This window comes from Echiichthys vipera (assembly GCF_963691815.1).
Source record: "Echiichthys vipera genome assembly, chromosome: 15".
NCBI lineage: Eukaryota > Metazoa > Chordata > Actinopteri > Perciformes > Trachinidae > Echiichthys > Echiichthys vipera.
In genome coordinates, this window is record NC_139840.1 from 29,469,667 (window position 1) to 29,613,845 (window position 144,179).

General features: G+C 42.7%; 2 protein-coding genes across 2 annotated transcripts; one reads left to right on the forward strand and one right to left on the reverse strand.

Moving 5' to 3' along the window:
• The first annotated feature begins 11,318 nt into the window (after positions 1–11,318).
• cnpy1 (canopy FGF signaling regulator 1) lies at positions 11,319–78,822 on the forward strand. Its single transcript, XM_083929196.1, has 6 exons — positions 11,319–11,413; positions 25,825–25,927; positions 65,038–65,153; positions 75,894–76,106; positions 77,980–78,076; positions 78,698–78,822. Exons 2-6 carry the CDS (start codon positions 25,834–25,836, stop codon positions 78,733–78,735), a joined length of 558 nt encoding a protein of 185 aa, XP_083785322.1. The 5' UTR covers positions 11,319–11,413; positions 25,825–25,833; the 3' UTR covers positions 78,736–78,822.
• A 13,794-nt stretch (positions 78,823–92,616) lies between these two features.
• Positions 92,617–95,909, reverse strand: LOC310958101 (homeobox protein engrailed-2b-like; the record flags this gene model as incomplete). The annotated part of the gene is made up of 2 exons (XM_083928914.1): positions 92,617–92,933; positions 95,414–95,909. The coding sequence occupies 2 exons, from the start codon at positions 95,907–95,909 to the stop codon at positions 92,617–92,619; spliced, it is 813 nt and encodes a 270-aa protein (XP_083785040.1).
• Positions 95,910–144,179: the final 48,270 nt, after the last annotated feature.

The following is a 144,179-nucleotide window of genomic DNA, read 5'->3' on the forward strand; positions in this document are numbered from 1 at the left end:
CTTTTGGAACAAGTGAAAAAGCAGAACTTCATACATCTCCCTGCTACCCAAAAATTCTGTGCAGAGAACCCAGAGTTCCCAGCTGAAAAGTGTGTGGAAGCACTGAAAATGCTTAAGGCGGTGTTTGGTGTGCGATTCCGGCAACTACATGTTAATGCAAAAGAAATCCGTCTTTTCCAGAACCCCTTTGCTGCCGACATCGATGAAGCCCAGCCTTCTTATCAGTTTGAGTTGGCCGAGTTACAGAACTGTGATGTTCTGAAAGACGCATTCAAGCCCAACAGTCTCGTTGACTTCTATGCCGCCCTCCTAAACGACACGTACCCTAACATAAAAAAACACGCAATGAAGATGTCTACATTTTTTGGCAGCACATATATCTGCGAGCAAACCTTTTCACATATGAAACTCCTGAAAACTCAGATGAGATCAAGTTTGACAGATGAAAATCTGCATCAGTGTTTGAGACTGGCTGTGACTAGAATCGAACCTGACATTCAACTTCTCACCAGCCAGATGCAGGCCCACAGTACACACTGATGAACATACATAGGTAAGCTCACTTTTGTGACTTGAATGAGTCATTCTGAGTATAATCAAATTTAATCATAATAAAATCTACTTGGATAAAATCCATCTCAACAGCCATACTGGTAGTAAAATGTATTGTGCTGTGTAGGTGCTGTATCACTTAGTTCGGTTTCTCAGCCTGCTTGCTTTGTGGTTTTTACAGGGAAGTTGATGAGAGAGCTGCAAACAGCGGTGTCTACAAGCCTACTGGAACCTAAAAAAGGATTATAAGGAAGGAAAACAAGAAATTTGAGAGACTGCTCATATGAGTAATTTAATTAAGAGATTCTGCTCTGACAAATAAGCTGAACTTTTACCTGTTAAGATTGTGCATGGCACAACAAAAAGTTGATGTTCAATGGACCTTTTTTTCTATGAAGAACCCAGAGAGGGTTTTTTGGTTATTATTTATTTCATAAATAGTGTTATGATATATCTCCTGAGTTTATTTTTTCTGTGAAGAACCCAGAAAGGGTTATTAATATTTGGTAATGTGTGGCTTTTGGAAAACAATAAATGTTTACGTGTAGGCACCCCTGTGATCGTCACACTTTTTATGTTACAAACTGACTTTGGCCCCCATCAGAGAATGGAAAAGTTATGTGGCCCTCACAGGAAAAGGTTTGGGGACCCCTGATTTAACCTAACACGTGCATGTCTTTGGATTGTGGGAGGAAACCGGAGTACCCGGAGAAAACCCACGCAGACACGGGGAGAACATGCAAACTCCACACAGAAAGGTCGGGATGCGAACCTGGCGCCTTCTCGCTGTGAGGCGACAGTGCTAACTACTACACCACCGTGTAGCTTACAAATAAATAAAATCAAAATAGAAACAGAAACACAAAGACAAAGTCAAATGAACCATTTACAGGATGGAAGTGGCTCTGATTCCAGGGTGTGTGTGATCCTTGAATATGTTGCTGGCTTTCTTACTCAATCTTCTGGCATAAATGGTGTCAAGTTTAGGGAGCTCTAGCCTAATGATACACTGGGCTGCCTTCACCACCCTGAGCAGGTCTTTGCGCTCAGCAGCTGTGCAGCTGGCATAGCAAAACAGTTATGCAGTTGGTTACGATGCTCTCAATGACAAACCTGGAAAAGTTGAGCATCATTGTTTGTTGGGGCCTTTTTCAGCTTCCTGAAGGAATATAGTCTCTATTGAGCCCTTTTGACCAACCATGAGGTGTTGGAGGTCCAGACCAGCTTGTCTGATATGTTGATTCCGAGGAACTTGTTTCACCTCATGCCTGTACGCTGTTTCCTCATGGTCTGATATCAGTCCGACCACCATGGTGTCATCTGCAAATTTTTCTATGAAGTTTGAATTGTGGATGGGGGTGCAGTCAACAGTGAATAGTGTAAAAAGAACTGGGCTCAGCACACAACCCTGCAGGGTTCCTGTGTTCAGGATGAGTGTGGAGGAGGTGCGGTTGCCTGTTTTCACCTGTTGTGGTCTATCTGTGAGAAAGCTCATGATCGATGAGCACAGTGCAGAACCCAGGCCCAGAGTGTGAAGGTTAAATACTGACATATATTGTTAAATATCACTGTATAAAACCCTTATATAAAGGTAACTGTTGATATTTGTAACAGATTGTTGCATTTATCTTTGATATCTGCAGATTTTGGGGGCGAGTCACACTAGTCAATGTACTAGTGTTAAACTTAATAAACATGCGAGCAAGTGTAACGCCATGCAATGTGATCGTGAAGGTGAGAAATGCGGTTTTAACAACATATATTCTGTTTAGAGATAAAGACTAATAAAGGTTGTCTTCATCTCCAACCTTCAGAATCAGAAATACTTTAATAATAATACCTGAGGGAAATTGTTTTCGTTGCAAACTCCAGCTATACAAACAACATATTTAACAACAACAATATTATACAGATAACATATTTGTAAAAACAGAAATATAATACAGTATTATATATATATAATTTACAATAGTAATATATACAGATCAAAAGTACTTGTAACGGGTGATGTATGAACAAATGGAGATAGTTCAACAGTTTACTGAAGCTCAGGCAGACAGGCAAACAATACAACAACGCAGTGGCAGGAGGCTTGGTCAAGGCAGGCAGAAGTTCGGTACCAGGAAGCCGACAGCACAGGCAGAAAACCTGATGAGAAGGCAGCAGGCATCCGTGGCAGGCATGTACCGGGAAGTCAGGCAGGGTAACGCTAGAGAGTCTTGCATGGCAAAGAACAATCAGCCAGAGAACTGTGGGAAGTGGTCCAGTATATATACTCTGAAGGGGTTGATTAGCTGATGAGGAGCAGGTGAGTGTGGGGGATGGGACAAACCAGGTGAATGCAATCAGCAGGTAGTGCAGAGCAGAGGGGAGTGGCAGAGTCTGAAATGACATGAAAGTTAGTTTGGCAAAACAGGAAACAGACAGATAAAAAACTAAGGCCTGGCTGAAGTTGTGACAGTAATGTAATAATGTGCAAAGTACAGTAAATTCAAGAACAAGAACAGGTTGTTTATGAGTAAGTCTATATTACAGAGAGGGGGTGACCACTCCTAGGGATGCATCGTATAGTTTAATGACCACAGGCAGGTAAGATTTCCTGTGGTCCCCTCTGTGGTGTATCTGGTGTATATGTGAGGATTCTTTTGCTGAAGGTGCTCCTCTGCTGGGCCAGTGTGTTGTAGAGAGGGTGTGAGACATTGTCCAAGATAGACTGGAGCCTGGACAGCATCCTCCTCTCTGCCACAGTCGTCGGGGTGTCCAGCTCCTCCCCCACGACAACATCGACCCTCCTGATCAGTTTGTTCAGTCTGTTGGTTTCTGCAACCTTCAGTCCACTGCCCCAGCATGTGACTTGCTACAACAGTCATAAAACTTCCTCAGCATCGTCCGGCAGATGTTAAAGGCACTCAGCCTGTCAGGAAAAAGAGTTGACTTTGGCCCTTTTTTTGTGTGGCTTACCTGCACACACAGTCTCGGTTCTGGAACCGTACTCCTGGATAGGGATTGGACCCTATTCTTCTCTGGAGTTGCCCAAGGTGTGAGGCGCTGGGCGGGTGTGGGGATACTCACAAACCCCCGGCTGAGCACCGCGTTGTTGGAGTTCACCCCGGCGGACGAGAGGGTTGCCTTCTTACGCCTGCAGGTGGTAGGGGGGAAAACTCTGACTGTTGTTTGTGCATATGCACCGAACAGCAGTTAAGAGTATTCAGCCTTTCGAGGAGACCCTGAATGGAGTCCTGCATGGGGCTCCGGTAGTGGACTCCATAGTTCTACTGGGAGACTTCACCGCCCACGTGGGTAATGATGGAGACACCTGGAGAGGCCTGATTGAGAGGAATGGCCTCCCTGATCTAAATCCGAGTGGTCGTCAGTTATTAGACTTCTGTGCTAGTCACGGAATGTCTATAACTAACGCCATGTTTGAACATAAGGATGCACATAAGTGTACGTGGTACCAGAGCACCCTAGGCCAAAGGTCGATGATCGATTTTGTGATCGTATCATCTGATCTGAGGCCGTATGTTTTGGACACTCAGGTGAAGAGAGGGGCAGAGCTGTCAACTGATCACCATCTGGTTATGAGTTGGGTCAGAGGATGGGGGAAGATTCTAGACGGACCAGCTAAGCCCAAACAAGTAGTGCGGGTGAACTGGGAACATCTGGAGGAGGCCCCTGTCCGAGAGATCTTCAACTCACATCTCCGGCGGAGCTTTACTGGCATCCCTCTGCAGTATGGGGGCATTGAACCAGAGTGGGCAATGTTCAAAGCTTCCATCGCTGAAGTTGCAGCGGTGAGCTGTGGCCTCAAGGTCTTAGGTGCCTCAAGGGGCGGTAACCCTCGAACAACGTGGACATTCGGGCGGCACCAAGGTGCTTCTGGAAAACCATTCGACATCTCAGGAGGGGGAAACGGGGAACCGTCCAAGCTGTTTACAGTAAGGACGGGAAGCTGGTGACCTCAGCTGATGAGGTAATCGGGCGGTGGAAGGAGCACTTTGAGGAACTCCTTAATCCGACTAACACGCCCTCTTTTGTAGAGGCAGAGCTGGAGGCTGATGGGGAATCATTGTCAATATCTCTGGCGGAAGTCACTGAGGTAGTCAAACAACTCCACAGTGGCAAAGCCCCAGGGGTTGATGAGATTCGTCCAGAAATGCTGAAAGCTTTAGGTTTGGAGGGGCTGTCTTGGTTGACACGTCTCTTCAACATTGCGTGGAAGTCTGGGACAGTGCCAAGGGAGTGGCAGACTGGGGTGGTGGTTCCTCTGTTAAAAAAGGGGGACCAGAGGGTGTGTGCCAATTACAGGGGTATCACACTACTCAGCCTCCCTGGTGAAGTCTACTCCAAGGTGCTGGAAAGGAGGATCAGCACCCCTAAATCTGAGGCCATGGCTCTCAGCAGGAAACAGGTGGATTGCTTACTCCAGGTAGGGAATGAGTCCTTACCTCAAGTGAAGGAGTTCAAGTACCTCTGGATCATGTTCACGAATGAGGGGACAATGGAGCGTGAGTTTTGCCGGAGAATCGGAGCAGCGGGGGGTTGCAGTCGCTCTACCGCACAATTGTGACGAAAAGAGATGTGAGCCAGAAGGCAAAGCTCTCGAACTACCTGTCAATCTTTGTTCCTACCCTGGCCTATGGCCATGAAAGCAGGGTCATGACCTAAAGAATGAGGGTACAAGCGGCCGAAATGGGTTTTCTCAGGAGGGTGGCTGGATTCTCCCTTAGAGATAGGGTGAGAAGTTCAGCCATCCATGAGGAACTCGGAGTAGAGCCGCTGCTCCTTTGCGTTGAAAGGAGCCAGTTGAGGTGGTTCGGGCATCTAGCAAGGATGCTCTCATACAGAATTAATAATGAGGTATCATTAATAATATGAGTTCTTAATCGAATGTTTATCTCCCATTTATTACATATAGTTTGTTATCTTGTCAAATGCAGACAGGGTAAGGCATAATATATAAAAAGATATTATGTTTAAGAGACCTCATCTGGACGTTGAATAGATGTCCAGAATTGGTCATGGACCGACAAACCCAATATAGACATGATCACCATGTCTATCTGACATCCAATGTTTAGTGGGTAGTAATATCCATTATATTATATCCACAGGAACAGTCTGGATTCCCCTAAAGACTGCAACAATGGCGATCCCCTGGATGTTTCACAGAGAACTTAGATGGCGCTTACCGCAATCTCAACACTGATTGGCTGCCACAGTGTCACGTGATGCCGCTTAAATAGTTCAAATTTTTCAACTTCAAGCGGACAATCTTGTTGAGGCGATGGACGAAATGAACGCTTCATTGCGTCGCTCAAATCGCCCAAATCGCGTCCCTGGAAGTGACATCACTTGTCATTGCGTCATTTAGATTGATTTTGAATGACATCTTGTCGCCTTCATCGCCTCCATCGCTTTTGGTGTAAATGCCAGGTTATATTTCTTGCTGAGATGAACCAGGTCAGATCCCCCTGTGAAGACACCACCTGGCTCCCTGTCACTCTCTCTCTCTCTCTCTCTCTCTCTCTCTCTCTCTCTCTCTCTCTCTCTCTCTCAATTCAATTGAATTGGGCTTTATTAGCATGAACATATTGCAACAGTGTTGCCAAAGCATTCAGTACAATAATAATCAGATTGAACAATTAAAATAATTTTATTGTATGAGTAAGAAATATGAGTATGAACAACGTCCAAGAATACAAATACATACATTACAAATTATACAAACGTTGATACAATAAACTATAAATATGTAATGGAAAATGGATGAATGAATAAATAAAATAAAAAAAATAAAGTGATGGGTTGAGGCCTGGTGTAGATAGGTGACCACTCTCTCACGTTGTGGCTGGTGAAGACAAACTGTCCTGCCATGATGCAGCTCTGAGTGAGGCGACTCTGCTCCCTGCTCATCTCTTGGCTTTGCAGGGCTTTGTGGTGGAAAGAGTGGCGGTTTGTTTTAGATGAAGCCAATATTTAATTGATCATTTTTGGAGTTTTATAAGTAGTGGATATTGGCCTAATTCAGCTCTGCTGGCGTTGTTGGTCGTTGTCCTGTGCAGGATGCTTTTACAAAATTCAGTGTATGTCATTTGGATTGGGTGTTTGGTATTTATTTGTGGGCCCCACACTTTGCTTCCATAAAAATAGGTAAAATAGGTTCAATAATTGCTTGAAGTAGTTTAAGAATTGGGATCTGGATGCAAATATGCCTTTTTATTGCATAGAGAGCCCTGCATGCGTTCTCTCTCAGTTCATTGACTGGTGGATTAAAACTTCCAGTGGAACTTTTTTTCAGGCCTAAATAATTGTATTCTGAACAATTTTCTATTTTATGAGTCCCTATTTTGAAGTGGTATTTGTTTCGCAGACATCTGGATCTTTTTTTAAATAACATAGTTGTAGTTTTTTTTATATTTACAGCCAGGGCCCAGGTCTGACAGTAATGTTCCACTAAATTTAGGCTCTGTTGAAGTCATTCTTTTGTGGGACTTAACCGGATTAAATCATCCAAAACTAAATGCTAAATCCAAACTAAATGCTAAATCACCTGTGGAACAGCCGGCTGGAGGGCCTCTGTTGATGCTTTTAAACGCAGGCTCAAGACTCACCTTTTAATTTAGCTTTTAACTGAGTCCTCTTTGACTCTTTTAGTATTACTCAATTATCCTGTACTGTCATTTTTCCTTGTCTTCTTTATTTCCTTTATAGGTTAATTTAGTGATTTATTCTTGTTTTGCTCTGAGTTATTCATATTCACATTCATTGATCTGGTTTCAGGAGGTTTTTCAATTTCTTTTAGTACCTATTTTTTTATTGTCTCTTTGTTTGCTGCTCCATTGTTCTCCTCATGGGGGCCTTCCACTCCGCGAGCTCTGTCTGCCCTCCTGGGGGTTGTCTTGGCCTGGATAGTTGGGTAGGTATAAGTATTTGTGTTTATCTCATTTTAAAAAGTACGTGCAAGTTCTTCTCCTCTCTCAGCCTGTGAATGTTCTCATTCGTCCAGGTCATCGTTATCCTCAAAGCAATTTCAGTCAAAAACAACTGGACTGGTTGTTTGTCTAGGAAGACGTTTCACCTCTCATCCAAGAGGCTTCATCAGTTCATGTACGCATCTGACCAGGCTGGGACTGGTCCAACTAACTGGTGTGGAGATCCAGGTATTTAACCTCTCACAAGGCCGATGATGTCACTGACACCCTTTGTGCTCCAAGTGCCCACGCCCGTCGTTGGAGTGACAGTCGTTGGTGGACAGTTGGTTTCGACTTCGTTAGTGCTCTATTGAGTCTGAACAACAGTCGTTGGGGTCACCCGGGCCATGTGTGAACAGTTGTCCTTTGAGGTTAGATTGTTGAATCTCCTGGGAAGGGATGAAAGGGCGGCATTGTAAATTGGAGATAAGTGGTGTCTCAGGGTCTGCTCACACTGTCCTCCCGGACCACGACCCGGACTTTAGGGTACTTGTCCCCCCTCCCTCTCCCCCCCCGCGCCCCAGCCCCGTTTGTACTCACACTACCTGGGCCGGCCAATGCTTCTTGCTGTCCATACGGCATCACGCCGTAACACGTCACACGCATTGATCGCTTGTGTGTGGCTTTGTTTACAAATCTTTCCACAGACCTCGGAGTTTTTGTGCGTCTTGTCGACTGTTTTTGAATATTTTCATCCGACCAAATCTGCAGTAAACACTCCACCTCCGCACCACACCAACATGAACCTTTCACCGCCATTGTTGTTGTTGTTAAATGTCCGCGCATGGTCCGTCCTTCTATTTACATGTCCGAACAGGCGGACATAACGCTACTGCCGTAGGGCTCGTGCTCGTGCTCGTACACGTGCGCACGCTCGTGCTCGTACATGTGCAAACGGCTCCGCCAAAGCCCACCTCTTTCAAGCGGGCCGTGGACGGTCCGCTGGCCGCAGTTGAGCGCGGAGCGGGTGCACTCACATGGCTTAAAGGTACTAGGCTTTAGCTGAAAAACCGGTTTTGGCCGCGGCCAAAAGGACAGTGTGATCACGCCCTCAGACCCCCTCCTCTGTTTAGCGATGGTTTCTCCACTTTTACATAAATGGCTTCTTTTACTCCTCTTTCAAACCGTCTGTCCTCTCTGTCCAAGATTTGGACATTGCTGTCATCAAAGGAGTGGGCTTTCTCCTTGAGGTGTAAGTGGACAGCCGAGTCCAGGCCTGAGGAGTTAGCTCTCCTGTGTTGGGCCATGCATTTATGCAGTGGTTGTTTTGTTTCTCCAATGTAAAGATCTTTGCATTCCTCGTTGCATTGGACAGCATAAACCAGGTTACTTTTGTGGTGGTGTGGTGTTCTGTCCTTCGGATGTACTAGTCTCTGTCTGAGTGTGTTACCGGGTTTGAAATACACAGGGATGCAGTGTTTGTTGAAAATCCTCCTGAGTTTCTCCGATACCCCAGCCACATATGGGATGACTATGTTGTTTCTCCTGTTATCTTTTTCTTTCTCAACCACTTTGGTTTTCTTTCTGGAGGCAGCTGCCGTTTTAACAAAGGTCCAGCTGGGGTAGCCACAAGTTGTGAGGGCGCCTCTCAGGTGCTTGCGTTCTTCCCCTTGAGCTTGTGAGCTAGTGGGCACGTTATCAGCTCTATGCAGTGTTCTGATAATGCCAAGCTTGTGTTCCAAAGGGTGGTGAGAGTCAAAAAGTAGATATTGATCCGTGTGAGTGGGTTTTCTGTATACCCCTATGTGGAGGCTCCTGTCATTCTCCATATGGACGTCACAGTCCAAGAAGGGCAAGCTGTTGTCCTTAACTTCCTCTCTGGTGAACTTGATGTTTCTGTCCACTGAGTTGATGTGTTCAGTAAAAGTTTGCACCTCTTTGGATTTGATCTTAACCCATGTGTCGTCCACATATCTGAACCAATGGCTTGGGGTTACTCCTTTAAAGGAGTTCAAAGCCTTGCCCTCTACCTCCTCCATGTACAGATTTGCCACAATAGGGGATACTGGTGAACCCATGGCACAGCCGTGTTTCTGTCTGTAAAAAATGCCATTAAACTGGAAATATGTGGTATTCAGGCACAAATCCAGAAATTGGCAAATGTGGTCTGGTTTGAGATTTGTTCGGTTTTGTAAGGAATTGTCCTGTGTGAGCCGCTCTCTTACCGTGGCCAAGGCCTCCATGGTTGGAATACAGGTGAACAAGGAAGTCACATCGCAGGACACCATGGTTTCATCTGGATCCATTTTTAGGTCTCGGACTTTGTTCACAAAGTCCATGGAGTTTTGGATGTGGCGTGGGGTGTTTCCCACCAGTGGTGCCAGAATATTGGCAACATGCTTGGCAATGTTATAAGTGACCGAGTTTATGCTGCTGACAATGGGCCTGAGCGGGGCCCCTTCTTTATGGATTTTTGGGAGTCCATATAAGCAGGGGGTTGAGTCCTGGGGGTAAAGCCTGTAATACTGTGGTTTGCTAATGACTCCTTTTTTTTGCAGTTGCTGAAGACATTCTATCACCTTCTTTTTGTAACCGCTGGTAGGGTCTCGTTTCAGAGTTTCATAAGTGTTAGAGTCACTGAGTAATGCAGAGATCTTTGCCTGATAATCAGTTGTATTGAGAACCACTGTGCATCTACCCTTGTCTGCTGGAAGGATAGTGATGCTGTGGTCTTTGCTCAGTGCCGTTACTGCTTTTCTCTCCTCAATGGTGAGGTTGGATGGGGGGACCTTAGCCTGGGACAACGCTGCTGACACTTTCAACCTTAGCTGTTCAGCCTCAGTTCCATTAAGGTTGTTTTTCTTCATAGCTGATTCCGTAGCCGTAATCAACTCCACAACGGGTACCTCTTTTGGTGTCATGGCAAAGTTCAAGCCCTTGGCTAAGACCTCCTTCTCTGGGTGGGAAAGATCTCTGTCCGACAAATTATTAACCCATCTGTTTTGTGTTTCTTCCTTTGCTGGAAAGTCAGTTTTCTCCCCTCTCTCTCTCTCTCTCTCTCTCTCTCTCTCTCTCTCTCTCTCTCTCTCTCTCTCTCTCTCTCTCTCTCTCTCTCTCTCTCTCTCTCTCACACACACACACACACGCATGCACGCACGCATGCACGAACACACACACAGGAGGTGAGAAAGGGTTACAATGTGTGGTTTGATTCACCTCCTGTTGGAAGTTCTTCAATATGTTGGGCATAAAGTGAATTCACATATATTATAACCATACAGATATATGACACAGTTAAAGTCTTGTTTTATAAAAACCTACATCTGCATATTGGATCTACCTGCCCATATCAGTGAGACAGTTAATGTGTTGGGGATGGTAAATACAATTATTGAACTATTTTCTTGTATTTATGAGCATTCGTGTGATTTCTGTATTGAAAAGTCAGTCCTTGAACACACCGCCTGGAAAACTGTTTGATTGGTCGGTCCTCTTTGAGGTTGGAACATGATTTGTTGAGCAGGCGGAAGCGTGACTGGACGTGGCTCCACAACAGCCGGGCACGTCATGATTATGACCTCTTCAGTGTCACTGCAAGTTAGAGGAAGTTGAGTGAGAGGAGAGGCCGGGGCCTTCAATCTTAAAGCACATCTGATCTTTTATGGAGTATTAAGATAAAGTAGCGGAGGATGCACATTTTGGTAAAACATGATTAATTGACTGTGACCTGCCTCCCCGGGCTTACATGGATGCGGCATCTCAAGCCCTGTGTATTACTCACATGTTGCAAATGATTAAATACAGACTTTACTTTGAAAGGTACAACCGGAAAATTGAAACTTGTAGTTGTGTAAGTATGAGAGGTGGTAATGTTGATGATCGGTAAGCATGTACACTAACAGATGACAGAAGAGTGAACACCGCTGAATGCTGCCCCCCTCTCTCAGGTAAGACCAGCTGCCTGTTAGCTATCAGCTATGTGTAGCCCGACACAGAACCCCGCTGACAAATATACCGATATAATTTGTTCTTGCAAACTGGCCAACAATGGTCGCGTCACGAACCTATTGAAATACGGCATTATTTGACTTGAGTGAACCTACAATTCGGCTTACTCCGAGAACCACGGGGTGTATTTGAATCTACGTTAATTCTGCTCCACCTGTCATTTTCTCACATCAGAGCAGCCTACACAACAGCACTAAACACCACAATATCACACTTTAAAGTTATTTAACATGGCATGCAAGTTATTAATAATGATACTTTATATGTAACAATCGCAGGAAATCATGTCTATGTCTCTTATTTTCCACGTGTCCTAAGTGAGTCCTCAAACCAGGGTTGCAGATCACGGGGGTCTGCACCCATGATTTCAAAATTGAACACATGTATTTTCAGACTTCACATTTAAGATTCACATCTAAACGGAAATGATTGAAATGGTGGAAAAAAATATATTTCTGACTCCACGTTCATCTCTGCTCTCCTCCACTACAACACCAATGAACTGGGAGTTTCTTACACAGAGCTAATGATCAGCAGGCTTTAAAAATAGGCTTCATATTTTCATATTCATCCATATAAATTAATCATGCATAAAGTAGTCCCATACACTGGGAGGAAGATGGTGAGAAGAACTGGCAGTGAGTAGACATCACATGACCAAGACCCTTTAAATGACGATCTACTAATATAACAGTTCAGTAAGCAGTGATATGCTGTTGGCTGTTTAGGACAAATACACAAGAAAGATAAGAACAGGAAATTATTCCATGTTCAGTACTTTTTGAATGATATGGCGAGCCTCTACGAAGTTGTGATTTTGTGATTCATGGTGGTATGGTATGAGTTGCATACCGGCAAAAAAAACCCAACTCTCTTGTGTCCCCCAAATCCTGACATCGGACCTGCACCCCTGCCTTTAATAGAAAACAGGGCCGCTGTTTCGGTTTAACAAGTGACCCTGTTAACTGGCAAGTGTTTCTGCAGTTGCTATAGTGACTGCAGATGTTAATAACAAGAAGAGAATGCGTAGCTGTCTTTGTGAATGCCTCTATGTTTAGTTTTTCTTTACAATGTTAAATATAACGTTGCCTACCTGATCAGTCTTTATAGTTTTGTTTGAGTGAATGTGTCAGTGGCATTTTGTTTGTTTCTTATTGTATGGGTAAACAGGAAGAGAGCAAGGTCTTCCTGATAATATCGATCTCTAATTCATTTTCTAAATAAATCTATTTGTCTTTGAAACCTGCTTGAGTAAACACGTTTGCCATATAGAATTTCATGCACCACTTTAAAAACGAAAAACTATTATTGCTACTACTACTACTACTATTACTACTACACCATCATCCATGTACCTAATACCCTGGTATAGTAAAACATATCTCATAGAGCAGGGATGTCAAAGTCAAATACATCAGAGGGCCAAAAAAACAAATTTTCTACAAGCCGAGGGCCGGACTGGTTCAATGTTAATTAAAACATATTAAAATGATTGCATATAACCTATTGAACCAAGACCTAACACAGTGTACCGTATTTTATTACATAATTAAATGAATAATCCAATATTTTCTTATGGCTCTGTCTGTAATTTCAAGTGAAAACATTTCAACAGGCAAACAGCAAAAAAGAAAATGTCCTTCAAAAAAAAAATGTGTTCCTTAATATCAAGATAAAGACGCACAGCTTTGTGAACATGTGCTCTGCCTCCCACCGAGCTTCAAACACCCTGTTCTCATCGTCCACCTTCAGTTAAGCCATTATTGGGGGCGAGCAGGCGGCTGTGGCGTGCGGGCCGGTTTCTAATACTAATCAAATATCATCCCGGGGGCCGAGATAATTCATTCGAGGGCCAGATCCGGCCCCCGGGCCTTGACTTTGACACCCATGTCATAGAGCATCTCTGTTAAAAACACAAGGTCGCCAGATCATCTTGTGACCACACTGACTGTTAATGCACCAGACTTAGGTCTATTGGTTTCTAACACAAAGCGGCCATTAACCAGTTGATTCAAAACCTAATTGCAGAGCTACAAATCAATGAAGCAAATATTAGTTTCTGTGGTAATAGTAGTCTAATGTTTGTTGATTCCATTAGCTGTGCTTTAATAAACACGTTTTTCAGACTAGAAATTCATAGAATTAAGGTCCCTTTAAATGTTTATAATCCAGCCAAGAGCACAGAGACGTCACACAGTCCATTTCATATTATTCAGGACAGGCCAAATATTGACATTTTTCCCAGATATCATCACAATCTGTGAATGACAACCTCGAGAAAAAAAACACACAAATAGAAAGCAGTCTTTCTGATAGTGTATGTTTTCTATGAATGAGTATATGTTGTGTTACAAATAAAGATTTGAATATATCTTATATACTATGGATTTCTCATTATTTCACCTTTTAATAGGCTATAGCCTTAAAGTAGTACTCCGTAAGATTTCGATCTATTTAATAGACTTAGACTTCTCTTTATTGATCCCTTTGGGATGACTCCCGCAAAGAAATTGAGTTTCCAGCAGCTTACAAAAACACAAGGGAGGTATAAAAAATACAGTATAAGATAACCAATAAACTCTTAGCTAAATAAATACAGAAAGTATAAAAAATGATAAACAGTAAGCAATAAACTCATAGTCAAATATATATGAGGTAGATGTAAGAATACAGGTCAAATAAAATTCACGGAAAATTAAATCATAAGTTATATGTGGAGGAGATGTATAAGATAAAATATGTATGACTGTATATGACAGAAATGAGCAGCTACATTACATTATTGATAAAGTCATTGCACAATAAAAAGAAGATAAGTGTCCAGGTATGTAAGAGTAGATTATTAATTGAACAGTGAGTGACTCCCACTCCTTCCCTTCCATCCACTTTATTTCCTCCTCCCCCTGAGTGAAGAGTTTTAGAGGATGATGGCCTGAGGGACAAAGGAGTTCTTGAGCCTGTCGGTCCTACACTTGGGCAGAAGCAGCCTTCCACTGAACAGGCTCCTCTGGTTGCTGATGGCGGTGTGCAGGGGGGGGCTGGCATTGTCCATAATGTCCAGCAGTTTGTCCAGTGTCCTCTTCTCTGCCACCGTCGTCACCAGTGAGTCCAATTTCATGCCGGCCCGCCTAATCAGTTTATCCAGTCTGGAGGTGCCCCCCCCCCCCCCCCCCCCCAAGCACACCACGGTGTGTGGAGGACACTGGTTTTTAAAGTGGTGAATAAAATTTTATGTGACACACCTGTTACATAGCAGCATTCACAATAGGCCGGGAGCCAAGTCCACCCCTCAGGATGTTTTTTGCTACCTTTTTTTCACTATTATTTCCTATTATCTGGATGGAATACATTGAGTGCTTCTGGCTCGTCCTGTCAATGAATTAAGCAATCTAAATGAATGACTATGAAGGATGCAAAGCCACTCTTAACAACATCCCAAACCTCTTCTTCTGCTCAGACCAGCAGAACTATGCAAGATAATTTCTTGAACATATTGAAGAAACTTTTGAGCAATCACTGTTTCCAGATCACATGTCCCAGGCAACTGCTGCCACACAGACAAAACCATAGAGGAGACAGCTATGAAATGGCTAAGTCAAACTCAGGGTCTGGGACATTCTGCTGGGATCTGTGGAATAACCAGTAATGATGAAGCGAGCCAACGTTATATCCTGACTTCCCATGCCAAAGTAGAGTTTGTGAAAGCCATGTGAGAAAAGGCAACTGGCCGAGGCAAACATGCAGAGAGGCAACAAAGGGATTTCAGACCATGTGAAATCACTTGGTCTAAAGAGCAAGAGCAGCGAACAGTACAAGCTTTTCAGAGTTTTATCAACCCATTTCAGCTTGTTTTGAGTTCAGGGGCAGCTATGCCAGAAGAGATGCGCTATGATGTGCTGATTGCCCTGAAAAATAACAAAACTCAAAAAGAGAAGTTCATCTATGATAGCCTTCAAACAAAAAAGGACCTTATCTTTGAACCCATTAAGAGAAACACATTCAAAACAATGTCATCTACCACACCTAAACGGAAGCTTGTGGCATCGAACCAGAAAATGATCTATTATAAGGCCACAAGTGGGTTTATCTTTCAGATCTTCATCAAATCACAAGAACGTAAAGGCTCAGTAGGCAGGAAACCTAGAAAAAAGTAATGGTTGAGTCTACACAGGTCTCATCTCCTCAGCTCTGACCCGAGATCCTCCCAAAAGACAAGCACGGGCATCTGATGCACATGCTCCATTCACTTACCCGACAGTCCCTGCCCGAGGCAATCACCAGCTTGCCAAAGCTTCTTTTTTTAAGAGTTATTCTGCATAATTTCAGTCATAGGTAAGAAAATATTTTTTTAACACATTAGCGCTGGTAAAAAGTATTTATATTAGGCAAACCTTAACAGTGCTGAATGAGTTCATTAGACGGCATGGGTGACTGAAAAGGATAATTAACTTTACTCATATGTTCACCTGTGTCAGTATGCTTACGTGTCACTCATTTCAATCGTCCCGATCGTGATTGTCTCATCTCATCTTCAACTGCATATCCTCACTAGATACCCGAAACCACCTCAACTAACTCCTTACAATGCAAAGGAACAGCCGCTCTACTCAGAGTTCCTCACGGATGGCTGAACTTCTCACCCTATCTCTAAGGGAGACTCCAGCCACCCTCCTGAGAAAACTCATTTCGGCCGCTTGTACCCTCATTCTTTCGGTCATGACCCAGCTTTCATGACCATAGGTGAGGAAGGAACGAAGGTTGACCAGAAAAGCTTCGCCGGAGGTGTGAGTTGAAAATCTCTCGGACAGGGGCCTCCTCCAGACGTTCCCAGTTCACCAGCACTACTCTGACCCAACTCATCACCAGATGGTGATCAGTTGACAGCTCTGCCCCTCTCTTCACTCGAATGTTCAAAACATACAGCCTCAGATCAGATGATACGATCACAAAATCGATCATCAACCTTTGGCCTAGGGTGCTCTGGTACCACGTACACTTATGAGCATACTTATGTTCGAACATGGTGTTAGTTATAGATCTAATAACAGACGGCCGTCGGATTTAGATCGGGTAGGCCGTTCCTCCCAATCACGCCTCTCCAGATGTCTCCATCATTGCCCACGTGGGCGTTGAAGTCTCCCAGCAGAACTATGGAGTCCCCTACTGGAGCCCCATGCAAGACTCCATTCAGGGTCCCCATGAAGGCTGAATACTCTGAACTGTTGTGATTGTTAAAATTATAGAAGGGAATTTACTATCACTCTTGTAGGTATTTGAAGACGTTTGTGGTGGAATAGTATGATTCAGGACTCTAACGTAGCAACATAAACCTAAACTTGAATTAGCAGCAGCCTTATACCTTTGGCTACGGTTAGCAGGAGGCTAACGTATTAGCAAACTCTCACGCGTTATGGGTAGCCACTGTAACCAGGCTGTTTCCATGGTAAATCAGCCCACACAACCTAACCCCCATCACAGCAACTGGAGTTGCAATCTTTCCTGTCCCGTCATCCGCCACTGCTGCAGACTGGGTTACGAATTCCACTGAAGAGACGTGAAAATGCATCTGCTTTAATAGAACACTCACTCACAGGGCTTGCTCTCTCAGCTGCTCTGTGATTGGCCAAAGTCTTTCGCCATGGGGTAGATTCTTTTCAGGCTGAAAACAGAGCCTAGGAGAGACACAGAGGTCTGATCTTCTCTCATCACTTCATTTACATTATCCCCAAGGTTATTACGTAAGTTTTGGCCTAATATTGCCAAAAATAAGCGGCCTATTGAGCCTTTAAGTCACAAATAAGCATTTCTGACATAATGTTCTATCCCATGACTCTGATGCCAAACTCCATCTCAACAATCAATGGGTATTTCGCAAAAAAAAGAAAAAGAATGAATTAATTGATTGATGCTGAGAATGCACAACTTTCTTCTCCAAGCCAATGTGCTCTCATTCAAGATGGAAACTTCTCATTCTACATGCAATATGTACCAAAAACAATGAAGACTATATCAGAGTGAACCTTCAAAAGTCAACATGCTGCAGCTGAAACATTATTTAGCACAGACACTTACCTTGATCGTCTTTATTCACCAAAATCAGCTGAGAGAGATTGCAGAGGTTGTGGTTAACGCTTTATAATTAATGGGCTCAATGTTCATCGACCCGCTGATCGGAATCTTACAAATAATGTAAAGAAGGCACTCATTCATTTATTTGTGGATCACTGGATCATCCGAAGGCCTGTCATTTTCATAGAGGCTAGTCAAGATTTCAAGATAGAATGCAATGCTGGAGTTATGTCAAAATAACTTCTACCAGAGATCTGTTCAAAACATGAAGAAACAGACGTAAGGGTGATCATTTACATGCAGTATATCCAATCCAAAATGCCTCACATCAGAACAGTGAGTGTCAGAGCAAAAGACTGACATTCACTGGTGCTGACTGCACTTTTAGCATTCAGACACAGTCATCACACCGTCATCAGCAACCAGAGGAGACTGTTCAGTGGAAGACTGCTCCTTCCCAAGTGTAGGACCAACAGGCTCAAGAACTCCTTGGTCCCTCAGGCCATCATTCTATACAACTACTCACTCTTCCTTTGTCTAGGAAGACCTTTCACCTCTCATCCAAGAGGCTTCATCTGTGCAAGTACGCAACTGACCAGGCTGGGACTGGTCCAACTATCTTGTGTGGATATCCAGGTATTTAACCTTTCACAAGGCCGATGATGTCACTGGAACCCTTTGTGCTCCAAGTGCCAACGACCGCCATTAGAGTGACAGTCGCTGGTGGCAAGTTGGTTTCGACTTTGTTAGTTCTCTATTGAGTCTTAACAACAGTCGTTGGAGTCAAAGAAGGCCATTTGTGAACAGTTTTTCTTTGAGGTTAGATTGTTGAATATCCTGGGAAGGGATGAAAGGGCAGCATTGTAAATTGGAGATAAGTGGTGTCTCAGACCTCCTCCTCTGTTTAGCAATGGTTTCTCTACTTTTGCATAGATGGCTTGTTTTACTCCTCATTCAAACCATCTGTCCTCTCTGTCAAGGGTATGGATATTGTTGTCCTCAAAGGAGTGGGCTTTCTCCTTGAGATGTAAGTTGACAGCAGAGTCCAGGCCTGAGGAGTTAGCTCTCCTGGTTATATGACCATTTATGCAGTTGCAGGGCCTAAATATTTACCATCAATTAATTCCGCCAGACGCTTTTCCCAAAAATTGTGCTTTCTGGCCCCTGAGCCCAAACAGGGCCGAGTTTGGGGTGGTCATACAAGGACAGCTACGCATTCTCTTCCTGTTTTTAACTTCTGCAGTCTCTATTGCAACGGCAGACACACTCAGCTGAAAGTGGCCAGTTAACAGCGTCATTCGTTAAACCCAAACACTGGGTCTCGACTGTCTCCTATTGATCACCCCAGGAGGCAGCGTAGGGGACGGATTCTGGAGGGACACCTGGAGATCAACTTTTACCTCTGAGACATGATTTAGTCGTCTGTCCTCTTTTGCTTGGGCAAGTAACCTCTTTAAGTGTGCACGTGGCAACTTTTTATGTCAATGATCAATGGATACATTTTCATTTGTTTATAATCCCCTGGACTGCTCATGTTGTAAACTTTCTGCACATTTGTTATGCACATGTCTAGGGGAATTTTAAGGACATAACATAAGTAGGATTAAGACACTGTCCGACTCCCAAAAAGGTTTAAAGTATAAATAAAAGATAAATGGACTGTCATCTCACTACTCAAGGTGCTTTCACACTACTTGTCACATTCACACATTCACACCACACAGACATTCACACTGAGGGCAATGGATCTACATTCAATCTAATCTAAACATTCACACCACATTCACACATTTGGGGTTCAGTATCTTGCCCAAGGACACTTCAACATGCAGACCGGAGGAGCTGGGGATAGAACCGCCGATCTCTCGAATGGAAGAGTCCCACTCTAAATAAATACAAATGTATTTATACCAAAAACAACAAGAGAAACTTAAATACTTTAGGGTGAGATATCCAAAACATCAAACAAAGGAAAAACGATTTCCTAAACAAAAGATGCTGACTACTATATGCCAGGAACAAAAGTGGCAACTCACCCCTACTAACCACAGTTCCACATAAAATATTAATGGAAAGACACAAAACGACCACAGCTCTAAGGCTTCACACACACACTCTAATGATAGATATGGTTTTGTCAGTCAGAGGACTGTTTCTGCTAATGTCAAATCTGCTCTGCCAGCAAGGGTCTGGTGGTGGTGGATTTAAAGCGGTGGATGCTGACTGCCCAGCCAATCAGCTGCTTCCACCACAATGCAGAACTACCACAAAACAGATCCACCACAAAACCGAACACTCACTCTGAAGAAAAAAAAAACTCACACAGAAACCAAAAAGAAGAGCTGACAAAAACAACACACTAAACTAACAACCATACAGCCAGGGCCCTAACATCCTTTCACCTAAAGACAAACACATTCTCCCCAAAAATGTTTGCTCCTTAGGACCTGGATAGGGCATCTGCAATAACATTATCACTAACTTTTTTGTAACAGCTCTCCAAATGAAAGTCCTGCACTAGCAGAGACCAATAGCCTGTAATTCATCCCATCTGTGTTCTCTGAGATTTGGAGAACACAATATTGAAGTCACAATATTCTGAGTAAAAAGTAGTAATATAACAAAAATAAAGTCATAATTTAATGAGAATAAAGTCACAATATTTCAGTAAAAAATCCAGTCTGCTGTGCATTAGGTTATTGCTCTGCTGACATGTGGGTGAGAACACCCACTGATTCATAGTTTACTGTGATTGTGTTTTGTGTGTGCACAGGGACATGGTTGAATTAAGAATTATCTTCACATCTCCCCTTGAAGATGGATACAAGCCCAGCCCTGCATGGGCTGACTGATAATTCAGTTGAATGAAAGAAAGACATTTTGTCATTTAGTTTGCTCATTGAAACCCCTCAACACTTAAATACAGCTTAATTTGATGTATTAGATGAATGTGCAACATATAATCAGACTGTCAGTGCCTTTCAGTAATACTGTCCAACAGAATGGGCTGTAGTATTATGAGGTTTCCTGCCAGGAGTGGCCGCTGGTAAGTGTGTGTATCAAAGCTGCAGTGGAAACACAGGATTACTTGATCATTATCTTTTTTATTAATGTACTTTTAAATTAATTTAGTCAATGTACTAAATCTTCTTTATTTATTTATTTTTTAATTAATTTGGTCAATGCAATAAATCTTCTTTTTATTTTAAATTAATTTGGTCAATGTACTAAGTCTGCTTTTTGTTTATTTATTTTTTTAATTAATTTAGTCAATTTACTTAATCTGATTTTAATTTATTTTAAATTAATTTAATCAATGTACTAAATCTGCTTTTTGTGTGTTTATTTTTAAATTAGTTTGGTCAATGTGCTGGATCTGTTTTTGTTGGTTTTTGAATTCATTTATTCAATGTACTAGATCTGCCTTTTGTTTATTTTTAAATTAATTTAGTCAATGTACTAAATCTAATTTTTATTTATTTTCAAATTAATTTAGTCAATGTACTAAATCTACTTTTAGTACATTCATGAAACAAAATCAATGACGAGGTTGCCGTAGTGACGGAAAAACAGGAAGAGACTGGGTAATATTAGCTGTCCTCCTGGATGCCTCTATGTTTAGTTTTTCATGACGGTGTTAAACATAACGTTACCTAACTAATCAGTCTTTATAGTTTTGTTTGAGTAAATGTGTCAGTCGCATTTTGTTTGTTGCTTGTTGTTGCGGTAACAGAAAGAGAGAGAGTATCCGCTTAACATTTAAACATCCACCAGTTCTACTCAAGCACTCACAGCTCTCCTTCTTTCAGCCGCTTTCTCGCTAATTCCATAGTGTTAAACGTTACACGCTGTTAGCCACTTTAGCTTAGCAGTTAGTTTCACAGCTGGTGATGGCTTCCCCCGCTCTCTCTCCTGCTCTCTCTTGCTCGGAGTGTCTTCTGTTTAGCTACTCATCTGCCTCCTTTAGTGATAATGGTAAATGTAATAAGCGAAGTGTATTTGTAGTACTGGAGGCAAGGCTCAGTGAGTTAGAGGCACGGCTCCGCAACATGGAAGCTCAGTCTTGTGCTACGGTAGCTAGCAGGCCACTAATAACTTTAGCCGGTGCAAAGCCACATAGTGTAGCGTTAGCTTCTGCTAACCCTCCCCCGGCAATCCCTGAGCAGCCAGGGTCCTCCTGGGTGACTGTGAGAGGAAAGCATAGCTCTAAGTCGAAGCCCATGGTTAACCATCCACCCGTTCACGTTTCAAACAAGTTTTCTCCACTCAGTGACACACCTGCTGAGGGAACAACACTGGTTATTGGCAGCTCCATTCTGAGAAACGTGAACATAGCGACACCAGGGACCATAGTAAAATGCCTCCCAGGGGCCAGAGCAGGGGACATTGATTCCTATTTGAAACTGCTGGCTAAGGATAAACGTAAATATGGTAAGATTGTTATTCACGTCGGCGGTAATGACACCTGATTACGTCAATCGGAGAACACTAAAATTAATGTGGAGTCGGTGTGTGAAAATGAACAGAAGAGGCGCTATACAGAAAAACTTGATACAAATCAACACCAAATCTGCAATAAAATCAGAAAATGGAATGTGGACTTTTAAACATCAGATTTCTGTCATCTAAAGCTGTATTAGTAAACGATCTGATATCAGATAACCATATTGATTTACTCTGTCTGACTAAAACATGGCTGTGTCATGAAGAATATGTTAGCCTAAATGAATCGACTCCTCCCAGTCATATTAGTACTCATATTACTCGAGGCAGTGGTCAAGGAGGAGGCGTTGCAGCTATGTATGACTCAGGCCTATTAATCAACCGTAAACCTAAACTAAATTATAATTCATTTGAAAGTCTTATTCTTTGTCTTTCACATTCAACCTGGAAAACTGTGCAGCCAATTATACTTGTTATGGTGTACCGTGCTCCTGGTCCGTACTCTGAATTTCTATCTGAATTCAGAGAGTTTCTGTCAAATTTAGTCCTTAAATCTGATAAAGTAATCATTGTAGGAGATTTTAATATTCACGTGGACGTTGATAATAATAGCCTTAGTATTGCGTTTATCTCTCTATTTGATTCGATTGGTTTTATGAGTGTACATAAACCTACTCACTGTTTTAATCGCGCTCTCGACCTTGTTTTGGCTTATGGTGTGGAAATCAATGACTTAATAGTCTTTCCACAGAATACTATTTTATCAGAACATTATTTAATAATTTTTTAATTCGTATTACAGGACTACTCACCTCTGGGCAAAAGTTTCTATACTAGATGTTTATCTGATAGTGCTATAACTAAATTTAAGGAAGCGATTCCATCTGCATTTACTTTAATGCCTTATCCTAATATTCAAGATTCCTGCACTAACGTTAGTTTCTCTGAAATTGATCATCTTGTTGACAGTGTTGCAGGCTCACTACGAACAACCCTTGACTCTGTTGCTCCGTTAAAAAAGAAGATAATGAAACAGAGGAAGTTAGCTCCGTGGTATAACTCACAAACCCGTGAGTCATCGCAAACTGTAGTTATCAAACAAAAGATTATTCCATTCTGGCTCTGGGGGTGCTGAATGTCTGATTGAATGAAACAGAGGAAGTTAGCTCCGTGGTATAACTCACAAACCTGTGAATTAAATCAAGTATCGCGAAAAATTAGAAAGTAAATGGCGCTCTACTTAATTGGAGGAATCTCGCTTAGTTTGGCAAGAAAGTCTAAAAACATATAGGAAGGCCCTTCGTAATGCCAGAGCAGCTCATTACTTATCTTTAATAGAGAAGAATAAGAACAATCCTAGATTTCTTTTCAGCACTGTAGCCAGGCTGACAGAGAGCCTCAGCTCTATTGAGCCAAGTATTCCTATAACCCTCAGTAGTAACGACTTCATGACCCTCTTTAATGACAAAATTATAACTATTAGAGACAAAATCAACTTGCTTGGCACCAAGTTTTTCTTCAAACCCAGGAACCCAGGAACCAACTGTACGACCTGATATGTTCTTGGACTTCTTTTCTACAGTTGACCTTAACAAAATAACATCTACTATTTCAGCATCAAAGCCCTCTACTTCTCTCCTAGGCTCTATTCCAACTAGGATACTTAAAGAAGTGTTAACTTTAGTTTGCACTCCTGTATTAGATATGATTAACATGTCTTTATCAGCAGGTTATGTACCACAGTCTTTTAAAGTAGCTGTAATTAAACCTCTTCTTAAAAAGCCCAGTCTTGATCCTGTGGTACTAGCCAACTATAGACCTATATCTAACCTCCCTTTTCTCTCTAAGATCCTCGAGAAATTAGTCGCCAATCAGCTGTGTGACTTTTTACATAATAATGAGTTATTTGAGGTCTTCCAGTCAGGATTTAGAATGAATCATAGCACTGAGACAGCACTGGTAAAAATGACTCATGACCTTATAATAGCTTCAGACAAAGGACATGTCTCTGTACTTGTTTTACTAGATCTTAGTGCTTCCTTCGACACTATTGACCATTGCATTCTGCTACAGAGACTGGAGCATCTAATTGGCATTAAAGGAACCGCACTGAGCTGGTTTAAGTCATATTTATCAGATAGATCTCAGTTTGTATATGTTAATGACAAATCCTCCATGCACACTAAAGTTAGTCACAGAGTCCCCCAAGGTTCTGTCCTTGGACAGATTCTATTCACCTTATATATGCTTCCCTTAGGAAATATTATAAGGAAGCACTTTATAAACTTTCATTGTTATGCTGATGATACACAATTATATTTGTCGATCAAACCAGAAGAAACCGATCAGTTAGATAAACTTCAAATGTGCATTAAGGAAATAAAAAGCTGGATGACCTGCAATTTTCTGATGTTAAACTAATAAAACTGAAGTCATTGTACTTGGCCCTGATGGCCTCCGAAACTCAATAGCTAAAGATATAGTTACTCTGGATGATGCTGTGTTGTCCTACAGCACCACAGTAAGGAATCTGGGTGTTATTTTTGTTTAGGATATGTCCTTCCATTCTCACATAAAACTAACGACAAGGAATGCATATTTTCACCTTCATAATATTGCTAAAATTAGGAACATAGTGTCTCAAAAAGATGCAGAGAAAACTAGTCCATGCATTTGTTACTTCTAGGCTGGACTACTGCAATTCCTTATTATCAGGCTGCTCCAATAAGTCTGTTAAGAGTCTCCAGTTGGTCCAAAATGCTGCAGCTTGTGTACTAACTAAAACAAATTGAAGAGAACATATTTCCCCTGTATTAGCCTCTTTGCACTGGCTACCTGTAAAATAGAATTAAAAATCTTCTGCTTACCTACAAAGCTCTTATTGGTCAGGCTCCGTCGTATCCTAAAGAGCTCATAGTACCGTATTACCCGACTAGATCGCTGCGCTCTGAGAATGCAGGGCTACTTGTGGTTCCTAGAGTCTCCAAAAGTAGAATGGGAGGCAGAGCCTACAGCTACCAAGCTCCTCTCCTGTGGAGCCAACTCCCAAATGTTATTCGGGATACAGACACTGTCCCCATATTTAAGAGTAAACTTAAAACTTTCCTTTTTGATAAAGCTTACAGCTAGGACTTACAAGCCCTTAGCAATGTTGTTATTTGTAAGCTGATTTTGTTCTGCTTAATGATGCTGCTATAGTCCTAGTCTGCCGGGGGATAATACTTTTCCAGATACTCTGTTTTTCTCTCCTCTCTGTCTGTATCATTCATGTCTCATCAATGCATGTTACTAATTCAACTTCTTCCCCGAAGTTTTTTGTGCTTTGTCGTCTCGCAGGTCTCTGCTGATCGTGGTGGTGCCTGCTGCCGTGGTCCTGCATGATGCTTTCTGCTACTATTATAATCTATAACGTTAGCTCTGCTTGTTTCTACTATTCTGCTGTATTAACTGCCATAACATATGTCATATTCACATTACTATAGATATTATATAGTTCCTGGAAGTGTATCTGTCTCTGTCTTTGTGTCTGTCTTTGTCTCTCTCTGTCCATCTGTCCGTCTTTTCTCTCTTTCTCCCTCCTTTCTTCCTCCCCAACCGGTCAAGACAGATGTCCATCCTCCACAGAGCTGGGTCTGTCTGACGTTCCTGCCTGTAATAGGGAAGGTTTTCGTTGCCACCGTACTCTACGGGGGAATTGTTGGATCTATGTAAATCATAAATAAGTCTTAGTGTGGTCTATACCTAGTTTGTAAAGTGTCCTGAGATAACTATGATTTGGCACTATAAATAAAATTTAATTGAATTGAAATTGAATTGAACTGTATGTTTGTCCTGTTAGGTTATCAATATGGCCTCATGGATTATTCAGATGACTGTGATGGTGCTATCTGTCTTCAGCAGCAGCAGCCAGGGGAAGAGGGACAAGGTGCTCTACTGCTCTGGTGAGTCACTAGTGAGTGATGAATTGTTGCAGATGTTGCTGCTGTTCAAAGAAACATAGCCTGATACAACTACCAATCTCATAGTCGAATCATCGCAAAATGTAGTTATGAAACTAAAGATTATTCCATTCTGGCTCTGGGGGTGCTGAATGTCTGATTGAATGAAACAGAGGAAGTTAGCTCCGTGGTATAACTCACAAACTCGTGAATTAAAACAAGTATCGCGAAAATTAGAAAGTAAATGGCGCTCTACTAAATTGAGGAATCTCGCTTAGTTTGGCAAGAAAGTCTAAAAACATATAGGAAGGCCCTCCGTAATGCCAGAGTAGCCTATTACTCATCTTTAATAGAGGAGAATAAGAACAATCCTAGATTTCTTTTCAGCACTGTAGCCAGGCTGACAGAGAGCCACAGCTCCATTGAGCCATGTATTCCTATAACCCTCAGTAGTAACAACTTCATGACCCTCTTTAATGACAAAATTATAACTATTAGAGACAAAATCAACTCGCTTGGCACCAATTTTTCTTTTTTTTGTTGTTGTTTTTTTTTTGTATATATTATTATTGTTATAGTATATTTTGCATATTTTGTTGTATATATTATTATTGTTTATAGCACACTGTGCACTGTATATATACACTATGTATATATTGGATTCTATTTATGTTATGTACAAAGTTTTTATATGCTGACCCACTACTGCTGTTACAAAATAATTTCCCCGTCTGGGATCATTAAAGTCATTCTATTCTATTCTATTCTATTGTATTTTTCCTCAAACCCAGGAACCCAGGAACCAACTGTACGACCTGATTTGTTCTTGGACTGCTTTTCTACGGTCAACCTTAACAAATTAACATGTACTATTTCAGCATCAAAGCCCTCTACTTGTCTCCTAGACTCTATTCCAACTAGGTTACTTAAAGAAGTGTTACCTATAGTTAGCACTCCTGTATTAGATATGATTAACATGTCATTATCAGCAGGTTATGTACCACAGTCTTTTAAAGTAGCTGTAATTAAACCTCTTCTTAAAAAGCCCAGTCTTGATCCTGTGGTACTAGCCAACTATAGACCTATATCTAATTTTCCTTTTCTCTCTAAGATCCTCGAGAAATTAGTCGCCAATCAGCTGTGTGACTTTTTACATAATAATGAGTTATTGAGGACTTCCAGTGAGGATTTAGAATAAATCATAGGCTGTGATACCTTCTAATAGTTTCAGACAAAGGACTTGTCTCTGTACTTGTTTTACTAGATCTTAGTGCTGCCTTCGACACTATTGACCATCACATGCTGCTACAGAGACTGGAGCATCTAATTGGCATTAAAGGAACCGCACTGAGTTGGTTTAAGTCATATTTATTAGATAGATCTCTGTTTGTACATGTTAATGACAAATCCTCCATGCACACTAAAGTTAGTCACAGAGTCCCCCAAGGTTCTGTCCTTGGACAGATTCTATTCGCCTTATATATGCTTCCCTTAGGAAATATTATAAGGAAGCACTCCATAAACTTTCATTGTTATGCTGATGATACACAATTATATTTGTCGATCAAACCAGAAGAAACGGATCAGTAAGATAAACTTCAAATGTGCATTAAGGAAATAAAAAGCTGGATGACCTGCAATTTTCTGATGTTAAACTCAGATAAAACTGAAGTCATTGTACTTGGCCCTGAAGGCCTCCAAAACTCAATAGCTAAAGACATTGTTACTCTGGGTGATGTTGTGTTGTCCTTCAGCACCACAGTAAGGAATCTGGGTGTTATTTTTGATCAGGATATGTCCTTCGTTGCCACCGTATTCTACGGGGGAATTGTTGGGTCTATGTAAATCATAACTAAGTCATAGAGTGTGGTCTTTACCTAGTTTGTAAAGTGTCCTCAGATAACTTTTGTTATGATTTGGCACTATAAATAAAATTGAATTGAATTGAATTGATTTTACATATAGATGCTTGGTTTCTCCCAATAAAGCATGATAAATAGCCTATTTGGGTATAAATATAAGCCTATTAATAAATACTGTTGCTAAAAATGTGAAAATAGCTCATGCTTTTAATCTATCTCCCTAGTGTGCGGTAATATAGTGTTTACTCTACTTCCCTGTGTTGTGGCGTCTGTAGGTCTGTACTACCACCCGTCACATCCCGCTGAGAGCTACATCCAATCGGGTATATCTCAGGGGACAAAAGATTTTCCTCTCGGTCAAATGGCCTCCTGAGCAACTCACATGCAAATTAGGGGCCTTTTTGGCCAGATAGACCCGCCTCATTCAGGGTAGTCGACCATAGTGGAAACGCACCTTAAGTTGTAATATCCAGGATCTGGCATCGTCAGAGTGCATCTTGGCTGGGCTTATACAACAGTCTGCTACTGTTTAATCATCAGCATCAGAATGCCCATTTGTTTTTTTTCATTATAGGCGCTTAAATCTGACACCGCACCGTGAAAGTGAAAGTGAAAGTGAAACTACAGTTTTAAATATACCGCCAGCTGTTGTCAAAGAAAGAGACAAACAAAACACATTTATGTTATAACAACAAATACTTTAAATAAGATGCCCCTATCAGAATTCAGAAATCACATGTCTCAGTAACCCTCTGCCTGAGGGCACCCGCCGCTGTCTGCTTCATGTCCATGGCTTGCCACCCCGGATCAGAGGGTTTTTCTTAAGCAAAAAAAACAACTTATCCAACGCTTAGTCAACTATAGGCAAGACATGTTGATGCCCTTTTTTCCCCAAAAAATGTTTTAATTAAATTTCGCAGACAAGTACACAAGAAAAATCATAACAGCCGCACAAGCATGTCTGCCTTAAAGTGAAAGGGGACAACAAAACGGAACAAAAAACAACACGGACCCCGCTATCCCTCCCAACAACCCAAGTCAAACACGGCCATAACAACCAACCAAACAACTAAAGAACATATAACATAAGTAGATAGGCAGGGTAAAAAAACAAATAAATAAAAATAATAATAAATAAATAAAACTAATAGCAACAATAAATAAAATTAAAGTTGCAAGATTATTGGGCCCTCGCTCTCCCACGCAACCACAGGGCCTGAGGCATCTATGGGCTGCAGCGTGAAACAAGAAGGGAGAAAAAAACAGGAAGGAGGAAATGCAATGTTTCTTTCGTCCACATGCGGTCCCATATCACACACGCTTTGTCCGATTCACTCCAAAATAAACAACAGTTGCTCTCTCTCTTTTCCGCAAGACAATAAATAAGATAAAATAGCTATATTTTATCTTATTTACTGTCTTTTTATTAGTGCTTTTTCCTGTAAGTCGTCGTGCTAACCTTAGCCAACTATGTTTGTGAACTTTCTTACATGTTTTTTGTCCGTTTGTCTTGTTCTTGGGACTATTTTTGCCGACCGCGTCTCCGTCTGGACGCAACAATGTGGCGGGTCCATTGTTTACACCCGTGAACAGCTGTTGTCGCTAACACCATAGCCACTGATGCAGGAGAGGCCTGAAATCCCCACAGAACTGAGGAGAAAGTACAGGGGATGTAAGGCTGGACGTAAACAGCGGGAAAAGAAGAGGAGATATAAACCATCACCATGGGTAACGTAAGGTTGCTGGCTAATACGATGGACGAGCTGGCAGGCCTGGTGAGGACTCAGTGGATGTATCATGTGAGCAGTGTGCTGTGTTTGACAGAGACGTGGCTCCACGAGGACATCCCAGACTCTAACTCTCTATTCTTATTAACAACAAGTGATGTCATCCTGGTCACGTTACTGTTAAGGAGCGTGTGTGCAGCCCGGACAATGAACTGCTTGCCGTGAGTCTGCGGCCATACTATCGGCCGAGAGACTGCAAACGCAACATGCGCGAGTGACGTCATCCACACCGTCGTCGCGGGTCTTCAGACACGGCACCCAGGCGCATTTATTGCAATATCTGGGGACTTCAACCACATCACTCTTGCTGCAACACTGCCTACTTTCAAGCAGTTTGTGGACTGTCCCACCAGGGAAAACAAGACGCTGGACCTGCTGTATGCCAATGTTAAGGAGGCTTACAGCTCCACTGCCCTTCCTCCTCTTGGAAGATCGGACCACAACCTCATCCACCTGCATCCCCTGTATAAGCCCCAAGTCCAGCGGCTTCCTGTGACCACCAGGACTGTGAGGAGATGGTCACAGGAGACCGATGAAGCTTTACAGGGCTGCTTTGAACTTACAGACTGGGAATTGTTCTGTAATTCACATGGAGAGGACCTTCATCTCACCACGGTCAGGTGAGGAACAGTGGAGACACTGTGTCCTGAGAAAAATGACACTTTGTCACTTTATATCACTTTACATCACTTTATATCATCACTACATCACTTTATTTAGTTGTACTGTAACTTAGTTCAGTAAGAAATGCTCCTACACTTGAACACTGTTATCACTTATTGTTCCTTATTGTTTGAACAGGTAGTTTTCACGTGCTAGGCTCTAGGGCTGCCCCACCTCCACCGGTGCCCTTTACGCTAGCTGCGGGGTCATCAGCTGGGGAGCACCATTCACCGATGTTTCGCCCCTTAACCCAGAACATATCGTGGTGGCGGGGCAGTGAACAGGGACGTCTCCCAGTCACCCCCCGCAGCTAGCTTTCCTTAGGAGTTGCTCACTCCCCACACCTTGTCCCGCCTCCTCAGCCAAAGCAAGAAGCTTGCCTTCTCTGCCTCCTCAGCCAGCTCCTTACCCCTCAGCCCTAGATCTTTCAGTAGGCGAGTTGTTGAGTCTCTCACAAAGCCCCTGGTGCCCACCTCCACTGGGAAGAGTCGTGTCCTCCAACCGTTCTCCCTGCATTCAGCGACTAGGTCGGTGTACTTTGCTCTCTTCCTCTCGTAGGCTCCAGCCATCCCCTCCTCCCATGGCACCGTCAGCTCCACCAGCAGCACCGACCTCCCTGCCTTGGTTCACAGCACCATATCTGGCCGAAGTGTGGTGCTGCAGATCTCTCCTGGGAAATGGTGCTGCCTGCCCAAGTCCACCTCCATTCTCCACTCCACACCTGGCGACAGAAGGGTGGGTGTAGGTCTCCTAGGGACAGTTTCCCCCGCTTCACCCTCCCTCAGGAACTGGGTCCACCACTGCATGCCCTTTTGGCTTCCATTGCTCGCCTCTTGCCTTCTCTTCTCCACCACCTCCGCCAGCTTCCTCAGCACCTGATCGTGCCGCCATCTGTACCTGCCCCGAGATAGCGCTGTCTTGCATCTTGCCAGGGTGTGTTGTAAGGAAGCACTGATGGTCCCACAGAGGTCGCAGGCCTGGTCTGTGCCCAGCCACTCTTGGAGGTTTTGAGGGGAGGGCAGAGTGTCATAAGTTGCCCTGAGGATGAAGCTGAGTCGAGCCTGTGGCAGCCTCCAAATGTCCGCCCAGCTTACCACCCGACCCACAACCCCCTCCCACGTCGTCCAGCGACCTTTCTGCCCTTGTGCCACTGCCTTGACCCTGTACTCTTCCTCAGCCATCTTCGTCACTTCAGCGACCTCAAGGTCCTTCCTCTCCTTTCTGTTAGCCCTGGACCACATCTTGGGCAGGTCTCCCCACCCAAGGCCAGCACGCCCTGTCTGGACTCTGCCCACCACCTCTTGGTGCTGCAGCCTTCCATTTCCTTCCGGTCGCCACACGGGCTTCCATGTCCCACTGTCTCATCTGCAGAGTCCCCCAGCTCCATCACCAGCCTTGCCTTCTCCTGCCTGTATCCTATGGTGATCGATTTCAGGGGTGCTGGAGTGTTGTTCCCATACAGGCTGCCCGATTACTGGCACCTTGGGAGCCCTAGCCACTTGCGGACGAATGAGCTGGCTCTTGCTTCCATCTTGCTTATAGCTGACAAAGTAGCTTCACACAGCTTCAGAGGCCACATTACCCTTTGGTACAGTGTGGAGTTGAAACACCAGACCTTCTACTTTCCAGGCAACTGGCTTGAATCGATTTTAGCCAGGCCTGTGGAGAGCTGCTGCCAGTATGGTCTTTCCTATCTCCTTGTCTGAGAGGCTGGATGTGTATTGCCTCCCCAGACTCCGGATAGGCTGATCCACGATGAGTGGTATGTCTTCCACACCAGTGGTAAATGTGACCCTGACATTCCGCTTCCCTTTCCGCAGGGACAGGCTCCTTGACTTGCTAGCTTTGAACTTCATCCTGGCCCAGAGGATCAACTCGTCCAGTCTCTTCATGAGCCTGGATGTGCACGGGGCAGTTTGGAGCAAGCATGTGATGTCATCCATTTAGCTCTTTAGTGGGGGGGAGCTTCTGTCCTGTAGGTAGGCGGGCTCCTCCCACCACCTGTCTTGCTTCATGACTTCAAAGGCTGTGATGAAGAGGATGGGGGAGATGGAGCATCCCATCCCAATCCCGACTTCCAGCTGTTGCCAGACTGTGGTGGAATTTTGCAATGTGAAGCACATGTGCAGGTCCTGGAAGTAGCTCTTCACCATGGCTGATGTTCTGTTGGATGTAAAAGAAGTCGAGGGCGAATGTAATCAGGCTGTGTGGCACTGAGCCATAGGCATTTGCCAAATCCAGCCACACCACATGCAGGTCTTTCTTTTCCCTCTTGGCAGACTGAATCTGCTCCCAAATCATGGTGGCATGTTCCACACACCCAGGGAAACCTGGGATCCCGGCCTTCTGGCAGCTGGTATCAATGTAGCCATTCGCCATAAAGTAGGAAGTCATAGAGAAGAGTATCTTCCCCTCAACATTCAGCAAGGCTATACTTCTGAACTGCTCGATGATCTTGGAGTTCTGTTCTTTTGGGATGAACACTGCCACTGCCCTCTGCCACTGTGAGAGGATGGTATGCTTGGTCCAAGCTGTTTTCATCAGGGTCCACAGAAGCTGCAACAGTCTTGGGCAGTTTTTATACAACTTGTATGGTATCCCATTTGACCCTGGAGCAGATGCTGATCTTGCCCGCCGCACTACCCACTTGATCTCAGAGAGCTTGGGTGGGGACGCATCGAAGAGCACAGATGGTTCTTCTGGCTTTGGCACGTAGCTTTGTGGGCCCAGAGGCTCATTCCTTGCAGGATCGCTATATTGACCATGGATGTGGTCCTCCAGGTCTTCCTCAGAGATCTCAAGCAATCCGTTGGTCTACTCCTCAAGGAGCCCTCGTGCGAATCGGAATGGGTTCTTAAAGAAGTTTGCCCTCTCCTTTTCCAACTCTGCCTTCGCTGCCTGATGCGCTCTGCGCTCCTCAGGTTGGCAAGCCTCCTTCTTATGTCATCCCACAAGACTTTCAAGCCCTTTTCTTTCTGCTGCCTCTGCTTTCCTCCAGCGCCTACAAAGCAGCCTTCTGTCTGCTACCAGGTCTTCAATCTCCTTCTCCCTTCTTCCCTTCCTTCTTTCGCATGCTTTCCTGCTCGTCACCTCCCCATATCTGCCGCTGCACTCCTCGTAGAGAATCTCTCCAACCAGGTTAAGCTTGGCCCCCACTGTGCCATGCAACGTCTTCTACAGCAGTTTGCTGAGGGACTCGTCCAGCCTCCTCCACTCCGCTGTCTCGTTGGTCTTTGGCCACTTGATCCTCTTCTTCTGCCTTGGCTCATTCAGCCTTTTGGCCTTTTGGCTTGATTTGGTTCTTGGGTTGCTTGGGGGTGCTTCATGGGTCAACTCCCGGCCTTGGATCCCGCTTGTCTGACCTGCCTGAGCAGCGCAAGGTTGCTTTTGACTCCTGCCTCCACACTTCATCTTCCCCATGTAGATGTGCAGCCCCCTGAGTGTTGTTACCTTTTCCCATCCGCACCCGCACTTCCCGTTGTCCTTGCAGTCGTTACCGCTTTATCCGTCCTGGTGGGCCCTTCTTCCATCCCGCCTCTCGGAGGGCCCTCGGGCTGTTTTCTCTGTGAAGCCTTCGTAGTATATTTTGGGTGTTTCCACTTGGGAAACTGGTGGGTAAGGTTACTAGCCTGCCATCCCCGGTGCAGTCTATCCTGGTTGCCCTCCAGTCTTCCCTGGACTCCAACTGCTCTATTCACCGTAGCCACGGTCTCCAGAAATGCAAATTGTTTGAACAGGTAGGTGTTTTCACCTGCTAAACTCTAGGCCTGCCGCACCTCCACCGGTGCCCTTTACGCTAGCTGCGGGGTCATCACTTATTATCACTTATTTAGTTTCTACTTATTTTATTTCAATATGCTGCTAAACTGCTCGGTGCGTATTGTTGTATATTGTATATACCTACGTTTAACCACGATGTCCGTTGCACTCACATTAGTTATTGTTTGATTTATTTTATGTTGGCTTTCTTTTGATTTGATTTATGTTAGCTTATTGTTACTCTGATCGTTTCCCATCTTTGTATTGAAACTGTTGCACAATAATTTCCCTCGGGATAAATAAAGTTTCTTGAATTTTGAATCATGAATCCACCAGGGGGCAGTCACCACATGTGGTCTGGTGTGTTCAAGGTTTAACCCTGATCAAACGTGAAGTTTGGAGCGAATCAAACTATGTCAATGTAAAATATGGCACTTCCTGTTTCCACAAGGGGGCGACACTAGATCGCGTTTGACCATATGGCGGCGTAGAGGGCGGGTTCTGTTATCATGTACATACATTTTAAAGCAGTTTGGATGAAGTATGTGGGAGAGAGACTTGCTTTAATATGCATACCGATGGATCCAAAATGGCTGCGGCATAGCAGCCTGCTGTTTGACCTACAGACATGCAGAGTACAGCATCAGTTCTGTTTGGAGTAGACTATTGGTGCCAGAGACATTTTCGTTCATCTGGTAGACTCCTAGTCCAAAAAAAACCTATGGGGAGGGGTATTTAAAAAAATTAAAGGCGGCGCTATAGAGGACTTTTAACGCCCATGGGTGTCGCCCCTTTCAGATCACAGACCCTGACACTCTTGACCTGTGTATCAATTTTCATGATGACACGTTCAAGTTCATTAAAGACATCAAAAAGTCAACTTCCGGTTTGGCTGAGATGGAGTAGTTACAGGTTGAGTCTTGCTCACGCAACTTTTGATAATGTCACGTTTCAGGACCCCAAAAGTCCCTATAAATGGTAATATTCGTCTGGTTTGACTGATACATCTCCTAAATATGCCGACGCATGCAACCAGACAGATTGTAAAAGACCAGGGGGCAAGGGCTAGCCCCGCAGAGAAGGTTGGCGGTGAGATTAACATGGCGGGCATTACTAACCTTCTGGAGCAGCACCACACAGCCTTCTCTGCCGAGTTCAAAGCCTTCTCTGTCAACCTCAAAGCCTCCATTTTAATGCTGGAAGCAAAGCTGGATCACCTCCATGCCACAGTGTCCGTCCAGAGCATGGTCGGGCACGCGGTAAGGTAAATGATCTAAAAAAAATCGTCACTGCTGGCGTCTGGCTTGTTGACTGCCGCTTCTATCCCTGTTTCCGTCTAACGTTTTTCGTGTCTATCTGTCTCTTCTTTCTTTGTTTTACTTTTATCCCCTCGTCTCAGTGTCAGTTTAGCTGTCCAACCGTCCGCGTCTCTCACCTCCCCGCAGTTCTGCTTGCTTCCCCCCACTCCCGGACTACCAGCTGTGTTAGCCAGCTAGCTAACTGCCAGCCGGCTAAACGTCCTCCACCACTGGACTTATCCGCTTCTCCTCCACTGGATCTCCCCGTGTCTCCAAGTGTGCGGCTCGCTCGCTCACCCTGGACCTGGGCTCCGCTCGTTTCCTTCACCCGCTCCTACGCTCCCGGACTATCAGCTGTGTTAGCCGGCTAGCTAGCTCCGCCTCTGGATCTATCTGTGTCGCCTTCACCTCGTCTGCCTGTGTTTCTCTGTTTGTGTGGACCGCCTGCTGTGGACCCGGGTGAGTAAGTCGTGTGTTTGTGGTGGTGATTGTGGCAACCTGTGACCGTCCCGCTACGTCTGCTGCTAATAACATTAGCCACACTCCCTGCCAGTCCGTCAGACGCAGCCTAGCTGAGTGCCCCGCTAAAAACATTAGCTCAGCTGTGTAGCTATCTTGCCGGCGTTCAGGGGGGGAACCCCCACTCCCTTCCTGCTCGTCAGCGGTAGCCTAGCTGTGTGCCTAGCTAATCACCACCAAGCAGGCGTACCTGCGGGGAATCCCCATTCTCCATCAGCTCGCCTGGCTGACTGCTGACACGGCAATGTGGGCTCTGCCTACCGCCCGGGAACGGTCCGGGCCAACCAACACCACCCATTCTACCGACTTCAGCCCCTGGTTCACTGCTGCGCCCACACAACTCACTGCCTACCAGCTTCTAGCTACCCAGATGCTAGCCACTGCCAACATCCTACCTCGCCTCCTTTCACCAATACTGACCCATCTACACCCTGGATCTTCACTTCTGCTACTTCACACTCTCTCGACCCTTTCCTCCACTCCACCAACTCCTCCCCCTCTCACCTACACTGCTGCCGATCTCCACCGCCTCAACAACAACAATCGCCTTCCTGCTGCTGCTGCCACCGCAGTCAGCAAAGCTGGGATCCATCGAAATCGCCGCTTCATCCACCGAGGCCCTGGCCCCCCCCCGCAACCAGCACCTCCCCGCTGGCTCACCTATCTGGACTAACTCTCGCCCCCCCCCCCCCCCCCCCCGCTCCCACTTCCCGAACTGCCAACCTCAACAACCTCCACTCCCCCTCCCCCGCTCCTCCATCCATCTCCCTTGCACTACTGAACTGTCGTTCCCTCTCCAACAAATCACCTGTTATATCTGAACTGTTACTGGACAATAACCTCGATCTACTCCTCCTCTGTGAAACCTGGCAACAGCCGCTGGACTACTACGCTCTCAACCAAGCCACTCCTCCCAACTACAGCTACATCGCCAAACCCCGCCTTTCCGGCAGAGGGGGAGGCGTTGCCGTTCTCCATAAACAATCCCTGACCATCACTGAACTCAATCTCAACCTCCCATCTATCTCATCCTTCGAACACCTTGCCTTCTCCCTTCCCAACTCTATCACTGCTGTTCTAATCTACCGTCCCCCGAAGCCACACCCATCTTTTCTCTCTGATCTGTCCGACCTCCTCACTATTGCGTCCTCCCTCTCTCCCCGCCTCCTACTTACCGGTGACCTGAACATCCACATCGATCAGCCCAACGCCCCACTGACATCTGACTTCCTCTCTCTTCTTGACTGTTTCCACCTAACCCAACATATTGACTTCCCCACCCATACCAAAGGCCACATCCTCGACATCGTCTGCTCTGCCTCCCTCCCCGTCTCTAACCCACATCCCCTCCCCTTTCCCCTCTCTGATCACCTATGCATCATCTTCTCCGCCCCTCTACCCTCCCCCCACAATCCCAAAAAGCGTGCCATCTCCTACCGTAACATCAAATCAGTCAATCCACTCTCCCTCTCCCAGCTCATATCCTCTGCCTCCCCCCCCGACTCTGCCCCCTCTTCCCCTGATGACTACGCCACCATGCTCAACTCCATCCTTTCTGACTCACTTGACTCCCTTGCCCCCTGGAAAACGTCCTCTGTCTCATTCACCCGCTCTGCCCCCTGGTACACCCCCGAACTCCGCACCATGAAACAGACCGGCCGACAAATCGAACGACTCCTCAAACCAACCCACCTCACCGTTCACGCTGAAGCCTACAAACACCACATCTCCTCCTACTGTGATGCTCTCCAACCTGCCAAATCCGCCCACTTCTCCACCCTCATCAACAGCACCAACAGGAACCCCCGCATCCTGTTCTCCACCGTTAACAAACTGCTCCGGCCGCCAGGCCATAACCCTCCCTCGTCACCCGACATCTGCAACTCTTTCCTCCTCGCCTTTAACAATAAAATCTCCCAAATCAACAGCTCCCTGACTGCCACTGTTGGCAACTCCTCCACCAACACCATCCCAGTCCCCTCCCCCCTCCCTGACCACCCGCCCCCCCCTTCTCTCACTGCCTTCTCCCCCATCGACCCCTCCTACATCTTGGACATCATCTCTGCGTCCAAAACAACCACCTGCTCCCTCGACCCCCTACCAACAGCTCTAACCAAGGCCTGCCTCCCCGTCCTCATCCCCCACCTCACCACCCTCTTCAACCAGTCTCTGTCCCTTGGTCTCGTTCCCTCCACCTACAAACTTGCCTCCATCACCCCCATCCTTAAAAAGCCCACCCTTGATCCAGCTAACCTCTCCAACTACCATCCTATCTCCAACCTGCCGTTCCTCTCCAAAACTCTGGAACGCATTGTCGCCGCCCAACTTCACACCCACCTCCAGTCAAACAACCTCTATGAACCCCTCCAATCCGGTTTCCGCCCACTTCACAGCACCGAAACTGCCCTTGTCAAAGTTGTCAATGACCACCTCACCTCTGCAGACTCCGGTGCCCTCAACATCCTGCTACTACTCGACCTCAGCGCAGCCTTCGATACTATCAATCATTCCAACCTCCTCGAAAGGCTGCGCCAGCAGGGTGTTGAGGGCACTGCCCTCGACTGGCTCACCTCCTACCTCACCGACAGGCAACAGTTCGTCTCCCTCTCCGGCCACACATCCACCCTCTCTCCTGTTTCGCAGGGGGTCCCTCAGGGCTCAGTCCTTGGCCCCCTTCTCTTCATCTGCTACCTATTCCCCCTTGGTCACCTCATCCGCTCACTCAACCTCGAATTCCACTGCTATGCTGACGACACCCAGTCCCATCCGCACCAAACCCACCCAAAATCTTCCACTCAACCACATTGAAACCTGCATTTCTGCAATAAAAACATGGCTGTCCCAGAACTTCCTCAAACTCAACAGTGACAAAACAGAACTCCTCCTCATTGGCACAAAATCCACTTTAAACAAAACCGGACCCATCTCACTTACCATTGACAGCTCAATCATTTCTCCCTCCCCCCTTGCACGCAACCTTGGTGTTATCCTGGACCCCACGCTCTCCTTTGATCCCCACGTCCGCTCCATTGTCAAGACCTCCTACTTCCACCTCCGCCGCATCGCCAAAATCAGACACTGCCTCTCCCCCCCTGCCGCTGAATCCCTCATCCACGCCTTCATCTCCTCACGTCTTGACTACTGCAATTCCCTCCTCACTGGCATCACCTCCCATTCCCTCCATAGACTCCAAATGGTCCAGAACTCTGCTGCTCGCCTCCTCACTCACACCCGCTCCCGTGAACACATCACCCCCATTCTCTACACCCTCCACTGGCTCCCGATCAAACAACGCATCGACTTCAAAATACTCCTCCTAACCTTCAAAGCTTCTCCACCATCTGACACCACCCTACCTCTCTGACCTCCTTACCCCCCTCCTCCTCCCTTACTCTGACCATGCCACCTTCCAAACTCAAAACCTTCGGACACAGAGCCTTCTCTAGAACTGCACCCTGACTCTGGAACTCTCTCCCCCAGCCCATCCGCGACTCTCCATCACTCACAACATTTAAATCCCGTCTAAAAACCTTCCTTTTCTCACAAGCCTACAACCTCCCCTACCCATAACTACATTCACTCCTGGCCTCTCCCCCTGACCCCCCCCCCACCCTCCTTCCGCTCTCCTCACCCATTCAGCCCCCCCCCTGACCCCCCCCCCCCACTGCTCTTCAATCCATCCCCCCACCTCTATTGTTGTACCTGTTTCTGCCTGTTTGTCTGTATCACCATTACCCCTTGCCCCCCTTCACCTTGTTTCCCTGTCATCCTTGTCTTCTGTTGTTTGCCACCTGTTGCATGTGTGTCTATGTATTACCTGTCCTGCTCTGTAAGCGACTTTGGGTTTCTGAAAAGCGCTATACAAAATAAATGAATTATTATTATTATTATTATTAAATGCAAATCTACAAGATGAACGTCTGCTTACGATGGAGGCCTCCTGTGCAACGCTAACAGAAAGCAACGCTAAGCTGCTGGCTAAAGTCAGCGAACTGGAGTCCTGGAGCCGTCCCCAGAACATCAGAGTGTTTGGACTACCTGAAGCAGTGGAGGGGCCTTCTTCGCGGAGCTGCTCATGGAGGTTTTCGGCAAGGGCTTCCTGGAATCACCGCCAGAATGTGACAGGGCTTACCGCACACTAGCTGAGAAACTGAAGCCAGGCCAGAGAGCACGGGCAGTCATTATCAGGCTGCACAGATACCAAGTGAGGGAGAAAATCATACGCGAAGCCCGTGCCCGGAGAGGCAAACTGATGTACAGAGGCACCCCTATTGCCACATATGAGGACTATGCACGGGAGGTGGTGGCAGAGCGCCAGCAATACCGAGAGGTGATGTCGGAGCTTTACAACCTGGGCTTCAGACCTGTGCTGCTGTTTCTCGCCAGGCTTGTCATCACCATGAAGGACAGAGGGAGGAAAAGGCTCTCTTCGGTCACTGAGGTGAAAGCCATTAATAACATCCACCCTCATGGAGGAGACCTGATGACCGCAGAGGGTTGTTGATTTCATGGCAGACGAGCCACTGTCATGTTATCTGGATAAGTGTGAGTTTGTGTGTTGCTGACTGTGTAGCTGTGCTTTTTACATCCCCTGACTGGCCGGTGTTTACTTTTAGACCGCAGCATTAATAGTTACAATGCTGACGGGCTGCTTATATTCTGTCTGTTAAAGAGTTTTGAACAGAAATCGCAAAGTGGACATTTTAACGCACTGTGGACATGTTGACTTGAGACCCTGTGTTTTCTGATGTTTTTAGAATTCCTGTTCTTCCCGGAAGCTCGTCCACATAGGGATTTCAGTTCGTTATTGTATATTTTCTTCACAGCTTTATTTTATATTGTTTTGGATGTTTATCAACCATAGGGTTATCTGAAGTATTTTATTTTCTGTGACTTGTTCAGTCGAAGGGTTGTACTGCAGCCTGGCACAAGTCGGAGGCGACCTGCACCAGTGCAGCATATGCATTCTGGTCTATTTATCCTATTTGATGTGGAGCTATGCCCTTGTGGCCTGACCGCACTAAGGCATTTTGGCGCCCTCTACTGACTGATTTGATTTATTTTATTTGGCTGTCTGTCAGTCCAGAATCATCATTATTTGTTTATGTTATTTTTATTATTATTATTATTTCCATGTGACTTTAAGGTGTCAAATACTGTTGAGGGAGGAGACCCCAGAATCTCAGTTTAGCATCTAGTTGCGAGCTGGAGTGCTCAGATGGTGTGTTTTAGATGGGAGTAGCCCTCATATTGGTCACAATGTTATTGTTCCCTTTATGTTGTTTGACATCCTATATTTCACATATGAGAAGGGCTGAACGGGCCAGGCTAGTGGAAATTGCAGAGGAACTGTTAAAACCCGACGGAACTTAATCCACCTCTACACTACTACTGCATTCGGAACACATACTCTTAATGACACGCGTAGTGGAGCGACAGCTGCGACAATCCAAACAAAGCTTTTTTTAACAGAGAGATAATGCAGGGAGACTCCTGGCACAGCAGGCCTGCGCAGCTAGTACGTCTAGACTGCTCTCTAAAATTCAACTACCGGACGGTAGCCACACTTCTGATCCAGTGATAATCAACAAGTCTTTTGCAGATTTTTACGCTGCACTATATACTTCTGAATACAGCCCAATTACTGCAGCGACCCCTAATCCCTTAAGCTGCTTTAACGAACCCTCAGATTGATGTGAATATCACTAGGGAACTCGGTAGACCCATCCCTCTGTTGGAGGTGCATGAAGCGATCAAGTCTAAGACTGCAAATGACCTTGTATGAGGCATCTACTTCATTGCTCCTGAAGAAGGACAGGGATCCTACCTCATGTGGCAGCTACAGAGCAGACTCACCTTTAAACATAGATTGTAAGATCCTCGCTAAATTCCTCACCCTCCGCCTCCAAAGTGTGATGTTATGTTAGGGAGACCCCTTTTCCTCAACACCAGAAGGCTGCTCAAAATCATATCCTCACCTGGATGGGACACTCCTGAGGTCGTAGTGATGCTAGACTTAAAGAAAGCCTTCAACCGGGTAGAGTGGGGCTTTCTATTTTTCATTTTGGAGAAATTTGACTTTGATTCTAATTTTATTTCTTCAGTTAAGCTTCTGTATGTAACCCCCTCTGCATCTGTAAACACTAACGGTGTCCGTTCAACATATTTTTCTCTCAAACGTGGGACCCGGCAGGGTCTACTCTCACCCTTCAACATAGCCATCAAGCCATTAGCCATCTGGCTTAGAAACCAGAATGACTTGAATCACTTGTTTTGGACTAGTCCACAAACTATCTCTATATGCGGACGACCTCCTCTTATTTATCTCAAAACCCACATCCTCCCTCCCCCCAGTTTTATCAATCCCGGATCAGTTTGGGCCCCTACCGGGGTATAAATTGTATATTCAGAAAAGTGAGTTATTTGTTGTCAACAGCTTGGCAAGATCACTCCCACAATCCAAATTCCCCTTTAAAACAGCTGACAAGAGGTTCAAGTATTTGAATCAGTATCACCAGCTCCTTAAGGGACCTTTTTCGTCTATGTCGGGAAAATACAGCCTGCCTAATAGCCATTTTCGGTACCTTCAAATGAGACATTTTATCCAAAAGCAATTCTCACATTTTTCGAACCGCCCCCTTGAAGCTTAGATGGACCAATTCATGTCTCTCAACATACAACACAAACAACTGATATCTGTCATTTATAATAAGATTGCTCTTCTGAGCCCAGTCCCCACTGTATCATCTAAAAATGCATGGGAAAAGAATTTGAGGGTAGACATTACTGAGGCTCAGAGGAGGGACATTGAACTGGTCCACTCACCCTCGATTTGTGCCAGGCACGGCCTATTACAGTGGAAGGTGCTTCATAGAGCCCATTTCACCAACGCTAAATTGGCTAAGATATACCCTAGTCACAGTGATGCTTGTAACTGCTGTAAGCTGTCCCCGGCCCACCATGCACACAATTTCTGGACGTGAATGCATCTCTGCCAATCAAATTGACAGGTGTTTATTTCGCAACCAGAATTGGGATTTTAATTTCTTAGTTTTCTGTGGTTATTTTCACTGGAGCCGTCATTTGAATTAGTTCTTAGTTATTATTTATTCTTAGTTTTCTGTGGTTATTTTGACTGGAGTCGTCATTTGAATTAGCTGCTTTTGTCCCGAGAATCCTACCGTCTCAACAAATCTGTCTGACATGGGGAGGTGCGTGGCAAACTTTGGACCATTTCAGCTCGTTGAGTTATAACTGTATCAGTTTCCGCTGCAAGTTTTTGTCAGCTTCCCCTTCCCTTTTTATGTCTTTACGATGTTTTTCTATTGCGTGTACCACATTGTCCCGAAACTGTTGGTGTGACATTGTTGTTAGCCCTACCACCTCTTCCAACTTACTCTGGACTGGGGCTTGCATGGCCTCCACAATGGCGTTCCTGAACAATGTCATCAGCACTAGGCTGCTCTCAATCTCCTCCTCAGTTTCCTGCTTCCACCTTTTCATCTGCCTTGTGATGTACGTGGCAGGGTTCTCAGTCTCTGAGAGCAACTCCCCCTTAAGAGCCTTTGGATCAACTCTCGTGGGGTATTCGCCTCGCAGCTCCGTCCGGAGTGTGGTACGATATGCGTTGAACTCGGTTCCATCTGCTCTGGGTTCTAACATCCACCCATAGCGGCTGTTTGAAAAGGTTCTCCATTGCTGCCGCCCCAAAACATCTTGCCCATATCGCTTTTTTTGTCACAGAGGGCCAGCATTATTCACACAGTTTCCTCTTCAAATGCTCTCATCCATTTGCTGGCTCCTTCGTGAATGTCAGGGTCTTGAGACAAGACCTGCAAGGTCGACTGTTTGCCACGGCACATAATGCCCCCGAGTGCCCTTTATTAAAATTGGATACTGGCCTGCCTCATATCTGTCTGGTTTACGTATGTTTGCCCATTTCTTTGATAATCTTGGGATATCTGGGTATTTGGCCCCCATTATCTCAATTGGTCGTGCAGTCATTCTTGTGTTGCTGTGTTATTATGGCGAGGCTAATTTTTGATAGCACTTTTGCAGAGGTGAATACTATTTCTATGTTGTACTGGTGGTAAGTTTAGGCCTAGCTTACCTTGGTTATGTCAAGCTCGTCTTTGGTGATATTTGAAATCAATTGAACCGTTCATACTTTAATGCTAGCTAGTTCAGCCTTAGCTTTATTGGTTATGCTAAGCTAGGCTATGGCAATACCCACAGTCTAATTTCATATGCTATTTTTTTAGCTAAATGCTAATTAGCTTAGCCTTAGCTATGTTAGTTATGCTAAGCTAGTTTATGGATAAACCCAAAGTCTAATTTAATGTGCTAAATTTTAGCTCAATGCTAATTAGCTTAGCTATGCTAGTTATGCTAAGCTAGTCTATAGTTATAGCCAATGTCTAATTTTGTGCTAGTTTTTTAGCTCATTGCTAATTAGCTTAGCCTTAGCTATGCTAGTTATGCTTAGCTAGGCTATAGTAATAACCAAAGTCTAATTTAATGTGCTAGTTGTTTAGCTCAATGCTAATTAGCTTAGCCTAAGTTATGCCAGCTATGCTAAGCTAGGCTATGGTATTAGCTGTAATCAATTTTTAAATGCTAACACTTAGATTAGCCTTTCAGGTAGCTATGCTATTTGGGCCTATAGCTAACTGCCAGGTCCTCTCAGTTGGTGCAATCTGTTGCACTCTCCTCCGGTCTGGCGGTCTGCCAAACCACTCCTGGCAAAAATGACGTCTACCAAGAATTTATATTGCACAACGTTTGATTCAAAATGGCAATCAGGTTTTAAAATGGCGGCCCTCCAAGCCACACCTAACTCCTAAATTTCAAATGTGCCCCAACTTCAAAAGGGCGATTGATAGCACAACCACACCTATTTCCGATTTTCTTCTGCCCCACTGCTTCAAAATGGCGATTGGCCGTTGTATCTGAATTTCAACTGCGCCACAACCTAAATATGACAACACCAGCAAAACCCCATTTGTTTAATTCACAGTATGTACTTACACAATTATATTTTGCTGTTTTTCCTCTGATCACAGCTAAGCCATATTAACTTTTCTACTTGGAACCATGAAAGCCAGCTGCTCAACATGCAGATAGCAGTTTCTCAAAACACATATAGTATCTCAATACTCCACGCTCAGTCAAAACAGATCTCAGACAAACACGAACATCCTTGTTGAAAGAGTCAGTGATTGATTAACCCGTTCCGTCAAAGATTCTCTAGAATCCAGTTTATGGATCTACATATAGTTATAGGTTATAGATTTTTACAGATATATTAGATATTAGATTTCCAAACAATTTGGAAATATCCTCTTAAGCCAATGGCAAAAATTCAGTCTGTTTTTTTATTGAAACACTCATTTCTGGCCAGTATTCTTTTTCTTTTTTTTATCACAGCTGCTGACACAGTCCAATGTTTCAAATTCTTGTTATATCATAGCAAATTTTAAAGAATTACAGCAGCTTTCCTGCATGCAGGAACCCAAAAGAAAGCCAGAGACCTCCCAGCTGATTCAGCCTGTTCAACTTGGAATAGACCTCAAAAACGCTACCCTGAGTTGAAGCTGAGCCTCAACAAGCATACAACTGTGCGAGATAGGATAAAAGTTCCTACCTTTTTGGCGCCTTCTGCACAGCCCCTGCAATGGTGAGCTCAGCCGTCGTCCCAGCGAGCAGGTCCAAACCGTTCAAACATCCAGGGTCACCAATTTATGGTAGAACAATGTATTATAAAAATAGAAAGGTCTACAAGAAGGAGTCAGCAGAGAAGTCTCACAGCTGTCAAGGGGAATTTATTGAATCAAGGTTTGACACACTCATCACAGAGTTCCAAGATCCAAAATCCTAAGTTCCTAAATTCCAAATTCCTAAATTCCAAGTGTCTCTTAACAGAACTTCCCCTCTTATACGGAGGTTTGTGTGCTGACATCGTTTACACGCCCCATCAGGTCTTTCAATACACACCCATACATTTACAATCAGTAGCATCTACTTTGTGTCCATCATGCCCAAATACAGTTCTATTGTTTTCTAAACAGAATGTGTGCCTATCAGGCCTATGTCCCCAGTAAACGGTGACCTAGCCCTGTTATTCACTTTCTCAATCATGTTTTCTTCCACACTTCCCGTTTGGAGTAGACCATTAGTGCTAGACATTTTTGTTTGTTTTGTAGACTGACACAGGTGTACTGATTTTCATCGGGAGGGGTATTTTGCTTATTGAAGGGGGGCACTATAGAGGAACTTTGCAACGCCAATGGGTGTCGCCCGTATCAGATCAAAAACCTTGCCTTCCTTGAGAGTTCATTAAAGACATCAAAAAGTCAAACATATTTTCTTGGCAAGGAATTGTGTCGCCACACAGACGCCATTACTCATAGCTACACAGCATTCCTAACGTTGCTTTGCCAAGTTGTTCTGCATGTCTTAGGAGTGGAATGAAGTTGGTGGGGTCAAATATGTAATTTGAATACATTGTAGTTCTCTTCCTGTTACCAATGGCGGGCGCTATGGGTAAATTGGGATATTAATACATTGGGCAAATCAGGGTAGATCCATTATCATGTTCAGCAAGTTTGAAGTTGAATGGATCAAGTATGTGGAAGAGCAATAGGGGCCCTACCAATTCCTTAATTTTTAATAGGGCCTTCGCTGGCCCGACATTCGTCAGAGCTCGGGCCTGGCAAGAACAACTGGTTTGCTTTATGATATTGATCAAAGGTATTCTTTGTGGAACTGAAATACTATTGCAATTGCCATTGATGTATTATATGTTTTTCTATATGAACTAAACAATTTCAGGTAAGTTTAAGCAGTTAAAACATTTAATATTCAAATCAAATGTGTCTGGTTACTTAAAGAGATATTCTTTAAGGTACAGCTGAGAAAATAAAAGGGAAGGAAAAACTACAAATATGACAAGTCTGCATGGACAAACAGTGCTGCACTTACACCGAAAGAGTCCATCATATTTTGGCGTCATGCCACGGCCACACAGGGAAAACAAGAAAAGGTGCAGTGTATCGTTTGATCAAACATGTCTTTAGATGGTACTGCCTGTTTTTGAAGTCGATCGTGTTAAATCTCTAAGTGAAGTTTGTTAAAGTATGACACGTGCAAAAGTGGAAAAATGGCCATAAGAAAATAAATAAAGCCTGTGAATTTTCTCATTTGTCCAGGTCATCGTTATCCTCAAAGCAATTTCAGTCAAAAGCAACTGGACTTGGTTATTTGTCTAGGAAGACGTTTCACCTCTTATCCAAGAGGCTTCATCAGTTCATTTACGCACCTGACCAGGCTGGGACTGGTCCAACTAACTGGTGTGGTGATCCCGGTATTTAACCTCTCACAAGGCCAATGATGTCACTGGGGCCTTTTGTGCTCCAAGTGCCAATGACCGTCGTTGGAGTGGCAGTTGTTGGTGGGAAGTTGGTTTCGACTTTGTTAGTGCACTATTGCTCTTTAAAGTTAGATTGTTAAATCTTCTGGGAAGGGATGAGAGGGCCGTACAAACCTTCTTGATGAGGGAGCTGATGTTTGGCTCCCACCTGAGGTCCTGGGAGATGATGGTTCCCAGGAAGCGGAAGGACTCCACAGTGTCCACTGGAGAGTCACACAGGATGATGGGGGAGGGTGGGGCTGTGCTCTTCCTGAAGTCTATAGTCATCTCCACTGTTTTCGAAGCATTGAGCTCCAGGTTGTTCTCCCTGCACCGTCACCAGATGGTCGATCTCCCATCTGTAGGCAGACTCATCCCCACCAGAGATGAGTCCAATGAGGGTGGTGTCATCCGCGAACTTAAGGAGCTTGACGGACTGGTGACTGGAGGTGCAGTTGTTAGTGTACAGGGAGAAGAGCAGGGGAGAAAGAACACAGCCCTGCGGAGAGCCGGTGCTGATCGTCCTGGAGTCCGAGGTGAGGCTTCCCAGCCTCACGTGCTGCTTCCTGTCCGTCAGGAAGTCGGTGATCCACTTGCAGGTGGAGTCTGGCACGTTGAGTTTAGAAAGCTTGTCCTGCAGACGAACGGGGATGATTGTGTTGAATGCAGAGCTGAAGTCCAGAAACAGGATCCCGACGGTGGATCCTGCAGAGTCCAGATGCTGGAGGATGAAGTGTACACAGATGGCTTCTTTTACTCCTCTTTCAAACGATCTGTCCTCTCTGTCCAAGATTTGGACATTGTTGTCATCAAAGGAGTCGACTTTCCTTTGAGATGTAAGTGGACAGCAGAGTCCAGGCCTGAGGAGTTAGCTCTCCTGTGTTGGGCCATGCATTTATGCAGTGGTTGTTTTGTAGAGATCTTTGCATTCCTTGTTGCATTGGACAGCATAAACCAGATTGCTTTTGTGGCTGTGTGGCGTTCTGTCCTTGGGATGTACAAGTCTCTGTCTGAGTGTGTTACTGGGCTTGAAATACACAGGGATGCTGTGTTTGTTGAAAACCCTCCTGAGTTTCTCTGATAACCCAGCTACATACGGAATGACTATGTTGTTTCCCTTGTTTTCTTTTTCTTTCTCAACCACTTTGGTTTTCTTTCTGGAAGCAGCTGCTGTTTTCACAAAGGTCAAGCTGGGGTAGCCACAAGTTGGCGCCTCTCAGGCCCCCTCACATCCCCTATCCCCTATTGTGGAAAATCTATAAATGGAGGAGGTCGAGGACAAGGTTTTGAACTCATTCAAAGGAGTAACCCAGAGCCATTGGTTCAGATATGTGGACGACACATGGGTTAAAATCAAATCCAAAGAGGTGCAAACTTTTACTGAACATATAAACTCTGTGGATAGAAACATCAAGTTCACCAGAGAAGAAGTCAATGACAATAGTTTGCCTTTCTTAGACTGGGACGTCCATATGGAGAATGACAGGAGCCTCCACATTGGGGTATACAGAAAACCCACTTACACAGATCAATCATCTACTGTTTGACTCTCACCACCCCCTGGAGCACAAGCTTGGAGTTATCAGAACACTGCAGCATATAGAGCTGATAAAGTACCCACCAGCTCACAGGCCCAAAGGGAAGAACGCAAGCACCTGAGAGGCGCCCTCACAACTTGTGGCTACCCCAGTTGGACCTTTGTGAAAACGGCAGCTGCTTCCAGAAAGAAAACAAAGTGGTTGAGAAAGAAAAAGAAAACAAGAGAAACAACATAGTCATTCCGTATGTGGCTGGGGTATCAGAAAAACTCAGGAGGGTCTTCAACAAACACAGCATCCCTGTGTATGTCAAACCCGGTAACACACTCATACAGAGACTTGTACATCCCAAGGACAGAACACCACACAACCACAAAAGCAATCTGGTTTATGCTGTCCAATGCATAGAGGAATGCAAAGATCTCTACACTGGGGAAACAAAACAACCACTGCATAAATGCATGGCCCAACACAGGAGAGTTAACTCCTCAGGCCTGGACTCCGCTGTCCACTTACATCTCAAGGAGAAAGCCCACTTCTTTGATGACAACAATGTCCAAATCTTGGACAGAGAGGACAGATGGTTGACTGTCGTCAAGACTCAATAGAGCACTAACAAAGTCGAAACCAACTTCCCACCAACGACTGCCACTCTAACGACGGCCGTTGGCACTTGGAGTACAGAGGGTCCCAGTGAAATCATCGGCCTTGTGAGAGGTTAAATACTGGAATCTCCACACCAGTTAGTTGGACCAGTCCCAGTCTGGTCAGATGCGTACAAGAATGAGAGGTGAAACGTCTTCCTAGACAAATAACAAAAGACGAGTTGCTTTTGACTGAAATTGCTTTGAGGATAAATAAATAAACAAAACAAATTTTACTTACAACCAAAATAGCCAGAGTGCAATATTGTTTTATAACGCTAGTGTGGTGAAAATAGAGAGACCAAACAGACAATCAGTCAATCATATGAGATGGGAGATTCTCCATGTAATTGATAAAAGGTTGGCATACTTTATAGAAAAAATGTTTCTTATTCCGCAGTATGTTATCTTCTCCAGAGGAATCACAGTTCAACTGGTAGTGGAAATTCTGACTTCCATTTCATGGCAATGCACTTTTTAGCAATAGCCAGCAGGATTTCTGTAAGTTTAATGGAGTGACTATATACAAGATTCGACTTTTAAGAGGTTTCCCAAAAGGCACACCTCGGGGTCTAATGGGAAAGCGACTCCATGTATTGTGGATAGAGCATCACAGATCCCCTGCCAAAAGCTTTGCAGTTTACTGAACTGCCAGGTAGAATGAAGGAAAGTGCCCTCAGTTAGACCGCATCTAAAGTACAAGGAGGAGAGACTGGGATTGAAGCTGTGCAGCTTTGAAGGGGTGAGATAAATGTGGTTTAAGAAATTAAACTGAATTAACCTATATCTAGAGTTTAATGTACACGTAACACCGTTGCTACATAGGTCCCTCCACCGTCCTGGGTCTATCCCTGTGCCTAAATTCTAAGTCTAGATCTGTCTGGTTCAAGTTTTAATAAAAAAGGTAACAGGGCTTCATATATCTTAGAAATGGTTTAAACCATTGGTTGACTGTCGTGGATCAATACTTCAGTAGCTGACATTTTAGGTAGTACTCATCATCAATAAAGTTGGGTATTTGAAAAAATCTTTGTCTGGTTTATGATATTTCTGTTTTCATTGCTGAAAGGACATGAAAGTAACAATGCTCCAAGCTAGTGATGCCCTTCTTAGGCCAGGACTCAAAATATTTGTTCTGGTCTAAGATAGGAATACAACTATTTTCCCATTAGGGAGATTTGGGTGATAGAAACCCATCGCGCCCTTACATCTTATTTATTTTGAACCAAATTTGAAGTGAGCGGATCATAAAAGGATTAAAGGTACCTTCCATTTATACAATAACATTCTCCTTAAATTGAAACATGTTTCTCCACCGACCCATAATAGTTGAATATGTGAAATTTTACAATGTCAAAGGTTAGAGAAGTTAAGGTTTTCACAGGTTTTGTATTCCTCCTCAAATTATTTCCTCCTGGCTCTCTGCACTGTACCTGCCCTCCGTGAGGGGGGCGGGTCGTAAGGCCAGTTGCCTGAATCTGACCGGACCGTGACACCAAGACGAAGAAGAAGACTAATGACACCCTAGCGGAATTATGTCTAAAAGACTGTAATCGTCAGGCGCCCAGGGAAGGAAAAGAAGGAAAGAAGAGGAAGAAAAATGTGAAAAGGATAGAGGTACAGTAACGTCAATGTGATGAAGTAAAAGAAATAAATAGTTTAATGATTGAAGTTACCGTTGTTGGAGCAGAGCGTTAGCTTGCTAGCTTATCTAGGCCAATAGCAGCATCATTTACTAATCAATAAATAGCTGAGTCGACATGTGTTCCAGTTTCTCCACCTTAAATTCATCAGGGCCGTTTGATTTTACTGCTGGTATGTCAGTTAAAATGCTTTTAGTTTTCCACCCCCTTTGTAAATGTGTAGCTGTAAGCCTTTGTTAATTGTGCTTCAGTTTTGTTTGTTAAAGTTAACATCAGTGTTTAAGTGCATTTAAAGTGTATTACTGTTAATACTCCACACCTTAGCTTTCCCATATCGTTCATAGACGAAATATACATATTGATTCCACTGCACATTGTTGCTTTTTGCTCTCTGGTTAGACTGACTCATATTATATCACTTGTTTACATGTGCACTGTTTAGCTTAATATGTTTGCCTTATTTATTTTGTATTTTTAATTTATCACTTGTTTATTTCTTTAGTTTTTATTTGGTGTAATATTTTTTACTCAAAGAAATAAAATCTTGAATACAAACATGCAGTTTCTGTGTGAGTGTATGAACGTTGATTGTGAAATTGACTGCTGTGATACAAGGGGGCGCCGGCTAAAATCTTGCCTAGGGCACCAAATTACTCAGGGCCGGCACTGTGTGGAGCCTCCTGTCTGCCTCGGATGGGGTGGTCCCTGTGGCGGCGCCCCCTGCAGTCATGGACCATGATTCCTCTCGGTGCGCACAGCCCCCAAAGGTAGAGTCTTCCTCACCTCAGATCTTGGTGCCCAGCCATGTCTCCTCAGCAACAGTTAGTGTGTGGGTGTGTGTATGTCTTTGTGTACCTTTGTATCTAAGTATGAAAAGAGCCATATAAATAAAGATTGATTTGATTTGATATTTGCAATCTTACCAAATTGCCAGTAAAATTATAAAAAAAAAAAATTCTATCATCCATTTGTCATATCACTGTGTGGGGAAATGGCAAATTGACACCCCTGCAGCTGCAGGTGCCCCTACTTGCTGAGAAGCATAGAAAGACCAGAAGTGTACTTTAATGCAGCCGCCTTTGGGAACAAATGCGTCAACAGAGCCGCCATCTTGGTACAGGGTAGCGCTGCTTTTAAATGAACGAACACACAAACGCACCAAGAGCCGTTTTCCTTGTCCAGGTTGTGTCAGACATTTTTAAACAGTGGGTGGGTAAATAGAGAAGCGTTTTTTATTGTTGTCTTTAACGTAGCCTACGTTTATGTTCAAAACATAATGCGCCTTGACAATTTTTCACATTCACACAAACTCCTAAAATCACAGGCTAGTTTGGTCAGGCCTATGTTACTAAACAACCTTTACATACATTTTCTAGGAGTTAGATATTTGGTAAAAGAACAAGACCGGGAAGGTCTTTACACACAGGAATTGTATAAGTTTGGTAAAATAACTATAGATAATTGACTAGCTACACAATATTTACAATATATACACTTTATTGTAATATTTACAATATGTACAATTTATTGCAAATAAATTAAAATCGATTAAAATATGTGACGATTCAAATTTGTTTGTTGACGTCTCATTAGACAGCAGTGCAAAGATGGCAGCAGTCGCACCGCCCTGTTTTATCAGAGGTTCAGACTCAGTTTTGTCTTTTGAAAATGAAAGAAAGCGTGTATGTTCATCCACTGCTTTCCTTTCCTACGTGCTGTTAATGACACAGGCTGGCAGCGGTGCAGAGGAAGTTATCATATACTGGATATTCATGCGTTTGTGCGTGGTACTATACGTTTCAAAAGACGTGTGCAGCTGTCGGCTGAGCGTGTCACAAGCACGTGCTTTGACTGTGCAGCAAAACAGCGGGTGACATGTCATGTAGTTTCCCCACTGACCCCACGGTCACGTGTGTACTGCTGCACGCCGTTAATCGCAAGATGCTCACTTGTGTGGCATTCATAAAGCAGGCGGGTCTGCAAAGCTTTTCATCTCCTGCTCTGAATTAATGTAATGAGCAGTCACAGTTAGAAAACTTTCAGTGGCCCTGAAGGTCCATCCATCTTAAGTAAGAGCCACGTAAGCTGTGTCGGACAATTCTTTAACAATTCATTGTCTTGTTACTTCATAACAATTCAGGAATAACCGTGTTTCTGAAGTGACAGCGGGATGGGACGGCTCAAGTACTTTAATCATATGCTGAAATCCTGCATCCTGGCTTTTGCCCTGTCTAATTTCTCATCGAGTAGCTGTTTGAAGGAAGCGGGGAGCAGAAGTTGCTGTTGTTATTTTTTAAATAAACAGTTCCACCCCTAATAGGGTTACAAATGACTATGAACAACAGTCTATAAGTTGACACTGAGTCATGAACCTACGTAAACAGACTCAGAAAACCTCCTGAGCCCTCTGAGGAGGAACAAATACACTAGAGTAGTAGAAAGCATTGAGGATCTTCCTGTCAGAACCTCATAAAAAGTGTTAGGCGCAGAAAAGTGGGTGGTACATTCCAGTTGTCATTTTCAGTACTTCTTATATCCATATCAACATTTATTTTCCGTTTTGTCTCTGAGTAAAACACAAGTGGCATTGAGTCATAATCACAAAGTTGGATTTTCAAAAAAAAAAACAGTCGGAAAAAGACATCTTTAAAGAAGGTTCTAACCCAGATACAACCATGTGCGTTAATGTGCTCTATGCTCTATGTGATAGAGAAAAGGTGTACATTGGGGTGTTCCACAACTTTTGACCAGTAGTTTATGTAAGCAATCTTGGTTTTACCGGTTCTTCATCTGCAATATTTTACAGAGGGCTCCATCATGAACGTTTATGGACTGTGCCTTTGTGAATCCAGTAGTTTCATAGTAAATTATTGACCTAACGTCGGTCTTTAACTTGAGTAAATACTTACACCCCCAAACCCAGAATTTTAGGATTGTTTTTGCAAATTAATTACAGAGAGAAACTGGAATATTACATGAGTATAAGTATTCACACCCTGTGCTGTCACACTTATGTATGTCATTCAGGTATCGTCCATTTCTATTGTTCTATTTTTTCTATTGTTGAGATAGGTCTACAGCAGTCCAGCTATGTTGAATCAATTGGTTTGGACATGATTTTGAAGTGATTAAATGGTGATGCATTTCGAAAAGCGTGTTCAATGAAAACTGACTTGATCCAGAAGCAGAGATCACTTTAATTCTGAGTCACTTACCGGAGTAACATAGACATAACACTCCATCATTCAGCTACTACACATGGAGATCAAATTAAAATCAAGTCATTGTCTGTTGATATAACACTGGGACACTGATGTATGATTAAACGTTTAAATTCGTTTTATAACCAATTTGAATTACTTTTCCATTATTTGTCCAGAGTACACAGATGATGGTGATGGTGAAGATGAGTGAGGAGAAACAAGCCTTTGATGCCAACAAAGCAAAGGTAGATTGATAACAGTATGTAATTTGAATATGATCTAGCATGTTGGTACACATAGTACATACTACTGCCAACTAGCTCGGGACACTCTCCATTGATTATTACCCATTCTATCATTTAAATGTTTAATCCTGGGTAGATCCTGGCCACTTCACAACAATGGCCGCAACTTAAGAATGCTCTTAAGAAGGGTTCAGCGAAGAAGGAGTGCTGAGATCTGGGTGTGTCCCAGACACATTCTTAGAAGAACCTTATAAAACTGCTAAAGAAGCCCTGAGAAGCTCTTTACAGGAGCTGTCCACCACTGCGGTGCAGAAACAGAATCAATTTAGACCAGGCAAATCAATATTGTATTATCACCCACCTCTTAAAACCCCACTCCGATCAATTTTTTATTTATTTAACGCCTTCGCAGTGGTCTTTAAACTGTAGTTATGAGGTTTTTAGCCAAACTCACAGCGTGTCATAGACTGCCCTAATTAGGAAGCTCAGTCTGCTCGGTGGCATTCTACAGATGTTTGCCCAGCTGATGCGTCTCTGCACAGCAGCCTCCCATCGTGTCCAGGCTCTTTGGCTGCCCTGGGAGACCGCTCTACCCTGGTGACTACGTCCACCACCATGGTCTTCCGTTGCTTCTTGGTGGCTTTCGACCAGAACTGTTGCAGAATGCACCAGCCTAGGGCAGTGTTACCTGTCTGGATTAACTCCATCACCTCCTTGTGTTGCAGGCTAGTGATAGCATTCTACACTTGCGGGCGCTTTCCACTTGCGGCCCGGGGCAGACGGTGACTTCTGCGCTTCTTATGAGATGGTCAGAGGAGTCCTTCAGCTACAGCCCAAGACGTGCCTTCTCCTGCTATTACCCAAGTCTGATGGATTTCAATGGGAGCTCCAGTATGTTCCATCCAAAGAGGCTTATGTGTGAGAAGCAGTGGGGCAAGACTGTCCCCTTTCTAATGTAGCTGTTGGCTAGGCAGTCCATCTTTTTTTACCTCTGACATGGGGACCTCACTGACCTTTAGAGGCCACATCACACGTTGGTGGGTGTATGCTGGTAGCACCACACCTTGTGCTTCCCTGGTAGCTGGCTTCGGTTGATCTCTTATAGGCCATCTGCGACTTGCTTCTCCACCTGTCTTTCGGACAAATCTGCAGTAAAGCACGTGCAGATTGCTGAAGTATCTGGCGATGTTATTGACACACTCTGGGACATGAAAGAAGTCCAAACCGAAGTCTATCAGCTTGTGTGATACTGACCCATACGCATTGGCTAGGTCTAACCAAACCACGTGCAGGTTGCACTTCTGTCACTTTTCCTTGCTGGATTTGTTCCCAAATCATGGAGAAGTGATCGCTGCACCCAGGGAATCCCGCAACACCAGCCCTCTGGCAACTTGTATCGATGTACTCATTTGCAATGAGGAAGTTGGTCATTCTCCTGGCCAGGATGGAGAAGAATATCTTCCCCTCTACATTAAGCAGGGCAGTGTTTCTAAACTGACTGATGGAACAGAAGTCTTGCTCTTTTTGGATGAAAACACCAATCACAGTTCTCTGGCGCTTCCTCAGGCGGCAACTTGTAGCCGCAGCTCCGGTCATGTTTTTTATTTGTTTGTTTCAGTCTTTTTTGCATGTTTTGTTGAATTAATGACATTCTGTGCATAAACACTGAGTAAATGGCTGGCCTAAGTTTTGTTACTGTTCTCTGCGTTCTTCTGTTACTTTTGAACCTTGTTGGTAGCAGTGGGGGCATTGTTTACACGCGTGAACAGGTGATTGCGCTGTGTAAGCCTGTGCTGCTGCCCGGAGACAGACCTGTGGTCCTGCAGGAGTTACAGTGGACACGCCGGGGCTGCAGGGCTGGAAACAAACCCTCCTGCTCCAATGAGTCTGTATGCATCTGGATGGTGGGGGAGGCACTGTGAGGATCACTTTCTTTGATTTTTCCGGTGCTTTCAACAACATTCAGCCTCTGCTCATGGGTGAGACGCTGCGGCTGGTGGGTGTTGACGACTCAATGATCTCCTGGATTACTTACTACTTAACGGGCAGGCCACAGTTTGTCCGTCTGGGAAGTGTCCTGTCTGACGTGGTGGTCAGTGATACAGGAGCTCCACAGGGAACTGTGCTTTCTCCCTTCCTCTTCACCTTATACACCACTGACTTTCAGTACAACACTGAGTCATGTCACCTGCAGAAGTTTCCTGATGACTCGGCTTTTGTCGGGTGTGTAAGGTGGGGGGATGAGGGTGAGTACAGGACACTGGTAGACAACTTTGTAGAGTGGCCTGAACAGAATCACCTGAGACTGAACTTCAGCAAGACAAGAGAGATGGTGATCGACTCCCGCAGGAAGAAGAGGATGCCTTCACAGCGACTACGGATCAGGGGGGAGGTGGTGGAGGACTATAAATACTTGGAAATGGTGATCAACAACAGACTGGACTGGAAATCTAACACTGAGGCTGTGTACAAGAAGGGGATGAGCAGACTCTATTTCTTGAGGAAGCTGAGATCCTTCGATGTGTGCAGCAAGATGTTCAAGATCTTCTACCAGTCTGTTGTTGCCAGCACCATTTCCTTTGCTCCTCTATGTTGGGGCAGCAGCATCAGAGTCAGTGACACCAACAGACTTGATGAAATCATCAAGATGGCTGGCTCTGTACTCGGTCTCAGACTGAAGTCTTTTGAGTCCGTGGTGGAGAGGAGAACGCTGAACAATCTGTCATACATCATAGACAATGATCAGCACCCTCTCCATCACACATTGGTCAGACAGAGGTGCACCTTCTCACACAGACTGCTCCAGCTCAGCTGTCGAAGGGACAGATACAGGAAGTCTTTCCTGCCACATGCCATCGCACTGTACAATAACATTTAAACGTTTCAGAACAATACAATGAGAAGCACCTTATGTTTTTCTCATAATCTGTCCACTGCACCTTATTATTATATGTTTACATTTGCACTACAATTAGTCCGCTTATTTATACATTTTATTTTTTAGGTATCTTTTAATTGTATTTTTATATTACTGTTTTGATGTGTCTGTGAGTAATTCTGCTGTTACACTGCAATTTTCCATCTTTGGATCAGTAAAGTATTTCTATTCTATTCTATAATAGCTTGCTGGCACTCTGCTGGCACTTGCTGGTTCTTTCGAGCCGCTCTCATGAGCCTCCATAGTATCCTCACCACCTGGGTACAGCTCCTGTACAGCTTGTAGGGGAGCCCATTTGGCCCAGGGGCTGAAGCTAACCATGCCTTCTTGATGACTCGCTCCAGTTCTCGCAGTTTGGATGGGCAGGTGTCGATTGGCAAGGTTGGTGGGGCTAGGCATGGCATTAGCGGTGTAGTTTGTCTGTTGTTTCTTTACTGGCTCTTGATGTAACTCTCCGGCTCCTCCTTGGAGGTGTCAAGCTTTCCACTCCGCTTCTCGTCCAAAAACTGCCATGCATGATTGAAGGGAGCTCTAAAGAAGCTGGTTCTCTCCTTCTCTTTCTGCCACCTAGCCACTTGATATTAATACATATGCCTGGCTCCTTTGCTGCTGGCTTTGTGTGGTGTTATTCTGGAAGGGTATTGAGTGTGGGCAAGTGTCGATGCAGAATCATATACAACCAGTGTGTTAATGGTCCGATTTAAGTGTGATCTGATAAGAGAATTCGGTTGTTTAAGACAGAGGCTTATTTAGAGTCCAATTTAAAATGTATAGTATTATAAAAAAATAATGTCAGAACATTGAACCATATAAATGTATTTTAGCAGACACCAAGATTAACGACAAACAGTGGAAATAGCCATGACCCTTTAAAGGCTGCAGATAAATGTGAAAAGACATTTTTTACTGAAAATCACTTAAACCCTGAAACTTTTCTTGGGAGGTTACAATACAATTTTAACCTGATCTATTCCTGCTTTCATTTAGCTAATTGATGTTAGAAATGATTCTTTATTGAACCTGCTCTCTGGGACAGTATTCTTGTCCTCAATAATGTTGAACATATTAACAGTGAAAATAACAAACTGTAAATAATGTTTAATATATTGCATTTCAAAATTGAACAACAGATACTATTTAATAAAAGGCATCTATGCTCTCCTGTTTCACATTTTTCATATGTTAGCATGGAAACTGAAGCACTTCCTGTACAAAATGGTATGATCAAATTTTAATATGTACCATGTTTATAATATCCAGTATAACCTTCGGGAGTTTCTAGGCCTATAGAGAAGGTCATCATTAGATCAGCATTTGATGACGGCTGGTGATACAGTTAGTTAGGTTGAAAACTCAACGTATTAATAAACGAAATATGCAACCTTTTGCAGTGGAAACAGTTTTACGGAATAACAGACATAAGGTACCGGACGTACGTCATAATTTCTTGCAATTAGTAAATAGCTGTTACAACCGACTCTTACTGTAAGTGTGGACAAATGGACAAAAGCTGAAGAAAATGTTTGGCATCAAAGAGATAGTTTTTCTTTTGCATAGAATGTGAACACCCAGCATTGGAAAACAGAACATGCCAAAACATTAGAGACTTTGTCAGGAATAACGGGCTGACTTTTGAGCGCCAAACTGACCGCACGCCAATCCTCCATCAGAACCAAAGAAAAGAAGCCCATTCACATGACCACCATTATCATTTTACCATCTATATAATCCATTTTTTGGAGAGAAGTAAAACAAAATTAAAGGATTCATAGAATAGAATGAATAGGAACTGTAGAGGCCATTGCTTTGAAAGACTTCAGCACATCTGTGCCCACAGGACATCACTAGTTTCTCACACTGCTCTGGTTTGTTCTTGGTCCATTCTTCTTCAGTCTCTTCCACAGTTCAGTAACTGTAGTGTGTTTCTTAGACATTACTTTGTTGTCGAGGATTTTCCAGGGATTCTCTATGGGGTTTAGATCTGGACTCTGGGCTGGCCATTTTATTGTTTAAATATTCTCAGCTTCAAGGAACTGCTTCACCTTTTTTGCAGTGTGCCAGGGGACATTGACTTTTATGAAAATTGCAGCTGATTGGGAGACAGTTGCAGTGGAGGTATTGCATGTTGCTGAAGGAGGTTCACATAAACATTTGCATTCACCCTGTCATGTAGCTGTACAAGAGGCCCAACTCCTGCTGCAGAAAACATCCCCCTAACCATGACATTACCTTCTCCAAATTGAACTGGTTTCTTCAGACAGTTTGGATTCAGTCTCTCCCCAGTCCTACGCCCAACATAATGTTTCTCATCAGACCCAGATAAATTGAACGTCCTCTCATCCCTGAAGTGCACTCTGGACCAGTTCTTCTCTGTCCACACAACATGCTCCTCAGCAAAGGCAAATCTAGCCTTTTTAATCTTTCTGCTGATGAGAGGTTTGGTCACTGCAGAGTGGGCTTTCAGTGCAAATTTTATTGAACAGTGAATCACTGTGTGCAGAGACAAATCCTTGTCCTGTTCAGCACTGAACTGGAGACCAACTCCAGCTGCAGTATTGAACCAATTCCCCATTGAGAGTCTTCTCATAATCCCTTCCTCTCGTGCACTTGTTTTACATGGACGACTGGCCTTTTTGAGGGACTTAAATGAATCGTGTCCTTGTAAAATTTCAATATTCTTGAAATCACAGACTGAACGCCCAACCTCTCTCTCATGGCTGAGAGGGTCATCCCTTTGGCCTTCATCTGGACAACCTGCTGTCTCAGGGTTTCAGTCACCTTAGAGCAGCTTGTCATCCTTTAATGTCCCCAGGAGAGCTGCCAGATAAGCAGGGTGTGTCCAACAATGAAGTCAATCGTCACCAGGTCCCAGATTAACACCAATAACTGGGAGGAATCTGAAAGTGTTCTCTAATTTTGCTCACTTTTTTTTGACTAAATAAATGTTTTTGTTGAAGTACCTTGGCTATTTAACAATAACAAATGACAGTATTTCAGAATAAAAAGAGAATAGATTCTTATAATATTAATACTCTAGTTTTGATCTCCACTGTACACATAGACACACTCTGGTGATATGATGATGTGATATAAACCTTGATAAGATATTTGTTATCCAGTAGTTTGCTTATCTATTTATTGTGAGAAAGAAATGATTTGGTCATCTGGCTGTATTTGATCACTGGAGCCAAAACTGCAAATCAATCAGCAACATCCAAAACGTGCTGCATAAATTGAGCGCCCTAAACTTCCCATAGGTGTCAGTGTAAATGGTCGTCTTTCTGGGTTACACCTGGTGATAAGCTGGACTCCACATCTCACCAAGTGTGTACTGCGATTAGTGAGTTTTGCATCATGGGTGAATTGTGTACACCACAACATGAAATGACACAATGATAGGTTGTATCAGTGTCACCTGGACCTATGCACATAAGCGGAAGTATGACATTTTCCAGTTGTGTAGATAGTTTGTTTGTGTATTTCTTTAAAACTGATCAAATTCAAAGATTGTGTTTTGATTACGAAAAGACAGAAGTAAAGAATAGTTTGTCTTTGAGATTTCTCTTAACTGTCAGGAGTGTGTTGTTGGATGTCTTAATTCTGCCTTCAAGCAACAGCCCCTTGGTTTGTGTTAGTGTGTTATATCTAAACAGACCTTGTAATGTTTGTCAGTCCTTATATACCACTACCTGGTTTGTGTTAGTGTGTTTTATCTAAACAGGCCTCATAAACACTGTTAGTTTCATAAACCACTCTTGGGTTTGACCCTTAAGTCTCTGAAATGTCACATATTGTTCTAAAAGAGAAATTATTATTTTGAAGTCAGATTTGTGTTCTACTAATCATATTATTTTTTTTTTATATCAGCACACATGTAAAGCAGATATAAAGAGGTGAAATGCATAAAGTCAATGATGATGCAAATGTCAGTTAATTCATGTTCATCTTGAACATGCATTAATTATTGTGTGGTAATGTTAGTTATCAATAGTTGTCAGATAATTAGCTATTGGAAGAGTGGAACATTTCCCATTGTTGTTAATAATAGTTGCACCCTTGGAACAAATGAACGAAGGGTTCCAGTGACATCATCGGCCTTGTGAGAGGTTAAATACCTGGATCTCCACACCAGATAGTTGGACCAATCCCAGACTCGTCAGTTGCATACATGAACTGAGGAAGCCTCTTGGATGAGAGGTGACACGTCTTCCTAGAAAAATAACCAAGTCCAGTTGCTTTTGACTGAAATTGCTTTGGGGAGATAGATAGACAGATAGATAGATAGATACTTTATTGGTCACTGCACACAACAAGTACAATAAAACTTAGTTTGGAGAGAACCTGGGCCAACACAGACAAAATATATTCAGTTAATATAAAAATATAATAAGTAAAAAATATAAAAACTGCATAAAATAGAGCATATGTGGAATACTGCACTGAGTGATTAATTGCACCATCACTGTAGGATGTCTTTGAAAATGGGACACAAAGAGGTGTACATGTAGGCGGTCTCACAGTCACTCACAGACCTACCACACACTGTGACAGACATGGACACATTGAGACACACAAAGACACACAAACACAGTTAATCTAAGAAAAAGACAAACACACATTTACCAAACATGATCAGACATATAGACACACAGAAAAAAAAGGAATATACTAGGACTACCTACCTTACACACAGCAATAAACCAGGGAGGTACAGGTGAATGTTGGGAAACGGCAAAGGAAATTACAATCTATCTATCTATCCACCGCTGTATCGAGAGAAAACTAACATTCACAGCAGGGCAATTCAAACACAGGCATAGTGCATTCAATAGCATCAGAATGTCCATGATACGTTCAAGAACATGGGGCATATGAAAACTTACAGATAAACAAAATATTACTGAATGGAACTCAGTTCAATAAAAAAGTTAACAAAACATGAAGATTGTGGACTTGTCGACCCCCGTATCCATAGTAGAAAGGCCACTCAAGTAGGTGGATCTTTAACGGCGTCTTCCACCGCAGGAAGCTGGACCAGATGAGCTACTGGTCGAATGTACTGTATGTTTCATTCTTGAACTTGATGGCATCAGTCCGGATGTATCCATTAGCTCCAGGGTATTTAACCGTTAATTTCCCAACAGGCCATAAAGCTCGTCGGAGCTGGGGTTCCACAATGAGCCCTACCTGATTTGTTTTGAGATGTTTCCCATCTTTCTGCCACTTCTGTCTCTCCTGTAGGCTGGGCAGATAGTCACTAATGAACCTAGACCAAAAGTGATTGACGAGGACTTGGCTGTGCCACCATCGACAATTCCCAAGGGTGTTACTAGGGCCATAAACGGCCTGAGGAAGTGATGCATCATGGTGTCCCATCAGTAGAATCCTAGGCTTGATGGGATCTGGATCAGCTACTATGTCTAATGAGACATAGTCAAGGGGCTTAAGTATGACCTTGAGAGCAGTCCTCAGGGGCCTCACTTCTCTTTCCCATGCTCCACCAGAGTAGGGAGCATTAGGGGGATTGAAACAGAACTTAATCTGCTGTTCTGCCAACTGTTCCTTAGGTGAGGAACTATGGCCTCAAAGGCCATGAGCAGGTGGCAAACCCACCATTTTAGGGACAGAGGGATTAGCCTGCCATGCCTGGCATTGCATGCAGTGACTCTTATACCTGACTGCTTCCCTCCCCCGCAGGATCCAAAACCGATGACGCAATTCACCCAGCACTCTTTCAGGTCAAAATCCTGGATGATAAGGTTGGTCAGTGGATGCTTTAGGTCTAGCGAGACCAGACGGATGTTGTCTGGTTCTAGATGCTCCGCTCAGCTCAAACGCCTGGAGGTTAGTAAGGGTTGTTCTGAGATGAGAGCTTTGACTTCTTCTGAGAATGACTCCAACTGCGCTTGTTTTAGGAGGAGATTCTCTGCTTTGATGTAGTCAGCTGCTTCACTGGGCTAGTCAGAGTTTGGATCGGCCTCCCTGCGAAGGAATCATGCTGTTGTCTGCATGAGGTCCTTCCATGTGGAGAGGTCTAGAGTCACATGTCCATAGAAGGAGGATTTTGTCAGCTCACTATAATCTGTCTCTGGATAGGATATTGGGCTGTTCAACCACCGATCCTCTGTGTGACGTAGGAAATAAGGACCTCTGTGCTAATTATGTGGTCGGGATGATATGCTGCGTCATGGTCTTACCCAGCGTGATTCCATCAGCCATAGCTCACTGCTCTTGGATCTGACGTCGGATGGATGTTTAATGACATTGCTAGCCCACTGGCGTATCTTGAAGCCCCCGGTGTGGAGTAGCTGGTGCAGACTATCAATAAGATCCTTTGCTTCCTCTGGTGAATGGACAATACAGAGACAGTTATCCATGTAGAACGACTGCTTAGCACAATCAACAAGATGTTTTTTGGACTCACTTGTGTCCTAGACGTGCTACTGCAGGGCATGGATGGCACAGCAAGGACTGCACGTAGTGCCATATGGCAGGACTTGCCATTCGTAGATCTTTGGCTCTTCAGTCCTCTTCATATCCCGCCAGACGAAGCGCAAAGCTGGTTTGTCAGCTGGCAGTAGGCGTATCTGGTGAAAAATACCTTTGACCATCATCACCACTCACTGCAACTGGGTACTGCCGAAACCAAATAAGGACTCCAGGCAGCAACTGGCCTCGGGCAGGTCCAGGGAGGAGAAAATCGTTGAGAGACTTTCCTTCGTACGGAAAGGAGCAGTTAAAGATAATTCTGTCTTTGTTATTGTGCTGCCCCATATGGTGAGGTATAAACCAGGATTACGGAGTTGATGTCGCTGCCTCAGGTAGCACCACTACTTCTTATCCTATCTTCTCTAGTTTCTGGATCTCTTGACAACCTTGGTGCGCTGTGGGTCTTTGGCGAATATCCTCTCAGTGCTATGAAGTCTGGGCAACACGGCTTCCAGTGGTGCTTAAATGGTGGTTGAGTTGGCTTGGCAAAGCAGTGGTGTAGTGTATCTTTAGACCCTGTCAACATTGACCCTGACAGTGGATGTCTGGAGCAGGTTTAAGTCTTGCTAATCTTGCTTCGATCGGGTCACCTCCTTCTCCCTTGTATAAGGCAGTGTATCAATCTGCTAAAGACGTTCAACATTCTTAAATAGCTCAGTGGTAGGTGAGACTGTTGCTGTGAATATGCACTGCTGCTTGATGCAGGAATTTGGTTGGTACTGATGGGACCTTTTAGTGACCAGCCGAGTTTGGTGTAGACCGTGATGGGTATTTGGCTTTTGGCATTTAGCCTTTTGCCTGTTACTGTACACTCTGGCATACAGCCAGGGATTGGATTCTAAATAGAATGGCTATGGCTATATATTTCTTTATCTAAAACAATATTTGTAGACACAGACACCTGTTGCAGTCCATCAGACATCGGTAGTCTAAACAGCAACAAGTGATAAGCTGTATAGTTTATTAAAAGTGACATGCTCACTGCTGACCATGTAGTTACCAAGAATGACATTTTCAATAACTTTCCATTAATTGTATCTACTGATATTCATTCAATTCATGACAATGAGCTGCAGCTTGTTTTCTTGCCATCATTGAGGTTTACCTGTGTTTTGCAGTATGCAAGGCAGTCGTGGATGAACTGAACTACTCAATCAGTCAGGTGGACCCAAAGAAAACCATCAACGTCGGCGGCTTTAGACTTAACCCTGATGGAACCATGAAAGACAAAAAGGTACAGTACACTGATGTGTAGGTTTATGATTCATCTGTCTCCCACAGGTTTAATGTTGAGCCACTGATTGGTGATTGGTTCATAGCCGCACATCAACAAGACCCAATACAGGAAGCCCCTTAGGACAAAACACGTACAGGAATGAATATAAATAACAGAGAAAATGCACTACATATCCTCAAATACCAAAACACAAACAAGAAAAATGATCAGCAAAAGAAAGTACTCAGATTTTTTTAGAGGGTAGAAACTGACACAGCACCATGTGTCTCCAGCGGAGATTACACCGGCTCCACTAGTCAAGTGCAGGCAGCCAGCATTTATGATCTATGATTTAAACTGATATTCAAAACAGTACCATGCCCATAGACAGTAAAACACTGACCCTGACGGCCCGAATCATTCCTGGGCTCCAGAATAGCTTCTAGTGTATGTGCCATAGATAGTAGGCTAACTTACGCATGGTGTCAAGTCATGGTGCAATTGGGGCCATTTATTTAGCATAACAGAGCTAACATTAAGACGGTGTGTTCCTAAACCATCTGTTTGTACAGTTGATTGAAGAACAAATCATCTTGTCACTTATAACGCCACCACACGAATGACCGCAGTTCAGGTCGACGGGATGAAGGATTTAGCGTGCTAATCCTGACAACTAGCCCCAGAGGAGAAGTGATGGCCAGTGCGAGCCAGTGGCTAGCTGTCACTCAAGAGGCTGCGGCCATAATTATTCATAAACTTAACTTATAAATAAAAACTAGCCTCAAAAGTTGTCATGGATATATGACCTAAACATACAGTACCAGATCTTATATAGGTTTAATTATGCTGTGAAAACAGCCCGTTTAACATCGGGGTCAATGAGAAACTGCTCTATTGTGCAAACTACTCCTACTGGACACTTGGATAACTGCAGTTTTTGGCACTTCCGTATTGATCAACCAGGAAGTCGCTGTGGTGGGGGCTTGTTATGTGATACAAATTTAACCATACCTACCACTAATTCCTCGTTATCATTCATCCATCTTAAATTATTTCCATTATATTCCATTATAATTATATCCATTAAGCAAAGTTCAAACCAAAGATTTGCAACAAGACAAAACCCTTTTAGAACTTTGAAGAGAAAGTTGTGTGTGCAAGTCAGCTTGTCAAGTTGCCAATGGCTGGTTATAGAGCGTAAGGTATGTCACCCGTTTCAACAGCCAGTCAGCTCATGGAAATCAGCTGAGGTGCATTCAGCCCCAACAAAACCTAACAAAATGGTGGTGGGTTGAACACTCCGTGGAAGTGAACTGCCTTTTTATTACCACAAGTTTACATACATGTCACTAGTTATTAGGTAACACCTCTGGCACACTCACCAAATATGAGTAAATAGACCTCAAAGCCTGTTGCACACTGTTTCAAGGCAACTTGTCGTTCAACATACAAGGGTGCACATGGTTTGAAGACTGAACACGCTCCTGGTCAAGTCAGTTACAAACGGTCAGCTTTAAATGGCAGAGGTTTGGACAGAGACTAAATGAGAGAGCAGTGGTGCAAGTTAGAGAGTGAATGAAGAGAGGGAGCAGCGTTATCGAGAGCAAAGCCGTGAGTAAAAAAAATAAAACACTTTTGTATTTTCACAATATTATTACTAGAAGTGCAGCTGTAGCAATTATCTCACTATCACTATCCTCATTCATATTTTAAGATGCTACAAATTATATCTACAGGCTTCAGAAAAGCCTTTTTCAGGTAAAGCGATAGTATAGCCTACATAATAACAAAAACAATTTAGGCCCATTTATATAGGATAATCAGGATAAATTAAATGTTGAATATGGAGAATGAGCAGACTCAAGATTATAGTCGTAACAACAAAACTTAATTCCACCTCTCAGGTTGCCATGTACTGTATGTCAGACCCAGCCCTGTAACCTACAGGAGACCGGAGTCTGTTTGAGCCTGTTTGTGCCTGTTTGTACCCATCCTCTCTGGCAAATCGGCCGAGGTAGAGAAAAACTCCCCTAGGTGAATTGCGAAACTCCTTTCAGACAGATAAGACTCAATCCATTTGAGGGCAGTACCTGTGATGCCTACGCACTGTTCTAATTGTAACAGAAGGGTCCTGTGATCCACAGTGTCGAAGGCAGCTGAAGGATCTAGGAACACAAGGACAGCAGAGTTACCTGCATCAACACTTAAAATAAGATAATTAATAACTCTTAAAAGGGCCGTTCCGGTACTGTGGTGCGGTTTAAAGCCAGACTGGAATTTTTCATAAATGCCATGGAGACTTAAAAATGACTGCAGCTGAACATAGACTACTTTCTCCCGAACCTTAGACAGAAACTGTAGCTTGGAGATGGGTCTGAAATTAGAAAGAACAGAAGGGTCTAGATTTTTCTTTTTGAGCTTGGGTGGAATACCCGCTGGTCTGGCCGCTATATTGCACTTGCATAGACTGTATAATAAATGGACGGAGCTACAGTGATGTCACTAATAGGTTTGCGAACCTCCCAAAAAAAACCTACCCGGGTGCTGCCATCTTGAAGTTTTGCAACCGTGGACAGGAAAGGGAGGAGCTTGGGGGGGGGGGGGGGTGCATTGATTAGATCCTTGGTTGGACCCCACAAGAGGTCCATGTAACGCCCACTTCTATTAGCAACCTGACGTATCTGAGCCGCTGCTGCTGCTAACAACATTGGCTTGGATAACAGGAGGTAAGCTGTACAGCTAACTAAACCCTCATTACTGTAGTCGTACTACGTTTGGTAAACATGAAAAATAGCCATAACCTTGTAGTGTTATTGTAGCTGAAGTTACAATGTGTACTGTCACTGTCACAGGATATCAGCAGGATGGAAATGAGCAAATTTAACTAGTTTACACCACAGAAAACTGTCTGAGTACAGTTCAGCATTATGTCAGTGTGTTAAGATATAACATTTGTACACTATTTTTTTACAAGTCCTTTCAACTGCATTGTTAATAACCAATATTAAAAATGTTTAACTAAGAAGCCATTGATATGGCATGTAAACCCATGGTGACTGTCACCATGAGTAATAAGTTACTTTTCTATTGCTATTTAATGTTGAACAGTACAGAAGACATTTATAATAATATAATTATAATATAATTTAGTTTTACAACTAAGGCTTTACCTCTATAGCCTACAATATGATCCATTTCTCACCATTACACTGTTTTCCTTTCCATCCAGCCAGTGTGTGGATCATAGGAGACTGCGTCCGCCTTGGCATTAAGGGAGCTGACATACTGCATATTTTTTGTATTACTTGTACAAAATGTATGTATTTTTACATAGATACTGTACACTTGAATGTAAATTTTGCACTGAATTAATTTTTATTTATTACATACTTCAGATTTTTTACATGCCGATTTTAATGTGCAATAAAATGAAGGTCTCGCCAAAAGTTTGTTGATGTTTTTTATGGTGCAGATCTGGTGTGAATTTTAACAGTAGCAACATGTACAGTATTGTAATCAGACAAGAACAAATTGATAGAAGTTTTTTCCACAACATGTAATCAGTTTCAGTGCTCTTTATACAGTATGTTAGCGGTTATCAGCATTATAGAAATGTGTCTTGTGATTAACCAAGCAAGAGTATTCTTTAGTTCATTTTAATACACTTAGTGCTGTAAAATGACAGCAGGAAAACAGAAAACTAGGATCATCATTTATTACATTTTTCAATTACAATAACTGTAGATATGAATAAAAGTATTGTGCACATTAAGGACAGAGAATAATAAATAAATTGTAAAAACGGCAGTGGGTGATTTAAAGGGTTCACAACATTAACAGAGCCTGGTGAGCATCAGTGATTTGGTGATGATCCTCCTTCACGATAAAGTAGTATTGTGTATAGTATAGTATCTCTTGTGAAGCATAAAGTGAATACAACTTGCAATTCATTGTGCAAACTTGTGTTGTAGAATGACGTATAAATGACCATCCATTCATCATCACCACACATTTGAGAACTAAGAATGTGTCCATGCAATGGCCCTTCTCTACAACCAGATGAATGACACCAAGTATGCCCCTCCACAGATGAGCTCTTCCTTCTGTTGGCACCGGTCACTCACTTTTCTCTGTGTGGAGACCCTTTACAGATGTAGCAAAACATCAAATCAATACATTTTACAATACATACATACAATATAAGATGAAGAGAAAACCTCAAACGTTACCAGGTGTTTGTTTTTACATTCACCACTATGTATTAATACATTTACTGTGTGATCAGTGCATCATAATGCATCTGTCTACCTTCTTGTCTAAGAAGAACTGATCCTCCTCAGAGTGTGCACTGTACAGACCTGACGTGTCTGATGGGTCCAGTTGTCTCCTCATGTTCACCAACCAATTCATCAGCCTGCCACCATCACCTGAAGGAAATCTGTTTGAAAAAACGTGTTTACTATAGTGCTTTCAGACTCTTCATTATAGTATAACATGTATATTCACATTAGGTTTTTCCCGCTATTATGTGACCACATCTGCAATATGCGTCTGCAATGAATATGATAATCGTTCATGACAGTTGCATATCACCAAATTATGTGCAAATAAACTTTATGAACTAAAAACTTACTACATCTGCAATATGCATCTCCAATTACATTGAACTTGTTTATGTTTACGACGTGAAAGTCATATACATTTGTTTAAGCACTTGAATACATAATATAGATGTGACAGATTCATCTATACAGGCTCATTTTAATGTGCAAAACATTAACAACAGCGCATACTCACAGTGAAATAGCAAAACTATGCAAGAATTACCGACAACAAGCAGCTACTAGCACATAAATGATGAAGCTAATATCAGGTAACATTGGCGTTAGCTCTGTGAACAACGTGCATCTATGTTAACTGTTATATTAGCTGGCATGCTAACTTTGGTTAGCAAGAGATGAGGCTTAACATAATATGTAACGTTACTTATCGAATAAATGGAACAAACGACTGCTTGGAGTGTCTTTAGTTCAACCGGTTAAACTGAAAGCAAAACCCGGAGAACAACATCACGGCTGCTGAAATGTTAGGTTTGATAGACAAACTCCCCGTCTTTGAGACCTGTCAGTCACAATTAACCCACGCCCCCAATGCATCCTATGCTTTATCGTCTATTTCACTCAAACTGGGACCGAATTTGAAAAAACGAACAGTCAGTATTGTAATAGGCATCAAACTAACGATAGAGACGATACAAACCTCTAGAAAACTGGCTTATTGTAGTGACCGACCAAGTTAGAAGTTAATCATTTTCACCATTGACTTGAATGCAACCGGATGTGTGACCCACGTATCGCCCCCCTGCCGCCCACTGGCTATAATACATGCTTAAGGCACTTCCGCATTGGTTTCCTTTTTCAGACCTGGTCGCTCCGTCCATTCATTTATACAGTCAATGATCCTACACTGCAAATCAGTAGATGTTACCTTCTCTGAGTCAAGCTGAAACTCCACTGTGGCATCATAAAGGCTCTTTTCTCAAGATTATGACAGACAGTTTTGTCAGTTTGAGTCAGCTCAGTAGAAATCCTCAGGAGAGCCCCTTTAAGCTCCAGAACATATGTTTGAATAGAATAGTTCCATGTGCGCTGTACTCACATGTAGGTGACGGTTCTATAAACCGGTCCTACTGTAGTACCTCTCCTGTACAAACACCTTCTGTTTGTTCTAATGGAAACTAGTAACATGACAGTTCTGGAACCAGATGTACAAGAACAAATATTAATTTTCATTTATATTCATTTATTATTAGTCCGCTCTTAACTCCAGTCTCTCTAGAGCCCCATTTGAATACTATTATTATTATAGAATCACCCATGGTTGTGCAACTGGCCAACTGAACTTTTATTTCATGATTCTTTTTGAATATCTTTATTTTTCGTCTTAAAATGTGTTCTTTGACTTTGAATTCATTACTTCAGCCCAGATAAGCTTTTCTGGGTTGTTATCATGCTATAGTCACTCATCAGGCCAGGATAGTGTGCTTCCTCCAGAGATGAGCTCCTCCTCTGCCCTTAGCTGACACTAACCTCCACCTGTTGCATTGTTCGCTCAATCAAATGTTACTGAGCCACAGAAGAAGCCAAACCTTGATCCCTTGCCCTCCCGGCTCCCTCCTTTTCAGCAGCTTTTGACCTAATGTGAATCGGAGAGGGAGGGATGTCACAGCTTAGATGCCATCAGTGAGGAGGATTTGCAGGTTTTAAGTCTCTGCTCTTTGGCCTCCTCACAGTAGGACTTCCTGGAGGCATGGGGCTGCTCTGTGGCACAAAAGTTTAACCTGCCTGCTGCAATAATGACACATTTAAGGACTCCAAAGACATTGAACTTAGTTGGAGTGGTGAGCTGATCTCATATTGACCGGTGGGAAGTCATGCATTGAGAATATGCACAATGAAATACTGACACAGTGACACATAATATCCTGGCTCAGAAATGTGACTGAGCGAGGTGACACACATTTTACTGGTTTTGCATTTTCCCTCTAGTGAGTTCTGAAAGGAATAGTTGAGCAGAGAGGGAGAGACAGGCAGCTGCCCCTGCGAGGGATTGTGTTGTTACTGCAGGAACACTGGAGACGTCTGTAGACCCTGCAAAGTTCAAAAATCAATCTGCCAACACTCAACGCTCAATAGTTTGCACAAATCCTGTTTGTTTCATCTGCACACAAACAGAAATGTGTGCTCTAAGGGGAGCCTACATGCTGGAACTATTACTTGACAAGCAACAATGTATCTATCCACCCAGTAAGAAGAGGAAGAAGAAGAAGAAGAAGAAGAATTCCTTTATTTGTTCCGCAATAGGGAAATTCAATTTTCACTCTATTCATAAGCTGTAGTCTCCAGTAGAGCTGGGTGATTATTCAATATGCCTGTGAATATTCTTCATATTTTTCAATATGGTAATTTATTGTCTTTTAATGGAATCATAATCTGATGAAAAATATTCAGGGTATAGCATTTTGCACTTAATTTCTTAATAAGAGAAAATTTCGCTAAAATTGAGATAGTTATAATAGATACTAGCCTATTTATTTATGAAATGACCAGAAAGCATGCTGTATCGTGATCTATATCATTGTCAATTTTGGCATTATCACCCACCTCTAGTCTCCAGCCATAGTACATTCATCACAGTAGCCAGATATGATGGATGAATTTTTTTTTTTTTTACCTGTGCACCGGCATGATGGTGCCAAACCTGAAAAGCTCGCTGTGGTGACATGTCAAGAAGCTTCACACATTCACTGCTGGTTTTTTAAATTCCTGTATGTGGACAAATTAAACAGCATGGACAAGATACAACATGTTAATAGGTGAGCTTTAGAGGTCTTGGTAGGCCTATTTTTGAACTGGGGAGGGTGTATAGCGGATGCTTATGGACAGCAACAAGGATCCATCACTGACTCCCATCTGAGACCTACTTCCACTAACGTAACTCCTTAAACCACCAATATTTGTTTCCCTATCGACAGAGCCAGGCCAGCAATTTCTCCCTGCTCCAAGTCTTCAGGCTAAGCTAAGCTAACCATGCCCTGCCTCTGGATTGATATTTATCTTCTCATCAGACTCATGGAAAAAAAGAAACCTAGCTTATTTCCCAAAATGTTTCCCTATTGCTTTTAAGCGCTGTGTTAGGCACCGCCGGTCCTTTTAGATTGCAAACATTTACCAGCTCTAGGCTATTATTTAATGCTATTCTAAGGATGCATATCATTTACAGTCAGAATTGCCTGCTAATTACATATCGCAATATTTCTCTCTTGTCATAATGAAGTGATATTATTATCATCAAACCTTTATCGTGGACATTTTTACTCACTAATCCATGCTTTAAATGGCATAATAGTCCAAATGACATTTCACCTTATCCTTCCACTCGCCGCTTTGATGACAATATCATTATTATTATTATTAATTTATGGGTCTCCATTGGTCCATAACACCGGGACAATGAAATTGAAAGGCCCCTGTCCACAGCAGTGCAATAATGGCTCCCTATCCAATGGGAATTGAATGGAGGATAGCATCCCTGAGAAGCCTATTCTCTGGCCCAAACCCCCCCTCCCCCCACCGCCCTACAGCCCCATTCTTCAAACAACACTGTGACTGACAGCTCCCTTTCACAAGACGCCGACTGGCAAGAACGGGGTTTAATTCCAAACCATTTTGTAGCATGGCATGATAAAGACTCAGACCCACGCACAGGCTGAGATGGACCAACGTGGTTTTATTGTCGGGCAGTTGGACTTATCCTGTTTTTATGGGGTTTGCATGAGATTGAGGATGTAGTTTTAAATTTCAAACTCAGTTTTATCAAATTCATGGAGGAAAGACACCTTTGATTGATTTCAGACAATAAGAGCAGGAGACAAAAGCTGTCACTTACCTGACAGCTGTAGGACTGCCTAATTAGAAAAATAATGAATTATATCAAAAACACTGAAATAACTGAAACATTTAAATGATATAATATTGATTTATCAATAATAATACTAATCATAATATAATCATAATAATATATATCTCAGTACTTTTGACTTTTAATGCTTTATATGTACATTTTGCTGATAAACACTAGTGTATTTTATATTAACCTTTTTTGGTTTTCGGAAGCAGGACCCCCATTGGTACTGTTACAGGAGTTGACATTACAGCAAATAAATTAAATAAAAACCTGTCACATTCACAAGAAGTTCTTTATTTTATATATATTTATACACTTATGTTAATATCATGAATGACAAACTACCAAATCTAACCAGTTTAACAATGATACATATTTAATTAAAATAATCTTTCAAATCTAATTGCCAAAAACCACCATGATAACTGTGAAATGCATATTTTTATATATTTGAGATCTGCCCCCTAATAAACATAAATCGGGAGTCAGATGGATTGCTGAAAAAATCCATCGAAACATAACTTCCAAAACGCAACAGAATAGAATGAAACAAATCCAATATAGCAATAGAAGGAAACCATTGTTAAAGAGTTTTAGGTAGAACATTATGAGTTAGGAGTTATTATGAGTACTGCTTTTATTTTATTTATTTTTTTGATCGATAGCACAGTTAATATCTTTGGCTTGGTCGAATCATTAATTGCACTCCCTCAGTGGATGAAATGTCTCCACTGGTGTCAAAGTCACCACAAGCAGATTTTGATTGATAGGTGAACCTCATCGTCATCGGCCTGCATGACCTACATCTCTCGGTGCTCGCCCTCCAACCTTTGGCCCCGTGCTGTAACACATTCTGTTGACCGGCCAACTTCCTTTCTCCTCACAACAGTGTTGTCAAGCTCAAGGGATCTTCTGCTGAATGAAACAGAAGTTAAAGAGGAGGGCTGGACCTTAAAGACAGAGGGCTTAGTGATTGGCTCGACTTATTTTTACTATGAAGGAGGTATTTGTTGAGCAGAGGAAGAGACAGAAGAAGAGAGAACGCAAAGGAAGGGAAACAGATGGCAGAGGCCCTTTGTCACTTTGTGACATCTTGTAGAGAGTGTGTGTGTGTGTGTGTGTGTGTGTGTGTGTGTGTGTGTGTGTGTGTGTGTGTGTGTGTGTGTGTGTGTGTGTGTGTGTGTGTGTGTGTGTCTGTGTGTGTCTGTGTGTGTGTGTGTCTGTGTGTGTCTGTGTGCGTGCGTGCGTGCTTGGCCCAGAAAGGAGCACAGCCAATTCTGAAAAGACACAAAAGGGGTCAGGGAATAATATATCTACATTGATACAAAATCCAGTTCATCTGCAAGATGCCCCCCACCCCTCCCCTCTTCCTGTCTGTGCTGTACCCCCACACCCACCCTGCCACCTTTTGACCAAAAAAGACACGGAAGAGTTCATCCTTTAATCTTTGGAGGATGGAGAGGGGGTGAATGGGCCAAAAGCTGCAGCAGAAACAGTGCAGCTTGAGAAAATGAGCTGTTTACGCTGCACTTGGCTTCTGTTAAGGCCTTGTGCTTCTCCCATTTCCTCCACTGACTCCACCCTTCTCAGGAAACCAAACCCTCCTTTTGGCTTGGAAGTGTATAGAGTACCCCCCCTTTCCACCCTTTTCACCACCCTGTCCTCGCCCCCTCATCCCCCAGGCACCACCCCTGTCACCCAATCTCCTTCCGGGATGGTGTGAGTATGGCACTGCACCTGTCTTGACCCGTCTAGACACCAGCGCCTCACTGTTTTGTCCTCCAAGGGGGAGAGGAAGAGGACGGTTGAGTTTGCATGGAGAGGTGGCGAGGGTATGCACGCAGGTTAAAAGTCAGAGTTGGAGGTTGAGGTTTGTTAGTGAGGATGGAGAGAACAGCGGAAACAAGAGGTCACCCTGCTGACCCACACAGAGCCCTGTGGTGTAACACAGCTGACACCGGGGCGACCCACACTCTGAGGACTGTCAACATCGGAGTGCTTTAGAAAGACTTTTTGTTTGCCTCACCCTTATTTGGTTTCCATGGCAGTGACACATGTTCCATCTCAGATGGAAGTGTATTTTTTAACCATATTTCCAGTTTGGTCTACATATGTTTAACTTCAGAGGCATGCATTTGAGTTATTGTAGGAGACAATGAGAAAATAAGTGACGTTTCCTATGACAAAAGATCCAGGCCAGATGGGAACCCAGGAAGTCAGTGCCCTCAAACCACCAAATAGCTCATCTTCTGCTCTCCGTGTTTTCCTCCTCTCTCTGGGTTGTGGCTCCAGGTACCTCTGGCTCGCTCAGAGACTCACCTCAGCGAGCTCTTGGATGAGGTGTGCAACAGCATGAGTGACTATGCCCTCCATGTGGACCCTGACACCCAGCTCAAACAATACATGAAGTTTGCTCCCAGGAGCAGCGGGGCCAGCGGGGACTTCCCCAACTTTAAGGATTTCCAATTTGACGGACCGGAGGCACCAAACACCCTGAAATTCGCAGTGAGTGCAAAAAAGCACCCTTTAAATGTTTCATATTCTGTATTTGTGATGGGGCTGTAATCCATAAACATATGTGTGGATTTCTTAGTGCTTGGTAACTGCTAGCTACTTTCAAACTGCTCATTACAATTTTGTTATTCCATTAAGATTGAAGGAACGCCTTGTAAAGACCCTGTGTGAATATGGTTGCTAGGAAACATTTGTAGCACTGTCCAATCAAAAGCAATCAATTGTGTTGACAGGAAGTATTGCAAGGTCGTCATAATGCCTGTATTTTATTAACTCAGCTGCCAACTCCTTGTTAATGTAGGACAGTTTATATATATATTATTTTTTTATATATATATATATATACAGTGAGTCTTCACTGTCTGCAATTTCAGTGCCCAGGCATTTTGTTGATATTCACAGCTGATGAAGTTAAAGTGCACACACAGAGGCTTCTGACTGCTCCACGGTGTGCTCCTCACAAACACATCATACATTCAAAACAATTAGCTCAGAGTCCAGATCCCATGTTACTGTGTAATCTCTTTTATTCTTTAATGTAATTGTGTTACATTATAGAAAGAGTGTTAGTTGGTTCAGTCAACAGTTCTTCCTGCAGTAAGTGGGAGGAAATATTTAGTACCAAGTACTAAATAGGCTACTTATAAACATCTGGTGCAGCTGCTAGCTTTTCAACATTATGCCATGTTGTGTCATGTGACTAATGTATTGCTAGTACTTTTTAGGAATGGGACAAAATGTGGATTATGTTTCGAGTTGCAATATAACATTCAGAGGGCTTCTAAGTAAACAAATCCACATTTTCACATTAAAAAAGACCTGAATACAGCTTGTGTTTTGTGCAGTTGCATTCAGACGTCGATCATATCAAGTTATCATCAGAGAACAGTTGAATTGACCTTGTCTTTGTTCTGTACATGACACAGTCAATAGAATGTCCATTCCAGTGTAATACATTCACCGTCTATATGCTACAGTAAGTCTCCCTTGCAAAAGAGCTTTCCTACTTTAGCAGGACTCACCTCTCTAAATTAAAACATTTCCTAGATAAAATAGATATAGAATCATGCCTGGATTAATAATTGCAGTGAATCCATGTAAATAAAAGTGACAAGTTGAAAAGAAGAGAGAATCACCGAAAAGGCTTTATTTGTGTTTGTGTTGTAAAATCCCTCCTGTCATCATCACAATTCTGCTTACTCTGGTGCTTAATATTCATTATATCCATATTTAGTTTGCCATACGAAACACCCTGTAGATGTGGTTATTGCAGACAGACCCTTTTTAAAGCCCAAGCTCATTTCAATCATGAGTGCTCTTGAGCTACATTATAAATGGGAGCTTGCTGTGCTCTGTTTCAGATTAAGAATTCCAGATTTATTCAGCTTCAACATGATCTTGCTCAGTTCATTTAATACATTGAAGCTAAAATTCACATTACAGGTCAATTTTGCTGCTTAACACATTGCTGGTCAGGTTGCTGCTTTCTTAAGCAGCTCCTTGTTGACAAAAATCCAAACTTTTTTCAGGACTACCTGCTGAAATCAATTAAATAAAATGGAGTCATTACTCGTATCAGATTGAGGTAAATATAAACTTCCAGTGAATCTAAGGCATGACCACCGAGTTGTCAAAATGGCTGAACAGTTTGGCAAACAGAGAGGAAACATGGCCACCGCCCTGCAAACAGCGTGACCACCATTGTGTGAAAAGACCCTGTGTGTGTGTGTGTGTGTGTGTGTGTGTGTGCGTGCGTGCGGGTGGGAGGTTGGTTGATTGTGTGTGTTGGCGTACATGGCCGAGTCGCCTCAGATCTGTTTCCCCCAGGCCAAGTGTTTCCTCTGCACTTGTGTTTTTCTCTCAGTGTGAAAGCATCGTGGAGGAGCTGGAGGATGAGATCATCACTCTGTTCAGCCAGGAAAAAGAACATGTGCACGAGGAGTTATGCAACAGAGTGTCAGGTACCACAGCCTCTTCACACACTCTCTCCACAGACACGATGCAGCAGTCTGTTTTTATCTTCCCCTCCCCTCACACAGGATATCCATATCACTCCTCACATTAGGGGGAATCCGTCTTTCAGAATGAAGCTTTAGACGTTAACTGAAATTTAGCTGGATACATTCAAGGATTGTGTTTGGTTATATCAATAACTGATAAATTAGCTTACATGCTTTGTTGTAGAAAAAATATTTTCAAATCTGGTTTGTCTTGGCTTCTTTCTAATATTTCCATCTAGTTGAATGTAACCATTTTATAGTGTTTATTTCCCCATGTAGGGTTTGGCTTCCACCGCCTTATGTAACAGCAGAGATGACAGAGAGGTCATTTTGTTAGAATTGGAATGAGCTGACAGCAAAAAGTTTTATTTTAAAGAAATGATAATGAGACATCTATAGCATACAAACTGCTTCAGTGTGAGGCCTAAGAATCCTTATGTTGAACTCCTGAAACCTCACATTCATTTTGTTTTTTTGCGTGATAAATCCACTTCATTATTTATTCATCTATTTATTAATGTTGACAAGTATTTAACTTCCACACTCTTGTTTATATTTTTGTTATTCTGTTTTCAATTTCAGACTACTGTAAGGACAACAGTCATACAAACGAGCTTTAGATTTTCACTGGATAAAGGTTGGGCCATAGGTTGCAGAGATTACTAAAATATTTGCCTTTAACAAATCATTTTGTTTTTACAAATAAATGACAATCTTTTTAAATAATAAAGGAAAAAATCTTGAGAAACTATACTGTGTTGTTTTGTCCAAGGCTTGAAATTGATGTGGCTGCATGCTGCTCACGGAAGTCAGACCAGAGTTTTGGGTTGTCAGCTGCTTTTCTGAACACTGACTGCTTCTTCTTCTGTCCATGATCACACCTACAAACTGGGCTCATTAATGAAGCAATGGCTGTGATTGTACTATGTTAGCATGCTTTCAGTCTTTTGAGCTGCAAGAAAAATAGAGATTTGAGATAACGTTCTACATAGTGCTAAAAAAATTAGCTAATTAATACATTTCTTAAAGTAATAATCAAACATCTTTTAGTTCCAGCTCCTCAAAATATTCCGCTTTTCTCTATTTTATATCACAGTCAGACATTTGTGTCTCACTATTTTTTTTATGTTTTATAGACATTAAATGATGAATCAATAAATAGATATTGGAAATTGAGAAATCAATTCATAATAGAATCAGTATTTGCTGCCCTAATTCTCCACTATAATTCAGAAGTTTGTTTAATTTACATTCATTTGTGTTATTTAAAGTTTTATACATTTAGTGATATAGTCCTTTCTCAGATCAGAGCATCATTTATGGATCCAAAATGATCCATAAAGATCTTTGTTACTTTAAATGGTTGCGATGAGGTACATAAAGGAACGAAAATGCAGAAAGCCAAGAGCTGTAGTCTCTGTATGACGAGCATCAGCTGTATGTGAATGCACAGGTTTCAAACAGTCAATTGTCTTCTCATACAAACTAGCTAGTGTACAGACTGGAGCAAACATTGGAGAATCCATTGTCTGATTGGGCCAGATATAGCAGCAGCTGGCTGATGATTGGCCAGAGCACTCTGCATTGATATGCTAAAGAGTTGTCCACTGGGGAAGCATGATTAGTGGCAAACCGGCTCATACTGAAGCTCCTTCTAATATATTCAAATATTACTCAAACGTTTCTGTATTTGGCTTAGTTGAATAGGTAGGTGTAGCACTGAAAAGATTAGATCAATGCTGATGGAAACATGGTTTGGGTTGTTGCATTACATTCTGGTCACTTTTTTGATGAGGTGCCAGGGCTAGATATTGGTACTTCCAAAATAACCCAGTATAGTCTTATGGAAACTTCTCCAATCAAACGATGCCTGCTTTCATCCTTTTAGTACACGGATCTAGAAAAAATTACAATTTGTTGGGTTTTACTCACAGCCAATCACCACAAGTGTTCTTCAATTTAATGCAGCGTGTGATTTTCCTATGTCACAGCAGCTACAAGCGGCAGTGTGAAGAGAAGCTTCCATTCACATAATGGGTATCGAATTAATAAAATCAAATAAAGAATAAGGTATCAAAACAAGTATTCTATTGGTATAAGTATTCCTTTAAGGGTATTGGTATTTTGTTGTTTGTTTGTTTTACAATATCTAGATACAACCACCATTAAACTTACTCTCTGTGGCTGCTACTGAATGCATGGATAAATATGTGAAATTGAGAAAGACAAAAAAAACGGTCTCTCTGAGGACAGCTGAAAAATAGCAGCAGAATAGTTTGCACATACTTTAAAATGTGTCTAGATTAGGACTTTATGGTTGAATATTTTACTTTGGTGTTATTGTGGCTTATTCTAACTAATGAAGCATGCTATCATATCCAGATTGCCTTGCTTCCCGATATTGTCAGGTTGGCCAATTGGCTTCACACTCAACAGTGCACCCCCTTGGGTCCTCAGCAATACATCAGCCAAGTCGGTGAACCGTTGTTGAGATATGTGAAGGATAGTCATACATACGTACATACATACTGTATGTATCTATGTATGACGGACAGAGAATTCTTCCTCTATAGTTAGGTTTTGCTGCTACAGCACCACCTATTGACCAAATTGCACCAAATTTGTTATGTCCACCTAAACATCATATCTACATGTCCGCCAAATGTCGAGCCAATCCCTAATCCCTCTGTCACCAAATGTGGTTGCAGTAAAACACAGCGTTCAGTGAATATGTTATACGTATACATATGTATATGTTTTGTAAAGTAGCATTATCAAACCTGTCAGCATCACAGCATTTGGGCATTTTAAATCATAACCAAAATAGTGACTTTCTTCGGTCCTGGTCCAGAGAAGTTCTTTACAAATTTGATAAGTCTGTGAACATGGCTCAAAATTTGTAGAAGGAGGACACAATTAAATTTTATCGTGCCCCTCTGGTGTCAGTCGAGAAAAAAAAGTCAGATTACTTAACTGAGGGAGCTTCTCATTTTGATATTAAAACACATCAGTAAGGTCCTGAGGGGTAGTTGGTAGTTGTAAATGTTTTTTCTCAAAAGTTCAGAATTGTATCTTTATGGTTTATTGTTGTTAGAAGATTAAGAAAAGCTAACATCTGTCTGTACTCATTGCCATAGCTACAGTAAACATTCAGGTATCATTAGTGGTCTAAAGGGACATGAACAGGGTGTGCTCCCAAAGCAGACATAAACCTGGAAGGAGATAAACCAAAGTCTTATGTAATATATATATATATATATATATATATATATATATTCAATTCAATTCAGTTTTATTGATAGTGCCAAATCATAACAAAAGTTATCTCAGGGCACTTTACAAACTAGGTAAAGACAACACTCTATGACTTATTTATGATTTACATAGACCCAACAATTCCCCCGTAGAGTACGGTGGCAACGAAAACCTTCCCTATTACAGGCAGGAACGTCAGACAGACCCAGCTCTGTGGAGGACGGCTATCTGTCTTGACCGGTTGGGGAGGAAGAAAAGGAGAGAGACAGAGAGAAAAGGCGGACAGATGGACAGAGAGAGACAAAGACAGACACAAAGACAGAGAAAGACACACTTCCAGTAACTATAATAATATCTATAGTAATGTGAATATGACTTATATGTTATGGCAGTTAATACAGCAGAATAGTAGAAACAAGCACAGCTAAGGTTATAGATTATAATAGTGGCAGGAAGCGTCATGCAGGACCACGGCAGCAGGCACCACCACGATCAGCAGAGACCTGCGAGACGACAAAGCACAAACAACTCCGGGGAAGAAGTTGAATTAGTAACATTCATTGATGAGACATAAATTATACAGACAGAGAGGAGAGAAGCTCAGAGTGTCTGGGTAAGTATTATCCCCCGGCAGACTAGGTCTATAGCAGCATAATTAAGCAGAATAAAATCAGCTTTAAAATAACAACATTGCTACGGGTTCGTAAGTCCTAGCTGTAAGCTTTATCAAAAAGGAAAGTTTTAAGTTTACTCTTAAATATGGGGACAGTGTCTGTATTCCGAATAACACTTGGGAGTTGGTTCCACAGGAGAGGAGCTTGGTAGCTGAAGGCTCTGCCTCCCATTCTACTTTTGGAGACTCTAGAAACGATAAGTAGCCCCGCATTCTCAGAGCGCAGCGATCTAGTCGGGTAATACGGTACTATGAGCTCTTTAGGATACGACAGAGCCTGACCAATAAGAGCTTTGTAGGTAAGGAGAAGGATTTTAAATTCTATTCTAGATGTTACAGGTAGCCAGTGCAAAGAGGCTATTACAGAAGAAATATGTTCTCTTCGATTTATTTTAGTTATTACACGAGCTGCAGCATTTTGGACCAACTGGAGACTCTTAACAGACTTATTGGAGCAGCCTGATAATAAGGAATTGCAGTAGTCCAGCTTAGAAGTAACAAATGCATGGACTAGTTTTTCTGCATTTTCTGAGACACAATGTTCCTAATTTTCGCAACATTACGCAGGTGAAAATATGCATTCCTTGTCGTTAGTTTTATGTGAGAATCGAAGGACATATCCTGATCAAAAATAACACCCAGATTCCGTACTGTGGTGCTGAAGGACAACACACCATCATCCAGAGTAACAATGTCTTTAGCTATTGAGTTTGGGAGGCCTTCGGGGCCATGTACAATGACTTCAGTTTAAAATCAGAAAATTGCAGGTCATCCAGCTTTTTATTTCCTTAATATACATTTGAAGTTTATCTAACTGATTGGTTTCTTCTGGTTTGATCGGAAAATATAATTGTGTATCATCAGCATAACAATGAAAGTTTATGGAGTGCTTCCTTATAATATTTCCTAAGGGAAGCATATATAAGGTGAAAAGAATCAGTCCATATATATATATATATATATATAGATAGATATATAGATAGATAGATAGAGAGAGAGATAGATAGATATCCACTGCTCTTATATATATCCACTGCTTTTCTTCCTCTGCTCTGTCTCCTCTGCTCTTCCTCCTCTGCTCTGTCTCCTCTGCTCTTGCTCCCCTGCTCTTCCTCCTCTGATTTTCCTCCTCTGCCCTTGCTCCTCTGCTCTTGCTCCTCTGCTCTTCCTCTTCTGGTCTTGCTCTAAGGCCCTCATTATCACTTGGTTGGCAAGGAAGTGAGTTTACCAGACCTCTGTAATCAACAAACAAGTACTACATGCTATGAAAATCTACCAATACGGGTCTAAAACAATCACCAGAGTACATTTTCAGTTTTTTCAAGAAGCATTAATTTGTAGGAATGAGTACAGTTAAAACGGGTCTGTTTCTGACGTATTATTTCCAGCTTAACACTCCACACTGCGCTTACCTGGGTCCTGAGCAACACACCTGCCATGATATAGTTTTAGTCCCCTAGCAATGCTATGCAATGAGTATACCTGTGTGTGTCAGAATGTATTTATGTTTGTGCTTGAGTATACAGTATATGTGTGTGCTTAGTGAAGCAGTGAAGTCCTCTCTCTTCACCTGCACAAAACACACACATTCATCCCAACCTGTCTTAATGAATCGTTTTTCACTAATCTAGACCAACAACTTAACGCTTTTATTTGGCCCTGTGGTGGAGTCGCAGACGCCTGCCCGCCATGGCTCATACTGAGAAAACATCATCCTCCTGCTCTCTGCATTCTACAATTTGCTCACAGCTCCCCATAACCGCTCATAAGGTCTCACCTAATCTGGTTGTCGCCAATTCTATTAAAATTTTGATCTAGTTCAGGAAGCAGTACGGCTTGCAAAGGGCTTCGGTACAAAACCCCAGTTTTGAATAACTATGCATTTCTTCCTCCCTGCACTGACCATGCATTCGGCATATGGTCAGATAAGGGCCTCAAAACTCTTAAGGACATGTATGACAAAGGGTTTTTGCGTCTTTTGCATTGATGTCGTACAAATACAACATGCCTAATAGCCATGCTAGAGACATGCCCTTTTTTCGGTACATTCAAATGTATCCAAAAGCAATTCTCACATTTTCCGGACTGCCGCCCTGAAGCTGAGATGAACCCATTCATGTCAGTCAACATACAACACAAACAACTGATATCTGTCATTTATAATAAGATTCCTCTTCTGAGCACAGTCCCCACTATATCACCTGAAAGTGCGTGGGAAAAGGATTTGGGGGTAGACATTACTGAGGTCCAGCTTAGGGACATTCTAAAACTTGTTCATTCATCCTTGTTTTGTGCCAGGCACGGCCTATTACAGTGGAAGGTGCTTAATAGAGCCCATTTCACCAACGCTAAATTGGCTAAGATATACCCTAGTCACAGTGGGTCTCCTCTCTCTCTTTCAGCTGTTCAGTATCCCTCTGCAGAATTTCTCCTTCTTTAAACTCTGGTTCATAAAGGATCCTCTTCTCTCCACAGTGAACAGAATTTCGTCTCTGTTATTATAATTAATTTTTTTTATTTGTTTATTCCATAAACTGCAGAAAGTCTTACCCAAACAGTTGATCGGCAGAGTAATACAGTGCAGTACAGTTACACATATGGGCAGGAATATTTTTAAAATATAGTGAAAATATTCTAAATTTAGCGGTCACTTAAACTGGTAAAGCATCTCTATGTGAAAACTAAAAATCATGGCAGTTATTTGTTTTGTTGTCAATGGAAATGCAATACTTTAAGATAAATCTGGCATTAAAATCCATTTTGATAACATTATCTGTATATGTGATAGATATTTTATTTTTTATAATATTTAATCATTTTTTGTTAGTTATTAGAAAAAATATTTCAGGTAATGGCATAAATTTGTTGCAATACAACGTTTCTATGGTGGTTTGCTAAGGACACTGTTCACAACATGTAGCCTGCATGTTGTATAAATCATTGTCTGTGCATTGTTTCCCCATGTCTCAACACAAAACACTAACTCAACAATATGATGAGTTAATGTTTGGCCATTAGTTTGAATTATTTGTCCTTCGATTTGGAGAAATAAAGGTTTATTAAAATGCACATTGTTGCTAGAAATGTTATCAAAATGCGTTTTAATGTCTGAATCTTCTATTATTATATTCTTAAAATACTGCATTTCCACTGACAATAAAACGTTTTTTTTTGTTTCAAAAAGAGATGTTTAGCAGTTTCATGATATGAACGGAGGCCTATGGAAAAGAACAGGGAACAAAAATATGTAAATATCTCACATTTTAAAAGCTGTTATTGTGAAATTGATATGTTTGTGGACCAAAATAGTTAGCATTTTGATGTGAGACTGGGTTGCCGTGGGATACTGGGCTGTCAGATAATGAGGTTTCTGCCTCTGGAAGCAGCTTTGTTTCTGAGAAATACTTGAATGAACTAATCCTTATCTGAATATTGATTATTGAACAGAGCTCTATTTTATTATGGCTCAAATATGCCACAGCTAGGTCTACCAGTTACTTTAGGAAATGTACATACTGAACTCACAGTGTCTGGAGAGGATTATGACAGAGGTAAGACTACTTGATTATTCCTCAACTGTTGTTTTTTTCAGACTCAACGTTCATATGTTGTAAATAGAAAAACCTTGGAGACAAAGTGTGATTTTGTATTATTGTATCCTTCTACTCTGATATCCTAAAGTTTGGTCACTGAGCTGCAGCATTAACTTGTATTCTAACAAGATTAAAATATATTTGTCCAGGAGATTAGCATAGTTAAGTCTCCTCTTTTTTGGCTTTTGGGGCGGCTGCAGCAGGCTTTGATCAGTGTTGCGCGGCGAGGCCCAGGCTTGGCCTGGCCATCCGAGGCCTGAGTGTGAAATTGGTCTGATGTCATCCCCCATTCTCCACCTTCACCAGCTTTTAGCTGCCATAATTATATTTCCGCCACAAAGCCCCCGTCCCCTTCATTCCATATTCCAAGTTTGACTAGGAAGCATTTAGAGAACTATAGCTAAATTACTCAGTAGGGGGAAGGGGGACTGGATGGCCTGTCTTTTGTCTGACGGAGACACAGGGGGACATCAATACTTTGTGATATGTACTTTTCTTTTCTCTGCTCGTCTGCCCTTTTCCTCTGCCTGTTAGAGGGGTTAAGTTTATGACAAGGGGATAGATGAACTTTGGGTAAATAAGGTGTTTTTTGTTTTGCCCGGGATACTGTTGTTAAGGCCAGAAAACGAGTGAAAGCAGTGTGTGTCTGATGCTTTTATAATGTACCGAATGATGGGGCAAAGCTTTGAGCATGGAATTTAATTCTATGTGGGATCAGTACCTGAGACGCACTCATCTCAACTCAAGTGCTGATGACCATAAGATGCGGTTGAAAGCCCTGATAAAGCTAAAAAGTGGACAGAGTTTCAAAAATAACAAGGAAACACTGAAAATGATGACAGCACTCAAATTGTTATTGCCTTCATTATGAAACTATGTGAGGTTTGAACATCTTTTCAACTGCATACAGTTTAATCAAATAAATCTTATCAACAGAGTGAGATAAGGCTTTTAAAGAACCTGTGAAGTTAAAAAAGTATTTTTGAATCTGATCGTCTTCAGCCGACTAGAGCGGAACCCAAATTGAAAGCCACATCTCAAAATCCTGCAGCTGTGGCTTTGTGTTCAGTGGAGAGTAGAGTGCCCTTTTTGTAGTGAGGCTAAAAGTAAGGCACAAATATGCTGTCACATCTTCTTACAGACTGACATCAGCCTAATGTACTCACAGACTATATTTGCTGGCAAACATGTTAACACATCAATACAAAAGTGTGCACATCTGGTTTTCACTCGAATCCTCAAGGCTGTGGAGGGCGATGTAGCATTTATGCAGAGACTGGAGCACACTATAGATACATTTTTGCTTCTGTTTTGAACCATACCTTGCTCACAGTAGTTGCTACACTGAGAAGCAACAGAAGAATGGATTTAGTCCAAATTGTTTGATTGTGTTTTTTAAGAGGTTGGATGTGAAAATGACTGATGTCTAGAAAGTCACAAAAAGCTTTTGGATTAGAAACACCGTAAGAATACATTTTAGAAATAGATGTTTCGATTTCAAAAGTGATTTAATTTGACCAGAATACAATGGATATGAAATGTAACATCAGAGCTGTGATAAAAAACAAGTGTAAGTCCTCTGATTTATCACTGGGAATGCGATGTCCATTCCCCAACATTTCTTGGCTGTAGTGTTGCCACCTGCTGCTTTTTGCATGGACACCCAAAGCATTTTGACCTTCATCCAGGTTCTCTGCATCCCCCCCCCCCACACACACACACACACACACACACACACATACACACACCATCCCAACCCAATCCAACCCAACCACAACTCTTTAGACTGACAGCCCCACACTGTGCATTGAAACTCAGCAGCTCTGCTCCCCCTTCACTCAAGTCAAGAGTAGCACAGCTCATCAAGTCAGCGACCGTTGGGCGTTACTTCCACATACAAGCCAGCTAAGAAAGGAAATGCAGATGAGGGCTCCTGCAGCTATTCGCAGAGCTCAGGTCAAGGCTGCTGCCACTGCCAATAGACAGACAACTCTCTGTTTTTTTGTTAATGGATCTCCTGCTCTCCATATATCTGTCTTCCTCTCAGTTTCTCCAGCTCAGTTTAGGTAAACAACATTCAGAAATTATATATCTGAGGGAACTTCAAAGATATTTTGTTGGACTCTTGAATCATTTGTAAAGAGGAGGAGGTGCTTTGCTTATGCAGATCATTTTGACTTCACAGTTCGGGCCTTAGGTTGTATGTTTTAAGTTGATTCTATCGTGTTGAAAAGTTGGTAGTTTCCAAATTTCACCTGTTTTTTTTTTTACCATATCCAGAAATGCAAATGTCTGATGGAACGCTCACAACCATCAATGTTTTGTCTATTATCTATGTCATTTGTAGGAGACAGGAACCCTCAGTTTATTATGGATGTGGAATACTGGCTTGGTTTTCTGTCTGACAGTCACACTAACTTTAAATCACTTCTTCTAGAGAGCTAATGTCTAATGTTATCGCTGTAGTATGCTCCCAAAACTCTGATCCCATTATATTTTGTCCTTTTGAGAACCTTACATTTTCACTGCAGCCTTGACCAGTAGATGAGAACGTGGTATCATCTCATTCTATTTCTTATTAACTGGCTACTGATGCCTTTTTTATTCTTGGATAATTCCTCAGTTCTGTTCTAATTGCAGAGGTTTCATGTTGTGTTGGTGTGATCCATTAAAGTCAAATAAAGATTTAGAATGTTCAGAGAAAGTGAGTATGGCATCATTTAGTAGGCTACTTTGTTTTCAAGAACACAGAGGGATCTGCAAACGGAGTGTTTCTAACATGTCCTTACGACTTATTTAAAACAGAAAATTAATCAGTACAGATGCTGATGTGCCTGTTATAAATCTCCTGACCTTAACCCAAACCTGCGGCCTAAATGTTACATTATTATCATGCTTTGAGTACATATCACGGCACGTCGTTTGAAAAATGTGTATCTCCAAAATATCAATGCTATCAGCTTTGAACAACAATTTATAACAAATTAAAAATAATTTTTGACACAATGTAGTCTGTTTTACAATCTTTTTATGAAATGTTCTTGTATCATAGAAGCATCCCTTTAACTCATCTGAAATCCTGATAGTAATTATTTTTCTTTGTCAAAGAAAAAACCTGATTGAAACACGTGAGACGGCACCTGTAAATAACCATAGTGTGTAAATCCAAATTAATCTGATGAAGCACTTCACAGCATCACTGTCATGATTGCAGATCCTTAGGGGGATGGAGGGGACATGTCCCCCCCAATTTCTTTAAAACATGAATCCCCCCCCCCCTCACCCCAATGAAAATACACTAAATTATTCAATATTGAACAAATGTATTTTCAGACTTCACATTTACATCTAAACAGAAATGATTAAAATGTTGGAAGAAATAATGTTTGACAAATATATTTCTGACTCCATGTTTATCTCTGCTCTCCTCCACTGCAACACCAATGAACTGGGAGTTTCTTACACAGACGTTGATGATCAGCAGGCTTTTAAAAAAAGGGGCTTCATATTTTCATATTCATCCATATAAATTAATCATGCATAAAGTAGTCCCATACACTGGGAGAAAGGGAGATGGAGAGACGGGGTAGGTAGACATTACAAGCCTGGGACCCTTAAAATTTTGATTTACTAATATAACAGTTCAGTAAGCAGTGATACGCTGCTGGCTGTTTAGGACAAATACACAAGAAAGATAAGAACAAGAAATTATTATGTGCAGTACTTGATATGGCTATTATATGGATTATATGGTGATTTTGTGATTTATGGTAGAGTTGCTTACAGGCAAAAAAAATCACTTTTGTGCGCCCCCCTTTGTGTGTTTAATTTGAATTATAAAATAATCTCCTGAAAATACACATTTGCAATGCTGTCTTTTATTTACCATCACACATTATGATATAAATTATTTACATGTAAGATCCTAGAAAAGAGAAGTTAAGCTGAGAGGGGAGAACAACTTAACATGTTCATTATTTCATCTTTAAAAACCCTGATGTCAAATCCCACCAGAGAAAACAGGTGCTGTCTTTATAACCCTCTTCATATGGTCAGCTTGTGTTCATCATTTTAAGGCAGAAGCTTGTCCGCGTTTGTAATTAAATGCATGAAAACGGACTTCCTATAGACCTAACAGAGAAGAGGAAATCAAAAAGAAACATTCACAGCATTATAAGACCACCATTTGGTTTTGATCCACATGGATGAGACCGGCAAAGGCCTGTCACATGGAGCATTCAAACACAGAAGTTATTGCAGGAAAAATAAGTTATGTAAACATTCCAGAGCCCCGTTTCTACATGGCTGTAGATGTCCATTGTATTATAAATAAGAATATAACGGTCTTTGTTACCGACAAATAAAAAATGCCTCCTGTTTTCTTGAACATTCGTAGAATAACCTTTGCTGTACTGTAGGCTACTGTAGGCTTCTGTACTGAACTGTTCTGTACTAAACTGTACTGAACTGTTCTGTACTGAACTGTCCTGTACTAAACTGTACTGTAGTGAGCTGTACTGTACTGAACTGTACTGTACTGAACTGTACTGTAGTGAGCTGTACTGTACTGAGCTGTACTGTACTAAACTGTACTATAGTGTCATAGGTCCATGTGGACCGGAGGGACACACACACACACATGAATGGTTGGTGAAAGTGTGGCTTTGGGACAGACTGTGAACCATTTAAAGGAGGTCAGACCATCCAAATTCCCTTTTGTCGGGAAAGAATGCTGTGGTCATTTAAAATGGCATCTTGTCAAACAAGCTCTTAAAGAAAATCAAAACCAAAACGAATATTTGATGTTATCTAGAGTACATGCATCTTGAACTGTGTGTGGTTCTTATCCAGTCTGCAGAAGGCCTCTGTGAGCCCACAGCCAGCACACCTGCACGTACACATCCACTGCAGGAGCCGACACAGCACACGGAGGAAGGGTGTTGAAGAAAAGAGCAAACAATAATCAATAAAGTCCGAAAGTATATGCTACAAATCAAACAAGACAAAGAAGGCTGTTTTCTCAATTCACAGTTCCCAGAATGCAACAGAACAAATCTTTGGATTTCAGCATATAGGTTTGATAATAAAGTTCCTCAGGCACAATAGTGGAGCTGACGGGACACGGGGCCGTAGTGCGCGTGACGGATGTCCAGTCCACTTGTCTCGTCATGTTCTCAGCTCCTATTGGATGTTGCTGAGTCACTTTCCCCGCCTCTACGAAGACGCACTGTTTTCTCTACTTGGTCCATGGTTCATCTCCCCGCTGCTACACTTTAACTTTAGTCTACACCGTGTCCACACCACTGAAAACGCGCCTTTATGTTTGAATAATAATATAATTATAATAATAATACGTCTAAATGTAGGCTAATAATCCCATCGGGCAGGCAGCAGCCTTCTGTGTGGAGCTCCGTGACACTTTCTTAACTCTAAACATCAGCAGTTCCGTCCACACTTTATTGTCCATTTGTGAGCTTGATTTGTCCCGAGTTTGTTGTCTCGGTGCGACCCGTCGGTTACACTGCTCAAACTGGAATCCACGGGAAATTCATAATAATGTTTAACATTTAAAATGCTCCTTATTTTCTATAGACATCAAGTAGTCTTCATCTCTTGATTCTACCCAAACACGTTTTTGCCCAGTTAGCTTTAATGCCTCATCTGCCAGGGAGTGAAAACGTTTCAGTTAAAGAGCCTGATCAAGGTTTTCACCATCCATACAGCTGAAGGATGAGTGACCCCATGGCTGCAGAGCCAATACAAATACCCTCAATTATTCAAAATTCAAGATTCACATTGAAACTGAAATGGGAGAAAAAATATATTTCTGACTCCACGTTCATCTCTGCTCTCCTCCACTACAACACCAATGAACTGGGAGTTTCTTACACAGACGCTGATGATCAGCAGGCTTTAATAAAAGGGCTTCATATTTTCATATTCATCCATATCAATGAATCATGCATAAAGTAGTCCCATACACTTGGAGAAAGGGAGATGGAGAGACGGGGTAGGTAGACATTACAAGCCCGAGATCCTTAAAATTTTGATTTACTAATATAACAGTTCAGTAAGCAGAGATACGCTGTTGGCTGTTTAGGACAAATACACAAGAAAGATAAGAACAGGAAATTATTCCATGTTCAGTACTTTTTGAATGATATTGAGAGCCTCTACGAAGTTGTGATTTTGTAATTTATGGTGGTATGGTATAAGCGTCACTTTTGAAATGGACTAGTTTGGCAGGCCTCCTTCACAGACAGAGCCGGTGTTGTGCCGTATTCAGCATCCCTGCCGTGAAACGCACCCCCTCGCATTATAGGTGATATTCTGGATCAGAAGGCGGCTGTTTCGACCTATAGGAGTAGTTTTATACAGGTAACCCACAACGGTCAGAACATTGGTTACTTACAGTCTCTAAACTATTTTAAAGAGTTTAAAAATCACAAACTTGGATAATAGTGAACACAAAACAACCCCTTTTTGTATGTTCTGTGGAAATATACTGCAGCCATAATTTTAAAATGAATTAAATGGATATTTTATAATCCCAGCTTTTCTTGCAATTCATAGGTTCAAAAGTGTGTGCTTTTAATTGGGTTACCTGTATATAAACTACTTCTATAGGTCGCAACACCCACCGGTGTTGTGCCATATGCTGCAGGGGAACACTGGAGCAGAGTTAGAAGCGAGTTTGAATTGGACCTCTAATTGAACAGAAGCTGCTGTGTTATGTGGATGTGTAGGTTAGAACAGGTGTGTACCGTGGGGAATTCTAACTTGTGGCTGTGACATGAATGCAGCAGCATTTAGACTCGGACTGGATACCGCCTCGACTACAGCCCCGAGGACCCGCAGCCTGCACACTCACATCCACGCGCACACTTAAAAGATAAACAACATGTCACAATGTTGTTACTTTTAAATATGAATGCTGGCACTGAAGTGATTTTATTGTACGATTCCGGTCCGGGTCTCTTCTAGTCGCTGTCCGACTTGCCGTCCTTGGACGCGGAATGGTTGTACAGTCCCTGCGCCATGAGATGCAGCGCCAGAGAGTCTTTATTTCCGGTGGCTTTCTTGATTTTGGCCCGTTTGTTCTGAAACCAGATTTTGATCTGAGATTCGTTAAGACCAAGGTCCCGGGCCAGGCTCTGCCTTCGCTGCTCTGTCAGGTACCGGTTGCTCTGGAACTCAGTTTTTAACCGGTGGAGCTGCTCCGCGGTGAAGGCCGTTCGGGGCCGCTTGTCCTCTTTACTCGGGGTCGGTGCATTCTTAGGTTTGCGGGATCTGGGCCCTAGGGTCGGGGTGGAGTGGGTAGACAAAAATGACACTCAGTGGTTAGGGTCAGTTTGAACTTTCTCACATTTCAAAATGTCAGTAATGGAAACATGGTACGCCATCAGAACGTTCATAAAGTATGTATGTTTGTGCCAAAATGTAGAAAGTTTCAATCTGAAAACACCATCTGCTCAAATCTGATAGGTTACGGGTTCAGTAGAAGCTGAATGACTTTGTATTCACTGTCAGCTAAAAGTTAACATGGTGCTATAAACCATGTTCACTTCGTTCACTTCCTGCTATCATATTATTGTATTTACTATTATATTATTTGTTCACTTCATGCTATTATCTTATAAGCTTTATAAGAGAGAGAGAGAGAGAGAGAGAGGAGGTTGCACGGATCATTCTGCTGCTTTTGGGTCAGTGTAAATAATTTTAAATAAACTATAGGCCTAAATAAAATTAAAAATCCACTTAGTGATTTGAATAATGGGCCTCTTCGTAGACAAGAGTTTCCATCTCAATGTGATTATTATACAGTCAAACTATCAACCAATCGTGAGCTAAATGGGTTCTTTCTTACATTTCTAATCCAAATGAGGTTGTCTATTTCATGATATCTTTAATGACCCTTTATGTTGTAGTAAGCACCTATTAAGGTTTCATATTTGGAGGAGGAGTTTATATCAGTCTGAAGTGAAATTTTCTGTGAAATATTAAATAGATTGAACTTTTCATTCCAGGCACAAATGTAGAATGCAATAGAGGCTATTGTGCAGTAGGCCGACTTTAGCGCGAAGAGCCGTCAGGCTGCAAGGTGGCTGCGTGTCCTCCAGCTCTGCTGCAGCGCACTTTAGTGAGGACGAGAGGAGGAGGAAGGTGCAGATGGGGGTGGGGTTAGGATATGATGGAGGATGGGGAGTTAGGCGCCTCTTTTCCTCCCTGTTACCATAGGAACTCCATTTTAAAAAAAAAAAGTCGTTTCCAAAAAAAGAGCTTTCAGCCCTTTTGTTTCTATTATAGTATTCAGACGTTGGTATCATGATGAAGTCAGAGGGCAAATACATGAGAATGAATGCAGAAATGTATCGCTCTGGGACGTTAAGTGTACAAATCTAGCAGGCCTACATCAATTGTGCCATCCAACAGTTATAAGAAGTGTTCACAAGCCCATTAAACTAAAGGGCTGCGCGTTCTAACATGTTATAGATTCCTATATAATGAAAGTTTTCTCATTTTTACAAAGTTGTGTATAGTTAATGCAGGGAAAGCTGCAGCCCCCTGACCTCTCTTAAGGCCCTTTGTGGTCATTTCCAAAAGCTCGGGCGTGGACCTCGATGGAAACTTTTTTTGTTCCTATCCAACAATAAATGCTATATTTGTGACTGTTCCCGCTTCATTTTGAGCTCTTCCAAACGCTTCTTCGGAAAATCACTAAATATGTCCATTCGCTCGATGCTACTTTGTTTTAGCAACCTTATATAACACTTGAATGGGTTTCTAAATCACAAAGGAAAAGTCCAAGTGCATCATGCGTCCACTCTGTAAAATAAACCCAGTCAGAACAAATATTTAACTTACTTTATAACAATAGAATTATATTTATTTATTATATTGAAGTGCAGAATAAATCAGCAGTTGAGACAGAGCGGTGAAGCAACAGAAGAAAAGGATTAACGCTCGTCTCAATTGCATCCATTCCGAGCACGGTGAGAACATGGAAATGTTGTCAAAAATGAGTTTTTTTTTTATTGGTGGGTGAAAAGTGTTTCAAGTTGTGTTCAATATTTCACATGAATCCTTGTCTTTCGCTGCACGGCCTCACTTTTTAGAGCCCTCATTGTCAAAAAATATGCTAATGGAATATCAACAAAGAAGAGTGAGGAACAATAGCGTTAAACTTGGTTTGACTTCACTTGTCCACATTTCCATCTTACATTTACACCCGTATTTCATTTGAACTCCATTTTCACAACACTTTTGGAAACCGTGTCCTATGGTCCACTTCACCCTTATTTTAAAGCCAAAATCCAGATCGAACTCCATCGAAAACAGCTCCAATGACTTTCTCATGTTTAAAGTAGTATGGTTTATGCAAAGTAGCTCTGTGTTTATTCTAGGAATTATATCATTATTTTAAAAAAGGCCATTGAAAGTATGGAATAATGAAATATGCTAGGTTATTATGATGATGGTGCAATAACCGTTTTTGTCAGTTGTAAGAAGTGATGTGTGTATTAGGGTGAGGGGGTTGCCCAGCTCACAGAATCAAATCACAGTCTTTTTTTCCCAAAGAATAAGCCTCCAGGGGTTTTTTGAGACTTGAAAATTATTCAATATGATCTTTTTTCTCTCTGAAAGAAGAGGAAATGTTTTCTGTAATTCGATTCCTTTTAGACTCAGGGATGAATCCGAACCGGCCTTCATTTATTTATAAATTAATTTATTGATTTAAATGAACGAAAAGTAGCCGAGCAATATTTTTCCACCAACCTGCTGACGGGCGGTCTGAGTAGCGGGTACAATAGACCCAGGCTGGCCACAGCATCGGCTTGGACGCAGGCGCCGAGCTGGCCTGGGGGCTACGGCAGCGGTTCCCGCCGCCCCCGCGACCCTTCACGGCCCCATCAGCGGCTGTCAGGCCAGACCTGCTGGCCTCACTGTCCGGGTGCCGGTCGTCGGATGCTCCCGTATCCACCTCTTCTTCTCCTCCTGCTCCACCCTGCTGCGGGTTGCCAGTTTTGGAAGATTTTCTCCCTGTCAGCTCCTCTCTTCGTAGGATCACTCCCAGACTCTCTCCCCCCCGGACCACAGTGCCGTCCTTCCTCTTTCGGCCGAAATCTGGTCTTAGAATGTTGTCGATGTAAAAGTTAGTGATCCTGTGGGACTGCTGGTTGCCAGGTGGCTGGAGGAGAGGCCGGATGTCCCGGTTGGACTCCTCTCCGGAGTCATGTGGGCGCTCTGGGTCTCGGCGAGCATTTTCTTCCATCCTGATGGAGCCTGATCCCCCTCAGCACCTCTTCCTCTGCGCCCTTCTACAGCCAAGTAATTCCACTGTCCAGGGTTGTCCTGTTCACGGTTTTATCAATTATTTTGGCTTTTCTTTTTTGAGTAAAAAGCTGGACGAACGAATTTCCTTTTTGACAATCGTTTATGTGTTTGTTGCTGTGAAAAGGCGCCTCTCAGAATTTTGACAAAGAAAAACCATGCTTCAGTTTGTGCTCAAAGCTTCCTCTTTATGGCTGGACTGAGTGCTCATGTTGTTTTATTTTAAATGTCTAAAAAGTTTTTAAATAAAAAACTATAGTCTGCTTGTTTTTCCGGGTCCTTGCACACAATTATTGATGCTTCCAGCAGAACTAAAGTGCACTCATAAAGACACCGCTCAAATACTTTCACTACGGATTTTGGTTCTCATTTGTGATTGGCTGCGAGATGCTGTGATGACGTTTTACTACGGGTCTCTCAGACACGTGCCTTGGACCAATAAAGCTGGGGATTTGGAGTCATGTGAGGATCCAAGAATTCCCTGAAGACGCACATTAATCCAATCCACCCAGTCAGTCCATGATGCGTTCAGGTTACAGCGGAAATTTTTTATGATGCTACTTGAACATTTTAAGGCACAGATCGGACTTTAGGAGGACGCTAGGATTGATACTAGTACTACCTGAACATTATTCAAGTTATGTTATTATAGGACATGTAAACAATGTCACAGTGCAACGGATCCTTTGGCTCATTTTTTGATGAGTCAGTGTTTGTGGTGGAAATAATTGACATGACATAGCTAAAGTCTACACAATGTGATTGAACGTGATTGAATGTGTTTGTATATGTTGTTGTAGACCCTACATTAACTCCATTATGGTACAGATTAAGCTCCCCCAAACAAAAACATGCAACTCAATAATTCATGCACTTCACAAGACACGTGTTTTAAAAAGTTTAAGGACAGACTAGTCCTATTTCAGACAGCATTCTCCTCCCCTTCCTCTCTCTTTGCTATCTATTTTGCAAGGGCACCATGGCTGCATCCTGGGCTTAGCACCACCCAGACTGCTGTGATTGGTTGAAAGAAATAAGAAAACCAGCTGAAACATGTTTCCCCCTATTCCCAGAATATTAGCACTCAGACTTTTCACTAGTGTTGACACAGGCCTGAGATAGGTCTGACAATGGGAGACTAAGGACAAAGAGACTGTGCTGAAGTTTGGGTAGCCTAACTTCCTGGCTAGTACCCAAAGAGTGATGAGCAGGACTGTTTTTGCTGGGAAGATCAATGTGACCTATTTCGCATTTGAAATAATGGAATTGAGAACATTTATAGACATTGAGTTTTGAGTCTGGAGTACTGAACCAGGCTCAGGCGAACTGTATTTGCAGGTGGCATATTCATCACTTGAAATAATTCACATTTAGTTTGTAGGCTACACTTTCAACACTGTGATGACCTGCAGGCTCTTCTCACCTCTGACTGCAGCGTACAGAGTGCAGCACACAGAAATCACAGAGCAGCATTTCTCTTCGAATTGACGTAAGCTGTCAGCTGTAAGCTCTAACGCACACACAGAACACAACACAACGCAACACAACACAACACGACACAACACAACACAACACAACACAACACAACACAACACAACACAACACAACACAACACAACAGAATAAAGGTCCAGGCTGTAGACCATGACACACTGACTGCTCAGTCTGTCTTCTACATACTATAGTGTGTTCGTGTCCTCCATATTTTTTCTTTCAAAGGCTCATTCATTTTTGGATGATATATACATTTTCATTTTTCTGTTTGTTTCATGCTATAAGCAGCAGTTATGTGTAGTGTACTTTATTGTTAAGACTTGACATATATGCCTACATTACATCATAGATGGTGACTTCAATCTGTGGTTACTTTTAATGCCTGCATGTGGGCCTATAGACTACATTTGACTCTGACAGTGTTTGGTATTTGACTTTGTCTAACAGTAAAGTCCATTCTCTGGATGGTAAATGATAAATGGACCTGTACTTATATAGCGCCTTTCTAATCTTCTGCGCTTTCACACTACTTGTCACATTCACCCTTTCAATCTAATCTAACCATTCACACCACATTCACACACCTATGCAGAGCACAGGGAGCAATTCGGGGTTCAGTGTCTTGCCCAAGGACACTTCAACATGCGGAAAGTAGTAGAAGCCGGGGATCTAAACGCCACGTGTTCACGCTCAGTGGCTTGCTGCTGCTCAACAGTGGCTCAAACATTCTGCATCACTTGGTGTTTTCTGTAACCACAGTGGGGGGCCATCTTCCTCTTGTTTGGATCATACAACTGAAAATGTAAAATACTTAAAGGTTGCATATGGAGAATGAGCAGAACAGCGGCATCTCTTGTCTCAAGACCGTAGTCACAACAACAAAAAATAATTCCAGCAGTGTTACCAGGTTCGTTGCAGAGTATGTCAGCGTTCAGCCTGCTTTATGTCAGTGATGAATCATAATTTGGACTAATCAATTAATTTGACAACAGTATTTAACTGTTGTAAAAATTAATTGATTGACTGTCAGCCAGTCTTCAGTCTTTCTTTGAGTGGAGTGGAATCCATTAGCTAGCTCTCAACTCAAAATCATTCTTGTTTCTGTAGCAACAACAGACAACCCTGGCAACCTGCAACGCTCAACGATATTGGATGCTACAATGGAAACAGTACGGGACAGAAAGCGATTGTCAAACCCGTCAAAATAAAAAATAAAAAATAAATTCAGACTAAATATATTTTTTTATCGAAAAGCAATACTTTACCCCCCGAGGGTGTATTATTATTTATATATATAGCTTTATATACAGATTAAACATATTCAACCTTTAAAGGCTTAGCTCCAATCTGAATTTATTATTGCTTGTTAGATAGTTTCTTGTATAACCCAGTTTATGAGGCTATATAGATTTTATGTGGAATATTGCTAGTTGTCTGGTGTTAAAGAAGTAGTTTTTTGCTTGCTTGACTGCTCTTTGCATTGCATTTTGGGACAATTTCCCTTCACTCCACATAGATGGAAGGATAATCAAACGGTATAGGCCAAATAATTATTTTTGTCAGGTCAAAGAGACAGACATGTGCCATATGTGTTGCTCCAGCATTTATCACTCAGGCACTTAGCTAATGCGAAAGGGAAAATTCGTTTGGTGTTGAACGTAGCACTGGGTGAACTTTGAAAGTCTCTCTCTCGCTCTCTCTCTCTCTCACACACATACACACACACACACACACACACACACACGCACACACACACACACACACACACACACACACACACACACACACACACACACACTACACTGTATATCCGGAGCAGCCTTTGTCTGTCTGTCTGAGCTGGAAGCAGTCGGACTGCGGGTGAGTGAGGGACGGCGGGTCACTGTGGCATAGGAAAACCCTTATCTCCAAAACTTTTTCATGAAAAACTCTTAGAGTATCCAGAGTTAAAGGAGACCTCAGACACGTTAGTAAAAGTAGCAATAAAACGATGGGAAAAGTCCCGCGTTCAGAAAACGAGCAGCAGTCAAATGTGTTAAAGAATCGTGTGACGCAGGAGCGCGGCTCAGTGTGGATGGGGCTGCACGCTTCTGTACGCTGTTCGCTCCAGGAGGATCCTCTCCACATACTTTTCATGGGAACACAGCAAGCTCCAACAAGGCTGCTGAAAAGTGCACATTTTTACTTCAAGGACCATTTATGACAGTATTTCATGTTGATTGTAAAATCGTAATGTGCAAAGTAACCAAAGCAGTCAAACAAATCCACAAAACTGAAATGTAGGTTGTTTCATACTTCAAAGTCTCAACACGAAAAAAGCCCATACATTTTAGACTTAATGGATTTTTGAAAGTCCCCATGAATCAAACGGGGCTCAGGATTAAGGGTCGGTAGGCTACTATCCAAAGCACCAACATAGCAGAACTGGACATAAATGGATTTTACTTCACAGTGAAAAATATATAGGCGGCAAATAGGCTCCACTATCCTGCCGAGAGACCCAAATCCAGCCCGTGTCAGTGTGAGCAGTAGATGTGCCTTCAGTATGTGATCCTCAGCTTGTGTCAGGCCTATACAGAATAGAATATGAACTCACTGCATCTGTTTTCTGAAAAAACTGGAGCGTTCATGTCTCCTCATATCGTGTTTTTCTGTGTTTTCTGAGCGCTTATGTATATCACGTGAAGTGCCTTATTGTCAGCTGGTGGATCCACCTGCTCTTTAAGCCAATCGAAATCTCTGGAAATATTTAGCAACGCAGGTGAAGTTAGATGCGAGGTTTGACTTCTGCAGAGTCCTGGAGCTTAGAATCACAGCTCGGCGCTTCATATAGAACAAAACAGCTAGCACACATGAGTTCTTTAAACCCAGATAGAAAGATGATACTGGTAACACGCCTGTTATCATATATCATCAAATCATATATTAACAGATTCTATATACAATTAAAGAGCTAATAGTTCTCATTGAAATAGTTTTCATTGAAATTGAGTTCAATTCGATGAAACGTGTCAAACGTCATGATCCGGAGACAGAGTTCAGGTCTGCGCACAATCTCTTTCGAACACCAGCGTCCTGTTGGAACTATATCCCGGGTTTACTCCTGTTATAGCAGGCTAATTATTATTTTTTATTTATTTATGTAGGCCTATGTACGCATTCATTATCAGTGTGCATGTGATGCATTTATTTATTGCCATTTCATGTATAAAAAAAGAGAGCGCATAGGCCTATGTGGTACCATGATCTAAGATTAATTTAGTTCTTACTGACAGAAACAAGCGGTCAAAGCTTTGTGCTTTGCCATAAGGTTGTAATTGTGCCAGCAGAAACTTGCAGAAAATCATCATTTCAATGATATCGAAGATAAATATTACACATGCAGATACATATCGTGATGTGATATTTGACGTTTATCCTTTCATAATCCTCTCCGTTGTTTCTTACGGAAACTGAACGCGCTAAATGCCAAACAGTCTCACATACACTGTTACATACAGATGATCAATTATCATCCAAGTATCAGATCCATCTAAATAACCTGTTTAAAAACGGTCATATAAGCCTGACACAACTCTCAACTAAAAACATTGCATCTCCCTCTCTCATTCTCCTCATCAAAACCAATATTCCACTTCAGTGACTGTAATGAAAGTTAATAATCTTTGAAAAACGGTTTGACCATGGTATAAATATGTTGGATTTTCGTGTTAGATCCATAGAGAGGGACATTTTCTCTGCAGCACCATCCAAATGCCTCACTTTGATCCTTCTTCCAGATCACAGAGAGAATCCAGAACATTTGAAGTACAGGCTCCATTCTGACCTAAAGATCCTTATTATTTTCGTCAAATCCATCAGCGTTCCACATAGAATTAATACCATATACCTTAGCACATTTGAAGATATGTATGGGAAACAAAATGGAGAAAATGTCTAATCAGATCACCTGAAGGATTACACAGTCAACCAAGCTTTAATATCCAAAATCATATCCATAGCCCAGAGGACTGATGAGTGATGGCCTGTGTGAGTGCCTCAGCACCACACTGACCGACAACAACTTTTCTAATATCATTTCCATATATCAGCCTTTGGTGACAGTGCACCCTGAAGATGAGAGGCAGGCTTTGTGACACTCTGAATGCTGCTGTCTCCTACATTGTGCTGGTGCCCAGATGTGAGATGAGCCGGGAGACAAAGTAAAGGTCAGCCGGGACCATCAGCTTCCTATCCGCTTTACAAAACCTCCCTGAGGGGGAGGAGGGACGAGGGGAGCTCTGAGGTTAGGGGACACTTCCTTTTCCACTCTGTCTGTTCTGTTTCTGCAGGGACGGGGGAATTAGTGCAGGGACACACTTTGGCTCCAACCGATCAGCAGTAGCTAATATGGTTGAACTATGGCCAAACAATAAAAAAGAGGAACATAAACCTTTTGTGTCAGTCAGGAACATACAGTACTTGAGGAATTATATGCATTTCATTCTTTGATAAGAGATCTTATTGCAAAAAAGTTGTCAAAGATATTGTTTTTGTTTCATATTCAGCCTTATTTTTCACAAAACAGGAAAAATAGCTAAATGTATCAGAAGCAGATCACTACAGAAGAAAAACATTTCAAAATAAATGTGAAATGAAATGCGACTGTATGACATATCATCCGGCAAGATTCCCTGATTCTTCCCTCACTAAATGTTGAGGGGCACAGTCAAAGACAAGGCTGAGATATCTGAACATTAATATCAGTAAAACTAAGGACAGAGACTGTTGACCTTTTAAAAATGAATGGCAGTACATGACCTTGACATGTGTTTTTATTATGTGTATTTCAACTACAGTATTTTAATGATACACATAAGACGTCCTACAGTTGTTTTAACTCACATTTTTTAGTTTCAAGTTTGTCAAAAGTTTATGTCTATATGTGTTATTCAATTTACATCCGAGTGAAGGCCAATCAGATTTGGATATATCTATCTTTCTTGATCTGGAGCCACCTCCAGTTTAGCAAACAATATTATGTCATTAATTTGATCATTTTTATTTGATAAATTATTGACTGTCCAAACTTGATATTCATTAGGTAAATAAAATGTACACTTAAAACTGTGGATTCTATCTATCTATCTATCTATCTATCTATCTATCTATCTATCTATCTATCTATTTAATAAAACAATTATAATATGTAGCTACATATGAGCTTTCACCTTGGTATAATGACTTCCGGTGTATTGACCCTACATATCTACCGATCTCTCGAAGACAACACTATAAACTCTGAAACTACTGCCACAGTCCCCAAACAGAGACTTGTCCTACCTGGACACACTCATCCTCCTGGCTCAGCTCTTCCTGCACCTCTCGACTGTGACTCTTTCTCCCCTGCCCTCTTAGCATGTTCAAAAGGCTGTGAGGAGGCTTGTTGCTATCAGTTACTGCTCTAATCCTCCTGATCGTCGTGCCGTGGATAAACCCAGTGTGAAAGCAGCCTGTAGGCCAGACTGACGGGCCTCCTGGGCTCCAGCGGAGCTTGGCATCCCGAACCTAGCTCGGTCCTGCATGAGTTCACAGCAGTGCTGGCTGACAAAGGAAGGTTTTGCTCCGTTGCTTTTTTAATTTTAAAAGGCCTCCCTCACTTTCTCCTCTTTAGAAGAAAAGGATGCAGCACACACAGAGTCCTATAGCAGGACACTAACCAGGGGGATGTTTTTGAAGTTTGGGAAATGCTTGACCAAAGGCCAAAGTTGAGCTTCAAACTGGTTAAAATCTTTTTGTTGTTTAGTCCTTAAGGAGCAGGAGCAGGAACAGGAGCAGGAGGAGGAGCAGGAACAGGAGCAGGAGCAGGAGCCGGAGCAGGAGCAGGAGCAGGAGCAGGAGCAGGAACAGGAGCAGGAACAGGAGCAGACCCCTTTATGATGCTCAGTTAGAATGTTGGTGGATTCTCAACATATGCACAGTTGTGGATCCTGTCATTTCATGTTATATTTGAGAAAGGATCTCTGATTATGTATGCATATGTAAGATATTTAAAGTCCCCTGTGGTACATATGAATAGTATTGAAGATCATGGAAATTAATATTATTAATTATTAAATCTCCTCCCCATGGAGCGGGACTTCTATCGATTCACCATTAAAGTATTTTTTTTCCCATTTTTTAATTTTTTTTTAAATATTGATCTGTGATAGGCCAATGTGATAGGAAAATTCGGAAGTCGGTGGCAGCAGTCAAAATCCCTGTGAAGCTGCCTCGCACGATTGATGGATGGAGTGGAGCTGTTAGCGCTCAGACAGTGGTTCTTAAGCGCTATTTGGATAACACCTTGGATAAAGCTAACACTTTGACGGTGATTTTACACTGTGCCTTGGGAACCATCTTGGAACAAGCTGTCAGTGCACAGACGGAGGTTATTGAACACCGAATAGGAAAGATCTTGGAGAAGTTAACAGCTTTGCAGAGGTGTATGGATCATAATGGTGACCAAGACAGACATTTAGAGTAGTTGTGTCTATTAAAATACGACTGCTCGCCCTAACCACAATAATCTAATCTGCATTTTCGACCTTATCTCGGTAGCTGCCTTGGCCAAGGTTGCTACTGGAACAACTCCTCCGGGAGAACGCTGCTGTGAGACGCTCTGCACATCCTCTCTCCTCGTTCCTTCATGGACACCTGTTGGTTGTTGACTCTGGCTTGGGCCCAATCAAGGACGTCTCCATGGCAACTTGCTGTGTTATCGCGCTGCATGTCTGCGCGGGAAACCGTGCTGTCCTTTTTTTCTCACCCGTTATGCAAACTGTTTCAAGGTTTCTGTTTTATGGGCTTGGGTTTTTTTTCCAAATCCCGCACTTTATGGCTACAAGGACTTTGTGGATTCACGGAACCTACACTGCAGATTTTAAAAACAAACTTTAATCAGTAGTAACAAAGTGATAGTAACAGCTAACTGCATTAGCTGAGCTAGCTAGCAAGAATCAACAAGTTCATCCAAATCATCTGCCATCTGATCATGGCCAAGTTTGAGTTGGGTGACGGATTCCCGGCGTTTGATATCCACGGTGATGCCCTGGGGACATTGTGTCCAAGAGGGATGAAATGGAATGCTTATTTCGAAAATTTCTTGCTAGCCATGGACATCAAAGACACTGTAGGAAACGTGCCCTGCTACTGCACTATGTGGGCGAACAGGTATATGATATGATATGATATGATATATGATAACCAGGAAAAATAAGACTGCATGTTGACATGAGACGCCTGAGCAAAGCCATTAAGCGTGAGAGGCACCTCACTCCCACATTGGACGACATTCTGGCGTATGTGCGTGCGTGCGTGTGTTTGTTTGTGTGTTTGGTAATTAGACGCAGTCAGGATGTCTAAAAAAAGGAAAGTGGACATAAGAGACTTATTATTATTATTATTATTATTATTATTATACCTGTAGAGCCTCAACAATGCAATGATTTAAAAAAAGATTATATTTATTGCCAAAGAGATACTTAGATATATTTTCATGTTGAAAGGCAGCAACTGTTTAAAAATAACATAAAACAATAAAAGATTTAGGGGAAAAAACAATAAAACCTCAGATTACAAACTTGATTTTCTACGAAATTTCCCATGATAATTGTGAAACTAAGTTTTTTCCTCTATAACCATATTATCAAAATTGTCCCACTGTTTATGCCATGCATCAGTATATATTTGTCAGGACTGATAGTAGAGATACAGAAGGAGATTCAGGAGGAGAGGCTGGAGGAGGGAGAGGAGAAGGGGGTGGAGGAGTAGAGGCCAGAGGAAGGAGACGAGGAGAGGCAGGAGAAGATGGAGGAGAAGAGGCTGGAGGAGGTAGAGGAGGAGAAGCTGGAGGAGATGGTGAGAAGAGGCTTGAGGAGGGAAAGTAGGAGAGGCAGGAGGAGATGGAGGAGAAGAGGCTGGAAGAGATAGAGGAGGAGAAGCTGGAGGCTCACAGGTGAGGTTGAAAGAATAAACGGCATAAAGTAGCAATAGAAAACTAGAAGAACTACTAGAAAACACAGTGACCTGAAAGAGTTAGAGTTTTATTAAAAATACTTGCGTCACTGAGACATTGTCCAAGATAGATTGACTCATAAAATATCCTCAGCATCGTCCGGCAGATGTTAAAGGACCTATATACATGCAACCAATGGAGAGATGTTAGTTGGTGGTTCAGTGCCTTGCTCAACAGCACCTAGGCAGTGCCCAGGAGATGAACTGGCACCTCTCCAGCCACCAGCCAACCCTCCGGTTCCTAGCCCAGTCACCTATGGACTGAGCTACTACCGCCCCAGAGGTGAGAGAGTTATTGTATATAGTGATAGATTGTGGCAGGAAAGATTTCCTGTATCTGTTGCTACGACAGCGAAGCTGAAGCAGCCTTCTGCAGAAGGTGCTCCGCTGTCTGACCAGTGTGAGTTGGAGAGGGTGGAGAGGATTATCCATGATGGATAACAGTTTTTTCAGTGTCCTCCTCTCCACCACAGCCTCCAGAGTGTCCTGTTTGCAGCCAATCACAGAGCCAGCCTTCCAGATCAGTTTGTTGAGTCTTTTGGTGTTGCTGGCTCCAATTCTGTTTCCCCAACAAACCCCAGCAAAGAAAAGTACACTGGCCACCACAGACTGATAAAAGATCTCCAACATCTTGCTGCACACATTGAAGGATCTCAGCTTCCTCAGGAAGTAAAGTCTGCTCATCCCCTTCTGTTAAACAGCTTCAGTGTTCGATCTCCAGTGCAGTCTGTGGTTGATGGTAACACCCAGGTACTTGTAATCCTCCACCGCCTCCACATCCTTTCCCAGAATGCAGGTTGGAAAGCCGTCATCCTCTTCTTCCTGAAATGTATCACCATCTCTCTGGTCTTTCTGATGTTCAGCCGCAAGTGATTCTGTCCAGTCCACTTCACAAAGTTGTCTACCAGTGCCCTGTACTCCTTCTCCTGTCCCTCACTTATACACCCAACAACAGCCGAGTCGTCAGAAAACTTTTGCAGGTGACACGACCCAGTGTTGTACTGAAAGTCAGTGGTGTATAAGGTGAACAGGAAAGGAGACAGTACAGTCCCTTGTGGAGCTCCTGTATCACTACATCACCACATCAGACAGAACTCTGCCCATACGGACAAACTGTGGCCTGCCTGTCAGGTAGTCAGTAATCCAGGAGATCATTGTGTCATCTACTCCCATCACCTGCAGCTTCTCCCCCAGTAGCAGTGGCTGAATGGTGTTAAAAGCACTAGAGAAATCAAAGAATGTGATCACAGTAGCTCCTCTTCATCCAGGTGCAAATGGGCTCGTTGCAGCAGGTAGATGACAGCGCCATCAACTCCCAAAGTGGGGCTGTCATCTACCTATTCTTTAGGGATAATATTATCGCTGACTGCCCTCCACTACAGAGCAAAGAGATTTCCTTATTTATTCATTCATGGGTGCGATTAAACCATTCAAAAACAAAGTCCAATGTTGCTCATATTTAATTTATTTATTCTTTTCACTAACAAACTCATATTCCATCACTTCTTGTCACGCCATGTCACGGTAAAGAAACGTTTGCCTCATCACCCACAAATATGACTGCTCAGGCTCACCTAAATAACCCCTGGCCTGTAGTGCCTTACGTCACTTCCTTTACTCCAGGAACACTAACTGAAACATCAAAATAAACCCCAAATTAGCTCCTACACACTGGCCCCTAAATTGCTTTCTACATACAGAAACAATTTTGCAAAATTTTACAGTTGCGTGTTCTGCTTTACACCATGTTATGTTGGAAGGCTTGTGCTATTGGATCATCCAATACCACCTTTTAACTGACACAGCTCATGTAAAATCATGGCTTAGGTTTCTCCAGCACCAGCAGCCTTCCGTTTCCCTTTTACAGGCGTCTTTATGACAATCACCTTTTCACCTGTGTTGGTTTCCATTTTAACATCATCGCTCTCTCCCTCCTCATTCTTCTCATTCCAGGTTACACTCACAGTGGTTAAACTTCCTTTTACTTCAATCACAGTGTACATCTCGGAGTCTTGTTTATCTTTGGCCTCCCTGGGAGCAACCTTCTCTGTTCCGACAGGCTCAGTCTGTCCTCTGGACTTTTGTCGTTTTGAGCCCCTTGATGTGCTGTTTGGCAACAGATAGGTTGTTTGGCAAGTTTTCCGGAAGGGCAGTTTCATTTGGTAGTGACCATATTTAAGTTGCACTGAACTTTCCATTATTGACATGAATCTTTTCTCCTCTATTGACATCTCCTCTTTGTTATCGAAGAACATTTCACTGAAGTCATGATTATGTTGCTTTAACAGCAGGTCTTCCAAGTTATCAACACTGATACGGATAAAGAAGAGCATCCATTTTTACATTGCTGTGCAACATTTCCATGTAAAAGGTCCATTGATCACCCATCCAAGCAGGGTTCTTACAGCATACGGTCCTTTTCCGTGACTACTGATCACCTCCCATGGTTCCATTAACTTTAAAGCATTTGTTCCAATCAACACCAGCATCAATATGAGGTATGTGTACACCTTTTAAATACGTCCACTTGGCCAGTTCTTCTTTAGGGATGATATTATTTATTGTTACCGGCAACTCTTTCAACATGCTAGGAAGTTTGTCAAACTGTTTGTCAGTAAATAAACAGATTTCCACTTGTTTGATAATGTAGCTTGGAAAAGTGGTGTTGTGGCTCTGTACGTAGATTTATCTTGGTTCTTTCCCATTGATGTTTAATTTTGTCATTAAGCTTTAAGAACAAAACGTATCTATACTTCGAAGAAGAAGAATTCCTTTATTTGTCCCGCAATGGGGAAATTCAATTCTCACTCTATTTTTTCTTTTTACACACACACAGGCCCGAAATACACACACATGCACAGACAGAACCTATATACATGCAATTAATGGAGAGATGTTAGAGCGAGGGGGCTGCCAGAATTCCTTAATTTGTCCCACTGTCTTGATCTGTGTCTGTCAGTGCTCTCCTCTCTTCCGTTCTGTGTGAGTTTGTCTCCCTCTGTCTGTGTTTCCCTGCATGTGACTCTCCCTTGTCTGTGTGTAGGTCCGGGAGGTGTTTCCCTCAAGCTGCAGCCTGTTATGCTGATTACTCCACCACCATAATTACCTGAAGCTGACAGGCATGCAGCGCCGGACCGTCGTCGACCTTGTATTGGTAAAACTGTTCCCCCCGGACTGGCATCCCCTTTCTCGTTGTGGTTTTCATGCTCCCCGAAGTAAGTTGATTAATCGTGTTTGTTTTCTGTTTTTCTCCGTAGTTTCCCGTGTTCCCGTTTCCCGTCCGTCTCCCTGATCTTCCGTCGTCTTCCTGTTCCTGTTATTCCCGTGTTCGTTTAGTTAGTCTTTGTATTTATATTCTCTGTAGTGTTTTGCGTTTGTCCGTCTATTATATTAAACATTTCTTTTGTAACTTTACCTTTTGTTCGTGTCTGCATTGGGTCCACCAGAACGGTCCGGCCGTGTATCACGATCTCGCCAAGGTTTTAGCAAGACTAAGGCTTTATCTTTGCCTCCTCACCGTCCTTACGACTGCCCCATTGAGCTTTTGCCCGGATCAACTTTCCCCACTAGTCGTTTTTACAATCTGTCAGGTCCCGAACGAGAGTCGATGGAGACCTACATTAACGACTCCCTTAAGTCAGGGATTATTCGCCCTTCGTCGTACCGTAGCCAAGAAGGATAAATCCCTGCGTCCCTGCATTGATTACCGGTGACTTAATAACATCACCATCAAGAATAAGTACCCGTTACCGTTGATCAATTCCACATTCGAGCCGTTGCATGGCGCAACCGTCTTCTCGAAACTCGTCTCACCTCGTGAGGGTGAGGGAGGGGGACGAGTGGAAGACAGCCTTTAATACGCCACTCGGGCACTTCGAGTACCTGGTCATGCCTTTAGGGTTAACCAATGCTCCGGCTGTGTTTCAGGCTCTAGTTAACGACGTGCTTCGGGACCTGCTCAGCCGTTCCGTATTTGTATACCTAGACGACATCCTGGTATTCTCTAAGGACTTGAACAAACACGTTGTGCACGTTCGTCAGGTTCTTCAGCGTCTCCAGGAGAATCGGTTATTTGTGAAAGCCGAGAAATGCGAGTTTCATGTATCGTCTGTAACCTTCTTGGGTTATATTGTTGAGAGCGGACAGGTGAGGGCTGACCCTGCGAAAGTCACGGCTGTGACTGAGTGGCCCACACCTACCTCTCGCAAACAACTTCAGAGGTTTTTGGGTTTCGCCAATTTCTACCGACGATTTATCCGTAACTACAGTCAGGTAGTTTCTCCAATGACCAGGTTGACCTGTCCCGCTACTCCATTCGACTGTTCCCCTGCCGCCAACAGCGCCTTTTTGACATTGAAGAAGGGTTTTTCATCAGCTCCTGTGCTAGTGCAGCCTGACTCTGGTCTTCAGTTCATCGTTGAGGTGGACGCTTCGGATCTGGGAGTGAGGGCGGTTTTGTCCCAGCGAGCCAAGTCCGACAATAAGGTTCACCCCTGTGCTTTCTTCTCCAAGAAACTGTCTCCTGCAGAAAGAAATTATGATGGCGGAAACCATGAGATGCTGGCTGTGAAGCTGGCGTTGGAGGAGTGCCGACATTGGCTGGAGGGGGCAGAGATTCCATTTGTGGTCTGGACGGACCACAAGAATCTGGCCTATATCCAGATGGCCAAAAGGCTTAACTCCCGCCAAGCCCAATAGGCTTTGTTCTTTGGTCGCTTTAATTTCAGTTTGACATACATTCCAGGAAGTAAGAACGTTAAGCCTGATGCCCTTTCACGGCAATTTGGACCTGCCGAGGAATTTGGTATGGAGAACATCGTCCCCTCGTCTTGTGTCATGGCAGCATTGACCTGGGAGATCGAGGCTCCCCGTACCGTTCCTGACACCCGCAATGGGAAAATTCAATTTTCACTCTATTTTTTTAGAGTTAGAGCGAGGGGGCTACCAGTGACCGGTGCCCCGAGCAGTTGGGGGTTCAGTGCCTTGCTCAACAGCCACCTGTCCACGCTCCATTCATGGTCCACACAGGGACTCGAACCAGCAACCCTCCGGTTCCAGCCAAGCCACCTTTGGACTGAGCTAATGCCACCCCATTCCTGGATCCAGAAATGCATAGGTTTGTATAACTTTGTTTTCCTTGTTACACTTAACGTGACAGAAAGAATTGAAAGCACGCTGTTGCTGCCCCCGGCCCCTGTATGCCCACAAGTGGAGGCAGCTGTGCCACTCACCGTCATGTTTTAGGCTTCCTTGTCCTTTCTCTCAATGTGAAGAATGCTGGGGTGACCCTCGTTACAAATTCTGCAAGTTATGCATTTATTACAGTTCTTGCTTATGTCCTGTGCGCAGACACCCAAAGCGAAACCCGTTCTCTCTTAGAAAGCAAATCTTCTCCAAATGCATCTTTCCTTTCAGTTGTGAGCAGTCATCTAATGTATGTTCTTGTGCCCGATACAAACAGGAAATGAGGTTTAAATTTATAGATGACCCACCTTGTGTCTGGGTGTGTATGCTTTTCTTAGATGCATTTACACTTGAGTCCTTAGACAAATTGACTGTGGTTGCAAAACTGTTTTTATATTGAGATTTTTGCTCCAACTTTGCCCTGTTACCAATCTTAGACACGCCAACTTGAGCATCTTGGATATCACCAAAATCTGGGTCAGAAATGATCTTGAACTGTAGCTCAATGAAATGAGCCCCAACCAACACTGACATTTTTGCTGTAGATGCTGCCAGCTCCAGTTGTTGCTTTTGCCTCCTTAGTTGGTCTGCTTGCTCCTCAAAGTCATGTTTCTTTTGTAGGGCAGCAGCACGTGCCAGTAGTGCCGCTTTTTCTGCCTCTGCTTGAAGCCGTGCAGAGGATGATTTTGAAGATCTACTGGTCTTTGAAACACTACTTTTATCATAATTCAATCAGTAATCAGGGAACACAGCAGACCAGTGACACAGGAGGAAGGGCAAGTGACCTGCAACGAGAGGAAGGTTAATCCTTCAAAATAAAACATGAATTTCACAAGACAAAAAACACAAGACAGGACACCTCCCACAGTCAAAAGTCCTGCATGTTAGGTTAATTGATGACTCTAAATTGCCCGTAGGTGTGAATGTGATTGTGAATGGTTGTCTGTCTTTGTTTGTCTCTATGTGCCCTGTGATAGACTCCCGTCCTGTCCAGAGTGGACCCCGCCTCACACACGATGTAAGGACCAGAATAATATCATGTTCCTTATTTCAATGATCAGTAAACCATTTTATGCTACTTTACGCTGGAGATCAAAATTGGAGTAAGCAAGTATTAATAAGTATTAATACTTGAAGGATTCAAAAATGAATAGGAAGGTTAGAGGCCCTTGCTTTGAATGACTTCAGCACATCTGCGCCCACAGGACATCACTAGTTTCTCACACTGCTCTAGTCAGGGGTGCCGTGATGGGGGGAAAAGTTAGGATGATTCTAAGGGCCAATGACTGACAGGGGCCCTAAAATATTAGAACATGGGGAAATATTATGAAATAAAACCTGTCATCGTTAATCAATGACTTCCATTAATAAAATGTTTTATGTCGAATGAAATAAATAAAATCAATTTACTGTTTTCTGACAAAAAGTAACAATTTCAAACCTCTGTACAACCCCCTGTATTGAGTGCAGACAGGGCTTGTTATCATGGATATAAGGGTTTTATTCAAAAAGAAAAAGTATTGAAACACGGCGCAGGTGAGGAGAGACAAGACATGAGTCTCTTCCATAAACTGTATAAAAATGGAGGTAGCCGCTCCGCCGGGGCCCGCTCTCTCAACTTGATCCAATCATATTCGCCTCTGGGAGCCGCCATCTTGACAGACTTGGACTCCCCCTCATTTCGTCTTAAAAAAAAGGGCATTGATGTGACACTGGGGGGGAGGGAGATACGTCCATCTCGCTGACGTTTACAGAATTACCCACATTAGCTCCACCGCCCTGGAGCTAGGCTAACAGAACAGGTTACTAGATAAACGGGTAGTGCGAGTGGGATTGGGAGTACCGTGTCTCTAGCGGAGGTTCCTAAACCATCTGTTGGTACAGTTGATCGAAGAGCAAACCATCTTGCCACCACATGAGTGACCGCAGTCCAGGTCAAGATGATGAGTGAGCATGCTAATGATGCTCACCCTGACAACTAGCCTCCAATAAAATAAAAACTAGCCTGTAACAAAAATATTCACTCTCCTAAGGGTTGTCATGGAGATATGACTTAAACATACAGACTAGAATGTTTTTTTGTAAACAAGTCCTGAATAGGTTTAATTATGCTATGAAAACAGCCTGTTCAACATGGGGGTCAATGAGAAATTGCTCTAGTGTGCAAAGTACTCCTACTGGATACTCGGAGAACCGCAGTTTTTGGCACTTCCTAATTGGGTCAACCAGGAAGTCACTGTGGTGGGGGCTTGGTCTTTTCTCATGGCTCAGAATGTTTTAAGCTACTGCTAATAAAAAAGCAACATTTCCTATATGTGCAGTGCAGCTTCACATTAAGAGCGTGTAACTGCTAAAAGTGAGTTGAATTTTATTTTGAAGCAGATACAGGACGTAGCACTTTACCAAGACTGCAGTTCACTGTTTAGTTACACTTAATACTCATACTAATTGTATTGTTTAGTTTACACAGAACAGATTATTTAAAATTCCTTCATGCTGACTTTGCTGTGAGTATCCCCACACCCACCCGGCGCCTCACAGCCTGGGCAACTCCAGAGAAAAATAGGGTCCCCCTATCCAGGACTACGGTTCCAGAACCGAGACTGTGTATGGAGGTAAGTCCCACCAGATCTAACTGGTAGCGCTCCACCTCCCACACAAGCTCCGGCTCCATCCACGACAGAGAGGTGACATTCCACATCCCCAGAGCCGGCTTCTGCTGCCCGTGTCTGGTCCGTCGAGGCCCCTCATCTTCACTGCCACCTGTGCAGTATAATTTTAATTTTTGTGATATCTCAACAAAAAAAACCTTTGTGAAACAGAGAAGGTCTTATGTTGCAAACAGATTCTGTTTGCTACCTGTAGTAAAGGTTTACTTGAAACTCTCACCTTTTATTGGGTAATATTTTAACTCTTGAACCTCAGGGTAATTTAGCAAACAGTGTAACGCAAATGTACTAATCATGAATGAATCACAAAAGAATAAAGTGATGTTGCACTATGGGTAGAGTTATTTAAAGGTATTTAAAGCTTAAATGGGTTGGTTGGATACTGGACGTTCCGTTACTTTGGTGTGGCTGGTGCCTGGTTTCGGGGGCCCAGTGTGACATCTTTTCATGGGGCCCAAAATCCCTGGCGGCGCCTCTGGCTCTGGTTTCTGGTCACTGCAGCACACTCTCCAGCCACCAGGATAAGAACAGACTACAGAACTGCAGAAAGAATTAGATTCAAGATTCAAGATTCAAGAAGCTTTATTTATCCCGAGGGAAATTATTTTGCAACAGTTTCAATACAAAGGTGGAAAAGGATTTGAGTAACAATAAGCATAAACATAAATCAATCAAAATAAAGCTAACATCAGATAAATCAAGCAATGAACTAAGTGTGACAGAGTGCAACAGACATCGTGGTTAAGCGTAGGTATATACAATATACAACGATACGCGCTGTGCAGATTAGCAGCAGATTGAAATGAAATAAGTACAACTAATAAGTGAGAAGGAGCGATAAGTTATAATTGTTAAAAATGTTAAAAATGTAGCAGCATTTCCTACATAACTAAGTGACAGTATGGCACAGTGGAGTGTAGCAGCATTTCGTACTGATGCAAGTTACAGTAAGTTACAGTAAACCACAGTGAAATGTAGCAGCATGTCCTGGTGCCAGTCACCATCCTGGCCTTTTACTCTAGAGTCACAAAACATCACTGCAGACCCATCGCATCGATGAATTGTTGGCCCAAACCTAAGTTTATCTTATGCAAGATAAACTTTGAGGCTTATAAGTTTAATTAGTCTGTTTTGAAAGTCGTGCCCGTCGCATGATACAAAGGGAAGGGAAGGTTCAGAAAAATGCAGCATAAACAACATGTTTTACCTTATTAGTGAACTACAAATGTCTGTAAAACATAATGGGACTGTGCATAACTTTACGCAAGGACAGACAGTAGGCTACCAGTCAAAGGTGAATAAAGCGTGTTCAAACTTTTGACTGGTTCTGTAGATCTCCTGTTTATCTTCTTTAATCACTGAAAACAACAACAGTCTGCTACAGTTAAAACACACACACTTCCTGTGAAACAGCCATGTCCAAATGCATCAGCTGTGATGGACAAATAATGTCATGGGGTGTCCTTAACTTGCTATTTGTTGTTACATTTATTTTACATACTCCATTTCTTGCATCCAAGTGCATCATTTACACATTAGGTAGGGTTACACTGCCTGCAGGAATCATGATCACTCATCCATCAACTTGAATATGAATTAGCCATGTGGAACACACATGTACAATATGATTCCATCAGACCTTGTATCTACACTGTTTAACCCAAGTTAGCACCTATGCACTTTCCCATTATGTTCTACAGGCATTTGTAGTTCACTAAGGGTGGACTCACACTGTCCTCCCGGACCGAGACCCGGACTTTAGGGTACTTGTCCCCCCTCCCTCTCCCCCCCGCGCCCCAGCCCCGTTTGTACTCACACTACCAGGGCCTCGGCCAATACTTCTTGCTGTCCATACGCCTTCAAGCCGTAACACGTCACACGCATTGATCGCGCGTGTGTGGCTTTGTTTACAAATCTTTCCACAGACCTCAGAGTTTTTGTACGTCTTGTCGACTGTTTTTGAATATTTTCATCCGACCAAATCTGCAGTAAACACTCCACATCCGCACCACACCAACATGAACCTTTCACCACCATTGTTGTTGTTGTTAAATATCCGCGCATGGTCCGTCCTTCTATTTACATGTCCGAACAGGCGGACATAACGCTACTGCCGTAGGGCTCGTGCTTGTGCGCGTACACGTGCGCACGCTCGTGCTCGTACATGTGCAAACGGCTTCGCTAAAGCCCACCTATTTCAAGCGGGCCGTGGAGGGCCAGCTGGCCCCAGTTGAGCGCGGAGCGGGTGCGCTCACACTACTTACAGCGTGCTCACACTGTCCTTTTGGCCGCGGCCAAAACCGGTTTTTCAGCTAAAGTCTAGTACCTTTAAGAGCGTGATCACACTGTGCTTTTGGCCGCGGCCAAAACCGGTTTTTCAGCTAAAGTCTAGTACCTGGTAGTGTGAGTACAAACGGGGCTGGGGCGCGGGGGGGAGAGGGAGGGGGGACAAGTACCCTAAAGTCCGGGTCTCGGTCCGGGAGGACAGTGTGAGTCCGCCCTTAGTGAACTACAACAATGGTGGTGAAAGGTTCACGTTGTGTTTACTGCAGATTTGGTTGGATGAAAATATTCAAAAACAGTCGACAAGACGCACAAAAACTCTGAGGTCTATGGAAAGATTTGTAAACAAAGCCACACACACGATCAATGCGTGTGACGTGTTACGGCTTGAAGGCGTATGGACAGCAAGAAGTATTGGCCGAGGCCCTGGTAGTGTGAGTACAAACGGGGCTGGGGCACGGGGGGGAGAGGGAGGGGGGACAAGTACCCTAAAGTCCGGGTCGTGGTCCGGGAGGATAGTGTGAGCGCGCCCTAAGTAGTGTGAGCACACCCGCTCCGCGCTCAACTGCGGCCAGCGGACCGTCCACGGCCCGCTTGAAAGAGGTGGGCTTTAGCGGAGCCGTTTGCACATGTACGAGCACGAGCGTGCGCACGCGCACGCGCACGAGCCCTACGGCAGTAGCGTTATGTCCGCCTGTTCGGACATGTAAATAGAAGGACGGACCATGCGCGGACATTTAACAACAACAACAATGGCGGTGAAAGGTTCACGTTGGTGTGGTGCGGAGGTGGAGTGTTTACTGCAGATTTGGTCGGATGAAAATATTCAAAAACAGTCGACAAGACGCACAAAAACTCCGAGGTCTGTGGAAAGATTTGTAAACAAAGCCACACACGCGATCAATGCGTGTGACGTGTTACGGCGTGATGACGTATGGACAGCAAGAAGCATTGGCCGAGGCCCTGGTAGTGTGAGTACAAACGGGGCTGGGGCGCGGGGGGGAGAGGGAGGGGGGACAAGTACCCTAAAGTCCGGGTCTCGGTCCGGGAGGATAGTGTGAGCGCGCCCTTAAAGGTACTAGACTTTAGCTGAAAAACCGGTTTTGGCCGCGGCCAAAAGGATAGTCAGCTAAAGTCTAGTACCTTTAAGTAGTGTGAGCGCACCCGCTCCGCGCTCAACTGCGGCCAGCTGGGCCGCCACGGCCCGCTTGAAAGAGGTGGGCTTTAGCGGAGCCTTTTGCACATGTACGAGCACGAGCGTGCGCACGTGTACGAGCACGAGCACGAGCCCTACGGCAGTAGCGTTATGTCCGCCTGTTCGGACATGTAAATAGAAGGACGGACCATGCGCGGATATTTAACAACAACAACAACAATGGTGGTGAAAGGTTCACGTTGGTGTGGTGCGGAGGTGGAGTGTTTACTGCAGATTTGGTCGGTGAAAATATTCAAAAACAGTCGACAAGACGCACAAAAAGTCCGAGGTCTATGGAAAGATTTGTAAACAAAGCCACACACGCGATCAATGCGTGTGACGTGTTACGGCTTGATGGCGTGTGGACAGCAAGAAGCATTGGCCAAGGCCCTGGTAGTGTGAGTACAAACGGGGCTGGGGCGCGGGGGGGGAGAGGGAGGGGGGACAAGTACCCTAAAGTCCGGGTCTCGGTCCGGGAGGACAGTGTGATCACGCCCTAAGAAGGTAAAACATGTTCTTTATGCTGCATTTCAGTCAGTGCCACTCTAATGTTTATGGCTCATTTGCATTCTTGGACTGAGATTAAGTACTAACCTCATAAATTTGTTCTGAGCTCTTTGAAGCTTATCTTTTGTTCTTTTAGCTATACCACTGTACCAGGTTATGCAGGTATAATCATAGACCCTGTTTCCATTTAGCAGCAACATGTGGTCTGAGTGATCCAAACACAAGTGGACAGTTCTGAATACAGGTGAAAACACTCCCAGGACACATTGAAAATGACATTATTCATACATACAATCATTTTTTTAATTATAAATTATTGGCTTCATCTGCAGTAACTTAACATGATGATAAAGTGACTTAAAGGTTGTTTATGTAGAATCTTTATTAAAGGCTATTCATTTTTTATAAAGTCATACACCCACGGGGCATTTAGTGGGGTACAGAATGAAAGTATTGCTTTGCTATTAAAATATATATTTAGTCTGAATTAATATTTTAATGTTTTTTGACGGCTTTGACAATGACACAGTGCAGAAAATGATCTGTGCACGGATTCTGGATCTCTCCCATTTACACACAAATGCGTGCGCACACACAGACAAACACACATTCACACACCGTAGTGCAGCAGGGTGCAAGCATGTCTGTCAACAAACACTTTAACAGCATCTTAAATCTTTAAGGTGAAAAAACTAGGGTCAATACAGGCCAGGTCACTCATTCACTGAGATAAAGGAGTTCAACGGCATTAAAATGCACGCGCAAATGGCTACGTTTCTCCTTAAGCTAACTTTCATGTTAACTTGAAGCTGTAACAGCCTTCAGTCTCACTGTCACTGCTTTGGAAGCTGCTGGTCTGCTATCGCCGATCAGTCTATGGAATCATAGCTAAGGAATCATTTTGAGTTGAGAGCTAGCTAATGGATTCCACTCCACTCAAAGAAAGACTTCCAGTTGAAGACTGGCTAACGTTAAATACTGTTGTAAAATGAATTGATTAGTCCAAATTATGATTCATCACTTGACATGAAGCAGGCTGAACGCTGACACACTCTGCAACGAACCTGGTATAACTTGCTTTAATGCTTTAATTGTACTTGTAATCACTTATCCATCATGCAGATATACTTATTAGAATATTACACGGCCAAAATATGTATCAGGCACCAGTGTTTCTGGTCTAGGAGGAATACATTTTGGGGGTCAAGCCATATTTCCAGCTGACTATTAGAGTGGTCACTCTGAAATCTGTCATATGACTGGGAAAAATAAGAGAGCGCCCTAACGTTACATTGCGTGTTTTCCGGTACCGGTGTACATGATGTCGAAAAAAAGAGGTTTTTAGAAGTGCTGCTCAAAACGGCCACTTTCTTCTCCGATTTCTGCCCACATCTTTTGTTAAACAAACAATCCCGCATTAACTTTTCAAATGGTCATTTTTGAGAAAGGTTAAATTAAAATGTAGTAAATAATTAACCTGCAAGTTGCACTGAATAGGAAAAGTACTCTTGTTTTGAAAATAGGCTCTTTTCCTGTTTTCTACCTCTCCTTCCTGTTAAAGACAGTCCATTTGTCTAATCAGGAGGGTTCATCCTCTGATTAGATAGGCCTACCTTTTCTGAAGAAGAAGAAGAAGAATTCCTTTATTTGTCCTACAATGGGGGAATTCAATTTCAAGTTCATGTTGTTGTGTTTTAGGATTTGTGAGGAAGTGTTTTGCTATTTGCTGTTTTGTTTTCCTATTTGCCGTTTTGTTTCCTAAAGGTCTTATTATCTGTTATGGTGCATAATAAAACAACCCTTGTACAAACATTATAAAGCATAATTCACTGACGCATGTAAGCCCCCATATTTAGGATATTATAGTATATAATATATTTATCCAATAAACATCATGAACAATATCTAACTGGTCATAAAACTTAACTTGTAGTGAGTTGTGATTAACCACGCTTTATGGGACTTTCACCCCCCTAGAAGAAAAATAAAATATGAAAAAAGAGAGCTGGTCCCCAAAAGAATATATTTAGTCTGAATTAATATGGATATGGAGATGGAGGCCATTATGGAAATGGAGGCCATTTTTCCGTGTTCTGCTGCCAACCGTCTGACACCCAACAGTAGCCCTCCTGCCTTATATATATATATATATATATATATATATATATGCTACTCAAAGTGAAATGTATAGAAATTAATAAAAGTTTACATAATATACAATATGTTGGAGTTAGCATTTCAAATTGATGACTGCAGTGTGCCATAGAAGTGGGTTTGCTCTAGAGCTTTTAGATGATGAAGAATGATTATGTTTCATTTGCCAGTAATTGAGTGACCCCCAGTTGTAATCATCATACTACTACTTTTTATTGACACATTCCTTCATGTTTATCAATGTTGATTTAGAATCAGCTTATGTGTGTGTTGGACACTTGAGCATGTAGAGATGTAGAGCATGTAAAGACCCGAAAAATCTGATGATCTCAGGTAACATCACTGATGATGTGTTCAGGTGCATCAGAGGACTGATGTATTCAAGAACTAACTATTCTGGCGAAACCATTGACAACCAGGAAGAAGCTGGCTGACGACCAGGAAAAGACTGGTGACTACTGGAGAGACAGTTGGCAGCCTGGAAAGACAGCAACCGGGGCGGGGAGGGTTGGCAGCCCAAACCGCTTCCTCCGAGAGGAGGAAACCCATCATTAAGCTACAGATCGACTCATGGAAAAATACCCCCAGGGGAGCCCGAGAGGGGGGGAGGATGAGCACCCCAATCTGACGGAACTAAGAATACCGACCAATTGCGATGGATAAACGACTACGACCACGGTATGCAGATGTGGGAAAATCTGCAAAAACAACCGTGCCTTCAAGATTCATCAGGCCAGGATGAAGTGTTTGGTGGAGGAGAACATGTCACAGCGCACAGATAACACATCTGATGAGACGCAGGAGGAGCCGGGCCAGGAAGCACCCCACAGTGCCCAGAACCTCCATGTGGCATTACCTGTTCTCCCAATTCTGCCCCTGGCGAAGGTTCGAAACAAGTGGCCATCATGTAAGACGACAGTTTGGGAGCAGTTTGACGAGGACGTCGACAAAGTGCTTGAAGCATCTGCAAAGGGAGATGTGGACCGTAGGCTGCAGGCAATGACGACCATCATCATTAGTCTGGCCCAGGAAAGGTTTAGCGCAGAGGAGAAGAGACCAGGGGCCTCATGTACTAAGAATTGCGTGGCTTTCTTACTAAAACATGGCGTACGCTGGCGAAACTGGCGTAAGCACAAAAAAATTCAGATGTATCAATGTGTGCGTACACATGGATCCAAGCACTTTTCCTTTGTACATCCCAATCAACGTGGAATTGAGCGCACATGCAGAAGTGCTGAACTCCTCCCTGTCCACGCCCCCATTTAAATATGCAAATACATGTAAATAGGGCCTGCACCGGGGATTCCCTCTCTGCACTATCAGATTTAAACGATGAGTAAAGGTAAGAAGCGCAACTTCAACGAGTCTAAGCTCGAAATTTTATTAAATGAAGTGGAGACCCGAAGAGCGGTTTTATTTGGTAGCCTCTTTTCAGGGATAAACACAAAGAAAAAGACATTTCTGGGGAGTGTGTGTGTGAGGCAGTGAACGCTGTGGGGTCGGAGCAGCGCACAACCACTGAAATAAATAAAAAAATGGTCCGACGTGAAGCGGAGGATTTCGGCCCACCGCCGAAGTATCACCGCAACGGGCGGGGTGACAGGAGGGGAGGAACTGACCCCCTTTTGATCAGAGAGTGGCGGCTATTGTGGAGGGAACCGCTCTAAGCGGAGTTGTGGGGGGCCATGAAGGCGACACAGATCATCCTCAAGGTAAATGTGCTAAACTCAGAAATGTCATTATACTGGTCGTACAATAGGCTGCTCACATTACACATGCTCGTGCTTTAAGTTGCCAGGATATAAACACATTGACTCATGTTTAATTACTTCATTTTTTTTAATTATTATTTCTCAATAGACGATGAGACAGGAGAGGGCTCCTCCCTCTGCACCGTGCGCCCTGACGTCTCCACCGGCACCTCCAGCACCACGCGCCCCGGCGACTCCACGCCAGCTGACGTCCGCCCGACTGGCCGTGTCCTTTCACAAGCTGTGCTGGAATCACAGGAGGAAATAGTGAGAGCAATCCGTGGCGTCAGTGATCGTCTAGATCAAATTGTCAATGCACTGGGAGATATTTATCATGCAATAAATGCACGTACAAAGTAAATCGTGTCCTTGCCTCTTTACATCATTGAAATCAGACACTGCAGGGCCCGTATCGCTTTGCGGGGTGGGTCGAGGTTGACGGGTCCGGCATCCGGTTCCTCCGGTCGGGGGGGGGGGGGTGCTCTGGCAGTGGTATGCCATGGCGGTGTGCCAAGTTGTGCAGGACACCATAGGCCAGCACGATGCGGCACACCTTCTGTGTACAGCAGCACCCCGCCCGACCTGTCTAGACAGCGCCAGCGCCCCTTCAATAGGTCAATTGCCCTCTCCACCACTGCCCGAGTTCGGGAATGGCGGTCGTTGTATCTCCCCTGTTGGTCGGTGCCGGGGTTAGTGAGAGGGGTCAACGGCCACGTTCTCAGGGGGTAACTATATATATATATATATATACATAAATCACACTACCGGGAAAACAAACAGGACAAAATAACTGCATTACAAGGATTGACAAGACTGATCACACTTATATTAATGACTGCAGAGGTTCCAACTTTACGCACGCGTTTATTGAGACGAATAATGAACGCAAGGAGACATTCTTTTTTCACCAGGGAAAAAAACAAATACACATATTTGAATGCGCGTGTCCAAACGGGCATTGTGCTGGTTTAAATTCGGGGCGCATTAAACGGATAAATGATTTACTCACCGAGAAGCCACCCATCGCGCACCGTGCCAGCCTCCAACCTGTTACCAACCATGCTATTGTTTAGATTGAACGAGTCATGCGTTGCCAGAAATCCCAGAGTGGTCAGCACCTGTGTGGGAATGGACAACCCCTGGCTCCTGGGCGTGTGTCGTTCTAAGTCTGGCCGCGGCTCCGCGCACAGCTCCAGTAACACTGGCCTCGGCAACCCGAAACGACTCATGAGCCAGTTGTCGTCATTTGCAAACAGATCTTCCCGCTCTCTAAACACCCTCTCACGGCTGACATAACCATTTGCAATGTCTTCTAACAAGGCCAAGGCTGCCATTGTTAATTCCATTTTTTATTAAATTGCGCATGCTTTTATATCCTTCTCCTTATTTTATATCTTTACGATTGCAAACACGTGTGTGTTAATTGTCCATTAATGTGTCTCTGATGCGCACATTACACTGAGGATGAATTGTTTTCACATAACTAACAGTTTCCCAGCATCACCTCTAAGTGTCGCCAACGAAACAATAGCTGTAGAAACGTGCGTACGACAGCCATGAAGTTTGCGTGGCGCACCGCACATTTCCACGGTCATTTCACTTTTGATACATCCGAACGTTGGCGTGGAAAATGGCGTACGCCACGTTTTTGTGCGTACGCAACATTGATACATGAGGCCCCAGCTCCGACACCCTATGCCATGAACCGAAGGGCTACGGAGATCCACAAAATCCGTCAGGAACTGAAGTCCCTCAAGAAGCAGTACAAGGAAGCCAGTGAGGACCAGCGTCCCCCCCTGGCAGAGCTGCGCGCCATCTTGAGGAAAAGGCTGACCCTGCGCAGAGCTGAGTGGCACCGGAGGCGTCGGAGAAAGAGATCCAGGAAGCATGCTGGATTCATCGCCAACCCCTTTGGCTTCACGAAGCAGCTACTGGGGCAGAAACGGGATGTGAACCTGAGCTGCTCCAAAGAGGAAATAGACCAGCATCTCCACGACACCTTGCAGACAGGAAGATCTGGGCCAGTGCGATTTCCTTGTGGAACCACCACCTCCTACCAAGGATTTTGACACCAAGGAGCCACTTCGGAAAGAGGTCCAGGAAGTTGTGAAGAAGGCCAGAGCTAGCTCAGCCCCTGGACCAAGTGGTGTCCCATACAAGGTCTACAAGAACTGTCCCTTGCTACTCAAGCGACTCTGGAGGATGCTGAGGGTCGTATAGAGGAGAGGGAAGGTGGCTCAGCAGTGGAGATTCTCTGAAGGTGTTTGGATCCCTAAAGAGGATTCAAACAAGATGGACCAGTTCAGGATAATCTCACTGCTGAGCGTGGAAGGCCAGATCTTCTTCAGCATAGTAGCAAGGCGGCGGGCGGACTTCCTCTCCAGTAACAACTACATAGATACGTCGGTGCAAAATGGAGGGATCCCAGGAGTGCCGGGGTGTCTAGAACACACTGTAGTGATGACCCAACTCATCCGAGAAGCCAGGGAGAACAAAGGAGACCTAACTGTGCTGTGGTTAGATCTATCTAATGCATATGGCTCAATCCCACACAAATTGGTCGAAACCACCATGACCAAACACCATGTGCCACACCATGTTGCAGATCTGATCCTGGATTACTATGATCAGTTCAGGATGAGAGTCACAGCGGGAGAAGTAAAATCAGAGTGGCACAAGTTGGAAGTTGGGATAATCACAGGCTGTACCATCTCTGTGACCTTGTTCACGCTGGCGATGAACATGATCCTGAAGTCTGTGGAGCCAGAGTGCCGGGGCCCACAGATCCAATCAGGGATGCGCCAGCCCCCAAACAGGGCTTTCATGGACGACCTGACAGTCACCACAGAGTCTGTGCCAGATCTTCCAAGGGCTGGAAAGACTTATCCGTTGGGCTCGGATGGGATTTAAACCAGCCAAGTCCAGATCTCTAGTGGTGAAGAAGGGGAGACTCACAGACAGGTTCCGTTTCAACATCGAAGGGTCAATGATACCATCAATCTCAGAGAAGCCTGTGAAGAGCCTGAGCAAAGTCTTTGATAGAAGCCTCAAAGACTCCTCATCGGTCCAGACAACCTGCCAGGAACTGGACAGCTGGCTCAAAGCAGTGGACAGATCTGGCCTCCTTGGCAAGTTTAAAGCGTGGATATACCAGCATGGTATATTGCCAAGGATACTCTGGCCGCTACTTGTGTACGAGGCCCCTATCTCCACGGTGGAGACCCTGGAGAGGAAGGTCAGTACCTGTCTCAGGAGATGGTTGCGGTTGCCCAGAAGCCTCAGCAACATAGCCCTCTACGGGAACACCACAAAGCTCCGGTTGCCCCTGAAGTCTTTGGAAGAGGAGTTCAAGGGGACACGGACATGAGAGGTGCTGATGTATAGAGACTCACAGGACCCAAAGGTGGCCCAGGCAGGTGTGGTGGTGAAGACGGGAAGGAAGAACGCAGAATCACGACTGCGCCACAGAGAGCTGGTGGGAGTGGTGGCCGATGGCATAGCAGGCCTGGGGATGTTCCCAACACCACCTCAGCTCAGGGAGTGCAAGGAGAAGGAGAAGCGCAGGCAGATACAGGATGAGGTCAGGACTGCAGTGGAGGAAGGAAGGACAAGCAGAGCGGCTGGTCTGGGGCAGCAGGGGGCCTTGACCAGATGGGAGCACGCCATGGACCGCAAAGTCACCTGGACGGACCTATAGCAGTCTGAGCCACACCGCATCAGCTTCCTGATCCGGGCAGTCTTTGATGGCCTCCCTAGTCCGGCGAACCTCTTCACCTGGGGGAAAGTGGAGACCCCAAACTGCCAATTGTTTTCCGCAAGAGGCACTCTAGAACACATCCTGAGCTGCTGCCCAAAAGCGCTCAGCCAGGGCCGTTACAGCTGGCGCCACAACCAGGTTCTGAAGCCGATTGCAGAAGCCATCAGCAAAAGGATCAGCCGCTCTGGCCGAGTGCGCAACACCACCTGCGCAATCGCTTTTGTCAAAGCAGGAGACCAGCCAAAGGCAGGCCGTAGATAGCCACCATCCTGGCATCAGCACAAGACTGGAAGCTCTCTGTAGACCTGGAGAGGCAGTTGCGGTTCCCTCAGCACATTGTCCGCTCCGCCCTGAGGCCAGATATCCTTCTGGTCTCAGAGAGCACAAAGAACATCTTGATCATGGAGCTGACGGTGCCATGGGAGGACCGCTTGGGGGAGGCCCATGAAAGGAAGAAGTCCAAGTATGATAACCTGGTCATCGACTGTCGTGCACAGGGCTGGAAGGCTAAGTGTGTGCCCATCGAAGTCGGCAGTAGAGGATTTTTGGGACACTCGCTCCACAAAGCCCTAAGTGCCCTGGGCATCACAGGATCAGCAAGGAGCAGAGCCATCAAGAACATCACAGAAGCAGCTGAGAAAGCCTCGAGATGGCTCTGGATTCAGAGAGGAGAACCATGGGGAAAAGTGAATGCCACTTGAACACAAGCCCGGTTTGATCACCCGGGGCTGGGTCGCCTGAGTAGGATGTCTGACGTTTGAAAGACCCGAAACATCTGATGATCTCAGGTAACATCACTGATGATGTGTTCAGGTGCATCAGAGGACTGATGTATTCAGGAACACATGTATATCAATGTTGATTTAGAATCAGCTTATGTGTGTGTTGGACTGTTGAGCATGTAGATTTCTTTCTTCTAAAAATCAGCGCAGCTCTTCACATGAAAAAAAGTAAACTGATCAGATGATGTCATCCAATTAATTTATTAAGATGCAACTTCTGTGAAACAATCCTTTAGTGTGCTACATCATGTCAGATCTGTGCTGAAAGAGATTTGTCCAAATCTAAGGAGTTTGGTCACAAGGTGACCAGCCTCAGCATTAATGTAGCTGTCAAATGGCGTATCCAGTGACTGCTCCCATGGTTGTGTAAGGGGGGAAGGGGGGCAGGGGGAGGAGAAATAAGAACCAAGACCATGATGGTGCATAATGACAGGTAGTGTGTCCAAAGTTATGTCTACATTTCATACCAACAAGGTCAAGAGGTGACATCATTCATCTACATCATTAATGTAGCTGCCAGAAAGATCCTCCAATTACTGCTATGAATTGGCTGCAGCTCAGTCTGTCGAGGTTCTTTAGCACTGACGATTCACCGTGCAGTGTGTCTACATGCACGCAGACCTACCTGTGTGTACATGCTTGACAGTTGGCTTGACACCTACTAATGAATGAAGTAATTAACTACTGCAGTAACAAATTGTTGAAGAAATGACATGTGAGAAAATTAGAGTCACACATCCCTCAGTAGAAAAGCAGAAGTAGCCAGCTGCTGGTGGGGATGTTAAAAAAAAGAGGCCATGGTCATGAATACAGACTTCCACCCTGCCCTCCTCTGAGTCATATCAGCCACCACCAGTGATTGAAATGCATTGCCCTGTTTTGATATTGCGCATGTTAATGATAAGGTAACCTATTCTGCTTTTCCGTCTTTTATGACCTATGAATGCAATGTATGTTTTATAGTCACGTTTAATAATACCAAAGTGTCAAATAATGAAGTCCTTGCATTTAGACGTGAGCCCTTCCGACCTTCTGGTTTGGCTGTGCTCAGCCAAACTAATTAGAAATGTCTTCGAATTTCCGGAATTTTTCTCCATAGAAGTATCCCGACTTCCCTTTTGGTCATGCTGCTAAACACTGGCTCAGAATGTAAGCTGTGAGCTCGGACAATTTTATGCTGCTTTGGTGTTTATTTTGAAAGTTAACCTGTTCAAGCTAACGTAAGCATGGTGCGCAGCTAACGTGGCTAGCTTCCATATAGACAGTGTTTTCAGCTGCTTCGTCTTCTTCTTCTTTTTATTAGCGGGTTGCAACCATAACTTTCTCTGGTGCATACAGCCACCAACTTTATCAGAGTATGTAACCCTCAGGGCACAGTGCTGGCCCCTCTTCTCTTCACCCTGTACACCTCGGACTTCTGCTACAACTTGGAGCTGTGTCACATACAGAAGTACGCCGATGACACAGCCATCATGGGATGTATCAGGGGTGACAGAGAGGAGGAGTATCGGAGTCTGGTGGGGCACTTTGCTCTCTGGTGCCACACTAACCACCTACAGCTCAACACCTCCAAGACGAAGGAGCAGGGGCCTCATGTACTAAGAATTGCGTGGCTTTCTTACTAAAACATGGCGTACGCTAGAATCCAGAAACTGGCGTAAGCACAAAAAAATTCAGATGTATCAATGTGTGCGTACGCATGGATCCAAGCACTTTTCCTTTGTACATCCCAATCAACGTGGAATTGAGCGCACATGCAGAAGTGCTAAACTCCTCCCTGTCCACGCCCCCATTTAAATATGCAAATCAATGTAAATAGGGCCTGCACCGGGGATTCCCTCTCTGCACTATCAGATTTAAACCATGAGTAAAGGTAAGAAGCGCAACTTCAACGAGTCTAAGCTCGAAATTTTATTAAATGAAGTGGAGACCGAAGAGCGGTTTTATTTGGTAGCCTCTTTTCAGGGATAAACACAAAGAAAAAGACATTTCTGGGGAGTGTGTGTGTGAGGCAGTGAACACTGTGGGGTCGGAGCAGCGCACAACCACTGAAATAAATAAAAAAAAATGGTCCGACGTGAAGCGGAGGATTTCGGCCCACCGCCGAAGTATCACCGCAACGGGCGGGGTGACAGGAGGGGAGGAACTGACCCCCTTTTGATCAGAGAGTGGCGGCTGTTGTGGAGGGAACAGCTCTAAGCGGAGTTGTGGGGGGCCATGAAGGCGACACAGATCATCCTCAAGGTAAATGTGTTAAACTCAGAAATGTCATTATACTAGGCTGCTCACATTACACATGCTCGTGCGTTAAGTTGCCAGGATATAAACACATTGACTCATGTTTAATTACTTCTTTTTTTATTATTATTATTTCTCAATAGACGATGAGACAGGAGAGGGCTCCTCCCTCTGCACCGTGCGCCCTGGCGTCTCCACCGGCACCTCCAGCACCACGCGCCCCGGCGACTCCACGCCAGCTGACGCCCGCCCGACTGGCCGTGTCCTTTCACAAGCTGTGCTGGAATCACAGGAGGAAATAGTGAGAGCAATCCGTGGCGTCAGTGATCGTCTAGATCAAATTGTCAATGCACTGGGAGATATTTATCATGCAATAAATGCACGTACAAAGTAAATCGTGTCCTTGCCTCTTTACATCATTGAAATCAGACGCTGACGGGCCCGTATCGCTTTGCGGGGTGGGTCGAGGTTGACGGGTCCGGCATCCGGTTCCTCCGGTGGGGGGGATGTGCTCTGGCAGTGGTATGCCATGGCGGTGTGCCAAGTTGTGCAGGACACCATAGGCCAGCACGATGCGGCACACCTTCTCAGGTGTGTACAGCAGCACCCCGCCCGACCTGTCTAGACAGCGCCAGCGCCCCTTCAATAGGTCAATTGCCCTCTCCACAACTGCCCGAGTTCGGGAATGGCGGTCGTTGTATCTCCCCTCTTGGTCGTTGCCGGGGTTAGTGAGAGGGGTCAACAGCCACGTTCTCAGGGGGTAACTATATATATATATATATATATATATATATATATATATATATATATATATAAATCACACTACTGTTCGCGGGAAAACAAACAGGACAAAATAACTGCATTACAAGGATTGACAAGACTGATCCCACTTATATTAATGACTGCAGAGGTTCCAACTTTACGCACGCGTTTATTGAGACGAAAAATGAACACAAGGAGACATTCTTTTTTCACCAGGGAAAAAAACAAATACACATATTTGAATGCGCGTGTCCAAACGGGCATTGTGCTGGTTTAAATTCGGGGCGCATTAAACGGATAAATGATTTACTCACCGAGAAGCCACCCATCGCGCACCGTGCCAGCCTCCAACCTGTTACCAACCATGCTATTGTTTAGATTGAAATCCCAGAGTGGTCAGCACCTGTGTGGGAATGGACAACCCCTGGCTCCTGGGCTTGTGTCGTTCTATGTCTGGCCGCAGCTCCGCGCACAGCTCCAGTAACACTGGCCTCGGCCACCCGAAACGACTCATGAGCCAGTTGTCGTCATTTGCAAACAGATCTTCCCGCTCTCTAAACACCCTCTCACGGCTGATATAACCATTTGCGATGTCTTCTAACAAGGCCAAGGCTGCCATTGTTAATGCCATTTTTCATTAAATTGCGCATGCTTTTATATCCTTCTCCTTATTTTATATCCTTACGATTGCAAACACGTGTGTGTTAATTGTCCATTAATGTGTATCTGATGCGCACATTACACTGAGGATGAATTGTTTTCACATAACTAACAGTTTCCCAGCATCACCTCTGAGTGTCGCCAACGAACAATAGCTGTAGAAACGTGCGTACGACAGCCATGAAGTTTGCGTGGCGCACCGCACATTTCCACGGTCATTTCACTTTTGATACATCCGAACGTTGGCGTGGAAAATGGCGTACGCCACGTTTTTGTGCGTACGCAACATTGATACATGAGGCCCCTGCTCAGTGGTCGGCATGAAACTGGACTCGCTGGTGACGGTGGCAGAGAGGAGGACACTGGACAAACTGCTGGACATTATGGACAATGCCAGCCACCCCCTGCACACCGTCATCAGCAACCAGAGGAGCCTGTTCAGTGGAAGGCTGCTCCTGCCCAAGTGTAGGACCAACAGGCTCAAGAACTCCTTTGTCCCTCAGGCCACCATCCTCTAAAACTCCTCACTCGGGGGGAGGAGGAAATAAAGAGGTCAGAAGGGAAGAAGTAGGAGCCACTCACTGTGCAATTAATAATCTACTCTTACATACCTGGACACTTATTTTCTTTTTTTGTGCAATAACTTTATCCACCACTTAAGTGCAATAATTGAATCTTACTGCTCATTTCTATCATATACACTCAAACATATTTTATCTTATACATTTGCTCTACTATATTTTATAGTAATAAGTGTGTTTTAGCTGCTGCTCAATACACCATGCATCCATAATCTATTGTCGATCTAATTAAAGCCCTATATAAATACATTAATGACTGTTTATCTGCTCCTCAGTCTTTCCCAGCTATTGCCCTCATTAAATACATAACTTTCTTGCATATTAGTTCCATATTTTCCAGCTGTGTCCTCAATGTGCCCTTTTGGTCTAGCCAAATCCCGAAATATTTGAATTTGTCTGCTTTTTCCATATGTTTCCCATATATTTGTACATTCTGTGCATCTATCCTTTTCTTATTGGTTAATGTCATAAAACATGATTTACTTAAAAGAAATCTTAAAGCCCCAGTTGTATGACAGCTCTTCTACATTTCTGACTGCTTACCTAATTGTGTTCATTTCTATTGTAGTATCTCTTCCCCTTGTCCACATTGCCCCATCATCTGCGTACAAAGCCAATCCAATTCTTCTGTCCAAATTCATAAATATATCATTAATCATGATGTAAAATAAAACTGGACTAATGATGCTCCCTTGTGGAATTCCGTTTCTAATTCTGAATTCTTCAGACACTTCTGATCCATCTTTAACTTTAAATCTTCGTTGTCCTTTCCAGGGTTATTAAAGAGCAATATTAATGCACTGTTCCAACTTTTTGGCATTTTCCGTGAAAAACCATGAAACCCTTTTTCTCCCACCGCCCACTAACTTGAATGGTATACTATTTGTTGCTGCATTAATTATTAAGTTTATGATTCCAGATGTAGTTTCCTCAATATTTTCCCTCCACTGAAATTGATTCTGATACTTTACATGCTTCTTTAAAAAATTTTCCAATCAGCTTTTTCAAACCACCATTTTTTTTTTGTGACTTGGTCTCTTTTGTATATCTAGCTCCACATCTAATGCACATATTATTGGGAAATGATCACTACTTTGAATATTCCATTCAGCAGATCTTGCAACATTATTAGATACTAATGTTAGAGCTAAACAGGACATTGTGTTAGTATAAATATTAATCCTTGTACCACTTTGTTTATTATGGCAAACAAGCTGTCTTATATCCAGGGTTCTAAATTAACACCAAATGCGGGTAAAAATTAATTTAATAATAACTCCATGCATGATACAAGCCTCTGTTCTTGGCATTGACTGTATAAGTATATATGATCCACACAGTGTGTTGATCATAGGAGACTTCGTCCGGTGATGGGCCCTGAGAACAGGGGAACAGCCTTGGCATTGAGGGAGCTGACAAACTGCATATTGTATTTACTGTATGTATTTTTTACATAGAATGTAAATTTTTGAATGAATTAATTACTATTTATTACCTTCTTCTGTACACATTTAAGTAGTATCTTTACAGAATTTACATAGATTATATAAATGTTGAAATTAATTCAGATTTGAATGTGTAATAAAAGTTCTTATGAAGGTCTTGCCAAACGTTTGTTGATGTTTTTTATGGTGCAGATCTGGTATATATTTTAACATTAGCAACATGTACAGTATTGTAATCGAACAAGAACAAATTGATTTTTTCCACAACATGTAATCAGTAACAAAGTTTATTTATACAGTAGAAATGTGTCTTGTGATTAACAAAGTAGTTACCGAGTATTCTGTAGCTCATGTTAATACACTCAATACTGTAAAATCACAGCAGGAAACCAGAAAACTAGGATCATGATTTATTACATTTTTCAATTAAAATAACTGTGGATATGAATAACAGTATTGTGCACATTAAGGGCAGAATAATAAATAAATTGCAAAAACTGCAGTGGGTGATTTAAAGAGCTCAACTTTAACAGAGCCTAGTGAGCATCAGTGATTTGGTGATGATCCTCCTTCACAATAAAAAAATAGTTTCTCTTGTGAAACATGAAGTGAATAAACGTGCATTTAATTGTGCAACTCTATGTTGTAAAATGACGTATAAATGACCATCCATTCATCACCGGTCACTCACTTTTCTCTGTGTGGAGACCCTTTACAGATGAAGCAAAAAGACACGCATCAAATCAATAAATTATACCATATACAATAAAGACAAACCTCAGTTTGGTTAGCGAGAGATCAGGCTTAAAATAACATGTAACGTTACTTACCGGATAAACTGAACAGCCGACTGCTTGGAGTGTCTTTTAGTTCAAACGGTTAAACTGAAAACAAACTGCGAACACCAAAGAACATCATCAAGGCTGTAGGTTTCTAGGGCTGATGGAACGTTAGGTTTGAGAGTAAGGATCTCTGAAACCTTTCAATCACAAGTAAGCCACACCCCCAATGCATCCTCTGCTTTATCGTCTATTTGACTCAAACTGGGACTGAATTTGAAAAAAATGAACACCAGTGAGTATTGTAAAAGGAATCAAACTAATGATAGACAATAAAAACATCTGTACCTGGCTTATTGTAGCCACGGAGCAAGTTGGAAGTTGATAATGTTCACCATTGACTAGAATGCAACCTTGATGTCTTCTGCAACCCGCGTATCGCACCCTGCCAGCCACTGGCTAGAATACAGGCTTATGGGACTTCCGTGTTGGTTTCCTTTTTCAGAGCCGGTTGCTCCGTCCATTCATATACAGTCTGTGGTTGCAAGGTTGCATTTATCCTTGTTTCGGTACTTCCTACATTTCCAATGAACGCTGTGCCGTAATGCTACGTCATGACGTTACATATGCCCACTGGCTGTGCGCAGTTTGCAGTGAAACCAGCATAAAGAACCATGGAAACGAACGATGCGTCCAACAGAAAACGCAAGGAAGAACAAGAAGAACGGAGCAGAAGCATAAAAAATAGACTGAAATAGGAGGGAGTTAGCTAGCGTTAGTAAAGTCAAACGTTCAGATTAAACTAAATGACTAAAGAGGAAGAAGTTAGCTAACGTTAGTAAAGTAAAGTCAAAACTTCAAGTTTAACTAAATGACTAAAGAGGAGGGAGTTAGCTAACGTTAGTAAAATCAAAGGTTCCGATTACACTTAATTCAATTCAATTAAATTTTATTTATAGTGTCGAATCATAACAAAAGTTATCTCAGGACACTTTACAGAGTAGGTAAAGACCACACTCAATGACTTATTTATGATTTACATAGACCCAACAATTCCTCTGTAGAGTACGATGGCAACGAAAATCTTCCCTTTAACAGGCAGGAACATCAGACAGACCCAGCTCTGTGGAGGATTGCCATCCGTCTTGACCGGTTGGGGAGGAAGAAAAGGAGAGAGAAAGAGAGAAAAGACACACAGATGGACAGAGAGAGACAGACAGACACTTCCAGAGATGCAAGCAAAGCCTAACAGTAACTATAATAATATTTATAGTAATGTGAATATAACGTATATGTTAAGACAGTTAATACAACAGAATAGTAGAAACAAGCACAGCTAAGGTGACAGAATATGAAAACGATAATAATTATGGTGGCAAACAGAATAAAGTCTTATCGTAAGTCCTAGCTGTAAGCTTTATCAAAAAGGAAAGTTTTAAGTTTACTCTTAAATAAGGGGACAGTGTCTGCCTCCCGAATAACATTTGGGCATATCCTGATCAAAAATAACACCCAGATTCCTTACTGTGGTGCTGGAGGACAACACAACATCATCCAGAGTAACAATGTCTTTAGCTATTTAGTTTCGGAGGCCTTTGGGGCCAAGTACAATAACTTCAGTTTTATCTGAGTTTAACATCAGAAAATTGCAGGTCATCCAGCTTTTTATTTCCGTAATGCACATTTGGAGTTTATCTAACTGATGGGTTTCTTCTGGTTTGATTGACAAATATAATTGTGTATCATCAGCATAACAATGAAAATTCATGGAGTGCTTCCTTATAATATTTCCTAAGGGAAGCATATATAAGGTGAAAAGAATCGGTCCAAGGACAGAACCCTGTGGGACTCCGTGACTAACTTTAGTGTGCATGGAGGATTTATCATATCTGATAAATATGACTTAAACCAGCTCAGTGCGGTTCCTTTAATGCCAATTAGATGCTCCAGTCTCTGTAGCAGGATGTGATGGTCAATAGTGTCTAAGGCCGCACTAAGATCTAGTAAAACAAGCTGTGACGAAGAGCACATCGTCACCAGTTTTGCACACATGGCACCACGCACTTTAGACCGAGTATGAATACAGATGCACTTTAATAATTGCACAGACACTTTAAGAAGAGCAACACTACTTTATTAGAGATTTGCACAATACATTTTAACACTATTTTTGGATTTGTAGCCATGTGATTGATGTTTGGCGGGTCTTGATCTGGCTGATATGTGCTGTGTAGGCCACGCAGTTTACCTAGAGCAGAGGGACATGGGGTTAAATGTGCCTATTAAGTTGTTAATTGATCAAACAAGGAGCTAAGTTAAAAATGTGTATTGTGTTACTTAATGAGTGTGCAGTGGATAAATCAAGAGTGTTGTGTACTCACCAGTCTTTTGTCTTCCGGGTGTGCAGGCAAAAGGCTTCCCCAGGAAACGGACGCCACTTATATAGTTCCAGGGGCAGCCAAGTGTAAATTGGTGTGGGGATGGTAAATGTGTGCATTGTATTTTAGTGGAGGTAATATGAAGTGTATTGGTGTATTTTCTCTGTCAGTGGATGTAGAGTAGGATGTATATAAGTCACAGATGATGTGGTGCAGATACAGAAATAAAAACAATGGTGGGTTAAAAATGTTTTAGGCAGGGGATCCTGGAGAATGGATTCTTCCAGGGTAATAGGTTGACACCCTATAAATAGGCGCCATTTTGGCAACCTGGGGTTCTGGCAGGACGGTGGAGGAACGGCGAGACTTCCGGGAGGAGCGGTGTATGCGTTTGAGTTCGGCGATTAGAAGAAGTTTGCATTGCTTTGCTTTGTTTGTATAAATAAAAGTCATAATTTTTCAAGGATAGGTAGAAGTAGAGTAGATTTAGTGGAGAGAGTATTTTGCGAGAGTATCGGCCGACGACCTGTATAGGTCCGGTAGACGATACTCTTGTACATATTCTCTACCATGGCAGAAAATCAGGAAGATAGTTGTTGCAGTATGGATGAAGTGGATCAAGACGATGGGCACTGGCAGACAAGGAGGATAAATAAAGCAAAACGGACTAGGGAAGTGAAAGAGAGTGAGGATAAATTGAATGTCGTGGTGAGGTTTGAAGAGCCAGGAGTGAAGAATTTAGATCCAATAAAACTGACAAAAATAATTAAGAATCAGGTTGGCGAGGTAAAATACGCTAGAATTCTAAATGATGGAAATTTCTTAATAGGATGCAACTCTGAAGAGCAGATTGGAAGAGCTCTAAAGCTGCAAGCTATTGGGAGAGCAGTGGTAGTAAAGGTGGTAAAAGTGGGTGAACAAGGGAGTAAAGGATTGTTTATGGGATTCCGTTGGCAATTGAGATGAAAGAGCTGGTAAAGAACTTAAAAGTAAAGTGTGATGCAGTTCAGAGTGCAAAGCACTTAACCAAGGGAGCTGAGAAAAAAGAATCTGAATCAGTTCTGATACAGTTTAGTATAAAAGAGTTGCCCACTGAGCTATACTTTGGATTCATGCGGTACAGGGTAAGAGAGTTCACTCATAAGCCAATAAGATGCTACAAGTGCCAGAAGTTTGGTCATGTAGCTAAACTGTGTAAAGGGACAAAAAGATGTGCGAAATGTGGTGGGGAGCATGACTATGGAGAATGTGGAGAGGGGGTAAGACCTAAATGCTGTAATTGTGGAGGGGGACACAGTGCGGCCTACTGGGGGTGCGAAGTAATGAGAAAGGAGACTGAGATTCAGAGTGTGAAAAGGAAGGATAGAGTTTCTTATGCCGAAGCAGTTAAAAGAGTGGAACAAACAAAGAATAAGAATGAAGGTAATGATAGAGGGGAAACACCGACAGGAAATGTGTGGATACAGAGGCAAGAACAATTCAGAGAGAAGGAGGAAAAGCAGAGGGAGGAAAAGAGGGACTTGGTTATCTTTATTGCTGGAGTAATCAATGCAACAGCTGAGGTTAAATCTAAAACTGAAAGGATTCAAATCATTACAAAGGCAGCAACTCAACATTTGGGCATGGTAGACTTAAAATGGGAAGAAGTAAGGGACTGTCTTGCTGTGCACTCAAACCAGGAAGTAGGGAAAGGATGATATGTTAATTTTACAATGGAACGCAAGGAGTCTGTTGGCAAATGGTCAAGATTTTAAAAAGTTTATAGATAGTAGGAGTATAAAACCAGAAATAATGTGTGTTCAAGAAACATGGTTAAAACCTAGATTTGATTTTGTTATATCTGACTATACTGTCATCAGACACGACAGAGAACAAGGAAGTGGTGGGGGATGTGCTACCTTTGTAAGGAAGGGTGTTCCCTATAGGGTGTTGGGTACAGGGAAGGAACAAGAATATTTGGTAGTGGAAGTATGGGCAGATAAAAAGAAAATAGTAGTGATTAATTATTATAACCCTTGTAAACAGCTAGCATTAAATGAACTAGAGAAAATAGAAGGTCAGGATAGAGATAATGTTGTATGGTGTGGAGATTTTAATGCCCATAATACACTGTGGGGAGGGGGGAAGACGGACAACAATGGGCAGGTAATTGAAGATTTAATGAATGATAGAAACTTAGTTTGTTTAAATGATGGTAGAAGCACTAGGATTGATATTAGAACTGGTAAAGAGTCTGTACTAGACCTCACAATTCTGTCCAGTAGAATGGCTCCAAAATGTGAATGGGAAGTGCACGGAAAAGGCACTATTGGAAGTGATCACTATCCAATTCTAGGTAAACTGGATATTGATGTAAGGTTGAGCTCAGAAGATCGCCATGGAAGGTGGATTTTCAAAAAAGCAGAGTGGAAAAAATTTAAGGAAGAAAGTGATTTGTACATTAGTTCAATCCAAGAAACAAATGATGTTGAAAGAAATGAAAGTGAGTTACGACACAGTATTTATATGGCTGCACTGGCTTCAATACCAAAAAGTTCAGGAAAATTAGTAAGAAAAGTTGTTCCATGGTGGGATGCTAAATGTGAAGAGGCAGTTCGGAAAAGGAACAGAGCATTTAGAAGGTTAAAAAGAACTCATAACTTTCAACATCTGATTGATTATAAACAAGCACAGGCAGTAGTGAGAAGGTCTATAAGGCAAAGAAAAAGAACATACTGGAGAGATTATTGTACCTCAATTGGAAGTGCTATTAATATAAATGATGTATGGGGAATGATCAAGAAAATGGAAGGTAATAGAAGAGAATGGAATTATCCAATCCTGTCAGATGGAGAACAGTTGGCTATATCAAACCTAGAGAAAGCAGACATGATGGTGAACACACTGAGTAAGGTACATAGTTCAAGTAATTTATCAGAAGAAGAAAGAAGGGGTAGGGAAGAAACAAGGAGTCTATATACTGAGATTATTCAAAAGAAAGACAAAACAGAGGATAAATATAATGTTCCATTCACACTGAGAGAGTTAAGAAATGCTTTGGATAAGTGTAAGAACTCTGCTCCTGGTAAAGATGAAATCTGTTATAGCATGTTAAGACATTTAAGTGAAACAGGAATTCAGAAGGTTTTAAATGTATTTAATAAAGTATGGGAAGAAGGAAAGATCCCTACAGGATGGAAGGAGGCTGTTATTGTTCCAATAAGAAAACCAGGAAAGGATGCTAGTAATCCAGCTAATTATAGGCCAATAGCTCTAACTTCTCACTTAGGTAAATTAATGGAAAGGTTGGTGAATGGAAGGATAATGCACTTTATTGAAGAGAGGGGGGGTATGACTAGTTGTCAGAGTGGTTTTAGAAAGGGGAGAAGTACTATTGATTCAGTCATATGTCTTGAGGACGAAATCAGAAAAGCACAGGTAAAGAAAGAGACTGTTGTGGCAGTATTTTTAGATGTGGAAAAAGCGTATGATATGCTATGGGTAGAGGGCCTTTTAATCAAAATGCATATGTTAGGAATTGGAGGAAATATGTTTAACTGGGTAATGGACTTTTTAAATAATAGAAGTATTCAGGTGAAAATAGGGCAAGAAACATCTAGAAGGTGCTTGGTAGAAAACGGGACACCGCAAGGAAGTGTGATTAGTCCATTACTGTTCAACATCATGATTAATGACATTTTCGCTAATGTTCAGCCAGGTATTGGAAAATCACTATTTGCAGACGACGGTAGCTTATGGAAAAGGGGGAAAAATATAAAGTACACCCTGAAGAAGGTACAGGAAGCTCTAACACTAGTGGAGAACTGGGGAAGGAAATGGGGCTTTAGATTCTCTATTGAGAAGACTAAGGTTGTGTTTTTTACTCGAAAGAAAATAGATGAAAATATAAAACTGGAGCTGTATGGTAGGAATTTGGAGAGGGTTAAAAGTTTTAAATTTCTTGGTGTGTTTTTTGATGCAGGACTTACATGGAGGGACCATGTATCAAAATTAGTAGATAAATGTAAAAAAGTAATGAATTTAATGAGATGTCTTGCTGGAACAGTATGGGGAGCAGATATATCTTCTTTGAAGCAAATTTATGTTTATTTAATCAGAGCAAGAATTGAATATGGGTGTTTGGTTTATGGATCTGCAGCCAAATCAGTTTTAGCTGGATTAGATAAAGTCCAAGCTATGGCACTGAGAATATGTACAGGAGCAGTGCGATCCTCTCCAGTATGCTCTTTGCAGGTAGAAACAGGAGAAATGCCACTCTGTCTAAGGAGAAAGCAGCTTCAGGCTAACTATTGGGTCAGCTTGATGGGTCAAAGGGATGACCACCCAGTTAAAATAACAATACAGGAAAGCTGGGAGAGAGAGGTGGCAAGATTCCCAAGTTTTGGATGGACCGGGAAGGCAGTGGCACAGGAAATGTCCATATATGATAAAAACTTTTGTACAGGAGTACTGTGGCCATCAGTACCTTTATGGGAACTGGAGGTACCAAAGATCGACTTAGAGGTACTTGAGATTAAATCACATAATCCTGACTCAAATTTGGTGCATCACTTCCAGTGTCATGTAGTAGGACAATATCAAGATCACATATTAATTTTCACTGATGGCTCAAAGGATCCAGAAACAGGTGTTACAGGAGCAGCATTTATTGTGCAGGGATGGAATGCTCAAGCTTTGAAGAGAACCTCAAATTTCCTAAGCGTGTTCACTGTGGAATTATACGCAATCCTGATGGCAGTGCAATGGACAGAGCAGATCCAGAACCATAAGGTGTTGATATGCAGTGACTCTGTGTCAGCGATCAATAGTGTTGGGAGAGGATCGTCAAAGAGTCGGCAAGATATAGTATATGACATTCTTCTGGCCATAAGAGATGTGAAAAGGAGAGGGGTAGAAATATCGTTTCTATGGGTCCCAGCTCATGTCGGTATTGCGACAAATGAAAAGGTTGATAAGTTGGCCAAGGAAGCTGCTCTTAAGGAAACTGTAGATATCAACATACATTTATCAAAGGCAGAGGGTAAAAGTATAGTTTGGCAGGAAACCATTTTAAAATGGCAGCAGCTCTGGGAGCAAGAACACAAAGGCAGGCACCTGTTCTCATTATCTAGTAGGGTAACTGATTCAGTTAACATCTGCAAAAGAGGGGGGTTAAGACGTAAGGAACAGGTTACTATTTCTAGATTGAGAATTGGGCACACATATCTGAACAGCACCTTGTTTATTTTAGGGAAACACCAGAGTGGCTTGTGTTCCTGTCTGGAACCTGAAACAGTACAACATGTTTTGATGTCTTGCAGAAAACATGATCGCCAGAGACAAGACCTTCTTAGAGAATTGCAAGAAATTGGATTAAATGAAGTTTCTCTTAAAGGTATTTTGGAAGTGGGATCAAGCAGGAGGGGAAAAAGCAGTTTTTTCAGATTCTTAAAAGACACTGGGCTGTATAATAGAATATAGAGCACTAAGGTACTAGTCCCATAGGTGGCAGCAATGCAACTTTTGGTTGCCGGCTGCCGTAAAACCACAAAGAAGAAGAAGAAGAACCTGGGGTTCTCTTTTGTTTGGTGATCCTGATGTGCCTATACGGTTTGCCAAGGGCAATGAATAAAGAATCGCCTTGATGACCCACCTCAAACCTTGCCTATGGATCATTTTTTTGCTGTATCATCCGGCTGTAATTGTCGTCATTCTCACACAAGCACAGAGACAAGTCCTTTGTCTGATAGTAAAGTCAAAAATTAAGATTAAACTAAATGACTAAAGAGGAGGGAGTTAGCTAAGGTTATTAAAATAAAGTCAGAAGTTAACGTAAGTAAAGTCAAAAGTTCAGATTTAACGAAATGAATAAAGAGGAGGGAGTTAGTTGAGGATAGTAAAGTCAAAAGTTCAGATAAACTAAATGACTAAAGAGGAGGGAGTTAGCTAACGTTAGTGAAGTCAAAAATTCAGATTATACTAAATGACTTAAGAGGAGGAAGTTGGCTAAAGTTAGTAAAGTAAAGTCAAAATTACAGATTAAACTCCAAGACTAAAGAGGAGGGAGTTAGCTAACGTTAGTAAAGTCAAAATTTCCAGTTAAACTAAAAGACTAAAGAGGAGGGAGTTGGCTAACGTAGGTAAAGTAAAGTTAAAGTTTAGATTAAACTAAATGACTAAAGAGGAGGGATTTAACTAACATTTGTTAAGTCAAAAGATCAGGTTAAACTAAATGACTAACAAGGAGGAAGTTAGCTAACATTAGTAAAGTAAAGTCAAACGCTCAGGTTAAACTAAATGACTAAAGAGGAGGGAGTTAGCTAATGTTAGTTAAGTCGACAATTAAGATTAAACTAAATGACTAAAGAGGAGGGAGAAAGTTAACGTTAGTGAAGTGAAAAGTTCAGATTAAACTAAATGACTAAAGAAGAGGGAGTTAGCTAACGTTAGTAAAGTCAAGTCAAAAGTTTATATTAAACTCAATGACTAAAGAGGAGGGAGTTAGCTAATGTTAGCAAAGTAAAAAATAAGATTAAACTTAATGACTAAAAAGGAGGGAGATAGCTAACATTAGTAAAGTCAAAAATTCAGATTAAACTAAATGACTAAAGAGGAGGGGGATGCTAACCTAAGTAAAATATAGTTAAAAATTCAGATTAAACTAAATGACTCAAGTTGAAAGATCTAGCTAAAGTTAGTGAAGTCAAAACTCAGATAAACTAAATGACTAAAGATGAGGGAGTTAGCTAACGTTAGTAAAGTGAGTCAAAAATTCAGATTAAACTAAATAACTAAAGAGGAGGGAGTTAGCTAGCATTAGTGAAGTCAAAAATTCAGATTAAATTTAATGACTAAAAAGGAGGGAGTTAGCGAACATTAGTATAGTCAAAAATTCAGATTAAACTAAACAACTAAAGAGGAGGGAGATAGCTGACCTTAGTAAAATATAGTTAAAATTTCAGATTAAACTCAATGACTAAAGAAAAGGGAGCTAGCTAACGTTATTAAAGTCAAAATTCAGATAAACTAAATTACTTAAGAGGAGGTAGGTAGCTAGTGTTAGTAATGTCAAAAGATCAGATTACAAAAAAATTATTAAAGAGGAGGGAGTTAGCTAACGTTAGTAAAGTCAAAAGTTTAGATAAAACTATATGACTTAATAGGAGGGAGTTAGTTAAAGTTAGTAAAGTAAAGTAATTAAATTCAGATTAAACTAAATGACTAAAGAGGAGGGATGTAACTAACATAAGTAAAGTAAAGTCAAAATTTCAGATAAACTAAATGATTCAAGAGGAGGGAGTTAGCTAACGTTACTAAAATAAAGTCAAAAATTCAGATTAAACTAAATGACTCAAATTGAAGGACCTGGCTAACGTTAGTAAAGTCAAATTTCAGAAAAACTAAATGACTAAAGAGGAGGGAGGTAGCTAACGTTAGTAAAGTAAAAAAAAATCAGATAAAACTTAATTACTAAAATGGAGGGAGTTAGCTAACATTAGTAAAGTCAAAAATTCTGATTAAACTAAATGACTAAAGAGGAGGGAGATAGCTTACCTTAGTAAAATATAGCTAAAAGTTCAGATTAAACTCAATGACTAAAGCGGAGGGAGTTAACTAACGTTAGTAAAGTCAAAAGTTCAGATCAAAATCAATTACTAAGAATGAGGGTTTAAGCCAACTTTTGTAAAATTCAGTAAAAACTTCACATTAAACTAAATGACTAAAGAGGAGGGAGTTTGGTAACATTAATAAAGTCAATAAATCAGATTAAACTAATTGACTAAAAAGGAGAGAGTTAGCTAACCTTAGTAAAGTAAAGTCAAAAATTCAGATTAAACTAAATTACTTAAAATAAGGGAGTTAGCTAATGTTAGTGAAGTCAAAAGTTCAGATTAAACTAAATGACTAAAGAGGAGGAAGTTAGCTAACATTAGTTAAGTAAAATCAAAAATTCAAATTAAACTAAATAACTAAAGAGGAGGGAGTAAGCTAGTATTAGTAATGTACAGTCAAAAATTCTGATTAAACTAAATGACTTTAGAAGAGGGAGTTAGTAAATGTTAGTTAAGTAAAGTCAAAACTTCAGAAATAAACTAAATGCCTAAAGAACAGGGAGTTACCTAATGTTAGTAAAGTCAAAAATTAAGATTAAACTAAATGACGAAAGAGTAGGGAGAAAGTTGTTAGTAAAGTCAAAAGTTCAGATAAACTAAATGACTAAAGAGGAGGGAGCTAGCTAACGTTATTAAAGTAAAGTCAAAAGTTCAAACTAACCTACATGACTAAAGAACTGAACTTTTGACTTTACTAATGTTAGCTTACTCTCTCCTGAGTTAGCTAACATTAGTAAAGTCAAAAGTTCAGATTAAACTGAATGACTAAAGAAGAAGGAGTTAGCTAATGTTACTAAAGTTAAAAGTCTAGATCAAACTGAATGTCTTGAGAGGAGGGAATTAGCTAACATTAGTAAAGTTAAAAGTTTAGATGAAAACTAAATGACTTAAGAGGAGGGAGTAATCTAACGTAAATAAAGACAAACATTCAGATTAATCTAAATGACTAAAGAGGAGGGAGTTACCTAACATTAGTAAAACAAAAATTCAGATTAAAGTAAATAAATAAAGAGGAGGGAGTAAGCTAACGTAAGTAAAGTCAAAAATTCAGATTAATCTAAATGACTAAAGAGGAGGGAGTTAGCTAACATTAGTAAAGTAAAGTCAAAAGTTCAGATAAACTAAATGACTAAAGCGGAAAGAGTTAGCTAACCTTAGTAAAATAAAGTCAAAAATTCAGATTATACTAAATTACTTAAGAGGAGGGAGTTAGCTAATGTTAGTAAAGTCAAATAATCAAATTAAACTAAATGACTAAAGAGGAGAGAGAAAGTTAATGTTAGTAAAGTAAAGTCAAAAGTTCAGATTATACTAAATGACTAAAGTGGAGGGAGTTAACTAACATTAGTAAAGTCAAAAGTTAAGATTAAACTCAATGACTAAGGAGGAGGGAGTAAGCCAAAGTTTGTAAAGTTCAGTAAAAACTTCAGGTTACACTAAATGACTAAAGAGGAGGGAACTAGCTAACGATATTGAAGTCAAAAGTTCTGATTAAACTAAATGACTAAAGAGGAGGGAGTTAGCTAACCTTAGTAAAATAAAGTCAAAAATTCAGATCAAACTAAATGACTTAAGAGGAGGGAGTTAGCTAATGTTAGTAAAGTCAAAAGTTTAGATCAAACTGAATGCCTTAAGAGGAGGGAATTAGCTAACGTTAGTAAAGTTAAAAGTTTAGATCAAACTTAATGACTTAAGAGGAGGGAGTAAGCTAACGTAAGTAAAGTCAAAAATTCAGATTAATCGAAATGACTAAAGAGGAGGGAGTTAGCTAACATTTGTAAAGTAAAGTCAAAAGTTCAGATAAACTAAATGACTAAAGAGGAGGGAGTTAGCTAACTTTAGTAAAATAAAGTCAAAAATTCAGATTAAACTAAATGACTTAAGAGGGGGGAGTTAGCTAATGTTAGTAATGTCAAAAATTCAGATTAAACTAAATGACTAAAGAGAAGGGAGTTAGCTAATGTTAC

Excerpts from the sequence above, each read along its gene's own strand:
- cnpy1 (XM_083929196.1), top strand. The coding sequence starts at position 25,834 with ATGGCCTCATGGATTATTCAGATGACTGTGATGGTGCTATCTGTCTTC. Across the intron at positions 65,154-75,893 it reads GAACCATGAAAGACAAAAAG|GTACCTCTGGCTCGCTCAGA; the intron begins GTACAGTACACT and ends TTGTGGCTCCAG. Across the intron at positions 76,107-77,979 it reads CAAACACCCTGAAATTCGCA|TGTGAAAGCATCGTGGAGGA; the intron begins GTGAGTGCAAAA and ends TTTTTCTCTCAG.